Source organism: Falco punctatus, assembly GCF_963210335.1.
Source record: "Falco punctatus genome assembly, chromosome: 1".
Classification (NCBI taxonomy): Eukaryota; Metazoa; Chordata; class Aves; order Falconiformes; family Falconidae; genus Falco; species Falco punctatus.
The window spans coordinates 28,422,861-28,567,039 of NC_137580.1; the positions used below are offsets into that span (position 1 = coordinate 28,422,861).

General features: G+C 36.2%; 1 long non-coding RNA gene across 1 annotated transcript; it reads right to left on the reverse strand.

Annotated features, from left to right (window-relative positions):
- Positions 1 to 31,028: 31,028 nt before the first annotated feature.
- LOC308067813 lies at positions 31,029 to 90,776 on the reverse strand. The gene is made up of 3 exons (XR_013929747.1): positions 90,710 to 90,776; positions 73,197 to 90,679; positions 31,029 to 73,136 (listed from the first exon to the last, which is right to left on the reverse strand). It is a non-coding gene; the product is annotated as an uncharacterized lncRNA (long non-coding RNA).
- Positions 90,777 to 144,179: the final 53,403 nt, after the last annotated feature.

The following is a 144,179-nucleotide window of genomic DNA, read 5'->3' on the forward strand; positions in this document are numbered from 1 at the left end:
GAATGCTGTTTTGATTTTGGGACTGTTAGGATGTGAAAACATGAAAGGATTTCAGGAAGAAAAAGGAGAAACTGCCATTGATTTGAAAACATACAATTAACTGAAGAATCTTACTGAAAGAAATCATTTGCACCCCTTCCCAAACCTATTACACAGTTCGTATTGGTTTTGTGCTTAGGACAGGGAAAGAATTTCTCTTCTCGAGGAAAGCCCTTTCCAGTTCCTTCCTGAGGCAGTATTAGATCCACACTGTGCTTGAACAGGGCTCTGACTAGATGCTGCCTAGTGAATGAAACCATGACACGGCTACACTTCTGTGGAGAGGAAGTACAGAAGGTGTGCCAAAAGGAGTGGCAGAGATGGCAGTGCTGTCGTGCTGGATTAGGTGTATTTTCAATGCATCAGGTGCAACAGGAAGGAGGAGGCTAGAGGGGAACAGCCACTATTGCGCTTCCATTAGGGCTTTGTTCAGACAGCTTTCTTCAGAGTACATCTTTCAGTCTGAATGTACAACATTTGAAGATTTGTCGTGCTTCTACCTTAACTAAATTTATACAAAGGACTTGTAATAGACCAACCTTCTTTCAGAGACAAACCAACTATTGAAACATGTTATAGAGACATCTGAGCAAGAAACCCCAGCTGGGTTTATCAACAGAAAAGAGCACAATTTGTTTTCAATACTGATGTCTACATGAGTCATAGCTGTACCATGCTATCACCTCAGCTAGCTTAATGAGCAGGCAGAGTTCAGCGCTCAAATGTGTTCCTGGGCTAACAGGGCTAAGTGTCATTCAAGATCTCAGTTAGCAGATGTTTAGCCAACTTGATGGACTCTGTAGTGTGCTGTCTGGTTCTGGAAAATACATGCAGAGTCAGCTTTGGTGTATCTGTGTTGGATAGGTCTATGATCCTGCAAGACAGAGAGACAGAAAAGGTAGGAGAGGTATGTGCGGGCAGACTGTTGGTGAGCCTTTCTGCACTGAGTTATCTAAGACCAATCATTTCACCCTGAGTATGTACCTGACCATTTCAAGTTTAATTTAAAGTGTCTTAAGTTTTTAAGTAGTGTTTGTCACCCTAAGTCATGACTGTTCAAGTGCCTCCATTTCAGAACAGCTTCACTTTACATTTCTGTAAGTTAAAGATCTAGCTCCTGTTCTTCTCAGGCATAGTATCTGGGGTAACAGACACTAAATAATCAGGAGCAAAAGGAAACCGTAAGTCACTATCTGCCTCTCACACAACTTCCTTATAACTGTTCCCTGTAGCATATGTTTTCTGTAGCTGTTCTTTTATAGTAAGTACCCAACACTAATAATTTTGCCATTGAAAGGTTGATGGGCTTTTGTAGTTTCTTTTGTTCTCCATTTGTCTTCTATTTTTTAAGTAATGTATTCTTAGCTCAAAGTGTATCTCTCCTCAGTGCGGTAGGTTCAGCCTTTGAAGCAAGGCACAACATGCTCTACTCCTTGCAGACCTTTCTCTGGGCTGAGTGTTCCATGTCTGTCTGGACATGGAGGTGAGAGGTACAGTCTTTAGTATACTTGTGCTTTGGGGTATAAAAGAGGACCTTTGCCTTAATTTACCCAGGATTTCTCTGAGGGGAGACCTGTGTGAGTGAGGGTGAGGCATGCGGCATGGCAGCCTGTGAAGGGAGGGCAGAGACAGGGTGCAGACTGGAGCCAGTGCTATGAAGTGCACTGGAGGATGGGTGTCTGCCCCATTCTGAAGCTTATAGCATCAAATGGAAAAAAAGCAAACGTTCATGTGTTAGAGACTGTCTTTGATCACAACAGTCACTATATAAACTCTTAAGCTAAGTATCTCCTTAAATACTATCGACTCCAAAGTATTTCCACCTAATAAAGGTAGATGGAACTCACCTTAGGGAAGTCATCAGAAGATGGAAGAAGTCTAAAATGTGAAATCCTGGGTACCTGTGGAGTTCTAGAACTGTTTTCGATTTCACTTAGAACTTTAAGACATCTAATTTCCTATATGGCTGCACACTTTTATATCACTCCAAATAGTCAGAAGTTCATATGGTATGTACTTTCAGAACAAATACTCAGCAAAACTACAGCACATGTTGGTTTACTGTCTGTCTCACCTTCAAAAGGTAGTGTGGATAGACTTTTTTCTGCATATAAATAACAGTAAATTCATAGGCACATGTTTTTGTGCTGTACAAGTGTGATCTATAGATTAGGCCCTGTAGATCCTTTGGAAACTTGTATACCTCAAATATTCAGGTCAAACAAGAGCACACAAGCTTCACTGAGCCAGAGTTCGGCTATCTCAGTGTGCTGCATCGGAGTGGCTGGCCTGCAAACCCTTTTGATTTCCAGTGTTCAAGCTCATTCTCCCTGCTGTGCAGCCCTAGCCTTTCTGTGTTCACAATGCATCATGCTGCCTGAATGCAAAAGGTTGTCTCCAAAGCAGGAGGGATGATACAGCCCAGCAAACCTTTAAATGAAGCAGCTATATTGGTAGACAAGGATAGAGTTCCTTGAAACCCAGCTAGCTAATGTAACATAGCTGTTTGGCAAGACAGAGGATTTCTGCAAATACATAGATATAATCTCTACATTTTTTATATGTCACTTATAGAATAGAAAATATATATATATGATTTGTATTCGGATAAGAGTAGTTGTATTGTAATTTCAGTACACTGCTGTATTGCTCTGCTAACTTGAAATCCTTTGTGACATCAGGTGTCTATAAATGAGCAAGTCTGGTATAAAGCATTAAACCATCTTTCTGCAGAGTATCTTAAAGGTCCTCGTCAGACAGTATTGAACTCTGACAGGGAAAACTTTCCCTAAATCCACACCATGTCTGTTCAGGGAAGCCAAGTGAATGTCTATTGATGTCTTTGTGTTGTTTTAAGTTAATTTCATTTCTCTGGACTTTCTGACAAAAGAAATTAAACTTTATTCTGAAGAGGCTGTGTCATATCTGTATGTGCTGTTACTGTCAATGTGTTCCCTGTGGGAGTTTGCTGTTAACCTAATTTGGTTGCCACCAGAAGTTGTGCGCCAAATAGTCCATCAGGGAGTAGTTGGTCAAATTAATTATATAATCTTTTCCCACATAGTGTTGAATATCTTCCGGCGTTCATAGCAAACATCCTTACATGTTTTAGGAGGGAGTATATTTAGATATACTAACATGAACATTAATTTTAGTATATGTTTCACTGGTCATCTCGTATTCTTTTTTGTGCAAAGGCAGCGTTAAAGCTATACCATTCTGTTGCCATAGTGCAAAGAGACAGATAAGGTCCTCTTGATGCCCAGTAAAAATGTGTTCTATTCAGAGGTCTGGCTACTGACGAGGTCTTCATACTTTAATGAGTTTCTGGAAAATTTTGTCCAAGAAAGAAAAGAAAATGGCAGAAACTTTGTAAGGTTTTGATTAATGAAAGGAATATAGCATTGGTCTGTTGTTGGTTTTTTAATTGGGAAAAAAAAAATAAATGGAAAATAAGTATGTCAAAACATCAGTCAGGTTGAATTGGCATATTCCTTCTTTTTTATTGGCAACCTATCCTGTTGATTGATTTGTGTTTTCATCAGCTCATTAATTGATTTTCAATTTGATCGTTTTGGCCTTTATTAGGATAATAATAAGATGATACAGGTATTGTAAAAGTGAATTGTATCATAAAGAGAAACCAACACATGGACCTGTCAGTTAACACGGTATCTGTTAGACAGAAGCAGGCAGCTTGAGTCACTGGAAACAATCTAGCTCAAGTAGTAAAATGAGAGTAGAAAGGTTTATTAGCTTGGGTACATGTTTCTGTTCTAACATTAAGTAATAAGGATTGGTGTTTTTATTTTCAGAGTCAAGTTATAACAATTTCCTGACTAATTAATGGTAAACATATCTCACTTATTGCCTAATGACGTGAGATGACTCCTTCTGTAACAGATTCTTTTGTCAATAAACCAAAACCAGTGTCTATGTTGTTATGCCCTGGCCCCCCCATCCTGCCTCCTTTTCTTTTATTTGAGCTTTTCACTTCTGGGCGTGACTCCCAGTGACTATTCCAATATAGCAAAGCATACGTGAAAGTTGGTAACTGCTCTTGGTTAGTAGGTTGGTAACTGCTGTTGGTTATATTCTTTTGTTAATATCACAGACAAAAAGCCTCCAACCTAGCAGCATAAAAAAGAGGAGGTTATTATGTTATCTGATGGTTTTGTTATGGCATCCCATATTGCCTCTTTAGGAAGTATATGTGTATCTTAAGTTTCGTACCTGATGGAAAGACATGCTTCTGAAAAAAAAATCATCAGTGAAAGTACCACCCTAAGCATTTGTATTTTACCATGATCAGAACAGTTAATTGTAATTTTGATGTATGGTGGAAGACCTGCTTTTCCACAAGTAAATGCTCTTGTGAATGAGAGAACCATAGCAATACCGAAACATAGCAATTAATTTTAAAGGTGAAATTCAGCCAGATATTAAGAATCTGTGCAAAAATCTCAAGTTTCCAAACCATCCAGCAGTGAGGACTAGTGGGAGTCTCCCTACAGGCACATCTTACCTCTTCACAGAAATGTTCCTGATTTTATATATTGAAGAAAGCAGACTGTTGAAACTTATCTTGAGTTCAGGGATATGAAATGTAAAATAAAATACTGTTATTTTATAAATTAAATTTCCTCCAGCAGAGAGGGCAGAACTCTGTTGGTTAGGTTGCTACCATACATGCTTGCAACAGTAAGTTCATGCAGTCCTAGAACTTGGGAAAACAAATAAAAAATAAATAAATAAACAAAAATCTGTCTGCACTTAGAGTAACAATGCTGTAGCAGGGAAAAGTAATTTGAGTTTAACAATTTACCTGCTGGAATTGAACTTGCAAGCCTTTAAATAGGTATATAATGTCATACTGGAAAGCGGAAGAATTATATGTAATTTGTTTTTACTTTAAGTTTACCAGATGAAATATATTCTTCAGAGTGGGAAGCACCTTGATTGTGCTTAAGAAGGTATTTTGATGCTAGCCATTATATTGTTTGAGAAATACACTCTGTAGCAGGTCTATTGATATAAGGGGATCTTACAAGTACCTAGTGAGGTACTTCTGGTACTGTATTTTCTAATCTTCTTTTACAGACTATTTATTCCTGCAGAATAACATCTTGTGTCTCTTACTAACAATTTATATCTCAGTCTCATATATTGATGTCATATACATGATGTGACATGGTACCCTGAATCATTTACAATATATCAGATCTTTATAAGTAAAGATATTGTCACAAAAATTTGCAGGGAGACAGACGTGAAAGCTGTTAAAAAAATATTGGTGTGCTCTTAGAAAGAAACAACCACAAACACACACACACACCAAATCACACAGGTTGGTAGGTCTTTGGAAGAGATCTGAGAGTATTGATCACAGTGGTAAATTAATTATTGCTCTACATGTGCACTGTATTAGAAATCAAATTCATATTAAGATCAGTATCCTGCCTAGCAGTAGATGCAGAAGGAAGCCCACAGGGTAAGAGCAAAGCAAACACATGGACTTTATCAGTGTGTATTCTCAGACGCTTCAATGCTTCCTGAGCCTGAGATAGTTTCTTGTCTTTAAGATGGATTATTCTTCCACACATTTATCAAATCTCCCATTAACTTATCTAAATGAATGTTCCATGAATGTTCATCCTATGGACAGGCAGCGGATGTGATATTGATTTTTTTTTAAGCACTATTATTTGTACTCCAGGTTCTTGGAAATACTCGTTTATTCTACACACTATACATATACCTGACAAAATCCAGTCTTCCCTCATCCCTATATTCTGTACTCTGCTTTTAAGCTTTCCCCCATCCTTCTGCCTCTGAGGTCTGTGCCTAGAGGCATTCTGGTCCTTAACTAACTAAATAGTTAAAATCTATTAAAACAATATTAATGAACTGCATTAATTGTGGTTTGCAATCTTTGTTTTACCTGTTGTGGCAGTGTGTAATGACCAGCAGTCTTCCAATGTAAGCCTTGAATGTCTGACTGGGACAGTTCATCCCTAAGTTAATATTACTATTAATTCTGGAGTGCGTGAGGATGAGTGTAGCCAGCAGGAGGTGATCCTGCCCCTCTGCTCTGCCCTGGTGAGGCCACATCTGGAGTGCTGTGTCCAGTGCTGGGCTCCCCAGCTCAAGAGAGACAGGGAACTGCGGGAAAGGGTCCAGCGGAGGGCTATGAAGATGATCTCCTTCTCTGGAGACATTCAAAACCTGCTTAGATGCAACTCTGTGCAACCTGCTCCAGGTGAACCTGCTTTAGCAGGAGGTTGGAATGGATGATCCCTAGAGGTCCCTTCCAGCCATTCTGTGATTTTGTGATTTGCAGTGGCAGATAATCAATCCAGCATCATAATTCATCAAAGCCACTGAGGACCACCTTCCAGCTTCCGTAGCTGTAATATGATGCTGCACTTGCCTTGAGGGTTTTATACTTTGTTAGCTTATAATGTAATGGAAATGGAATAATACACTGGAATACACTTTAATCTTCAGAATTGGGTTCCTTTTGACCTTTCTCTTATATTCTCTAGTAGTGTTCCTATATCTATTCCCTGAAACAACTTTTTTTGATAACGTCAAAAGGTTAAAGTGATTGGAAGAATTTATCTGGAATGCAGGATACTCTGGTAAAATGCTGTATTGTGGCACTAACTTTTTAGGATAAACCTGAGCAAACTATATAATACTTCTGTTTCTCAGGTGGATAAATTAGAGATAATAGTATTTTGCTCAGATACCAGTCTGCTGGGACATTTTAGTAAGTTGGATCAGGTAGGTATGAAAGAATAGATATTATAAAAACAAATGGAAGTTTAAATTCTTGTTTCAACTGTGAAAAGATATGTGGAAAATGGCCTGTTAAAAGTTATGTCAAATTGCCTGTGGTGCAGAATCTTGTTCTTCAGGAGCTGCTGGAACTAATTCTTCCCTCATACCAATTCTACATTGTCCAGTGGTGTGGCAGCCTGTGATAAGAGACTGTTCCACATTTAGAAAATAAGAATAGCAGCTGAGCTAAGAATGTTGCTGAAGACTTAACTTACATATTTTGACTTTTAAGGGCTTAAGTCAGACCCTCAACTTTATTTAAATGTATTTTATATTGAATTATAATCATCATCCTACTTACCACCTATCTGCTAAGCTGCTTAGAAAATAAACAGTATGTACTGCCTAAGCATATGCACTGAAAATGAACTGTCAAAGAGCCATTATGGGATTATTCTTTTGTTGAGCTGTCATTGGGTGAGCTGTTCCTCATATGCTTGCTGAATTATATGACTTCTTTTTTTTATATACTTATAGTCCTTGCTTTATATGCCAAAGTACTCCTTGCTTTATATGCCAAGGTGTCCCTGCTCACTTGTTTTATATAGCATGTTACTGAAATGAAACAGAGAAACTTTCTTCTGCAGCATTCATTCCTGCCTGCCAGATGGCTAAGTGACTTTGCTTCAGAAGTCTCAGTGTTTCATGCCCTGACAACCGGATTTACAAATTGTGTGATTTGGATATCTTGAAATGAAAGGCAAGCAGCTATGAAAAAAAGAACTTGCTACCTGCCTGTTCTCATTTACTTATAAGTCTCTGAATAGATCCATAGAGATCTCACTCTATGCCAATCTGATCAGAACCTCCTATACGTTATCTCACCCTACAGAAATCTGTCCTGGTTTTACTTACTGATTAAAATCTCTGGGTAAGAGTAGATGTTTCTTTTTATTTTATATTGCCTTTATATTACTTCACAGCTTAAAAAGTTCAAGTTTTATTTACCTTCACCATAACTTTGAGGGTGTTTCACAAGAAATTATCCACAGAACTTATATAAATAAGTCATTTATATTGGACTGCTTTCCTTAAGGAGTACTTTGTAATGACTAAAGTAATACTGTATAATGTTCCATAATAGAGAGCTACATGAACTGTCTGAATTAATGGAGAAGGAGAAAGCACTATACAAAAAGATATTTAAGCCCATTAGCCAAAATGTTCTCTTTGGACTATGTAAAGGCATAGATTTGAGAGTATGAGAATCACAGACAAATACAGGTCAAAAGGGCCATGTATCAGCCAATGAAAAAGGTTATAGATAGCAAGAATGCTAAAATACAGTGGGTTTTATTTTATATTTTAAATAGTAAGGGTAATTGTTTTTACAGTTTCAGTAATACTAAAGTGGTATTATTTCACTTTAGCTCAAGATCTGTGGCTTGAGTCTTGTGAAATAGAATATGGGGATGTAGTTTGTGTTCTTTTGTTCATGTTTTTCTTTGCATTTGATTGACCTGAAATGATGGTACATTGTTGGGCTTACAGCACTGTGCAGAAAAATATGCTCGCATCAGACTTGTTCCTAGCAATCCCTTAGGACCTCCTATCTAGCAGAATTTACTGACTGTTCTGTAGTAGGCACTGTGTTGCTAGGTCATTGTACTGGAGAACCCTGAGTCAGTCTTAACAATATTATTAAAGCATACTGTTGCTGTAAAAAAACAAGTGAACAAATCACTATCTTCAAACCAAACCCAATAATATTGGAATGTTGTTCCAAGAGTATTTCCATCCTTGTCATGTAACAATACTGTTTCATGAATGGATGTTGGCACATAACGTGAAACACTACCAGACGTAATAAATTTGCAGGGGTTGATACCAGTGATGTACTAGACAGTTGGAAAAGAACACTTCAGCCTCACTTGACGGTAGGCATACATGATCACTCCTCAGCAGTTCTTCAGCTGGTACCTTCAGCCATGTCATTACCTGTTTTTCTTCCTGCATGCTGGAAACTGGAGGGCTCTTTGCTAGTGTCAGAGTACCTAGTACTTCGTTCATTCTTTCAGCATGAACTTGTTGGGATAGGTTTATAAGGTCTGGGGAATAGCTGTTTGGCTGGGGTTAAGTATTCATTTCTTTAAGCAATTTGGAGCAGGTTTTTTGGGTATTGAAGGGTGGTGTTAGATATGATGCAAATAAAAATGTGTTGTATAACTAATTGTAATGTATTCTAATCTTAACTAAATGGTTAGTGTTGCATTTAACTCAAACACTGCCTGTGGTTTCTCTGTTACAGCAGACAGTTACCCTACTGGCTTGCACTGAGTCAGCCACATCTGCCTTGTGGTATAGTTTTAGCTTGTGATGCTGTTGTCCTGTAAATGGGTGCGTTACTGGGTGTACAGCAGCAGTTCGCGCACCGAGTCGAGGTATTCCATACTTCTTTGTTCTAGTTTGTGCTGAGTAGGGAGCTGGGTGGTAACCCACACATGCCTAGCTCCCCGGTTGCCCAAATTTTACACCAGGGGTCCTCAAACTACAGCCCGTGGGCCAGATACGGCCCCCCAGGGCCCTCAATCCGGCCCCCGGTATTTACAGACCCCCCCCGCCCCCCCCTGCCGGGGGTTGGGGGGGAAAACCAAGCAGCTGCAGATGGCTGCCTGCCACTTCATCCACGCGCTGGCCCCCTGGTCAAAAAGTTTGAGGACCCCTGCTTTACACTATTTATACAGTTCAGCTACAAAGACATCAGCCTTCACTGCTTACAAGTTTCCCAACGCCTTCATTGGTTAGTACTCAGCTTCCCATTTGTCAAATCATTCCCTCGCTTCTCATGTTAATCCATTCACATGCTCAGTCTCATCTTCTTGGGGATTTCTCGAGCCAGTGGCCAAGGAGTCAGTGGTCGCTGTCCCCCCCCCGCCGGAATGACCTCTCCCCTGGTTTTGCTGAGCTCATTGCCTGTGATGAGCTTCCCATCAGGTCATCGGTCTGGTGGGAGGCTTCCTTTGTGAAGTTCCTTTTCTGAACAAAAAGGACTTGCCGGTGCTTAGCGAGGCATACAAAGTGCTTGTAACTTGAATTAACCCTTAATAACTCATTCCCTTGGACTCTCTCAAAGTCAAACCGCCAACACCCCATTCAAGTCCTTCTAACCACCCGCTATCAATACTAATAGGAAGTTTCGGAAAACAAATATGCTTGTTTCTAGTCCTGAATCTAAAATCCTTTTCTTATTTCTCATCCCCTACTGGTCTCATTCTCTTAAAACCTTGTTCCCTCTGTCCTTCAGAGGTTGCTTTCCTTACAATTGCTGTGTTATAGTTTGCCTGGAGGTATGTAACTGCTCCCAACCCCCCGTGGTTGAATTCTTGCTGTAAAGATGGTTTATTTTCCCCCTGAAGAGTGTCTTTTCAATGACTTTTGCAACCTTGCTTAAAAGTAAAATTAGACAGTAATCCTTCAGAGTGCTTAGATAAGCCCCTCAGGGAATGATAATGATATTGGCCATTTTCTAAATAGCTGAAACAGAGCTTCTGTTTGAAGGAGCCATTAAAGAGATGAGTAATCGCTGGTGACAGATCTTCACAATGGTTCTTTAACAACTAATTAGGATTGTTGTCACAGTTACTGGCATTTCTTCCTGGTAAAGCGGCATGCAAAGTAGCCCTTACATTAGGAAATGCTGTGGCTGACAGCACAGAAGCAGGTGATGGCTGTGAGGTCAGTGTGCAGCTGCCTAGAATAGTGAAGAATTTATTAAATGTCTGCAGCCTCACAGACAGAGATGCTCTCCGACTAATTCTTGTGAGATATGTCATATGGTGCTGATATGAAAAATCTTTCTAGATTGAATTCCTTATCTAGGAAAGAGAAACAGTCACTAACAAAAAGCTATTAAACAAAAACCTGCACATTGTCCAGAATCTATGCAGTACGTATGTAATCTTGGGTGGTGAAATGAATTACCATATTTTATCGACTAGCAGTCCATTTGGAAATGACAGTATGAAAACAGTACAGAGAGCAGGAACTGTAAAAATCAAGATTTCACCTGACCTCAAATATCTTCCCTTTTTTAGTGGCAGCCAGAAGTTTTACCTTCATTAATTCAGCAGCTGATTAAGCTAACAGCCTTTTGATATTCCTCCTTTCTTTAGTGATTATGATGTGCTATAATTAAGAAAAACAAATCAGTAAAACAATGAAAAGTGGATTAGTTGTATTAATCGTGGCATTTAGAGAACCCAGTTTTTCTGAACAGGTTTTCACTTTTTTCAGGCATAAAAAGGAAGAAAATGTGTTAGTATCATTCCTTGAGATGGTAAAACAGGATACTTCTGTTATCAACTTGATTAATTTCAGTGCCCAATCACCTTGAATAAGACAGGCTGAAGTCAGCTTTTTTTCCTGTGACAAGAGTTTTTCTTTAAGATTTGCTTTACACCACTGTGGGAATGAAACAAAGCATTTTACTGGATTTGAAATGGGAAAAACTGAAGAGGCTTATAGGTATTCCCACTAGTTTTGGATGATCAAGGCCCCATGCATATCTATTGCCCTGCAAATTTCTTTGAATTAATTTAAAACACTGGGAATTAACACTTACTCAGTTCTCTAAGGAATAATTGTTTCTAAGATACTCTTTTTAATTTGTACTCATAATAACTGATACAAAGAAGAAAAAAATACAATCCTGTCAAAATACAGTATAAAACTATATATTTTGTTTGGATTTAAAAAAAACCAACCAAACGAAACCTAGAAGGGACATAAAGCCAAAACTTACTTTATTTATGCATTTTGAAGGAAATTAAAGGAAGACTGAGCTTTTTCTTTTAGCTTCAGCCCTTCTCAAATTTGACTTCAAATACATTTCAAAAGTATTTTTTATTTGTGAATGTTTTGGGTTTGGGTTAGCTTGTGGGTTTGGTTTTTCCCATGAGCAGAAATTAGTCAAAGTTAGTGGTTTCACAGAATCAGAATATTTTAATTGAACAAAAGCTTCTAATCAGCTGATCTCCAAAACTACATGAATGATGAAGTTCAATATCTCATCCTTTCAAAGGCAATAACAAAAATACCACATGAGGCTGTAATGGTTCTATCCAGAAAATTTCCTTGGAATTTCTTGCACTTCTCTCCTGTAGTATTTATTTTTGGTTTACACCATACTTTGTGAAGTCATACATAATCCTAAAGTAAACATTTTATTCTTATTGGCATTGCTTCCTTTTCAGGGAAGTATTTTTGGCACTCTCACTTCTTGTTCCTTTCCCATAATTGTGTAACAGTTTTCTCCACCATCATCTAAAGCATGTTGAAGAGTAACACTGCAATTTTTTGCAAGAGTGAAAGCTTAAAATATTTCAGATCTTATTCTGCTTCTGAACTGTATTTTGTCTTTCCTCCCATGTAATTGTACAGTGTCAGATGTTTACAAAACCATGCAATAACCTGGATTACTGGAGTGACTGAAAAGTAGAAATTGATCTAGCATAATTTTTCCTTATTTTTTTCTACATAAATCACTTCAGTGACCTAGCTCACATAATCAACCATACACAGGAATGTGCTGGCACAACTGGTAAAATATGTGTGAAACTAATACATGCAGAAAATGTACCAATGTCTTCAGCCAGTTTTACTGCTGTGGAAAATATATCCCGTGGATGCATCCAAAATGAAATGCTCCAAGTTGGTAACATGGACACCACTCAGTGTATTAACAGTCATCTGAAAGATTAGGTAATCTCGGTTTCTGTACTGCTGAACTGCCAGGTCTAACCGTGCTGTGCTCTATTATGAATTTCCATAGCAACAAGGAGGACATTGGAACCACTTGTTCATTCCTCTATAGCATAAGACACTGTGAAACTTCATGTTAAAATTAATATTTGTTTTATAGTAGATGATGGGTTTTTTTTAAAAGCAAAGTTATAACTGAATAATGATGAAAAGTAATATTACAACAAAGCCCATTTTCTGACACCCTAAAGTTACTGCAGATCATCTGAGGAAATCAGTAAAGTTGGGTATAAATGTGTAAGGTTAGGCACATTGTACATACCTTAGACTTTGCAGAAGTGAATAGGCAAACTTCACTGTCTTGTCTATGTTTATTAGTTTGGTGAAACTGTACTAAGCTAAATGGAATTACTACTGATTTTTACTTTATAGTGGTGATTTTATTTTGAAGGAAACAGTAGAGGAAGAAACGTTGTTATTAAAGCTGTTTGAATTTGTGATGAAACTATTTAATTGAAAATGCCAGGTATTCAAGTAAAAATAGCTTTATGGAAAGGGATTGGATGTTCAAATTTCTGAACTAAGAAAGAGATTGCTAGATTTTTATTTCCTTCCCTGCACTTGGTTACTGGAGCTCCCAGAGATTCAAGGGTTTTGAAGCTTCATGGGTTTGGGGAAACAGATAATCAGGTCCCCTTCTCTGAAACAAGAGACCTGTGAAAACTGCTGACTCCAGCATCAGTCAGAAAATTTGGACCCTACCTCATCTGGGAGTTGGGTGCCTCGAAGACTGTGGTAGGTTCTGAGATGTGGCCTCCTCCAGGCATATGATAGAAGTTCTTCTCTTTTGCATGAGGTGATCACCACCTTGATACTGTAAAGTGCATTCTCCCTCTATTTCTCCTTAATTTTTTTCCAGCCTTCCAGTGGTATCCTACACAATTGCTGTGACTGTGTTGTTTATATATTTGTATTTATACTTTTATATATTTATATATATATATGTACATTTGTTGAGGAATTAGAGTTGGCCATGACGGAAGTGTTCAGAAAACTGATCAATCATGCCACTTTTAGAGTTTTAAGACAAAGCTTTGCTGAACTGACATTCACTGACAGCACACTTCATAATAAATGGTTAGTTCTTAATCATCATTCATTAGTCTTACATAATATAAGAAGTTAGTCCCCAACAACCACATCCTGAGTTAATAGTGAGTAAGCAATGCCACTGAATTGATGCCCTATTGCCCTACATATTTCCATATGAGGAAAGAGTCCTTCACAGCTCAGGTGTAGAAGCAGCCAGGCTCAGAGCATTTCCACCACACAAACACAAGTCTGTGTAGTCTACAATGCTATAAAACAAGGAAGAGGAAGGTATGTGGGAGCAGGGATGAGTAATTGACTTAACAGGTCTTGTGATGTAGTTGAAGCACAAAAACCAGCAATAGTTTCAGAACAAAAATAGTAAGTGTATTTATATACTAGAAGATGCAGGTAAACACGTAATGTGCGGCATGAGTTCAAAGAGTTTTTTGAAAACATGCCACTAACATTAAAACTGTGACCTTTTCTAAGGCAATATGAAAGTTTGGCTCTGCTACTTATTTATGTGCTGTGGATTGAGGCTGCAATCAATAGTGAAACTTTAGTGGAACCAGCATTTGTTCTGCAATGGTGTTAACTTGGGAAAAATAATTAAATTTCTTTCTTTGAATATAGAAGGATTCATCTCTTCGCTATCTTTATATAGTCAGACATCTGAGAGTGAAATACTTTTTATATAAACTAACATTTCAAATTAGGCTTCAATGGCTAAACTCGTCTGTTTCTTTGGAACAGAAATCTAGATGCTCCTGGAGATAAGTATGTTTAAAAACTTAACTACAACATGGCTCTTGAAAGAACAAATCTTGGTAGGATTCCTAATTAAATACAAACCTGAATTTAAACAGAAGCCTATGTATAATTTCAAACTTTTATCACTACATTTTTCACCTAGTTCCAGCCATTACCTGCATGGCAAGCTGTCAGAATAGAGAGTAACATCAGGTCCTATAGAGAAATTGATATAAAGATTGATTTAATAACACAATACTCTATAATTTTCCAGAGTTTTAGGGAATATTTTATATGTATATATAGTTTTATCTATATTTTTACAATTAACTTCAGTTAAAACAAAATTAACTTCTTGTATCTTTTGTCTTCATCTCTACTATGTTTTCTACTATATCAGTATCTTGTGGTATGAATGTTGTCTATCTCCTTGATAATTCAGTCTTTTTGGATAATCCATATGATTAATTCATTTTGTAGAATGTCCACATTTTAGAAATATGGGTACTTTAAATGAAATTAACATTTCTGAGTTCCCTTTATAATTATTCCACTTACTATATTGCATGTATATTATCTCCTTTAGCAATTCTATCATTATATACCTGGAACTCATTACGTATGGAACACAGAACATACAGCTTTTCCTGGGTGACATTGAGTATGTTGAGATAAATGAAAGAATATAATTCCACACATTGTTTCTCATAATCTTCCATAATTAATATTCCTCTTCAGATTTCAATAGCAAGATATAAGCTACTGAAAAGCTTCTTATAACCTGAAAGAAATCCTTTCAGAAAGCAAGCTTGCTGCACACTCTGCCCTCGCAATTTCATGGGAAGTAATGTCTTAAGGATGTCCTGTTTCACCATGCGTGGAATTCTGATTTTGAAACATGATTGTCTCTAGTGACACACAGTTATGCTTTCAGTGTTTAGAAATTTAAGGCTACATGTAATAAAAGTTAGGCACCTACATAAGTCAAAGTGGTCTTTACACACAGAAATAAAACTTTTTATTCATTTGCCACCTTAGTCTTGGAAGTGTCTAGGTTTCAGAGCCTGCTGAGATAGTTGGGAAAAAAAAACCTAGAACTGAAAAATGACAAAAAAAAATGGGGAGAAGAAAAATTATTTTATAGAAAGATAATGACTGTAAACTGAGTGGAGAAAGGTTGGAATTGGTTGAACTGGGGATCAGGAAGACTAACTGAAAAGATTAGGGGGAAGGTTTAGAAGGGTCTACTTAGGAAAGAGGATGTGACCTGGAAGCTGAGTAGGAAAGGGAAAATTGGACAGGCTATTTTGAATGTGTGAACTAAAAGGAAATTCTTGGAGCACCTCAGCTGGAAGGGAATCACCCCAATTAGATCAACAACTGGAAGGTGATAAAACAGTAGATTGTTCAGAAATTGAGGAGAAGAGAATACAGCAGAACAGGAATATACATGAAATAATGCAGCTGTACATTCAATTGTGTCATGCTGATCATAAAAAAAAACCCCAAACCTCTGCAAAATCTGCAGGTGTAAGAGTATTTTCTTTCAAGATGAATCTGTGCTTTTTAATGTATTAGCTGGTGTTTTAAGAAGCCTATATAAACCATTATGCATGGAAAACCCTTTTTATGATTGTTTGGAGAGCTCTAGTCTGATCTAATGAAATAACCTTAATTACGTATCCATATGCTCCATCTCATTTATAAACAATGGAGGGGGGGAAAAAAGCACTTATTTGCTGCTGATACTGCTGTTGTTGTTATAGCCTGCTGCTGTGGGTATCGCTAAAGCAGTTAGTTCCCTTCTTCCATTCTGTACTTCAATATGATAATTTCTGGAATGCACTCTCTGTCCTAATGTGTATTTGTTAAACCCAATAGCCTTCTTGCAACACTTGCTTATGAAAAGACGTTTCTAAAGATCTATGACTGCTATAAAAGCACGCCTGGCTTCTAACACTTGCACACACTTGTACATCCACATTTTTCTTGAAAACAGTCCCTTAAAAAAAAGCAAGCCAGAAGCATGCAAATAAAAACAACCATAGATATCTATATGGAAATGGATCTTTTGGAAGAATAGGTGTGTTAATTTAGCAGTATCCCTCCAAAATAAAATAAAATAAAATAATAATAATAAAAAATCTTAGGCATTTGCTGATATTCAGTGGTATTTGGAATGTGAAATTTTAATAGGAATGTTATCAAGTATTTGATTTTGTTGGTGATGCAGACTTTGATCTTAAACCTAGACTTTCTTTTAACCAGAAGTGCTACAACATGAAGGTTATGCTTCCACAGCTGTTGGTTTGTTTTTTTTTTTTGTTTGTTTGTTTTCTTCATTTCTACGTTGTGTGGCCAGGGTAACACTAAAAGTCTGTTCTTGCATCCTTTTCTTTTACCTTCTGCAATTTTCAAAGTATGTCATCGCCATTGTCTTTACTGAGCTGTTTTCTGATAGGAATAGATGAATGAAATACAATATCATAGAATAATTTAGTTTGGAACGGGTGTTTGGAGGTTGTCTAGTCCAATCTGTTCAAAGCAGGTTTAAGCAGACCAGGTTACTCAGTGCCATGCTCAATCAAGTCTTGAACACCTCTAGAGATGGAGATTGCACAGCCTCTTTAGGCAACCTCTTACAGTATTGTAAGACCCTTGTGCTACAGGTAAAATCCTTTCTGCGTACCAAATTGTGTTCCTTGCTTACCCTGTTGCTGTGCACCTCTGGGAAGAGTCTGACTGTCTTCACTGCATTCTCTGATCATGTGTTTGTAGACCCTGAGCTTTTTATTCTCCAGGCTGAACGGATCCAGCTCCCTCAGTGTCTTCCCATACATACAGTGCTACAGTCCTCAACTGTCTTGCTGGTTACCTTTTGACTTTTCCCTGTATATTCATATCCTTCTTTTACTGGAGAGCCCAAAACTGGACACAGCACTAGAGATAGATTCTCAAGGTGCTGAATAGAAGAGAATAATCACTTCTTTGGACTTGATTGCTACAGTCCTTCTAATATAGTCCAGGATGTGGCTGACCTTCTTTGCTACAGCCAGATGCCCAGGTCCTTTTCTGCAGAGCTGCTTCCCTTACAGTCAGTCCCCAGCCTGTTCTGCTGCATGGAGTTATTTTATCCCAGATGCAGGACTTTATATTTCTTTTTATTGCATATCATAAGACGTTTGTCATTCTATTTCTCCATGCTGTCCAAGTTTCTCTGAAGGGCAGCATTGAAGTACAGCATATTGACTGTTTCTCTCAATTTGGTGTTGTCTGCAAACTTCCACCAAACAGGAGATAAATGGCAAGAGGGTGTCAAAGGTCTTGCTAAAATCAAAGTCATAGGATTGTTATGGGTTTGGGTTTGTTTGGGTTTTTGGTTGGTTTGTTTGTTTGTTTGTTTGTTTGTTTGTTTTTCATGATCAGGAGGGTCTGGATAATGCAAATACTAATGTTCTGTATTTTATGTGGACTGATGTGTTGCACAGTGTGGTCACTCTTCCAAATCCTGGTCAAAGACATACCAGCTGAAGGCTGAATATTTTACAAGTAGCATTGTCTTGGCAGACACCTTGCAAATGCCAACAGACACAAGCATGGCAGAAACAAGAGGACTCCCCTGAGAAAGCTGCAACTGGGGCAGTTGCTCAATATCAGATGTGTAGACATGGAACATAGGGGCATGGTTTAGTCGTGGATTTGGCATTGTTAGGTTTGGACACAATGATCTTAAGGATCTTTTCCGACCTAAATGATTCTGTGATTCCATTCCACAGCCATTGCCCTTTCCTTGTCTGTAGTACCAGTCACTCAGCATAGATAGCAAGAGTTGCTCAAGGTGCAGTTGTCCTTGGTAAATCTGTACTGGCTGCCTGCAGTCACCTTCTTGTTCTTCATGAATTTAGAAATGGCTTCTAAGACTGTTTGCCTGTCCTTGGTCACTAAGAAGACCAACATGTGGAAAGGGAATACAGGAAATATGAGAAGGAACAGCCCACAGTTGGCTGTATGTATTGATGAGGAAAGAAGCAATACAGAAAGGGAAGTTGTCACTGCTTCAGAGCAAACAAATGGGAGGAGAAGGAATTATCTGCAAAATTCCTGTAGCTCTCCTTTCTCAGGAGGAGACATTAAGGGGTATCAAACCCCTGCTTTGCCCTAAACTGTTGATGATTGATGAGATTGATGCCCCATCTTGATGAAAAAAATGTAAAATATCTACTAGGAAAGAGTGAAGAGAAACAAATCTTGCATACTTTTTCTTTTCTTAATTTAGATTTCTGAACAATGAACTTTTTTAAAAGAAAAGTCAGTATTTCATATTTATATAGTGCCTTTACAAACATATGCATGAGCATTTTGTTTCAAACTGAGCAAAACACACATACATAATCTTATCGTAAGATTGCATAAAGCAGCGTATAGGTTTCACCATCAAAGAATGTAATTGTTTTTAAGAGAAGGAAAGCAGTGTCACTTGCCTCCAGCTTTGCAGGCTGACAAGGCATAAAAGCACAATAAAAATGGAGATTATCCATTAAAAAGTGGTCTAAAACCATCTCATAATATTTAGTTAGTTTAAAAAATATAAAGTCAGAGAGAAGCAAATACCATTTACATCAATTGTTATCTCACTTATGCCCACAGAAGAAATTGCATCCCATCCTAAAGACATCAAACAAGCAAAGAGGACAATGATAGGAACTCTGATCTTTGTAAAGGAAGTCTTTTGTTGTGTTCTTCAGTTCTAGAGGACTGAAGAGGAACTTTCTATATATGGAGTAAGAATGAAATGTATCTCATGAGACAGGGATGGAAATCTTAGTCAGAGACTTAAATAGAACTTAAGTAGTTCACAAGGCTTGTGTGGAGCCCTGTCGCAGGTCAATATCCTACCTATTGAAAGTCAAGCCATTCTGTTGCTTCAATACAATGTACTAAATAGGACTGTGTCGTTCAGTGGTGTGCCAGAAGTGTAACAGTCTTAATCTAACCATGATTTGAAATTCCTAGCCATGGTTAACCTTTAGATCTTTATTTGAACCAGAAATGGATTTTATTTTCTAATGCCAAAATTTTATATCTGCAACAAAGTTTTAGCCTTGGAAATGTAGTTTAAACTTGTAATTACAGGTTTACAAGAGTGGAAAAATAAGACAGAAACATCCCAAATGTCTGTGGGCATTAACACATTAAACAATTCCCACTAGGTCCTTGAAAAGTTCTGTATTGAAAGTGTATTATAAATTGCAGTGATCTAAAGTCCTTAATATACAGTAACAATGTTATCCAAAGATAAATGCCTGGTTTCCTCCAAAAAAGTTTACAAAGGAAAGAAGAAATGTGAATTGAAGCTAAACAAAATAAATCCTGTCCCTTCCTCACTCTCAAGCAACACTCAATACCTCTACAAATCAATAAATAAAAAAAATCTAAACCAACCAAACAACAAAACCACAAATAGCCCCTCTGAATTTGTAATTAACTTTGCTCAAAACTCTGAGCATTAAGCTAGGATTCTTTCAGGTCAAAGAGCTTCAAAGGAAGTCAGCTCACAAAAAGAATAGGAAGGTTCATAAACAAGAACAAGTTATTCCCGTTCCCTTTTTCCTCAAAGGAAATAATAATTTTAAAGAGAAATTATTCTGGAATACACAAAATATTAACAATCAATAATTGCAAGTATAAGGCTATATTTATCTCCATTACCTTTGGGAAAATATGTCTTCCTATTAACATTACTATTTTATTGATATTCTTTGTACTGTTCTGGTAAAAATAGAGCATAGGGAAATGGGTATCTTAATAAATGATTACTAATATTTATTTTTTTCCCCAGCTAAAAATCAGCAGATTTATTTGCTGATGTAAATAAACATGAACACACTTTGGCATTCTTTGCAACTGTATTCTCTTCTATGTTGTGATCACACTTTTTCCAGACATCTTTTACTAGTGCAATCCTGACACCTCCTTTGGATAATGGGATATTGGCTGACTGGTGAGATAAATGAGTCATTTGCAGAAGCAGAGGCCTCACTGTGAAGTTGCTTGTTGTCTACACACCTTCAAAGGGAATGGTGACCTAGCTGCACATTGGTTCTGTGGCTTTTCTCCCAGTTTGTAATTTGTGGGCTGGGTGCAGCTGATCAAGAAATTGCCCCCCTGCAGTGAAAGGCAGTGGCGGTCCAAGAAAAGAGATCCAAGAAAATGAAAGCTTTGGCCGCATGTTTTGCCGTGGAACAGATAGGAGAGGCTGTGTTGTAGGGATAGCATGAAAATTGTATAGCTTGGATGTTAAGCATCAATGAAAAGTCTAAGCAGAAGATGATAGCTTGATTACAGGTCTGAGAGATTACTACTTTACACAATAATTGGAGCATGCGGGAGCAGAGAGGGGTTGGGAGGTGAAAACATTAAGAGATTCATTTTTTTACATATTAAACTTGAATTCATAGCTAGTCATCCATGAAATCAAAAAGTCAGAAAGATAAGCCAACATCTTCCTGAAGGCCTTGAAAGAGCAAGGGTAATTTACTAAGACTAAAAAATATTCATTTCTTGAGAGGGAGTCAGGAAAAATCTAGAACTTCTCCATAAACATATTTTTACATAATCACATGCTGCTAAAAGTATTCAGGTATTATATGAATACAAGTTCCACACTTTATAAGTTTGTCTCCACACAGTGATCTTAACAGTAGTGAGTGGCAATAAAATGGAGAAATGTTTTACTAGTGTGCAAATTCTTTCATTCATTCTTTTGCATATTTAAGTGTTTTTCCCTTCCTGACAACATTATCATAGTAATTATTATTACAGTAACTAATGATTTTTTCTTTGTGTTATAGGAGTGTCTCAAGGCAAATACTTATTTTTATTCCTTCATATCAATATTTATACACACCTCAATAATCAAAGACTTTGTGGCATTAAGCACAGTGCTGAAAAATAGTTCTTTCCCCCTGAGAACTGAAGTCAGTGGTGTGCCATACCATAGCATTCGAGTAATGAATGAATGTGAATGAAATCTTGTAGCCATCCTCCATTGTCACCAAAACTTTGACCTTTCCGTTATTGCCTACTTAAATCCAACCTGCAGCTCATCAGAGGTGGTATCATGAGAAAGCCAGAAACCTCCATAGCAACTTGAAGAACACTAACTATAGCAATTAGTCACTTTCCGTATCCCCTGGTCATTTCCAGACCCACACAATGTGGCAGGAAACTACTGAAAAGTGAATAAAACAAAGAAAGTTGAAAAAATAAACAAAGAAAAACCCATATAAAACAACAGCAAAAAACCCACCCAGAACTAACCATGAGAACTTTGTTTACAATATCATGCAGAATGAAACTTTAAAATCAAGAGCTGTCATGTTCTTCTGGAAGATGAAAAACACATTACAAGCTTGATTTTGATCATGTACAAGTTCACTCAAGACTGTCTTAAACTGACAGGAAAGAAAGAAATGTTTCTGTGTTTTTCCTTGTTTTTCTACCAGATGAAAAGAATGCTTTATTGTACTGTATGTATAGCCTTGATGAAGAACAGATCTAACTATAATAGATGAACAAGCAACAGATGATGTGCAGTTTCAATCCTGCATTTTAGTATTTTTATATTTTAGTGTCCAGATTTTTAAAAATACTGAAGTCTTTTGAGATTCATCAATTTTTAGATACCCAACATTGATAAATAAATTAAATGTAAGCATGTTCTCAAAAGGCTGTGATGAAATTTCATGCTAATTGGTCTGAATGCATGTCTGGGTATACATCACAGGCATGAAAAGGGACAAGACATTTGGAAGGAAAACCAGATCCTCATTTCTACAGTAAATAAAATCCCTTGTACATCTTTAGCTCTAGAGCAAAAGAATAGTATCTGCTTGAACACTTCTTGTTTCCCATTATGGCTTTAAAAGAAAGCTACATGCTTTGTAGTTTCTTATTTGAAAGTCATTATTTGCTGCTGGGGAATATCTATGACAAGGCACAGCTAAGGCACCTAAATAAAACCCTTTGGTTTTTCATTGTACAGTTGTTACTGTCTTGGTTTTCATGCATTTGGGAGAACATTATATACTTTGCCAATGATTCAGCGCATTGTGAGATACTTTTTGTGCTAGAAGTGTTTCAGATCCAGGTGCTGGTTGTTTCGTGTCTGTGGGTTTTAGCTCTATTCCCTATCCTTACAGTTAAGACAGATAATATTACAGAAATCAGGTAAATAATTTTTCAATTGATTAAACAGAATTATTTTAATCTTTTTTTTCAAGTGCATGCTCATCCATCACTAAACATTTCTAGATCCTGTATCTGTCCCCTCAAACACCCTTGTAACTGTCCTGGGAGTACCCCGCTATGACAAAAACCTGGGATACTTTTCTTTAGATTTCTTTTGCCATGCACAAACTTGTGCAGGGATATACACAGTCTATGAATTCAGATCTATTATTTATTGGTTGATACAGCTAATAGGTATCCAGCACTAACAAGCTAGTAGCATATGCGTCAGTGTGCTCAGCATACCTGGGGAATGACTGGATGAGGTCTTCAGTCACCTGCAGAGAGATTAGGCTGGAGTATTGCTTGGCCTCCATTGCTCTGTATGCTCTATACATTGGTAGTGTATTCTTTTCTTTTCTTTTTTTTTTTTTTTTTTTTTAATGTCTTGTGATCATTTCCCTCCCTGCTGCACTACTATTTACTCGTTCAACAATTACATGTGTGTATTTCTACTTTTTTTACCTTGCATGGCTTTAGTTTATGGGCTTTCTCAGACCTTGGCAATGATTTTTCTGTAAAGCTAACCCAACGCTGCACCAAACTGGGGTTTTCATTAAAGATCTTTGGGCTTAGAGTTATCTACATTTAAGATGGACTTGCCAATTCAAATAGCTATGATAACGTAAAACTTTATTTTTCTAGTAAAGTTATGACATTACATATACTCTGCATTGTGACTAGCTTTAGGTATTATTTCCTCTATTGTCAAAACTCTTTATTTTTTGAAATTGTGGACCTCCTTTATTAGAGAAAAAAAAAGTAGGGAGATAGGCTTTTCCCTGTTGTTTTCCATAACTGTTAAAATGCAGCACATTCTCACTTTATCATTAATATCATAGGACTTTCAAAATCCAGACAGTGTGAAGATGTATTTCTTTGGAGCAAAGCAATAACACCGTTGACCCAATGAAATTAATTTCAGAAAATTAATATATTTTTGAAATGATAGAATAGCCAAAATATTTTAATACAATTCTCTGCATTTCATGAAAACAATAATTCTACTTACTCTTTAGTTTCTGAAGATGATTAGCAACATGGTCAAATCAGACTTCTTACTTCCCTGGAGCAGAGATTAACTGCTGCTAGAAAATGTTTCTCTACATGGTAAGCAATGCTGTCAGTAGAAGAATATAGCAATCCTATATGATATGGAATGAGTAGCAGCTCTGTAAAGAGAGCCTTGATAAAGCTGATATTACAAAGTTATAAAATCTAGGAACATCGCTGCAAAAACTGTGCTGAGACAGAAATTCTTTGTAGCCAAAATGTAGCTCTAACAGTGCACTGGTTAGTTTTGTTTTCCCAAAAACTTAAGGAAACATTGGTTTTGTAATAATGGGGAACTATTCTTGTGTTTTAATGTGCAATATATTTGACTTGAATTTGGATTTTATAAGAGCAAGATAGCCTGATAAACCCAATTAACCCAAATATACTTATTAAATGGATATTCTTCTTATTACATGGCTCTTAAGCCACAATGAAATATATTTCAATTAAAACTTGGCTAAAGAATTGAGGGTCTTTTGATTGTTTTTATTTTTACAGCTATAATCACATGTGATAACCATCTTGTAAAAAAATATTTTCAGCTGCATTCCATATTAACATTCTGTGATTACAAGATTACATGCTTACTATGTAGTATCACTTAATATACAAGTAGAAGCTATATATGCATATATAACCAACTACAAATATTTTGAAAATATATTTAATCAGTTATGATGACATTAATGTTTCCAACAATCACTGCTTAGTGTTTGAGCATGCCCAATGCAGGAGACATTCTCAGAAATTAAACTCCTACATCCCCATATGCAACAGATGTAGACAAACATGCTAAGATATCAAAAATAGGAATAATTTCCCTTCAAAATAGATAAAAATTATTTCTACTGGATTCTAATAGATTTGTAAAACAAATAAGATTTAATTGCCTACTATATAAGGGAGTATTCAAACATTGCACTTGTTTCTTATAACTGTGTGATAAGATCAATACGAGTTATGACTGAGTGAAACATTTTCTATAAGAAACCATAATTTTTTTAAAATATTCTGTTACTGTTTTTAATGAAGCAAATTATATATTCTACGTTTTGAAAGCTTTCTTCTGTTAAAATGGTAACTTTGATAGCCTTTGCTCTTACTCCAGACATTCGTCCAAGACAAGTAGTACTACATGAGGTTATTGCTGAAAGTTACACCCAACACTCTTAAAAAAGATAGGAGAGGATACAGAATATAATACAAGGAAATAAAGAAATCCTTGATTTCTAAAATGTCATACAGAGAAATACTGCTTTCTCATGGACTGTAACCTGTGTGTTTCAGGACAGGTAGATGTATGTATCTGTGGCCTTTGAACCAGTGATATTACAGTTAATCTTTACATATTCAGTATATATAAATATAAATATATAAGAAGATATTCTGAAGTGCATGTATTATTCACTTCTGCAACAGGAAATTTAGGAAAATGATTGAATTATGTAAATAAAAGCTTGTACTGATAATTCATCCTTGTAATTTTATCAAAAATAATTTATATATATATTATAAATATATATACTTCAGAGGTAAAAAAATAAACCCATAAAGTAGATAAACAGAAAAATATTCAGATGCTGAATTAAAGAAAAAACCAGAAAAAAATGGGTGATCTCCTGGCAGCATGAACCTCATATGTGTCTGCTTTTCAGAAGTTGCTTTTAGAAAAAGAAAATATTTTGAGTCTGAAGAGATACAAGACAGCAATAGCAAATTATTTTATCTGGGCAAGTTTAATTGAGTAAGAGTAGATGAGGCACTATTTCATGTCCCAGTTCAGGAAATCCTTTAAATGATGCTGGGAATTTTTGTTGATTTTTCCTGTTTGATGCAGTGAACATCCATTACACATTAAAAGAGTACACAAATATGCCACTGAACCTCTGGTTCTTGATAAGGTGCCAGCCACTCAGTATTGGCATTTGTGTAAACAGCTGGAGGTTTTCTGGACTTATTCCTATCATGTAGTTGGATGCCTTCCTTATTGTTTGTACTTCTTCGTATCTCTAATGAGCTAGCTTGTTTATGATATATCTTAAAACTTCATAGAGAGAAATGGATACGTTCTTTAGTCACATTTAATTTAAGCATACTTTGAGATAAATATAATAGAGACAATGGTCTGGAAGATGCAGAATAAGTGGTTCTCTGCATTTTCGTAGGTTTAGTAACAGACGTGGGGAAATGTCTAGGTTACAGTAATGTGTTCTTTTCCTTAAAAGAATTATTGTATACATCAGTGGTTTAAGCTGTTCTCTGTGAAATGCATTCTCCATATTTTGGGAATGTTTCAGAAGATGGATAACTATATTTTAAATAAACAACTACTTGGAGCAAGAATGAAATCTTCAGAAAGGGGAACAGAGAACAGTTAGTAGTTCTCCTATGAAGGATGATATTAATGACACTGAGATCTGAGATAATATATGAAAAAAATAGGAATATGCAATGTTTAAAGCAAATTAGAGAAAACCAATTAAAAATTGCTTTAATAGAAAGAAAGATTGATTATGGCTAAGGATAGTATCAGTTTATCATAGTTTATTGGGTTTGGTCATATCATTTAATATAGAGGTCATATGATGGAGAAAGACTAGAGAAATCATGCTGAAAAAATCAATGATCGAGAATTTATAGTAGAAAAAGTGACACACTCAGCCAAACTTCCCCGATTGGAGACCAGCACAAGTTTAGAGGTGTGCATGAACCTGGAGGAAATGAAAGGTTTAGTTGCTAGCTTTTGAGGTTTGTTGTACACTTTCATTGTCCAGCAGTCAGACAATAAAAGTCCGACAGTCCTATTTTTACAATGTTGAGACGGAAGACTGGCTTCTGTATTTCAATTAAATGTTCCTATCATAATTTCTTATTCTCAGCTATAGAATGAATTAATTAACTGTTCTCTATTCAATTACACATTAAGAAAGAAAGAAGAAATGGGAATGCAGACTGACAGAATTAAATCCTTTGAAGATTATTTTCACTGTTAACTAATTTTCTTTTGTAGTATGAAACCCAAACATCTGAGAAGTGAAATTTAAAGACCCACTTTGAAAATCTATAGGCATATATCTAATTAAAAATCACATAAAATCACCAAAGTTTGTCCTCAATGAAATGGAAGCTGTGGAAAACAAGTCCAATAAAAAGCTGTTGCTGATACTACACAAGTGGATGGTTTTTCTCTAAGTGGGTTAACTATTTTAACAAGCAATCTTTTCTGAAGGATTGTAAAGTGTTTTAGAACAGAGCTGCTGTTTTTAATTTGATTTCTCATCACTGCAGTTTTAGTTAGCTATCTTAGATAACTATAAGAAAAAAGCATATTGACAAAAAATATTGACTTGACTATATGATCAAAGACTCAAGATTAAAGCAGGATATGGCAGAACGTGGCAGGAAAAAAAATAATTAGATTCTTCTTCTGCAAATATTCAGTTATAATACTTCAACAATACTCCATCCTGAAGTTTTGTCTAAATTTTCGTTTATTTAATTTCAGCTCATCAGGTAGTTGTGTATTTTATAATATATTGAGTAATTCCTTGTAGAAATTTTTATCAAACTGTCTGTCCTGACACGTCTTCCTTACCTCCTTCCCTGCTTCTTCAACAAACACAAATGTCATGGTCACAATAATCAGATGTTCCTTGCTTCTGGTGTTCCTCTTATGTTTGTTGGAGGCAGTTCCATGAGGAGCTTTAAATATTTAGAAACACACGCACCCTGAAAGGAGTGGGTTTTGCTGCTTAGGATTTTGTACAACCTAAGAAACCCCCTCTTATCTGGTAGCACCTTACAGTTGTGAACCTTACCGTTCTCCCTTTTCCTGAGCCACCATCAGCAGCTGTCAGTGTTAGCACTAGGTACGTTTGTGCTGCTCACAACACTCCTTGGTGTCTCTCTGTCAAACTCATTCCACTTTCTGAACTTCTGGAGCTTTCTGAAGTTGGAAATAACATTACAATCAAAATCCTATTATAGGCAAAAGAACAAACTATGTAGGTTACCAGATGGTTTTGGCTGGGATAGAGTTAGTATGGGGCTGTGTTTTGGATTTGTGCTGAAAACTGTTGGTAACACAGGGATGTTTTAGTTCCTGCTGAGCAGTGCTTACACACAGCCAAGGCCTTTTCTGCTTTACTTATTAAACTGTCTTCACCTCAACCCATGGGTTTTCTCAGCCTTACTCTTCTGATTCTCTCCTCCATCCAACTGAGTGGGAGTGAGCGAGTGGCTGCCCAATGCTTAGTTGCTGGCTGGGGTTAAACAACGAGAATATGAAGCTAAGAATTTGGTATTAGTCCAATGGATCTTTTTGAAGTCTAATAGTCTAATATGTTTAATTAACATAGAAAGGACCCATTAATAGCAAAATTATTATTATAAGAGGAAAACCTAGCCACTCTCCCCTCCTTTTTTTTATCGTCTACCCCTTTTCTCTGGTGTTGGGATCCCAAGATTGAGAGATTAAGTCTTCCTCAAGCTGAAAGGGGGAGATCACTTGCTGGGAGGCTCATGGTCTTCATAGTACAGGCTTTTTCCTTTCAGTCTTGGGGTCTTCTTGGGGATATTTATGGTTTTCTGTCACAGTCTGCTTCCTTTTCTTTGGTGTCCAGCTCAAGTCTCAATGTTGCATAAGAGCCTCACCCAACCACAGCTGACAGCAAGGGCAATTATTTGTTGTGCCATGACCTCTTCTCTTGGTGGGACTGGACCATGACTGTCATTCACAGAGCTTCAGCAGAAGCTAGTGAGACAGTGGTCACCTGGCCACTTACCCATTCCTCAAACAAGCTGAAAAAAACTCAGGCCAAGGCAAGCCCAGGGATCTTTTACTGTCATATCAGTCAAACATCTCACGCCTTTTACTAATAATGGCAAAATTTTTACTTACTGTACTACAGTAGGAAATCTACAGAAAATCATCTGCTTCTTTTTGCATTCTCAGTCTTTTTTTAGGGTGAATTCTATAGATTTTAATAAATTTCAGCTTCTCCAGACAACTCATGTAGTCTAAATGTTTTCTGCCTTGTTTTATTCTCTCACTGTTTATTAGTCCTGATTTCCCTATCCTTTCTGAGTTGGTGCTGGTTAGACATAACTTATCCATAATAAGGCACCTGTAGCCATTTAACTTAATCATTAATCCCAAATTCCATATGCTGTTACAAGATTTATGTATTAGTTTTGCCATCTTCCTTAATGCTTAATCCTTTGATTAGTTATATTTTAAATTTTCTTTATAATCTATACTGGATTTCAGAAGCAGCTACATGTATTTTGTTTGGGTTTTTTTGTCAATCTGGCTCATTCATACAGTGCAGAAAATAGAGATCTTGAATATACATAAAATGAAATGAGACTTTGAAGAAGTATCAGTCTTAACAGTATTTTCTGTTTTGCAGAGCACTTATGAAATCATCTCCATTTATTGGTCCTTGTAGAGAATTACCTGGGATTTAATAAATATTACCTAGCAGTTGTCTTGCAGTGGGTAGCTTTATTTTTAATGTAGGTGGTATTTTGAGCTTTTAACTATTTTTTTCAACTTTTTAAAAAGATTATTAGTTTAGAAAAATATACTAGCAAGCCTCTGCCATTTTGAAGCCAATATTTATCTAGATTCTTCTCAGAGTCTCAGCATATGCAATTTGGGCAGTCTATTTCCTTGTTTCTTAGTCTGCACTTCTTTCCTACATTAATTCTAATGGCAATTGTCAATGTTCTGTTCCCCTTTCCATCGTGCACTGTTTTGTGCTTTCCCAGGGCAGTCGGTGCTTCTAGTGCTGGTGTGTAATTTGCTTTGTGAAACAGACATCTTGCCATGAATGTATGTGGAATTTCTTTCAGCTCACATCCAACATAGTCAGTTCCCTCTGGTGATCATTTTCACTTTTCTGTGTTTACTTGATGACTTCTGTCTGAGACAGGCTTCACTAGTTGGCTGAAATTCAGGTGATACTACATCAGCATACAGAATTCTGTTATGTGACTCGAGTTTACCAAATTTACCTGTGCTGTTAGTCACATTTTCACAGAAGACAGAATAGATTTGAAGATTATATTCTTTCTCAGTGTCTTGCACAGTTAATAAAGATGGTTAGTTAGTATTAGTGGGCTCCATTTTAAGCTCATCAAAGGTAGCAGAGATTTATTCATTAATAGCAAAATACAAAAATATCAAATAAAAAAACTACAAGGCAAACTCAATGTTCAAAGCTTCTCTTTAAGCTTAGATTTAAAGCTAGATGAAGATTAGTCCTCAGCTTCTCTGAAGGCTGCAAAGCCCAAGTGAATATTCATTCATTGCTGCAAAAGTTAGTTTTCACTCCTGTGACAACCTAACTTGTTTATTTTTTTTTAATGGGAATTTCTTGAGGCCCTATTTTGATAGGCCCTGGTGTATACAGTTGGTTTAACATCGTTAGACTTTCCCATTTCTTACCGTGCCTTCTCTTATTGCAGCAATACTCCATTTTGTGATTCTCATCATATACCTTATTAAATAAAGGGGATAGGTTTCTTTTTGAGAAATGAGTGGTAACACTTACTTGCAGCTAAGAAGGGAAAGATAAGCCTCCAGACATTTAGGGTAGTAGCAGGGGTCATTATGGTGTTTCCAATAGTGTTTGCCTTTGCCTGTCATGCCTACATCTTAGATTCTGAAATCAGTACCCTTATTCAGAGGTACAATAATGAACTATTAAAAAGAGGCTGTCAGTTGGATTCTTTTTACACATTTGTTTGTTTAATGAACAGCCTGCTTCCATTTGGATTCTCAAGAAAGAACGTTTTTATTTTCTATTCTACTGTATACGTAAGAGGTATATAAAAAATACTTCCTATACATTTGACTGAGTATAGGTTTTATAGAATTTTCCTTCAGTTCTTGAGTGTGTGTACAGAGTATGTGTGTCTGTGTGTGCATGTGCATACACAAGGGTATCCTTTATGATTGCAAAGAATGCAAAGTCCCTCTGTTCCTGTGTAGTTTATGAAGTCTGCCTGAAAACAGTAGCCAACCAACACATTTTTTTCCCCAAGACTGTGAGCAATGGTAAGCTTCTGCATATGGAGGCATAGTTATCTCTTAAATTATAAACCAAGATTTTTTATTTTCCCTTCCTCACGTCCCCAAATTTTCTATATATTTTGTTATAGGCAAAATATCTTTACCTTGTTCTAACAATTTCCATAGAGGTATAACTGATAACAGAATATTTTTAGGTTGTTTTGTTTTGTTATGTTTTGGGTTGTTTTTTGTTTTTTTTTTTTTGTTTTTTTTGTTTGTTTTTGTTTTTGTTTTTTTTTTTTTTAATAGAGATGGAAGTCCTTTTTGCATTTGGTAAAATGTCTAAAGCTAGACATTTCTACATAATTTTTTCCTTCATTCAATTAATTTTAGTTGGGGATTTTTTTTTCTCTCTCTTTTTTACTGCAAAACTCCCTAGGTATATAGTAAAGACTAAGAAATGCTTCTTCAGTTTTTAAAGGAATGCTGCCAAAGTGGTAATGAGGGGAGAAAAAAAGTTGCTACTATGAGCGTAGCTCAGGTTATTTTTGTTCACTTAATCCTTGCTTTCTACCCATGAAAGCCCAGCCACTTTGAGCGTAGCTCAGGTTATTTCTGTTCACTTAATCCTTGTTTTCTACCCATGAAAGCCCAGCCCCATATATGCATTAACTTTTGGACTCTCCCCATAAGGCTTAGTGGTAGCAGAGACTGAAAGAGAACAAGCCATTTTCTGTCACATTGGCAGAGTAATTCCTTTGGAAAACAACGGTATGATTTACAGTGAGGTTTTAGGCAGGAAGAGTCATGCAAGTAGAGAAGTACTTCTACAAACTGGGTAGCTGAACAACTGAGTAAATAAGAATAATGAATTAAGAAGAATTAGAAATTAATGTAGTTGGAAGGTGACCACAGGATTTTATAGGTGAAATGGTATTATTTTCCCCAGCTATCGTGACGTATATCATGAGATGGTAAATCTTTCCTGTAATTTTTGAGAACAAAGCAGTAGTATGTGCTTATGGTTTAGCAAAGTTTGGACAGTTCCCTAAAGTTATTTTGCTTTTGTACAAGCAGTTCAAACACCTAACACTTCATGTTCTACAGAAAAGCTGGTATGTCTATGTAGTAATTTTAGCTGATTTCTTCTGGCATGGTCTTATTAAGCCTTGTCATTTACAGCTCCAAATTTGGATTGTCCAAGCATTTTAGTATGGTGGACAGTAGCTCATTCTGGATATCTATTAATTTTATTGAGCAAATAATAATGATTTCTAACCATTAGAGCCTGTTTGTTAAATGTAGCTGTCAGAGCCCCACATGCCCTGCCAGACCTCACTGTTCATGCTCCTCCAAGACTGTTCCCCCTTACAGTGGCCCAAGTGAAACTTCAAGATTATCATTGCTGAGCGGGTTTCCTAACAAAAGTTTCTAACTCTTTACATCATGGTATGTAAAGGCCTTCAAGAAATGGATATGAAATTAATAAATCTATTATTTCGAAGCTTCAAAATGCTGCTGGTAAAAATAATATCTGATACAACAATTAAAATGGGGGGGCAGGTGTTGTATTTTTGAGAGGTAACAGTACAGGCTCCAGCAGCTCAATAATTTTTCTGGTATTTTTCTTAGAAATTAGTTTCTCTGTAGCTGAGGAAGGAACTAGGGCCATCTTAGCCTGGTTTTCAGCAACTGCATTACCACAGCTAATCCATCATGCTTCTCTCCAGAAAAGGTAGTTCTGCAGTGCATTAGACACACGTTCTGATTTATCTGATCCTCTTGCCTCTTCTAGCAATATAATAGCTGCAATAGAGTGAAAGGTTAATAGGGGGATTTCTAGTACACTTTATCATAAGTGAACATAAACGTGGATGTAGCTCCAGGAACTGGTGATTTACAGGGGAGGATAAATCAGGTTTTCCTGCTCATTCTGATGTTCTCACTGGAAAGAACATATTAATAATAATTTCAGAAATAAGCAGAAGTGTACTGGAAAAACAAAGATAAAATCGGCATGATTTTTGAGAACGGGAATGAGACCATTTTTAACACGTTAGGGATCCCACCCATTTTTCATTGATCTGAAAACTGTGTGAGCAGCATGACATGGTGACTGATGGAGCAGTATTAAATATAGCAGGAGAGCCCATCAGTACCCCAGAAATGAACTTATAGCTGTGGTTGGATGTGTTTCTTCAGTGGATGAATATAAAGTAAACTAAAAAAAACAAATGTATTTTTTACCCTCTAAATCAGCTGTTTTATTAAACTAAAATATATTTTTAGAAGTATTAAAATTCAGTTTTCTCTAATAAACTATCAACAAATTAATTCCCTGGCATTCAAGAGCTAAGAAGCAAGGAAAATGATTGTCTGCTCAGCATCATGTCTACAGTGATTCTTTTAAAAATTACCATAAAATTATTTATATTTGATCAGGATCGGAGTGCCTTCATTAAGTTCTGTAAAATGTCACCTTTAAAACAAAATGGTAAGAAAAAATTAAGGCAAAAAAGAGGACAAAACCACTGGCTTCATATTATCAATGAAAACCTAATTCTGAATGAATGGCTAGCAAAAGTAAGTGAAAAAGTGAAAGTAAAAGCAGATCCAGGAGTTGAATCCTGCTCCGCTGGACCTCTTCTGTTAGCTAACTGTCTGCAGAATCAGCACTGAATCAGGCTTCTCTTTTTCTACAGGAAAATGGTTGCAAAACATGGAAAGTATATAAAAGTTATTTATGAATGATTTCTGATCCAGTAATGCCAGCAGTATTTTTCTGTTCTATTTTGTTTAAAAACTCTACTGTTTAGGTTACTCAGGAAAGAGTAGGTCAGTTATATTTTAAACCTATGTCAAAGAGAAGAGGTATTTTGATTTTGACTGAGGAGACCAAGCTGAAGTGACTATGGTGGTTAGGAATCAACACAAATTACAGTAAAAGTAAAACATGATTTACATTTTTTCTTGGGAGATAGAGTATTCTTGATGTCTTGGTATTTTTGTAATTAAATGGGATTTTCTTTTTTAAAAGAGATGCCAATCACAGTTTAAACTGGTAATTATGACCATCCCAAATTATTGGGTATATAACCAGGGTTTGCTATCCAGGAGTCTGACAAAATGATCTTCATGATGCAACTTATAAGATACGGATTTACAATTGCTAAGGGAGATATTTTGATGTAAGAAAATCAGGGGAAAATCCTACCTACTGAAGTCTATCAAGAATTACGCCCCTTTAAAACATCATATTATTTTGGATCTGTAAAATGCTAAGAAAATCTTTCAGTCTCTGTAAGTAGCACTTCTGTGAGAGCTGCTATCCTGAAGTTTTTTAAGCACATTGTGAGGAAACTTTATACAAATGGGAAAAATGAAAGTCACGGGTGACTTGCACAAGATCTCATCCTGCACCAGAGATAACTTAGCTATAGGAAATAATAGCTGAAAGATTTCCATGTTGCGAAGATGAAGTCAGAAAATCCTGCAGAAAGCCTTGGCATATGCAAAGTGACCACACTAGAATTTCTTTGCTGCCCTTCCTGTTTGCGTAACATCTGACAAAAGTTCACATGCAAGAATATACATCTGTTTGATTGCATGTCGTACCTTAACTATCCGTATAATAGCTCAATCAGTGTAACCACCTGTATTTTAAAGAAGAATAAAAATATTGCCATGTTGTGCTAAGGCAAGACACAAACCGTAACAGAATATAAATAACTTGATCTTGAATTATAACATTTAAATTGAGATCAATATGTACTAAGAGCCAGAGAAACCTGTGATAAAAAGGTTGTGCAGAGCTTTTCCTTCCACTCGATGTTATATAAGAAGGACCTTATGATGAGGCCTTTTTAACATTAAAAAAACCAAGATATACTGCTTATTTGGGTGTTTGGGTAGAGTCAGGTAAAGGTTGCATGAGAAATAAGTTAATGGACCGAAGTTTATAGCGGTGTGTGTAACTGTCAAATCTCTGTGTAAATTACTGTTCTCTTCTGCTGGCTGGAATGCAAAAATCCAATAAACTGTTAATAAAAATGGAAAGGTCATATGTAAATACTGCAGATCTTGAAAATGAACCAGAAAAATATGACAGTTTGCCCACAAATATAATTTCATATTCTGTTTCAAGATGTGGTGACTAAAGTGGGATACTTATAAAAATATGGTAGGAAAATATTCTATTAAAAAGATATTTGCTTTAGATATGAAAACAAGTGTTTGATCACTAATTGGCTGTTTGTTTCTCCAGCTTAGAAAGAATTTTACTACCTTATTAAAGAAACTAAAAATAAAGACTGATTTAATTATTCTAGTAATTCACCAAGAACATTTACATTGGAATACATATTTGGTCTTTTCAGTTCACCTAAGCATCTTCTTGTTTATGTATTTTTATTTACACTGAAATATATTGTTAGCATACTTTCTAAAAGAAAAGGTGAAGGATTTTGCAAGAAGCCTGATTTCATGCTCAGAAGACTGGAATTTATACAGGTGCAAGATTCAGTGAAGTCATTATTGCCTGTACTTTTTCCTGAAGAGAATATTATACTTTTATCTTTAAAAACTGAGATTATCCAGATACCTGAGTGATATGCATTTATTTAATTTGAATTAAATAGAAAAAAATATTATTGTAAGCATATTGCTTTGTAAGTCTGTGGCGGCTGATGGAGGCCCATATCACTGTGGACTTTTCCTTCTTTCCTTCTCTCTTTCCATTAAGGATCTAGTATAATTGTATTGGATGATTTCATAGTACTGCTTGCCTATTTAAGAAATTACTATTTTTCTTCTGGGTTGTTAAGCAGTACTACTAAGGGATATCAACCTAAGTATTTGTAACCAGAAGAGATCTTTGTTAAGAAGGCAATTTTCTTTTAGAATGAGCTTCAGGCAGTGGATTAGTTTAGAAATGACCTGTAAGATGAGTGTTTTTCACATTAACAAAAAAACCCACTTCTTACCTTCAAAACAACATCTTGATATCAAAGATGCCCTAAAATCAGAGTGAATACCCACTTATTTTTCTAAAATTATCTAAAAAGATAAATGGTAGCTTTAATCAAGAATAAGATAAAAAGTAAATTGGGAATGACATGGGATATGTAGCTATAGGATTATGTAGTCACAATAACAAACACCTTCTTGGGAACTTGTGTGTAAAGGATTTTTTAATTATATGTCTTTAATGAAGCTTAATTTTAACTGTCATTTAACTGAGTGGTAGACAGCAAAGCTGATTAGAGCCTTTGGACACCGAGGGTACTCCATTCTGTAAAAATCATACAAGAAAATGGGTTTATTTTCAAGTAAAATTTTGCATTTTCCTCAAATATTGTAACTTCTGAAGTACAGAAAATTTAGATCAAGAAAGAGATGAGCTAACCAAACCAAAAGCCTAGACCAGACTCAAACAGTATGTTTTGTTTGGGAGATTTACTGGCATATCAGATTGTATATCTGGAAAGGAAGCAGAACAGAACACAACTTCACTACCTACTTCTATTCATTCTTTTAGAAGACCAGATAAAATGTTAGCCTATCATAAAAAGCTTCTGGGTGAAAGTGGTCTCTGAATTTTGTGAGGCTGGATTATACACCTTCACTTATGGATGCCTCATGCTTTGAGTTCTACCAGCAATGCAAACTTATTCTGACTATATACAAAGAAGCATAAAGCCACAGTAGAACTACCTTCACAGGCTCTCGGTAGGCTGGTGCATCCACATAGTACTGCTCAGTATTATGCAGAAATGTAAGGTAGGATTCATCTGGGAGTGTATAAATACCATGATGCAATTTTTCTGCTTCTGTTAGAAGAATAGGGAATATTAGTTTTTACCCCATCCAAGGGAGGTACTGTTAACTCCCAGTTTTCATCTTAAGAAAGCCTGATGATGTTGAATCCTTTTGAAGAGAAATCATAAAAAAGATAAAGGAAAAGATTCACTCCATGTATAGGTATAACAAAATAATTCATTAGTTATGTAAAACCACAAAATTATTAGCAGTATCAAACTGTTCCGTCCTGCTAGCATGTTACACAATCGTGTACATATGGACAAAACCAAACAAAAAATATTTCCTTTGAAAAGTTGATGAATTATTTTGTGTATGTTTAAATGCAGATTTTCACATTTGGATGTGTAAAAATCACTGGAAAGCAACCTAAAGTAATCAGTGTTCATATTTTAATCCCTTGGAGCTGCAGTTTCAGCAATAAAAATGCCACACAGCATATTACTTCAAAAATCTGGTATTTTTATGCAGTTGGAGGTGCCTGTATTTTATTCAGTAAGGTAGATCTGTATACTGGAAAACCTGAGTAGAATTAAATTAACATGTATTCAAATTTTCTCAAAATAAAAAAGTGCATCTCGTTTATGATAAAGAGTTTTAAGGATCTGTGACGTACACTGTCATAAGGATTTGTCGGCTTACTGAGTAATGTGTTGACTGTCACCAGCTCCATAATTAAAAAAATTATTCCAGCTTTTTTCTGCAGAAGGCTTTTGAGAGTCTTGAGCTCAGTGACTTTTACAAACACAGGAAGTGAATTGATCAAATAATCTTCAGAACCACTGTGCTGTCATTTTTTTCATTCTCTGCAATTCTTTTTTCTGTGTGCTAAATCGTGTGGAAGGGAAAGAGGCACATTCTGTAATCTCAGTAACAATAATTGGATTAAACACCTCTTTTTTTTTTTTTTTTTTTTTTTAAGTAACTCTCAGAATTTTTAAAATGTCATGCTTTGAAGAACCATGGGACTATTAAGTGTAAACTTGCAAGTGTTTTCAGTTTCCATTTCTGTGCTGCAGACTTTCAAGCACTATACAAAAAAGTATTTACAAAACATCTAAACAACTATATATTCATGGTGCATAATTAATAACTGCATGGAAGCTGGCGAGCAATATCTTTTAGAACACTTGGGCTGGAAGTGATTGTGACATATGCAAATACTTAGTGGAGTCAGAAGCTCTGGTCTTTTATCCATTTACATTAGAAGTTTAGATGATGCTATCAGTAATATGCAGAGAAACATGATTTGTATTTTTCTATTGTAAAGTGATCATCTTCAAAAACTATACCAAAGCTCACTGCAATCAGTAGAGACTCCTACTCTCTTTAGATGGTACTAGAGAAATTAAATATGTATTGCATGTGCTATAGATTTTTATTCACCTACCAGTGCTATATTAAGTCCTGAATATTGTAGGTCAACCACTGTTTGGCCATTCAGCAAGAATGGACACTGTTGAAAATAAGCTAAGGAAAAGATACCTTGGGAATCTTGAGAATATTTTTTAATATGGAAAGTATCTTGTGGGTATTATTTTATGTAGATTTCAAACTTTCTAGACTTAACATAGTACTTGACTTTAACGACTTTCTTTTCCTTTGACACTTTTCATATTTTCCATTTCTCTGAGTCTCTAGGCAAGCTGGTTAAAGAACTCTGAAAAGCAAAATAAATAAAAAAAGAACCTTGACAGTTAGGCTTTTGTTTTGGTGGGTTTTTTCTCCTACTCAGAGCTCTCACACATTAGTTTTAAAGAATATTAAAACCACCGACTCTATGGTTTTCTGATAATTTGAAAGGCAGTTAGTTGGTGGGCACTGAACAAATGTAGTGCTCACAAATGTAGTGCTCTCCATACTCCTGACTCAGATCTGTTTGTGTACCATACTATCCATAAACTGAAGTGGCTCAGTGGACACCCTTTACTGGATGATTTGTGGAATACCAGACACCACACTGAAAGAGGTTCCACTGTTTGCCGAGAAGATACTTTTATGAGAGACATGCATACATGGAAAGATGAGGCATGCATAGGTTCTAGACAATGTTCCATCATTTTGCCATGAAGATTGTGGCCTGCTTTGTTTTTTTCCTTAGCTTTACTTTTAACTTAGAGAAGATTTAGTTTCATTCCATCTTTGTTTTTCATGCAGAACTATAATGCTAAAATAAGTAATAGTGCATCCTTAGGTGTGGTGTTGCAGCTACTGGGGCTGACACAGAAATGGAACCCAGAATAGTATTACGAAATGTTAAGGGTATAGTTGTTATGAGGAGTAGAAAAAAATCACATAACCATTGCTTGTTTTTTTAAGACTTTATAAAACCAAACAGCTGGGCTCCTAGTCATGTTTTGGTTGAATGTCCTTAATGTTTGTTTTCTTGAATGAAGCAATATTCCCTGAGACTTCAAGTCCTATGGCAAATTTCACTAAACTGGGTGAGCTTTGCAGTCCCCTGAGGTCTTGGGACTGCTGAACTCTGCTCACTGGGTCTGGAAGCTGGTGTTACTGGTGTAGCTGATTTTAAGTCGCAAAACTTGTGGTACAGTACAGGTGTTAAAATGTAAATCTGATTTCTTTCTTAGAATAAAAATAGAAATTTGATATTGAAGGAAACATGCTAACATCCGGGAGGTAATAATTTCTGTTACTAAACAGGGAGGCTGTTTTAGGATAGAGTTGATATTGAAGGAGGTTGATACGTTTCTGTTGCTGCATTTGAGAGTCATGTGTCTTTCAACAGATTTTAATTACATTTTTTTTTTCAGTGAAAAGAATTCAAATTGGTTATAGGAATGTATATCAATGTATATCTAAGAAGCTTTTTTAGTATTAAAAATGGATTTGTGGTCATATAGTTATAGACTTCATTTACAAATTGCTGTAGGTGTAGATCACTTGAAATTAATATCATTAAAATAAATTGGGTAGGGTTAAATTTGGTTTTGTTATTTTTTTTCAAGATCAGCTAACAATGGAGATAAAATGAGTCTGACATCTCTTCCACATATAACTATTTATAAATTACTTTTCTCTGATGTTAGGAGCATAGGTTTACAATAATTCAGAATTCATTACACTAGCCATTGAGTGTGGGGTTTACTCAGAAAGTCTGAATACAATTTCAAATACCACACTCTAGTCATTAGTCAGCAAGGAAAACTGAATGGTGCAAACTATTAGAAAAGGGACAGAGCTGACTCAGAAATATCAGTGTGCCACTGTTTTCCACTGTTTTGCCAGTGTCTTTGAACATTTTGGAGGTTCTGGTCTGTCTGATCTCAAAAAGGGTGTAGCACCACTGGAAAACTTTTCAAAGGAACATCAAGAATGATCAAAAAGTATGACATACTTTTGATAGAAAGGATGACTCAGGATGTCAACTACATTGGCACTATAGCTTGGATTGGAAGTGTGCTTTAGTGAATCTTCAGATTGTTTCCATTTGCCATTCACTTTTTCAGTTGCTGAGTAATCTGGGAAATTACAAGCTGGATTTCCTTCAGATAAAGTACACTGGAAGTTTTCCACTAAGCTTTGAGTTCTCAGTCCCTGAAGCAGTTCTGCAATGGTCCAAAGTAAAAGATCACTAAACACATTTAGTGAGGATGTCAGGCTCTTGGCATTAAATGTTTTGCTCTTCACATCTGCTCCCAGTGTACTGCCTCCTAATGCCACCATATCATTAAGTAGGCAAGGACTCTTCAGTCTGGGAAAAAACCAACTGAGTGAGGAGGGGGAAAATGTTACAGAATTTTATTAAAGAGAAGAGAGAATAAAGAATTGGCTTGAAAACCTTGCTTTGTGATTTTTGCATTAGATGATAACTATTGACTCCATGGCTGCTATCAGTACCAGTTAAAAAGTAAAAATTAACTCAGTGGTTCTTTAACAATTTTTTTCACATATAAAAGTATGTCATATGCATAAAAAACAGAAGGAGAAGACAGAAATCAAGAGAGAGAATTTTACCATAACCATGGTTTATTTTTTCTTTTTCTTTTATATGATTTGTGTTGTTTTTACTGCTGAGTTTCATATTCACTAAGGCTATAAAGAATCTTTTATCTCTGAGCTGTAAACCCACTTACTCCAGCAAAGCCATTCATCTGAACAAGGCTGTATTTGTGGGATTGAGTTTATATTATAGATTCTGTAAACTTCTGTACAAATTGTGTATGACCTACATTCCTTACTGCCTCCCCTTGCTACAATCTGAGGTTATAAAAACTACCAAAGCAAGAGTATTATTACATTACTACCTGATGGTCAGAAAACTTCAGCTTATTTAAAGCGTATGTGGAATATCACTGCTTTCTTTCTCTTTCTTTCTTTCTTTCGTTCTTTCTTTCTTTCTTTCTCTTCTTTCTTTCTTTCTTTTTCTTTCTTTCTTTCATTTCTCTTGTTCCCATTAATACATTCCTTTAAAAGCATGCTTACTTAAACTAATAACTATGATTTAAAGCCTCAGTTTTATGTTTCATAATAGCTTTTCTTCTGAGGCAAGCTTTCATAAGTTTAGTGCAGCACTTGTTCTCTACAACAAATCTGCACCTAATACAAGGAAATTTCTCTCTGCCCTTAGCAAACTTGTTGTGTTGCTCAGAGATGCTTGTGGTGACAGTCGCCGCTGTGTGGCAGGTGTTCCATGATGTTGGATAATAAAATCCCTATGGGAAACTGCATATTCTCTTAATGTTGATACCTTCCTGCCAGCTTCAGCTTTTGAATGATAAATGATGCAATTAAAGTTTTGAGATGTGCATAAAATAACTCACCAGATTCCTGTTAACCCTAAATAGGTCTGTGACATTATGGAATAAATCTGACTGTCTCAGTAAGAATACTTTTTTTTTTTTTTTTTTCCCCCCAAACACGATGTTCTTCATCGCCTCTGAGCAATAAAAGAAAGAAAACAAAGATTTTAAAAGTACCATTTCCAAGGATGCCAAAACTATTGGCCAAAACTGGGAAGATACTGAAAATTCCAGATATCCTTTTCTCTAATTTCTCTCTTAAATGACTGTCTTAATGTTGGTTTTGTGTTTGAACGAAAATAAATTTTATCTACCCATTTAGTTGGGGACTGAAAGTATCCAATAGTTGGTTTTATATCATGATTGGTTTAAAGGAAATCTCATTTTGCCTGTTGCTCTCCTTATTTTGAAGTTATTATCCAATATATGTATAAAATTGGAAACTGTGGCTGTGAGTGACTGAAACAACCTGGTAAAAAGTGATATTAAGGGCATCATATTATTCAACTGTGTGGAAAAATATTAATATTTAGCAGATAACATAAAACTGTATTAGTTCTATTCCCTAAAATTTATTTCCAGGGCTTTAATCCATGGGTCATATGATTTGAAGCTATACTTTTTATATTGTAATTTTTATGTCAATTGCAGGTTTGACTGAAAGCAATTTAGCAAGAGTTTAGGCCAAGAACATTTGTAGATTATTGAGCTTATAGGAAAAGAGAAGAATGCAGCTACCCCACCCTGGGGAGTAGGAAGGCAAGTGTAAAGGGGGAAGACTAATATGACTGATTCCTTCCTTGGCTCAGTGATCAAATACCAACCATATTAAATTCTGAAGGCCCTTGAATTGGATTTTCAGTGTGACATGGGAGATGAATGTTTTCTACATTTGTGGCGTTAGCTTGTGCCATGCCTCATTTCTGGAATACCAGCTGTGGAGCTCTCACCTGGCAGCTTTCATGAATGCAATCTTCATAATAGATGTTACCTCATATTTCCTGTCTTGCTTTGGCAAAGCTCTTATCACTGTTAAGAAGATCAGGATAGATTTTTAATACCATTTTTTATTAAAAAAAAAAACAAACAAAAACACACCACCACACACACACACAAACCCCCCAACAAACCAAAGAAAAAACTCATCACGCCAAACAATTCTACTGACACAGAGTCAGATCAGAAAGAGGGAACCAAAGCACTCAGCCAACCAGAAATCCTGTCAGAAAAAAGTACTTTAACATTGATGATGTGGTTGCCATGTCAATTAACCCAGAATGCCATTAGTATTTTGCTGTTTCATAGACCTAGTTTCCATTACCAACAGTGGCACCATTTCTACTGGAAAACTGGTTGGTTGCATGGGATCTCATTAATTCTCCAGCTGTTTAAGAATCCTGTATCATTATAAAAATTCTCAATATGTTACAGATAATTATTTCTGTTCTCAAAGGTAAAATAGTTTTCTTCTGTGTGTGTCAGTGTCTATGTGTATGCGTGTATGTACGTGAGCATACTTCTACATACACTTGCTAGGAAGTCACTGTTTATAGTGAGATTTTTGCTGGATTTCTCACTTTCCCACATAATAAAGCAAAACAAGATAATATGCTATCCTTTTTTTTTTTTTTTTTTTTTTTTTTAATCAAATTCAGATTTAACTTTAAAGCACCATGCAGAAATCTAGCTAAAGGTAGATACCACTGCTGCAGTTTCTTCAGACTGATTGTGATTTTGCATTTATTTTTGCTTTTATACTTAGCTGTTAAAAAAAAGTTATAGACTTGGTCCAGGTACAAAGTTATCTCTGCCTAAATCCTGGAAGGTAGTCCTTTTTTACCCCTAAAAAGCTAGAAGGTTGACATATCAGCCCTGGATCAAATAATTTTTGCTTATTTAAGTCTCTGTTTGGTGAATATTCCACAAACAGAAAATCAGTGACATTAGTTTGGCAAGAAATCAGTTTGACATTACATTCAAGTAGTATAAAGTTTTATTATTGTATTGCATAGTAATCTGTAATGTCCTACCATTAGGAGAATATATATTTTAATGTCCCCATTCACCAGTTGATATATTTTATATGGAAAAATTCTGATGAAAGAGGAACCAGCTTATAAATAAAACAAAATTTAAGCAAAATTTATTGTTAGTTTATCCTTTGTGGGATAGACAGTTTTATAGGTGTAATTATAGTATTAAACTGTAATTATAACTCATTTTGTTATCACTTCTGTATGTTTATATTCCCAGTTCTTATAGGGCGTGTTATGACAGTACTCACTTGAGATGTTGCTTATAGGAGGCTTTCTCATGATACAGAAGGTGAAAGATGTTTTAAAGAAGCAATAAATTTTTACTTAAAACCTGATGATTCTGGCCCTGGCTTTCTTGTGGTACAGAGGTCACCTTTTTTATTAACTGTGATTGTATTTGATTGAGCTGGAAATCAAAACCACAAGAACATTTAGAAACAGCAATGTAAGAAATACTAAGAAGTATATGGGATTGTCTTTTCCGTTCTTTATTTCCAAAAGAATTGGAACAATAACCTTATGTCAGGTAAAAGGACTGTTATTTGGTTTATGCTTGTAATTCAAGTATGAAGTTAAGCACAAGAACTCTTGCTGAGTCAAGATCTGAAACACCATGTTCCACTTCCCTATTGCTTTTTAAAACATCATTCACCCTTAAAATACTACAGTTTATCATACATGAAAATATCACCAGTATGTGCCCAGTTGCTAAGAGGTCTGCCTTAGAGAAGACAGGTAGCAATTCTTGTCACGCTTTTTGTTTTCTTCCATGAGAAGGTGCAATATAGAAGGTAGTGGCCTGTACTGCTTCTCCTGCTCATAATGAAACCCATAATTTGTAAGGTGTTTTCAAGCAAGTATAATTATGAATATTCTATTATTTATTCTCAGTTTGTGGCAGATATGAATATGTTAATTTAGAAGTGGTTTTTCCAAAGAAGAAAAACACCCAGCTATACAGAATAGCTGTTTTTCAGGGAGGCAGGTCTGTAGGTGGAGACATTAGACCGTATTTTAATTAAAAGCATTTATTCATCTTTTGGAAGAGGGTTTTCATGGCAAAGGCAAGAGGAGCAAGGTACATAGACTGTTACAAAGCTAATTTTTTGTTACCATGATATTACAGGATTTTATGGCTACAAGCACTGAGTAGGTGCACTGCATGCAACTTGTATTATCCTAATTGCAGAGTCACAGACAGTATATGGTTCTTTAGTGGATAACACTATCCTCCAACACATTTTTCTTCAACTATTACCTCCCTTACCCATCTCTTTAGGACAATGATTTGAGTCTGAATCAATGGTCATTACTACATTTTGGTTGGTTAGCTTTTTAATAATGGCAGCTGGTTTCTCATCCTTTTCCCCTTTAACTAAATGCCGCTGATACCATCTTACCCCATGCTGAATTCTAACTGAGGACTTCCGGAAAGTTAGAAAAGATAGGCAGTGTGTAAAAGAAGGTAGGGCAGGTTTTGGTTAAAAGGATCTAGAGCCTGAAGGTGGGGTTGGGAGGAATATCCTTAGAAAAAACATGCTTGAAAATCAGACTTGACCTGGAGGTTGAATTGTTTTGTACCAAGTCATTCATAAAGTCAGGCTCTTCAAAAAGCTTTTGATAGCATAGCTGTTTTACATGTTAGCCTACTACCATACACTTTGTCCTGTATAAATTAAATATTCTTGAAATAAATTTTAATCCCATTTTAAAATATAAATGGGAGAGAGCTATTAATGCTGTTAAGAAGAACATCAAGTTTTATGTTTTGTAAAGACATGGCTAATGTTTGAACTGTGGGTGCACCTATGTATCTGTGAGACATCATGACATAGATGTATTGTATTGAAGATCCAATTAAACCAATATTTAATCTGCAACAGTGAACATAAGGCAATCTACAAGGTATAATATGAAGATCTCATGCAATGATGCTTCCCTGAAACATCGTCGAGATACCAAGTTACTGAGTTATTGAACTGCCTCTTGCTAAAAAGCGATACAAACTATGTGCTTTAGCAGGGCAATTCTGAGATCAGTAACACACTCTAAATTTTACCAGGTGATTTTTATTTCTTGTTGGTGATTACAGAACAAACCTGATAATCAGTCCCAGGATCAGAGAACTAGGGTAACATAATACTTTACTGAATCATAGATAAAACTATGAAATTACAGACTTAATTTTGGCTAATTTCCCTCAGATAGGACTCGTTTTGCCACAAAATGTAGATCTATTAATATTAGTTCTGATCTTCACAGTCCATTTAAAAAACAAAGTGGAATTCTCTTTGTTGCTAATTTTTTCTGTTTTATTTTTGAGTGTGTCCTATATTAGGAATTTTCTCATGACATATTTTGTTGATACATACAATCAGGATACTTCTCTTGCTTTAAATTCTGTGGAGAAGAGCATAGTAAAATATTTAATGTTTACTAATACCACAAAGAAACTGGGAGCTAGAATCCTGGCTTTGTAGATGGTATTCTGGTAAAAGACATATTCTTAACCAACAAGGAAGAACAAATACATAAAACCTAAGAGACATATTGTTCTCTAAGAACAAAAGTACACCTTAAGCACAGATCAAGGTTTAAGGACATTCAGTATAACCCATCACTGGCAAAATTAAAACCTTGAAATAGTAGGTGAACTAACAGCTTTTTGTGTATGTATTCAATTAAAAAAAATTGAGAAAAAAAACCCTACCAGTTTACAGGTATATTAGAATGAGTAAGGACTGAAAAAAAAGTCTTTTGTATAAGAGTAAGGTTTGTTCCAGGCACATGGAAAAAAAAAGACAAGATGCATGAGTGGGTATATAATGAGATAGCAGCTTCATTAAGGTAATTCTTATGGGAATCCCTTGCAATAATTTCATATTTAGTGCAGTTCATGATTCCTCTCTTAACAATTCTTACAGGATAGAAAGCTTCATATCACTTAATGGACAATACTCAGCTTTTACGTGGGACCTTGCTAATTTCCCTTTTTCTGAATTTTTTTCTTTTTTTCTTTCTTTTTTTCTTGGCTTGGTTTTCCTAGATCAGACAGGAAGGGGTTACAGATTCATTCCCAAGATGCTTTTGAGGGTGTTTCACTTTAAGTCCAGTTTCCACTGAAGTTTTTCATAGAACTAGAAGACTAGATGCCCCATGGAATAACAAGACTTACTAGATAGCCAGCTCAGGGACAAAGTCCAAAATTCGTACCCTACTTAGGTCTGAAAATGCTGATACTTTCTTAACATTGACCTGAAACTGGTACGTTACTATTTACAAAGTTTAGCCTTCATCTGTGATTAATATTACTGTGAAGTTAAATTTTTCATACAATCTTTCTGGTTCCTAATGATTCATGTATTTCCTGGTCATACATTTACTGATAACATACACAGGCTTTCCATTTCCTAGTCAGCATTAGCTACCAAAGGATTTAGGAGGAGTTTACAGCCAAGTCACTTTATTTACTCTAAACATCTGGTTCCCTTTATAAGGAGTTTGAAGGAACATATTCTTTAAGACCTCAAACCGTCCCTAGTGTTTGATTGCTTCCCAGCTACCAAAAAAATCTCAAAATGCATTTTTGTACCATGCAGCATCTGTCCAACGATATTCTAAGCAGAACTGGAAATATTTACCCTTACTTCCCACTTCTTTTCCTCTGTATTTTATCCATCTGCTTGTAGGAAAAACTGCTGGAACAAATGAGGTACACGAATTTTCTGAGGGGAATCGATATCTACCAGAAAGCCAATTATTTAATTGTTCTGTGTAGATCAACTGAAAACAGCACTCAGAAGCCTTATTTTCTACATTGAACAGATTTTGTGCAGTTCTAGGACATGGAAACATCTGCAGCTTTCTTTAGAGGGAAAAATCTACATCTTAATCAGTTTTGCATTGAAAATATCAACTTTTTTTTTTCTTTTTTGTGCATGATACCTTTTGGATATACTTTAATAAGACAGACTTCTTTGAGATGAGAAGAAATTTAGAATTAGACTATCAAACCACCAGAGTCCATTGAAGTTCTGTGTAATGAGTAGAATTCTCTAAGTCCTGGTGAGTTAACATTGAGTAGATCAAAGCCTAAAAAAATTCTTCAGAAGATGGAATTTATTAAAAACAAAGTTCTTGATTGAACGTATTGCTTATGAAATGTTTTAGTTTGACAGCCCTAAAGACCAGAGTCATCTCTTTTCATCCAAATAAAAGGTACTGTAGAAGTAACAGCAAGGTAGCTGTCCTGTGTTTCTATAGTGGTGTAAAAGAAAGGATGGATGAATGCCTGGGAGGAACCAGGAAGATAAAATGTGCCTAAAGCTGGAAAGGTTTAGTGCATGTGTGTAGGGGGATGCTTATAGTATAGCAACCATATGCAGAGCAAGGTCTGAAAAAAAATAAGGGCTGCAAAAAGAGGCTTACAATGAATTCCAGTTGCTAGCAAGTTGAATTCAGTTGTCTGACTTTGTTAGGTAATTCTACTAAGAGTACAGGGGCCACGTTTAGACACTACACTTCTGGCTTAAAATGGTGCATGTTGCTGTCATCCCAATTCTGGGTCCAAGTTCAGCAGAGGAAGAGTGCGAATGAATTCATGATCTAAGAGGTGCTTCTAGATTCCTCTGTATCTGTTAGTATGCTTATGCTAATGGCCAAATAATTTTCACTGGAGCAGTAAGTCAGACCATTCGATTTCAAATTTATCAGAATATTATACAGGCTATAAAAATGTAAGCTGAAGAGTTAAGGTGAGAAAAACAATGTATTATTTTTCATTGACAAAACTCACCCCAGAAGAAGTAGCAATGCTGAGTCTTCTAATAACAGCCTTCAGTGTCTTCTTTTATTTCTTGCTCTTCTTTCTATTATCAGCATATTTATCATAGTGCCCATTATAGGCTGAGAGTTTTCCAAATAAGTGAGAGAGTTCTATTTCCAGGAGATTCACAAAGTAAAGTGTTCATATAGTAAAATGATTAAGAGAAATAAGGAAAGAATTTGGATAGCTTTGTTCTCTACAGGCAGCATGGCACAAAAAAAGCCTTGTTGCAGATAAAGTGAAAGTAGTACTAATGCATATGGTAATGTCTGCAGCAGTGTCCTGTGTTTTTGCATGCCATCCAAGTAGACAACTAGAAGAAAAAAATGCAAACCATGGGAAGATACTGTATCAGTACCTTCAGTGCTTTTCACCTCATCCTTTACAATTCATTTCCATCCCTTTCCTTCCGTTTTAGTGGTATATAATCAAAATGGAGTAGCTTAATCTTCTGGAGGGATGGAAATCCTTTACTAGCCAGTCTTGTGTGTTACGGTTCACTTTGTCCACAGAAACAAATGTATAAAAATCACTGCAGTTCCTGACAGTATGGTAATACACTGAGATAATACAGCCTGCTGTAGTACTAGGGGATCTATGGCAGATTTCATTTTGTGATCCCTTCATAAGTGCTGTATTTAATTACTTGGATGACGTTCCTCCTGCAATAAGAAGGAGATTTTGTACCGTACCAGTGAAGATACACAAGAAAAACATTTGGCCCAGGACTAGAGAGCACTTTAGTAACTACTTAAGCACAGGTACTTTGAAAGAAGGAAAATAAAAAGTCATTACTTAAAAACAGACTTCCTATTATTGTAGAACAGGAAGTGATTAATGAATTGAATTAATAATATGGAAGCTGTAACCGTCTACAGTTTTTGTATCTTACTGAGAGACATCAAAAGATGCAGCAACAAAATTATTCTAAGTTTGTTTCCTTCCAGTTCCCACTGTCCTACTGAGGTTTAGTAGCTGACAAGGTGCTGCTTGCCAAGAGCTAATGTTAGCCTGTATTATATTGGCCCAAAAGAGCAATGATCGTTTTAGCTAAGTTATAATGACTCTTCCTGCCATAACAGTTCACAGTTGGCAAAAGACTTACAGCAGGTGCATGGAGACTTTCTTCTAACAAGCTTGTGTTGTAGCAATAAGAAAACTGCTGAGCCATATTTCCTATTTTACAGATTTTCTTCACTTGGAAGCCTTGCCTCCAAGTTAAGCACTTTGGCAGTTGACATTTGTTTAAGCAATTTAGAGCTGTCCTGGGAATATATCCCAACTCTCAGAATTAAAGTAGTTGGGAGAGATACAGAGAAAAATCTTCTATAAATCTTCTCTAAAAAGATTTAAAGGAAAATAAAAACTAAAAACAAGTAAAAGTGTCCTCTTCTTATAGGCAGGGTGGGGATGATAAAATGAAGATGGTGGGCAAGCAATATTGGTATTATTGGCAGATTTCCACTGACTAAATTTGAGCTATTTTAATTTATGCCTGGCTAGGATGTGGACCAGTATCTCTGCTAAGAAAACTCCTTGCAGTATGTCCTGTTATTTTGCAGCAAGTACCTCATTAAATTTTAATTCAAAATGGAAATTATTTGGCTGGCATGTATGCTGTAATATCAAATTCAAGTCAACAGATCATGTCTGATGTTATTAATATGTATTCAAAAGCCTTGCAACACCAGTGTTTTTTCTTTACTGCCCCCCTGCTATTCTTTAAAGTCCAGAGGGAGTTTTACTTTAACATCCTAAGAGCTTTTTTTTAACATTTCACACATTTTCCACTAGCTCTTTGTTCAGATGTTGAAGTGCCAAACATAAGATTGTTGTCATTTTGACAACCACATTATGTTCTCATATATACATGAATTCCTACTGCAGGGGTGAACGGGCAAGCAGGTATTCTGTGACAACAGTACTGATAAGTGGAGGTGAACAGAATGTCTTTATGTCTGTATTTTTGCCTCTGTACCATATATATGCTAACGATGTATGGCAGGTTATGAAAAGAGCCTCTAAGGCTACTCTTAATACCCTAAGTACCTATTTAATCTTCTTTTTTCTTTCCCCTCTATGGATTGTTTTACCTTGTTTCTGCAAATCAGGAGAGGGTCTCCATTTGCTTAACAACCAAAACTTACAAAACTTTAGTCGTTGTTGTTGGTGGTGTTTTTTTGTTGTTTTGTTGTTTGTTTTTTTCTTTCATAGTACCCATCTTTCTATTATTTTTTTCTGTCTCTGGAGATATCACAATACAGTTATTTAAGTTTTGCCAAAACTCCCGTCTCTTCTGTTTGATAGTTCTTTCATAACTTAACAAGCAAAGAAACAAACATTTAAGTATTTGCTTCAGTGTTGATTATATTTTTAATAAACAATAAAAGTAGTTAGATTGTAACAAGCTGTTTCACACAGAATTTTTTTTTTCTTTTGAAGCATTAACTGGAATAATGCCTCTTAATCTTTTTACTGAAAAAAAAATTGGAATTTTTTTCTCCCTCTTGTCTCTAGCTACCATTGCTGATAATAAAATCAGGTTCATGATAATGATATTTTTCTCACATATCCTTATTTTATTTTTACCAAATTAGTTTTATTACTATTGCTAATGTGATGGTGATAATGACAGGGATCAAAACTGAGTGAAAAGAATATTATAATTAGAAGGAGAGGCAAGAGAAAATAGGTCTCCTACCCTAATGCCCACATCAAGATAGCCAATATTTTTGCAGCTTTTTAATAAATGTCTTGTGTTATTGTACTACCATTTTGATTATTCTGACAAGAATTTGGACTTATCTTTCTATGTGTGAATCCTTATTTCCTTTCATACAAAGCAGCTGAACAAAGAAATATAAGATAATTAAGTAACTTTAAGTCAGTGTAATTAACAGCCTGTTTGGAAAATGGCCTTGGGTTGTTTTGCTTTGGAACAGTTATAGAAACACGAAGGTGAAGAGCTCATACCTCACTCCTAAGGTAATATTTTCCACTTCACTGTTACCCCATTGAACATCTGGATAAAGGTGAAGCTTGAGAAGGTGACAAGGAAGGTGATTCTCACTGCAGAAACTGATGATGGAATAGAGCTCTCTTTAGTCAGATTAATGGCTTGAATCACTGGCTCAAGGTTGTCCTTCTGTATCCAGAAATGTCACTAGTTTCTGGTGTCCTCTTATCTACATTTTTTGCCACAAAATTAAAAGAAACAATTTTAGATAACTGAACCTTTTGTGTTTACAAACCAAATAAAAGAAAAAGGTGCCAAACCAGCTGTAGCTTGAGCAAAATTAATTTAGAAATAATTTCCAATAGGAAATATTTTTGAAAGAATAAAAGCAGATGTTATCATTAGGTTTGTGACTTTAAAGATATATTTCATTGGCACAGTTCAGCAACAGTTTTTCACCATCTGTCTCTGCCTTTTGGCAACATTTGGTAAGATACATGCTTTAAAATGCATGCTGGTAATAATTCAGTAGTGTGACAATAATGTCAAATAGATTGTCAAATATTTTGTCAAAGCATTCAATGATATGATGATACAAGATTATTCAGTGACTGTGATGAAGAGGAATTAAATTGCAATGTCTTAACATAAGGTTTCCTCATCACCTAACTATGTTAAGTAGAAATTGGCTGTAATAGTTCCCCAAAGTTTTTAGACTTAAAAAAAAAATATTTAAAGTGAAATACTGCCAATATAGCAAGATGTTCAGTGGCAGAGACATAAAACAATAGTTTGAAAGAGCAGCACTATGTGCTAGGATAAATGGGCTGATGCTTGAAAATATTAATGCGTTACTTGGAACATCTAGTTTAAAAATATAATTTAATAGGTCCAAATCGTGACAGAATTTGTTTTGTGACAGTAGTTAATGGAAAGAAAATCTACAAATTAAGGTTTCAGAAGCAAGAATCATATAGTCAGAGCCTGTCCTTTAATTTACTCGTTGGGATTAATAACAGAAGTGGCATATTGGTATGTTGCTCATTCGTTAATTGTCAAGTTTAACATAAAATGTAAATAACTTAATCCCTGTGTTACATTAGAAAGGAGACTTACTGCAAAGACATTTTCAGTTAATGTCAAGGCAAAGTGCTGGTTTCTTAAAAGATATTGAAACTGAAAGAAGGGTGAGAAATGTAAAGAAACAATGTGATCAACCAAAGAGTAGATCTCAAAGAGGCACTTTCAGATATGTATCCTGTGGTGGAATCTATAGCCTTGATACATGACACAGGGTGACAAGCAGGACTTTTAAGAATGGGATTCACAAAAGCAATTCCCTCATTAACAAAAGTTGCCTTAAGTAGTAAACAGGAAAATGGGGAAGAACAAGATGTTTGTGCCCATGTGGAGGAGTCTCTATCTTTCTCTCTCTAAATTATTGTATTTCCTGTACAACATTTGTAACTATAGAATCACAGAATCACAAAATGGCTAAGCTTGGTAGGCATCTCTGGAGTTCATCTTGTTGGAGCCCCCTGCTCAAGCAGGGCTACCTAGAGCTGGTTGCCTGGGACCATGTCCCAGAGAGCTGGAGCTTTTGAATATTCCAAGGACAGAAACTCCACAACCTCTCTGGGAAACTTGTGCCAGTGCACAGGCACCCTCATAGTAAAGATGTCTCCTGTTGTTCAGACAGAACCTCCTTTGTTTCAGTTGGGCCCTTTACCTCTTGTCCTGTCACTGGGCACCACTGAAAAGAGCATGGCTCCTTCTTCTTTACACCCCCCTGTTTTGCCAGTTGATGGGGTCAATAGATAGCACACAGACACCAATACAGGAAGTAACCTTGATTTACTGTTCCTTTCAAATTAACACAGAAAATAAGGCAGTATGCACATACATAAGGATTAGCATATGGTACCCTGATTCAAGCAATAAAACAGATAAGCAAGGCAGTGCACCTAATCATTACTACTCAGGGTTAGCTACAGTGATTAAGAAAGATACATTACTGATTGCCCCTCATATGTTACCACCATCAAGATCCGCAATCTCTGGGGAGCCCCTGTTGCAGCAAGGATCTGGAGAGCCAGCCCTAGCAATCAGGAGGCCCTACACAGGGTGTGCCCTCTCAGGTGAGGTAGCCAAAGCTGCTCTAAGAGGCTCCAGCTTTTATACTATTGAATAAACAAACTCACATAATTTCAAATGCAGAAACATCTGATTTCACTCTCTGTAGAGGCATGAAGGCGGGTTAATTAACATTGCTAACATACAGCTGTGGGCTGGCTTCAGGGCGTGGGTTGGCTGATGTGGATAAGGTGCAGCTGTGACTGGTTCTGTGGAGTGGCTGGGCAGCCAGTGAAGAGAGAGCAGGAAGAAGCAGAGAGAAGGGAGCATGTGCCCTGGCTAAGAAGAGACCAGGAGAAGGCAGCTGAGGGACTGGCATGAAGAGTATGTTAGTATGTGGTGGTAAAAGACCTTTTTGCAGCTGGCTAGTTTGGAGCGTGCTGCAACAACTCTCCTCTCAGATCCCACTGAAGCCTGACCTAGTCAAAAGGGTGGGTTTTGGTTTTGTTAATTTATTTTCTCAAAAATATTTTCAGCAAGTAAATCTTTCAACCAGCGCTCTAGTCTAAGGTGTAATTCCAGCTCTGCTGTTCTCTTGGTGTAAAAGTACAAGTTTTGGAAATTCTGAAAAGCCTTTGAAATGTCCTGAGAATTAATCAAGCTTGATCAAAGCTACCTATCGAATTAGACTTGTTCTTATTTCATTCTTGATCGAGATTGTTATCATTATGATTAAGTGGCATTTAGGAATCTGTATAGTATTGTCACATATTGTAACATTGCTAAAGGTTTTATCTGGTTGGGCCTTAAAAAACTTCCAGGGATGGAAATTGTGCAGCCCTTCAGTTGCCCAAACTGTTCTTACAGTGACTGTCCTCATGGAAATTTTTTTTTTCTTTTGTCCAGTCAGAACCTCTCTTGTTTCTTTTTATACTCTTTTCCTCCTACCATGATCTACTGTGAAAAGCTTGATTCCACTTTCCTGGTAATATCTTGTAATGTACTGAAAGGTTCCCCCCTAACCTTTTAAAATAAAATCTCAGCTGCAGAAAATGATGTTTAACTTTTGCTCCAGACTTCTTTGCTCAGCAAAATCAGTAGCATGGATTCATTTCATGGGCTCATTAAAGAGACTGAGAAGGTGTGTTACTATTATTCGCCTTGGGATTCAATGAAAATTATGAAAAAAAAAAATAAAAAATACTTCACCTTCTTTCAGTGGGTGTCCATAGCACAAGTGAGAAAACTGAGGAAAAGCAGCCTGAGTGCTCCAACCCTCTGTTCTACAAAATCCTAAAATATAAACAGCCAAAATAAAGGTAACTGGCAGTGAACAAAGATGAAAAAGTGACTTTTTAGCTTAGTTAAAAAAAAGAAAATGGCATGTTCTATAAAGACAGCTATAACTCTGAAGTCAATTTATGGAAGACTGGAATAGTACATAAATATATATAAGATGAGAAATCAAATGAAAATATCTAAGTTGATAAACTATGCCAAAAATTATAGATTTTTGACAGATCTGAGTTACTGTGAGAGTGATTGACTGCAATTAGAATTAATGAATACATAAATAGGCTTCTGTGTGTGTCAGTGTCAGATTTTCTGTTATTTCTGTTTTATTCTACTGCACAGAATGTCTTGAATGACCAAAACAATCTGAAGCTATCTTAAAGACCTATTTAGGAAACAGCTTATGAGTGAAAGTGAAGTCTAGGTAGCGCAAATTTGAAAGGCTTTGGAGGTTTGATTTAAATAAGCATATGAAGTGTGAATATTTATTTGAACCTATTTAACTTCTTGTAGTTTGTTTTTGTTCGTGATCCAAATGACTCTTTCAAAGCTATATTGCATGTATGGTTGTAATAAAGAAGAAAATATTAACAGCTTTTAAAGCATTTGAACTTGAGCTGGCAGGAAATAGTTTTCTTTCGCCAGTAAAATCCTTTTCTGTATCTGTAAAATGCTGATGTTGTGTCATGAAGATGAGCAAAAAAATAAAAAGTAAAATGAAGAGAGAAAGTATACAATAAAATATTGAAAGGGGGAGGGTCATTACCCAGGGTGTAAATAGTGAGGGCTGAAAGCCCCTGTGTTATTTTTTATAGGTTAGGAAAATTGCTAAATGACCATGGAGTGGATCCATAATAAAATGTTGTGTTCCTTAAAACTGGTTTTTGAACAGAAATACATATTGGAAAAGTTTTAAAAGGAATTCTTCCACCAGTATTCACTGATAGAAATGAGTCCTGAAGATTCAAAAAAGTCCAGTGTACAGAATTAACTGAAGATAAAACTTAATGTGAGCACTAGGCTATTTCTGTATGTTATGTTAAACATCAATTGTGGGTAAAGGCTTAGCAACTATTTTAAGAGATCAAGTGAGAAAATACTTGGAAGGACTCTGCTTGATTAGGAACAGAAAATAGAGTTTTAGGAAAAAAAATATGCACAGTTGACTTTTTTTAAGAAAATCACTAAAGCTTCTGAGTTGGAGAGAGAAAATGGAAACTATACCATTAGAAATCTTTTGCAACATTTTCTTTGCCGGTATCGAAGTTTTATACAAATAAATACCTGAAACAATACGTTGATATATTGAGTCTGGCTGAGCCCCTTAGCAGCCCTTTGTAGTGCTGTGTTTTGTATCGGTAGTGAGGAATGTGGCAATAACACACGGTTCTGGCTACTGCAAAGCACCAAGGCTGTCTCTCCAGCATCCCCCATCTCACCAGCAGGCTGGGGGTGGGCAAGATCTTGTGAAGGGACATAGCCAGGACAGCTGATGCAAAGTGACCAAAGGAATATTCCATACCACGTGACATCTGCTCAGCAATAAAAGCTAAGAGAAATGAGGAGGAAAGGGGGGGGGGGAGCATTGATTATTTATAATGATTGTCTTCTGGAGCGACCGCTACATGTGCTGAAGCCCTGCTTACTGGGAAGTGGTCGGACATCATCAGCTGATGGGAAGTAGAGAATAATATCTTTTGTTTTCCTTTTCTTCTGTGTGTGCAACTTTTGCTATTGCTTCATTAAACTGCCTTTATCTTGACCCACAAACTTTTTATTATTTTTCAATCTTATTTTCTCCTCCTTCCTGTTCTGCTGAGAGAGGAGTGATAGAGTGGCTTGGCAGGCACCTGGCATCCAAGGCCAACCCACCACAGTTGCTTCCTTGGGCTAAAGGATAATTAAGAAAGAAGCTTCCTAACTGAGAATATTAGGAGTCACTAGTAGGCAGGGGTGCTTGTTGGGGTGGTGTAATAGGGTGCATTTTGGACCAGCATTATGTGACCTTCTCGAAATCTTTTTGTCCATTCAGTCACTTAAGCATATTACAAGACTCTGAAATTAGCTTGATCTCAGCAGGAACAAAGAGAGGTATAAAAAGTAGACACACGCTGTTGAAGTTGGGGAGTGAGACCTTTCATCTCATTCCATCATTTGTAGAATGCTTAGACGAGATTTACTTGAGTATGTTATCATAACATTGTATTGAATCTTTTAAACTTGCTTACTTTCAGAATTGATTGTCAATATTTCTTAGTATGTGTTTGATATTCAGCAGTTTCAAGCTCAATGATTGACAAGATGTCATGTTGTATTATTTCTATTTCCTGAGTAGATAAGCAAGTAAGCAAAGTTTTTGTGGTGCTGCCCAGTGCTGCTCCTACAACTGTTGGACCAAATGAACATAAATTAATTTTATGCTAAACAGGCTTTTGCTTTCTCACTTACTTGTAAAACGAGTGAAGGACAGAGCGATCATATGAAATCTCATAGTGTTAAGACACAGCAGAGCATGTTACGGAGCTCCACAAAACTTCAGTTGTCAAAATAAATTAACAAAATTTGAGAATGTGGTTTGTGATGTATTTTTCTCATTTTCTAGTTATGTATGATGCTTATAAGCTCATGCATAAAATCCAGAAATTGACAGTGGTCTCCACCATTCTTTTGTAAATTATCATAGGAAACAAACAAACCAAAAAAGGAACAGAGCAGCAAAGCACCAAAACTAGCACAAAACTGTAAACCTATGGAGGCAGAAGTTGCAGATCATTTCTGCTACATGCTGAAATAACAGTCCGCAATAATGGCAAAACAAAATGTACAGGCTACAGCCTTCCAACAGTGTCTTAATCTAATGTTAGAATAACAGAATTGTTAGTGAATGCAGCTGTATCCCTTGCTCATTTGTCATCTTAGTAAGTTCCGTGCAATGCATATCTAAACCATCTATCATCTGTTTTTGTTCACAAAATGGAACTTAAAGCCAGTTATTGTCCCTCTAGATAGCATGCACACCAGCTGAAACATTTGCAATTAAGTCTTTTAACTTTAAATGTCCATTGTACAGCAAAACGTGGTTGGAAGAATACCCATGTCAGGATGGAGTTGTTTGTTTTCCAAACAGAGAAAAGGGAGCAGTCATGGATGATACAAAATGGTGAAGGTATCGAGGCAGAAAACCTATGTCCTTGTTTATCTTCTGAATTACAAACAGTAGAGACGTAAGTTGGCATATGTTTTATCTGGAATGAGAACTCTGACTGTAGGGCTGTTGGCTATCCAAACATCTATTTACTTCTACCACTATGTAGCTTACATATACTACTGTATATTTTTTTCCCATTTTTCCCATTAATTAATAAAATATTCAGCTTTCAGATACAAGTTTTTTTTTAAACACAATTGTTTTCTTGCCAATTCTAAGCATGGTAACATCATATCATCACAGTAATTATTGGTTTAAGAAAAAAGGTCTCCAGGAGGGACAAAGGGTTCAGATCTAATGTATTATTAAAACAATTTTTGAGTGTGCTAGTGTATCAGTATTAGTTTGCAAAAAAACTGCCAACAAAGCTTGCCTTTCTCCCACATTTCACAGGAATGGTCTCATGAGAGAGAGAGAGGCTGCTGCCGACATGTTTTAATCTAAGCGAAAGTAAAAATGGCTTTTGTGTACATCAAATATAGAAACATTATAGGGTTGACTTTTTTTCTTCTTGTGAAGCATGTGGCTAGAAAGTTCAGAAGAATAGATCCATGTTTAAAATATCCCCAAATTACAATGCACTCTTCAAATGTCTGGCTTAGGATTCAAATTTAGAAATAGTGGTGTTGTCATGTGCTCTCTTCAAGCTGTCAGGGTCAGCTCTCTGTTTGCCAGGTCATCTGCAGATTTCATGGGCATGAGTGATTAGTGCCAATCAGGATATACTTTGATAATGAAAGGAAAATTCAAGAAAGCAAGAGTTATGGATAAAAGCATACTTTTCTAACCAGTTATATTTATTATATAATTTTTATTAGCATCATTATTATTATTGGGGTAATTACAGACAGATTAATCTATTTCAGTATTGTCTCTCTAAACAAATAATTGACTATAAATCCTACTTTTGTAATATTTTCCTGTTAACTAATAACTACTTATCATTAATTTTAATAAAATACATATCTCTTTCATTTAAATTCAAGTTTCTTTCAAGCTTGAATAGAACCAAGAAACAAAGCTGACAGTAGTAGAAAAAACAGCAGGATGTCTGTCATGACTGAGTGGTTTAGGTTGCTTAAAGAATTGCCATCAAAGGTATTAGCAAAATACTTTTAATATTAATTTTTAGAAGTGTGACTTAACAAATTTCAGTGGCAAAGTTTACTCTATTATTTATTACATGGCTGAAACACACAAAGGAAAATCAAACTGTAAAGATTTACACAGAGACCAGAGATGCAAATAGTAAGGGGGACCCTCCTGTGCATCATGAGGTTCAGAGTGGACCCCCTTGCTTTCTAAACTCCTGATGGAACTTAGGTGTGCGTAGGTCCAATCTTAGTCTCAGACTTGGACAATGGTTTGTGTCTAAAGGAATTAACTACATGGATTTAATTAGTATCAATCTGTCATTCTATCAGTTGTTCAGGACCTGTTGCAAATAAGGGGACTCTCCACCTTGGGTAAGGAAGGATCTCTTGGTCTCAGGTAAGGAATCTTAAACCTGGAGAGGCATCCCAGCTCAAGGGTGGAATCTCTGGTACGCGATCCAATTTAGAGAAAGCTCAGACTGGACTCATCCAAAGAACTACTGTTGGTAAAATTATCTCTGCCATGTTAATTGCATGGTTGGTGTTCCAAGCTGATATGCATCAATACTCACTGGGCCACTGTTCCATTGGGGGTTTCCTGGAGGAGTCCTTGGCGTGGTTGCGGCTCAGGCTTTTACCTCCTTTGGAGCCTGTACAAAACCACTGCTAGTTTGGTTAAGGGGCTTGAGTGTATCTGTTACAGTGTCACTACTGTGTCTTACAAACATTTGCATCTTCAAACCTCTTCTAGTTAGCTTACATGTCAAATAAAAGAAAGGATTGATAGCTATGCAGAAACTGTTACAGAGAGTCTACAGACCTTTGAAATTCAACTACAATGAGTTTTGTTTTGTTTTTCCTTTATACTTCTGGGGTTTATTGTTTGGTTTTTTAATCATGAGAATCCATAGCAAGGCTTTTAAAAGACACCAATAGATTTTCATTTATTTAAAATGCCATACAGCATTGAAAAGAAGCCTGAGAAATGGACAACAGCTGTTGGCAAGCCAATGTTTATGTTAATGTTATAGCACTTTTTATTCCAAAACCATTAAAGAAGATAATGTAGAGAAAGTGTGATGGAAATAGCTAGACAAGCTGAGTGTAACTGTAAGCTATGAGAAATTAATCATTCCTGATACATCAATTCCTTAATGGAGATTGCAGGTTCTAAAGGTGTTTCAGTGTGTTGTGGGGGTTTTTTTTGTTTGTTTGTTTTTAATTTAGGAAGATAAACAATTTTAGAATTTATATTGAAGAAAACAATTTATTAATTTTTCCATTTGATATTCAGAGGGACCATTAAAAAGGTGTATGAATGAATACTGAGTCAAATATGTTGCTGTCAGTGCTTAAATGATGTCTATGATGCAAATATTTTTGTAAATATTAAAGCTTCATGTTGTAACGTAGTAACCTTAAAATCCTTTAAAAGCTCATTTCAAAATTCGTTTCTGTTTGGAAATTAGAAATGTGAATCAGGAAAAATGATCTTCCCCAAAATACAATCATAATTAAATCTAATTCTTAGTCTGTATATAGTCAATATAATAAATACATGCAGTGCATAAGGTTGCAAAGTCATCTTATTTTTACCATTAGGTAAAAATTGCTATACTGAACAATGTCTTTAAAATTACAGTACTGTCAGACTGATTTCTTTGTGTTAGCAAGAAACAGGCAAGAGCAAAAGTTTTAATTCTAAATGGGGAAGGTAAGAATTTTCAAAGATTATATGACCAGCTTGCACTAGGTCCCTGTGTTTTTACAGTTTCTACTTGCACTAGCTTGCACTAGTTCCCTGTAGTTTTACACAACAGACTGAAAATTATTTTTACTTATTTCCAGGTTATTTTATTAATTTCTTTCAAGAAGTGCATAATAATACACTGTGCTGTACGCTGTAGAGATATTTAAATACATTCTGTTGGGATGAACATGTATTTTTAAAAACTAAGAATATTCTGATGATTAGACCATATAATTCCATTGCATTGAAACTAATAGACATTTTGCAACTACATATAGAGGCAGAATGTTTAGTTATGTTTCTAGTTTCCCATCAGTTTTCATATTTAGAGGACTAATTATTTGTTTTAATTTGTAACCAGGTTCAGCATCTACTCTTCCCTCTCTTTGTGTTTGGCACAGAATTAAAATACTCGTGGGGGGAACCTCTACCTTTACCTTTCGTACAAACCACTCCTACCTTTATTACTGAATATGAAACGACTTAGGCCAGGATACAGAGGCCTTCCACTCGCATCTCTTCAGAATTTTGCTGAAGGTTGCAGGGCATTCATCAGTGATCCAAGTCCTGTGCCAAAGTTCTGGTCCTAACTGAAGGCAGTGAAGTTGCAGTGGCTTCCTGGGTTTTCCAGTAACAAAAGCAAGGCTCCATGCTTTTTCCTTATCCCATAGAATAGTTCTGTCACAGACAGTAGGAGGCACATACGAAGTCCGTGACAGGTGCCATCTGCATTAGCAGGGTAGTGCCCTGGATGGGTTCTGCTTGATGTGAATCCACCAGTGTCAGTAGGTGGTGCCTTGCAGTATGCCACCTAGGAGATCACTGGTAGCTCAAAGCAGTTTCTTTTCTGCAGGGACCAAGGCTGAAGTGTCATACAGGGGTGCAATCCAGAGCACACTGCTTATGGTGTGGGTGCACGGTCTCCCAGTAACCAGCTCTTTGTGCATGCTGAGACCACGCCTTGGATTGGTGCCTGGAACAAGCTTTGCTGCAAAGATAAATGGTGTATGGGCTGTGGTCTTTCATAGTAAATAAACGCCAATGCCTTCCATCTTTGCTTTAGACCAGTTATTAATGTAGACACACTCAGTAAGTTTGTATGGGCCAGACTCACCACACTTCACTTACTGCCAGATGGTCACTTCTGTCACAGTAGTGCTGGAGCGACCAGAATGGCACTTTAGAGCACTTCACTGCAACGCTGGAACAATCTCACATATTGGAGTTGTTATAGGCTGTCTGCAGGTGGGCAGGTTACACTCTAGTGACATTTTTAAGCTGTTTTTTTGAAGCTAAGGATTAAGTGGGAAACCCTTGTCCTATCCCAATATACTTACACTGGATAAGGGGTACATAAAGGTTTGCAAACTCCAGAAAGCCCAGTCATCTACTTCAGTGGTTATTTTCCCATTACAGGAACTGTTGACAAATGATGCAGGCAGGTTCAGAAGCTGAGTATCACGTATGTGTCAGGAACAGAAAGATAATATCAGGACTGATGCTAAGAGGGCCCTCTTCAAGTGGTAATGGTACAAAATGCTGTTGAATTTCCAAATACAGCAACTGCCCACCAGAACAGACTATATGTAGTATGCCCATATCCATAGTATTTAATGATCAGAAAACCTCAGAAATAACTGAAAGCCATCAGTGTAAGAACTCTGTGACGTATCACAAAATGTCACTCTTTAGTATTTTATAATTTAGTAAGTGAAGGCAGAGGTTTTATGGAAACTGTGTGTCACTGGAAGCAGGGGCACACACATGTTCTTTTGCTCTAATTTTATTCTTCTTGAAGCTTCTTACTACATCTTATGAAAGTGACATATTAGCTCCACATGTCACAAATGGAGCAAATCCTTTTATTCCTAAATGCCACATCCTGCACACCTCTGTAATTGAGAAGTTCAGTATACTGATAACTGCAAGTACAAAGTGAGGACTCTCCTGGGAGAGATGAAAGTTGTGATCTATTAGATCCTGATGATAAATCATTACCAAGTAAGGAAAAAAATTTAGTCACTCAATTAACTTTTCACACACACTCTGTTTTTAATTTAATAAACAACTACGTAAAGACATATAAAATCTGTTAATTATTTTGGAAGAAAATGAAAACTACTCTTTCAGAAAATAGTTTTATATAGCATCAATCATTTTTCTCCAGTTTTCTAGATTTCTAAGTGCTACACTTTACTGGCAATGAACCCCTGCAAAGGATATTTTTACTTGTCTTTATGGTCTTGTTTACAATAATCTCTGTATGACAAAGGAAACAGCAACATGAAAACAGCCTCTACATTTCCATTTTTGACGAAATGTGTTGCTGATATTTAGAAGTAGGTGGCACACTTTGCATTTAACGAATGATATGTTGGGTAATTTTAATGACAAATACAGCTCTGTGTGGTCTGCCTTTTTCCAGGCAGAGCAAGTTATCCCCATCAGCAGTACTGCAAATTTCTGCACATCAGCTAATCAGAATGGAATTCAGTCTTTTATCTGCCCAAGGAAATGACCAAGATGTTTCAGATTTTCCTCAGAAATGTTGCTGACTGGGAGGCAGTGCAACTTAAATTAACAAGGATTCATCAAGGCATGTTATCACTGTGACCCCATGATGCTTTCCTGTTGTGTACATCTGGTCACATGTGCTTGCCTTATATTTTCTTTAAAGCATACCACAGCCAGTCATGAAGAAAGTTTGTGTATGTGTTTGAGACAGGACAATCCTGCTGTTCTGACAGCTGGGGATGGACACGGGCACCAGAACTCTATTGACATGAAGCTGTTCAGAAGCATGTCTTGCATTGCTTTCCATATTGATTTGGCTTATATTTCATTTTGCATAATAGTAGACATTTATTGTTGTCTAGTATACTTTTGAACAAAATTTGTTGACATATCCTTGTTTATTTAAATTCTATTTTGTAAAAAAAACCCAAAAAACAAAAACACCAGGTGAACATGCTTTAAAATATATTCTTACAAATATACAAAATCACTTTTAAGAACTTTTGCTCCTATTTACATAAATTGCATATTCCATGTATGCTCTATAGCAAACCTAGGTATAATCCTGGCATATATAGATACCAGACTGCCGCTGACATCTTGCCTTTTCCATTGGCTTTTGTGTGAACAGCTGAATGGTGCAAGTGGTGTGACCTGCTGTCAGCATCAAGAGTTCCATGCAGGGAAAGAGAAGAGACTTAGAGAAAGCTCATATAACAAAATTTCTGATTAAATTGAATTGTTAACTCCAAGAATGGATCCTTGCAATGTAATCATATGTTATGGATCATTACTTCTATGAACAGTAGAAAGAATCTAAGCTTGTAGATCTTTTTCCCTGAATTATAGACATCTGAGGTTAGAAGCTTGAGAAACTGGGTTTCATTGAAATTTTCATTCAACCTGACTTCAGCTTGTTCAAAATTAAGAGCAGGTTCTATCCATGGACTTTTCAATTTATACACTATAATACTGAAGAAGCAGCAAAAAGGTGGAGGGATGTCTATATCATTGCTTTGAGAAAAAAGTTATTGAACTACTGTCCTTACACTGTGGACTGTAGGTTTTGCTCCTGACTAATATAGTAAGGTTTGGGTTTGCCTTTCATCACAAATTCTGATAGTTTATTTCCTGACCTATGGGTAGCAGAAGGAAAGAAAGGAGAAAAAAAAAAAAAAAAAGAAAAGAAAAAGAAACAAACAAAAAAAACGAACCCCCAAACCAATGAATTCTTTGGATCCAGCAATGTTACAGAGCAATATCAATTCTTGGTTTATCACCTTTCATTGGAAGGGAATTAAAAAATACCCTACAAGTTGCTATGAGAAAATGGGATAAGAAAAATGAAAGTATTGTGGGTAGTAGTAGTTTCTCTTTTCATTCTTGGCTGCAAATATTCTGTATTCTGCCCATACTTCCAGTCTTTTATCCTCCCTGCCTCCTGTTTCTTGTTCTCCTGGCATTCAGCCTTACTTTGGCTGAGCTGATAAGAGGCAGCTGGCACAAAGACTCATTTGCATCTTTGTCCAAGCTCTTCAGTGACTCAGTGTGGTAGGTAACAGCTATGGAAGAGAGAAAACTTGGAATAAGCAGGAATAAACCTGGAGGAAAAGCAAAGGAGAGAAGAAGTAACTAGAGAGATGCAAGGTGTGTGCTAAAGACATCACTGCTTCTGAAAATACAGGGTGAGGACAAGGAGTCTGCTTGAAACCTTCAGAGAAGGAGACTCATTCTCTGCAAAAATCTTGCAAAAAATGGGAAACTAAATGTGGTGAAGGCAAAGGGATTTATTTGGAAAAGGATTCTTAGGGGTTTTTTTTAGATTTTTTTTAACTTAATTAGTATTCATGAAAGCAATAATAAGATGATGTTCTTATTTTTCATTTTACATTTGTATTTAACATAGAAATACTGTATCTACTCCGTAAATCTACTAAACATACATATAATGACGGAAGGAAAAAAATATCTTGACATGTCTAGCAGTTTGCAGTATTTTCTAATCTGCAGTCTAGTATATTTGTTGTTTCTATTTCTTTTTTGATGACATTTAAAAGAATAAAAATATTTTAATATGCCCACATTAATGCTTTCTCTGTCTTTGAATCTATGGTTTGCCCCTTACTGTATAAGGAAATGCATCCATGGTTGTTATTTCAATTCTTAAATGTGTGGAATCTACTAAGCATTGTGAATTAGAGAGTGAATGTTACAATAATGAACAAAATACAGTCATATTTCTTTTATTTCTTAGTGTCTTCTTTTCTGGATTGCCCATAGGCAGACCTGAATACCGGGTACCTGTACTGTGTTATTCATCTCTATATATTCATGATTAGTTTACTTAGCAAATCATTGCGTGAGTTAGAAATATTTCTGATTCCCAGATGATTGTTAGTGTTAGTTTTGACTGGTGATGCTTGTTTTGCATATAAATGTCAGAAAAGTATGTAAGCGGATGCTGAAATTGAATCCTTTAGCATGACTAAGAATAAGCCTTACACTTAGCCTGTTAAAATAGTGTAAGAACATAAGAAATGCTCTTCTGGATCACATGAAATGGTCCACCAAGTTCAGGAACAGTAAGAGATAATGCCTAGGAAAGGCACATAAATCTGGCCAATGTCTGATATTAAGTTTCTTCATACTTCTCCACAGTCATAGGATTAATGATCCTGACTGTTCACCTCGGTATCTAGTTTGCAAACCTATCATTTATGAATTTACCTAAGCCCTTTCTGAAGCAGCTGATATCATGTACCTCCACAATCTCCTGTAGAAAGAGATTCCAGAAAATTTCTGCCCACTGTGCAAAGAAATAGATTTTCACCTGTTTTAAATTGACCTCCTGGCTGTCTCAAAAGGTGTTCCCTAATTCTAAGGGCTAACAACTCCATGTTCACCCTACCCGCTCCATTAATGAATTTGAAACCATGATCTCACCTCATTCTTCTCTGCAAACCAAAGGGTAAAAGTTTGTTTTTACTTCTCCATGTAAGGAAATGAGATGTCGTTCATCATGTCAGTTGCTTTCTTTGTGCATGTTCTATCTCCAGGGTAGCCTTTTGGAGGTACAGAGAGCAATATTACATATACAACTACAAAACCAAACAAAAAATAAATCTTTGCAGAGAAAGGTACTAACGTTTCTCCCTCTCTCAGAAAAGAAGGCGGGGGGGGGGGGGGGGGGGAGGGTAATAAAAGAAAGGAAGAAAGAACAAATTATATTTAATAGTCATTGTACTTAAAGCTGAAATTTGACAACACTGAATGGGATTTGAGGAAGAGAAAAACACAGAACATAAATAAAGTTTTTAATTTGCCATAAAGCCTGTAAAAAGTATGATTATGTAGTTATTAGAATTGCACATAATTTTTTTCCATGGGTGGGCAATATAGGATTACTGGCATAAGAAGCAAAGCTGCAGATTTTGTGGTTGATCTGAATACTCTTATTCTCTGCCTGTAATAACTGCCAGTTATTTTGCCACAGAAGATTTTAGGATCGGACATTATCACACAGCAACAGAAAGTGTATCTTGCACTCCACTGCAGAGTAATAGTTCAGCAAGAGTAAATTGCCAGGATATCAAGAAAGGTTTTTAGAGTTAAGAAAGACTATTCTCCTCAGAGACAGAGATGAATGTTTCTGAGGCTCCAATAGCTTCAACTAGTAAAGAGTCAAAAAAGGCTTATAAACTACTCAAAAGTAATAGTTGCTGCTATGACACTGTCATTGGAAACTCACGGACAGACCCTTTGCCAAAAAAAAAAAAAAAAAAAAAAAAAAAAAGCGTGTCTGATAATTTTAACTCTCTATTTAACTATTTACCATTTAACTATGGTAAACAATTGATAGCACAAATAAAATACGATGTGTTCACATAACCACATGTGATTCTATTTGTGCATTGTGTGTATGAATAAACAAATTATTTCACTCAGAATTATGTGTGTTTAAATATGATCAGAAAAGAGAAATAAACCCAACAAAACCCACAAAAAAAACCTTTTCCAAAGTCTTTGACTTTCTGTGATCCAAGACTGGAAGAAGGAAGGAAAAAAGAGGTTTATGAGGTATTTCAGAAGGCTTTGCCTTTATTTTTTTCTTGTAGAAGTATGACATTTTTAAAGTATTTTGAAAAATGTTTCCTGTATGCAACGTCTTCTCCGGACTTCAATAGAAAATCTTAAGGATTGGACAGCCGTCTATTCATGATTGAAATTTTCAGCAAGACTTCTGCATGGTTGCAGTTCTCTCATGATATATATGTGTTCCTTGCAATACACCTTTAGCCTGTATGTTAACAAGTGAGTGCTGAAACTCTTGTAAGGTGAGGGTGATGTTTAGTTGTGTTATGTGCCAGGGACCATTGTGTCCAGTTTGCTGAATGTATTTTAGCTGTTTTAGTTCTGAGGCACAGGTGTGGGTCTTTTGTCATAGGTAATCCATTGTCTGTTGGGCTTAGACAGTCTTTCTTGCTTTTACATAAACTTCATATGCTTCCTGACACATATTTTTCTCAGTCTGAAACAGAATCTTGATACTTACTGTTTTAATATTCTCCTTTTCATCTTCAGTATTAATAGGATAGATTGTGATTTTGTCCTGTAGTGAAGAAAAAAAAAATGACATAGGGCTTTTTCTTCCTATTTTTTGCCTTGGTTTTTGGAGAGGAGACAATTCTGAATCACACAGGAGGCTGACAGGCAATGTCTGAGTTGCTGGTCCACCTCACAAAAGGCTAAAGTAAACCACTTTCACGGCTATGCAAATATTTGTGATTTGCAGTTCCACTCTTGAAGTGGTGGGTTAGTTTTATGTGCTTGGTAGAAAGGGTATTCACTTCCAAAGTGAAATGAAGTAGATGGGGGAAATAAAGAACTGTTTCTGAGATATGATATCCTTCATGTAAAGGTGTTCAAAACAGTAGAAAATGTTCTGATCGTTTTTTTTGTTTGGTGGGTTTTTGGGTTTTTTTGTGTGTTTTGGTTTGGTTTTTTTTGTTTTGTTTTGGGTTTTGTAATTTGCAACATAGTAAAAGATGGGTACACCAGAGGTGGAACGCCCCTGATTGTTCAGTCAGTAGATTCTTGGATATAAGAGCTGTTAAAAGACACAGGGCTTACACATATTTCACATGCATCGCATCGACAACCTAGTGGCACAGTTACTACTATTATAATTTATTACAGGTCTGGAGAAACATTGTATCTTTGCAGCAGAGATAAGGAAAAAGAAGGTCTGAAGGTCTGTTTTCCTGGTCCTTTTTTTCCCTATTTCCTTTAAATATACATTTTTTCACAATTTTAACTTCTATTTGGTGACCTATAGCCTTATCTGTTTTCAAGGGCACTTCAATTTTAGAGCAGCAGTAACAACAACAGGAATAGCAGAAGCAGCAGCAGCAGGGATTCTGCCTGTGTAGCTATGAGAAGTATTTCTGTAATGAAAGGGATAATTGTGGCTCCCTGCCTCTGCCGTAATTGAAAATCTAGTATAGTGCCTTTTTCATTTAACTTTATTGCTTGAGTTCAAGTCGTTGTACAGGAGGGAAAGCAACATAGAATAATGTCTCTAATGGTGCTTTCCTCTCCATTCACCAGTTTGAAACCTAGTATTAAAGTTAAAAGGAAGAGCAATTAGATATATTCAATTATTGAGGAGGGAAAGAACTATAATTATAAATCTCAGTAATGGAAAGGACTGTTTACTGAATATCTACTTACTAGTTCTGTCTACCAGGTTATCTTTGATGATCTGGAAAACAAGTAACATGTTAACACAATGCTTCGGGTAATTTATACTGAATTACAATGGAAAACCTTTTCACTCTAGTAATTGCAATAGCATGTAAACAAAATGGCTAAAGCTGTTCTATCCACTGACAAAGCACAACCTTAAATCTGCAAAGTTGAGGTATTTTCACTTCCTATGATCTTAACTGCCAATGAAGGTATGTACAGTACAGTTGCACAGTACACTTTGATAACAACTATTCTTACACAATGTGTTTTTCAAAATTTCTTGACTTTCTTCTAGTGACCCGATAGCTGAATTTCTATGACAGCATACATATGAACAGGAACACAACGGGTTTAACTATTCTAAATGCATCTGAAATACATGTTCATTGTTTACAGACACTTGTATTGCTGTGAAAAAAAAAAAGGCAATTCTGAAAATAGATACTAAATATGCATTTGAACGTGTTTACTGTCTTATAAGAAACTGTAGACCCACAACACCCAGTCCTCCACCCACTCTGACACGGCATCAGTTGGCTTCTGTTTTCAGAGTAAAACCGATTTGAATATTCTGCAGTGATGAATCCGCAGAGTACAGTTTTGTCCTTATCAGTACTTACTATGGTCTATTTCAGGTAAAATTAATGAAGCTACTATGGACTTACCTCATTTAAAATCAGAGGAAAAATTGGCTTTGTATTGCCCATGACAATGGCAGCAGCAGGCAAAATAAATGCAGGGAAAGAATCATCAAGGACATGAAATAAAAAGGAGCTATCAAGAGTCATACTTACCCTCTTATGCCTTAATGAAAAGTGGCAATGCTCTGTTTATTTTTTCTGTTTGGATTTTTTATTAGCTGCTTGGTAAAGGAAACAATATATTTAATAGGTGGATATTTTGATTTGAGTATGTGTAAAGGGATGGAGATTTTCATTAGACTTTCCCTTCTAAATCAGTTAAAGGTTTTTTGAGGAATCTGTACACGTCCTCTGAAGAGTCAGTCATTCTATGCTAGTGTTAAAAAATGCTGTGGAAACACAGAGGTGAAGATCAAAGAGAAGAACAAATTAAAGTCTCTGTGTGACATGTAATGGAGAACTCTGACTAAGCTAAAACTGTGGGGATTTCATTATTAGGTAGTCATTAACTTAGTCAAAGCTAGAGGTGCAGATTCGTTTCAGGTATAAATGGAACAGGGAGGTGGGCAGTATGAACAAACTGTGTGAGTTCAAACTGATCTGAATAATGTGAGTACTTGCACAAAACATTTATTTGTACTGGATCTTCAGAACAGCTCTAAAATGAACATCTCCCAAGTGCTGCAGTACTGTTATTCTCCTGAATGGTTATCAGATTTAAAAATCAAAGCAACAATTGGACTATGCATTGAAATAAAGTGACAGAAGTAAGGAAAAAGTGAGGAAATGAGATGTTTGAACATAAACACTGTTTAAAAACATACTAAAAAGGAGACGTCCTTCCAGATGTAGCTGCTGGACAGATGATAATTTAATTAAGATAATGAACTACAAAAAACTACAAAGGAACACAAGTAATACTATGGCAAGAGTTATACACTCTTATTTTTCTAACTTGTAGTGGAAAAGACAAATATTTCATCTTTGGATTGTTGATACACTACTGATAACTATTTCAAAAGCATTTGTATTTAATAGACTTCTAAAAAGGATATGAAAAAACCTGCCCTGTTTTATTCCAAAATTTGCAGTTGAATAAATAGTCCTAAAGATCTGTGATAAGTATTTCAGAGTTTATCAACTTTAAATTATCATAGATTCATTTTCATTTAGGTTGGAAAAGACCTTTGAGATCATCACGTCCAACCATTAACCCAGGACTGTCAAGTCCATTAATAAACCATGTCACTAAGCACCACATCTACATGTTTTTTGAATACCTCCAAGGATGGTGACAGCCACCTCCCTGGGCAGCCTGTTCCAATGCTTGATCACCCTTTCAGTGGATGGTTTTTTCCTAATATCCAATCTAAATCTCACCTGGTGTAACTTGAGGCCGTTTCATCTTGTCTTGTTGCTAGTTATCTGGGAAGAGACCTACCCTCACCTGCTTTAGCTTTGTTTCTACAGTGGAATGCTAAATATCTATTTGTACGGGCAGCAATTTGAAAATGAAGTCATTAATGGATTTATAGAATTCTTATTATTAAATAAGAAAGGAATTTCATAATATAGATATTGACTGAAAAGAAAGTTCTCTATGTTCCATATGTGCTGTGCACATTATTTGCATATCGAAATAGCTGAGGAGTTTTATGTTAAGCTAGCTGTAAAGTACATAAGCATTTCCCCAACCCCCGACAGGCAAAACAGAAACTCTTTTGCCACCATCACAAGTGTCATAGCGGATTTTAACTTCAAAGAATGTATATTCTAGGTTCTTGATAATATTCTCTGAATACTGTGGGAAGAGTCTATAAAAAAAAGTGATTAAATTTTCTTCAACACAGACCAAAATTTGAAGAAAATGTGCTTAATATCAAGGAGGATAAAACACTATTTTCTAGGACAAACTAGAGGGAGTGGAATTATATTTGGGGTTTTGATTGTGTGCTCACTCTGCACATGGGAACAGTGCAGGATTGGGCATATCCACACATTATACAAAGGCTAGGTTTATTCCAAGATGAGGGCTGAGTTGCAGATTGTTTGCTGTTTTATATGAGTGATCTTTTCTTCCCTATTCTATCACTTCAACTTCTGGACATGCATTTTCTGTCTTAGTTGGAGTAGCCCAGTTAAAAATGCACATAACAATAGGTGTACTTCCTTTATTCTGCAAGGTATGGAGGTCAAAAATGTTGTGTATGCTGGATGGATGCTTACAAAGTTGTACTTTTCCTAATGGAATAGTTTTTACAGCTGAGATTGGTTCAGCTTCATGACATTCAGAAATGCATCAGTACATGTCATATTCTTCACAGCAGGATATTTTATGATTGTGTACTGTAAATTATTCTGCAAAAACATAGGTATAATAAGGAATCAGAAATTCAATTGGAGAATATTGTGACCATAAAATATAACAATATTATATATAGGGGAAAAAGCAGTAAAAAAATGAACCTGAGCATTATAGCTTTGTGAATTATTTTATTTGTTCAAATGAAAATCATTCTTATAAATAAATACTATTGTTATTTCATCAAGCAACTCACATATACCATAAATCATTAATAAAATTAAAATTTTATTTTCACAGTATATGAGCAGGGGCTTTTCTCTCTCCTGATATAATCAAGATGAACCTTAGGGATAGTCTACTTTCATTCAGTTCGTAAGGATTATGCCTTCAGCTATGTGAGGTGATGCAGCGTGCGCTGGAATTACTGTACAGTGTTTGTTAGTAAGAAATAGCAGTCACAGTGATGGGTAATTCTGTCAGTTATTCTCTGAGGTGATTAATCATTACTCCTTATTTCAGTGACTAATTTATGTTGTCAGAGATTTTCTACCTGCTGTTTGGCATGTGACAAAGTGATTCCAGACTGTACTCTAAACAGTTACTTGAACTGTGGCAATGCTGGAGTAGTTACAGTGTTGTCTAAGTGGAATTTTAATGGAAGATGTAAAGATAAACCTAGGGAAATGCAGAGGGTTCTTTTTAAAATCTGTATATATGATGCTGCTGCCATACCTGATTGTATTTGCAAAGAAATCCTGATTAATAGAATACAGAGGTTTAATTTATTTCATTATGTTTAAAATGAGTAATTAATTCAGAAAATAGAATCATACATACATTGTCATTTTTTTAAAGTACAGACTATCAGGAACAATTGTTTGTTAATACAAACAACTGTGTGGTAAAAATTAGAAGGGAAACCTAGGACCAACAGTTGCTGCTTATACCTTTTGAAGTGGAGATTGGAGCCAAGTGTTAGTGTCAGATATGAAAAGAGATATTGCCTAGTCCCATCCATATGCTCAAATATTCCCATTATGCTAATAAACACTGAAAGAACTTCTACACACTAAATACTATCAGCTTCCTTCCCCTCTCCCCTCTCTCCTCCCCTCTCCTCTCACCTCCTCTCTCCATCTCCTCCCCTTTTCTCTTCCCTGCCCTCTCCTCTCCTCTCCCCTCCCCTCTCCTTCTCTTTGTTCCACTCTTCTGTACCCTCTCTTTTCCCCACCCCTCTCCCCTCCTCTGCCCTCCCCTCTCCTGTTCCCTCTCCTGGCCTTCCCCTTGTCCTCTCCTATCTTCCTTTCCCCTCTCCCCTCCCCTCCCCTCCCCTCCCCTCCCCTCCCCTCCCCTCCCCTCCCCTCCCTTCTCCTCCCTTCTCCTCACCTCTCCTCTCCTCTCCCTGCTCCTATCCTCTCCTTCTGCCCTTCTCTGTCCCCTCCCCTCTCCCCTCCCATGTGTCCTCCACTCTCCTTCCCCCCTCCTCTCTGGGGGCAATGAATATATGGCCACCAGACCATGCTAAACCAGATTTTATTGGTAACAATGGTACCAATACAAAGGCAAGTCTGAAATTTCCCACCTCTACTAAATAACACACCGACACACAAGGAAAAGGAGCAGAAGACATTTTCTCCACATAGTACCAATGTTTGCAAAAGCAATACTGACAGAAGTGGGCTTACTGAAAGAATTTGAAACTGGAACTAACAGGGGACTTTATGGGTGAGGTCTTAGGGGCTGATATGTGCTGAGGGGAGTGGAAAATGGGAGGATGTCAGTTTAAATAGAGGAAAGGATTTTATATTCCTGTAGAAAAGGAACAGGGACATATTAGCTGGATTTTAGTGGACACTGTCTTCCATACTGTATGGCCCACTGCAGCAGAAATGTGATTGCCTGCTGACTTTGGGCATGTGACTGTAACACTAAACACTGGAGTTTGAGAACTGATAGGCATCAGCACTAGTTTCAGTTAGTGCTAAAGCCAATCCAGGCCAATCGCAGCAAGGGATTTTAAAACTGCCTGTGGCATTTTCAAATCAATCCATCAATCTGTAGGTAGTAATGCAAAGAATGCACAGACAGCACAATGCCTGTTCCAAGCAATGACAACTCTGCTACTGCATTCTGGGCAAGCCACAATCAGTTCAAGAGTCCTGTAAGGAAAGAATCACAATAAATGAGTCTCTGTTCCCAAGAGGCTGAATTTTGATTACAAGGATGAGGAAAAAACAGTGTCACCTGAACAAGGAATAATGCATTGTAAAATGACATGCATGGAGAAAATAGCCTTGCATACAGATCGCCCTAGCTTGTTCTAGTATTCACCTTTCAGGTACCTTTCATTTTTTTCATGGAATCTAAATCTAAATGAAGAAGTCTGATGTAAATCTAACAAGTCTATTTCCTTCACTCCTGCAATTCAGCTCCCCCACCCCACCCCCCAGTTATGCAGTGAGAACCTCCAACATTTCAGGGAAACGTAAATTAATCCTGCAAGGTATGACCCATGATTGAAATCTATCCCTTCTGTGCAAAGCAATGAATGCCTCTGCAGTTGAACAGGTAACTGTTTGCTGTTGAGCTTATGATAACATGCTCTGCAAGAACATGGTAAGACAGACATTAGAGTCAGATTTAGTAACAGTATTTAAAGCAACCAGCCGTTATCTGTAATGGTGCTTTCCCACTAAGAAATCTTTTTAAGTGAATCTTAAAATGAGCTCCAATTAAGAAATCTGTGTAGGTGAATCCTAAAATGAGCTTTATTTTCTGAAAGATGATATTCAATTGAAAGTGCAAACCTACAGGTAGTAAAAGGGCAAGATTTCTTGAACAAAGGATTCTCTTTGTGTTAGTGGTTGAAAATAGCTAAACTTCTCTGTATGCCTACATTTCCAGGAGTATTTTGGCAGACATCTAGTTTGTTTCTGCTTTATGACTGGCCGTGTTAGTTAATTTTTTCAAGTACATTTAGGATTTCTTATCTTCTCAACATCAAGTAGTCAAACAGCCAATCCAAAAGCAGAAACATTTCAAAGATGTCACTTGTGCTTGAATTTTATTTTTTTTCCTTTGTAAAATCCAAACACAATGGAGAATATTTGTCTTGAAAGTCTTTTTTTAATGGCATGTTGTTTAACTCAGCATTTTTGTTCTTCATGGCCAGCTCCTACACGGGTGTGCAGTGATTAGCACATTGATAAATAGAACATTTAACTTAGAAATACCTTCCAACAAAGACAATACAACAATAAAAATAATGTATTTCCTCAGACAAGTTCCATATTAAAACAAATGTTCACACCTAGGATAGCAGTTTAGGAGACCTTGCTGGTCATACTCAGCAGAATTGTGGTTAATGAGATCTTCTAAATCAAATTTTACTGCTCATTTTTCCATCATTGGATTGTAATGGTTCTGAAATGGCAGAACATAAATTGGCAGATATCAAGCTACTAGAAAAATAATATTTCTGCTTTATGTACTGCATCAGATTATTTGCTGACACTAGTGTTAAGGTCTTTGCAAATAATCCAACCAGACTAAAGGCTGGAAGCATTGAGATGTAAGTGGGGTAGTGTCAATTAGTCTCTTTGGCTTGACAGTTCTTGAAAATGTCATTTGAAGAAATACCAGAAAATAATGGTGAATAGATTACCACTAAAACTACTGAAGGAAGAAATGTAGCTTTTAGGAAAAAGTTATGTAATCTGGCATAAAGCTCAAACGGGGTTAGAACGGATTGACACAAGAAAACAGAAAAGCACTTTTTTTGCCCCCCCCCCCCCCCCCCGTATATATCACCATTTTAATTTCTTTTACTTATTTTCCACTTAAGCTTTTGGTTTTGCATGTATTAAAAGAGCCCACAGGCTATTTGGATACCTGCATACATGCAAGCCTGCCTGCATTTTACTGAAAGCCTCTGGTTAAAAGTTTATAATGCTCTTTAAGATTAGACTCCTTTTCAGGTTAGATATGTCTCACTGTCCCTCATGTTCTTGGTAATTTTTTTATATATATACATTATGTTATTCTTTATTACCTGTAAGATAAAACTTTTAGACAATCACATCATGTTTGCTTTTTTTATTCTTAATGTTTCACTGTCTTTCCTTTTTAGTTCCCCACAGCTTGGTCAACCTAGTTTCCATATTGATTTTGATCACCTAGTCTTTTTCTAGTCCAGGGTTCTAGGACTTCATACAACTTTATCCTTAAAAGTCATCTTTTGTACAGTCATGTGCTCAATAAACAGCTTTAGATAAATTCCCAGCTGATTACTGAAAGAAGAGTTCCACCCTAAATCAATAATGAGCAAGGACTTTCTTAGGAAATGGACTATAAATTTCTCCTACATTTCACAGTTTGCAATATATTGCCACCATGTCCAATTCCATTATTACCCTCTGTTCCAAAAGCAAATTGCATCTTGTGCTATTACATTAATATTGTTATTATGACAGCTCAGCATGTAGTTTTTATACTAGAGCAGAAAACGGAAGGTAAAAATTAGAAGGAAGTTACAGAATTCAAGAAGCGCTACTGAAATGTAAAGCTTTTGCCACATTTAATTTTCTGTAATTTTTTCCATAAATCATTGTTCTATAAACTCCATATTTTTGAAGAACATAGTATTTATTTCAATTAAATCTAAAACAAATAAATAATAATATTAAAAATTTTACTTTGGTACTGCTAATGTCCCCTATAGTAGTTCATTAAGTAAATAGTTCAGTGCTTTAGTGGTTTACAATGGTTAATTACAACCATATTTTTCTACGTGTACATTTTTGCTCTTTTATTAGTATAAACTGGTTTTGAATAACAGCTACTTGCACTACATAAACCAAAAGTTTCTTTCATTTCAGTTACGTTTACTACCAATTTCTGCTTGTCTAGAATTTTACATTAAAACAGTTTGTACTCAGTTATGTGAAACATACATATTTTTAAAAAATCCATTTAGTGCAGTCATGGTATACCAGTCCAGGGAAACAAAGAGGAAAAAAAGAGTTCAAGACAATAAAAAATATATAGGGAAAAAGGATAGATGAGAAAAACTGTTCCTAAGAGAATCTTAGACTCAAAGGAGGATGTAGACTATAATTATGGCAGGAATTGTAGTCTCTTTCTCCACCTCTTGAGGTTGAATAATTGAACCAAAACTGAAAACCTGAATGACGGTTTCTAAATCTGACTGCTGACTAATAAACTTTAAACAGATCAGAAAAATCTAGTTTATAAGAGAAAAATCAATCTTCTTTGAATGTTATTGTAGGTACATATTTTTTTGTGTGTAGTTCTGTTAAAAAAATGAAAAAAAAAAACCCCAAACAAACAACCTTTAAAAAATGTACAGACTTGGAGTATTTGACATCCAGTATGATGAAGATTTCATGACTGTTTTGGCGTCATCCACAGACTACACTAAGCCCTCCTACTAAAATCAGCTGTTAAATACAGAAATATCTCATGCAGTCATTTTCAAGTGGATGTCTGGGCATCACCCACTATTGCCTGCTATGGTAACCTGGCAGACCTGGAAAAGAACTGGTTTTCCATAAACATGTTAAGAAAAAGCATCACTTCATGGATGACCAATTTCTGACTTCTCTGTGAAAAAGCATAGTCTGAGACTTCAGTAGTACCATGGTCTTGGTCATCTTGTGGCTTGGTACTGAAATGAATTATTCTAAAAAACTATGCCCACAAACACATAGCCATTTCAGTGTTTTTAAAACCGTTATTGCTCAAGTGTCAAGTGTTTAATAAGAGTGAAACCATGCACTTCCAGGCACAGCCAAGTGTGTGTATGCAAATGTGCTCCATACAGCAAGAACTGTTCCAGGTCTGCTTCTGACTCTAACTGTGCTAAATTTAGTGATTTGCAAATCCTGAATGGTACAGCCCTGGAATGAAAAATAATAGTGTTCTCAACCAGGCCAGAGCTACATTGCTTCAGAGACCTGTTTAGGAACAGCTAGTGCAAAAAATACAGCATAGTAATAGTTAGAGCACTTACTGCTTTTCCTTTTCAAAGCCCTTTACAAACTTAAAGTAATTGATTAATAAGTATAACTCACCATTAGACAGCATTTCAATAAATCAGTATATAATTCTCTAATGGCTTTTACTAAGAGGTCCCTTTGAGAGGCACTCCAAAAGGTTAATGCTTAGTATTGGAGAGATCATTAGCCCAGCCTTTCTAGATCAGTTGCTCTTACATAGATTTAAGATATCCCACATATCCATAATATTATATGGATTTATGTCTTTGAACCATGGGGTTTATATACTTTTTATTTTCTAGAGAAATTTTTAGGGGAAGGTATATTTTTATGTAACTTTCCCTATTATTTTCTAGAGATTTATTATCATTCAACATTGTACAGCCTATAAAAAGACAAGCACAGCAAAAAGCAAAAATATGGGTGCTGCACAGTCTGCTTGGAGTGATTCATTTCGGAATTATGTGGTGTGAATCAGAAATGAGAAAATATTTGATTGTAAAGTTGTTGCTTTCTGACAGTTTTCTGAAATAATTTTTAGAAACTTGCTTCTTTTAATAAATTTTAAACACAAGTTGCTTGGCTATCGTTTCCCTAATCTGGGGGACATTGAGTTTCAGCCCTTCGGTGGGTTGCAATAAGAATTTGTATTTGACTGAGGAAGTCCTTAAAATCTCTACATTTATCATTTTACTGGCAAAATAAATAAATAAATAAATCTATTTTCTAGGCTTCTATCTGGGGATTAGGTTAATATGTGCCCTTTGCCTTTTAACATGCCACACAGCAATAGTGTGTTGAAGCTGACAGCTGTGACATGACAGCATCTTGTTTATCAGTCTTTTTCTAGTATTTTATTAAGTTTATGACAGAGGCTGGTATATCTTCTCAGGAAGGTTTATATTTAAGTTCTTGTTGTATAAATAAAGAGAAAAATGGGAAAATGTGTAAATGTAAATGAATACTGCTCCAATTTAAAGAATATTCTTTCTGAGTTTTCACTGAACAAAACCATAATAGATCCCTTGAGTTATGTCTAATTCATTTTTTATTAATCATGCCAAGGGATTTTATATCAATGACACTTTTAGCTGGAGATGCTGGTTCTGTACCTCCTCTTAGCCTGAGCCAATCTTTTCCATATTCTTCTTCCAATGCTTCAGTTTTCCTGCCTCAGGAGCGAGTTGGTTGCTCCAGAGGTGAACCAAAGTGAGAACTGCAATTTAGACAGTATGTATGATTAGGTGCAGAGGGAGTCAAGCAGAGCTGATTTTGTAATCCCATGTTATCTTCAGCTGTGCTAAATCCTCCTTGAGGAGATTTTTTTTCTTGTGTACATTAGCCTTTCCTCTGTAAATTTTGCTCTCAATTTTTCATCTTATTAGAAAGTTTTCCTTAAAAAAAAAAAAAATCATCTCACATAAAAAAATCCCAAGTGACCTGATAAGCATCTAGAAACACTTTATTTTATGCTTTAGGAAAAAAACCCAAACATACATTTTGTACAGGCAATACTACAGATACAAAATTAAAACCTATACTTGAATTTGTGAAGCTAAGCCTGTGAACAAGGATATTATAATCTTCTCAGGAATGTAGACCTGAGCATCATATTACTTTTCCATGGTGCAAACATACCCAAGGCTATTTTTCACTGGCAACAGCTTTGGACTTCACCCATACTGTCTAAACATTCTAACTTAAGAGTTGCACATGAAAGTTAGGAAATATTTGGTTTTCTTTGTGAGACTTTAAAAGAAATATTTCAATGTGCATTTATCACATTTAATTTGTTTAAGTTAAATTACTTAATTTTAATTTGTTTTTTCATTTCAATTTACACAAACTCTTAATAACAGATGAAAGAAAATATTAAGTTAAAATATGTTCTAACTTTCCAGTGTAATGATAGTGGGGTAACTATTTGCCTGTCGATTACATTTGCACCAACTTTTAAAAGAAAGACATTTTATAAATGTGAGACCAGATCTCTTTGCCAAGCACTTTACTCATTCTTCCTGGGCATGGGAACATAAATTCCAGAATTAAGTCAGTTCTGCAGATGAAAGCGAAGACCTAAGAATATTTGAAAAGATCATTTAACATGAAGTCTTCAGCTATTATTTAGCATCTACAGACTGCAGAACAGAAATCAAAAAGGTACAATAAATAGCTCTACTTTTCTACAATTTCTTCAGTGTTTTCTTATACCCTTAATATAGAGTGATTTCAGTGTTTTCATCTGTCTTAATTCAGATCAAAAAAAAAGTGACATTTGGTATAAGGTCTTTCCCCTCTCTCTGGGAAGTAAACCCCACTGACTTCTTTAATAAAGTTCTTTTGAAGTTTTTATGCAAAAAGGAGCAGAGGTCTTCTCTTCCTGTTCTCTTTTAATTTTTCCTTTTTTTCTTATTTCCCATTTGCTTTTGCCTTTGCTTTTCATTTTCTGTAAGAAGTAGTAGAAAGACTAAAACTGGCCCATATTTAGTTAGTTAAAAACAATTAAAACAGATTAAGATAAAATTATAGCACACCTAACTACACTCGCTTCCCTGAAAGGACTTTTGCTTGGTACTGACCTTGCTATTCTTTTACCACACTTGATTGTACAGGAGGCATATACTTGTGCTATGGAATTATGGTTAATCTCCCTTTCCCCCAGATTTTTCTTTTGTAAGTCTTTGCTTGGTATCTAACTCCGTCCAGTTCTGTCAGTACCAAAGATGTTTGTTTACACTTCAGAAACAGGCATTATTTCAGCGTTATAGTCCATGACATTGAAGGATTAGCAGATTATTTAATCCATAGAACCCATCATTTGGTCAGAAACTGCAAAAATATAACGTCCTATTCATTGATTCATGGTATTTGTTGTAGTATCATTCATCACAATGTTGCAATTAGCTATTAATGTACGTCATGTATTAATATAAAATTTGTACTGTAACTCATCACAGATTAACTAGACCATCAATTCAAAGTGCTACAGGAATTAAACAAAGTAGCTGTCTTTTGCTTTCAGCTATGTTAAATTTATGCTCATTACAGTTTCCAAGGATACATTTTTTTGCTGCATGTGCAAATGCTATGATCATCTGTTATTTAATAAATCCAAATAAATATTTTGACAGTGAAAGATTCAAATGAAAACAGGATTTATGCACAAGTAGTGTAAAATGTTGTTAAAGAGAGGAAGATGTTCCTACCTTCCTGTTCATTTTTAATGCATAAAAATAAAACCAAACAATTATTACTACAATGCTTGGAAAGAATTACAACTGCAGTTAAACCTAGGAAAAAAAACTAAAAAAAAAAAAAAAAAAAAAGGGCAGTGAAAGTATTCATGTGCAAAGTCAGATAACCATCTTTCCTTTACAAAAAATATCTACACATCTCAAAAAAGATTGTGGGACACTTCCTCATTAGCAAAAATTTCTAAACCTACACGTCCTTCAGATGCCAGCCAAATTGATAGTCATGCTGGTATATACTACAGAATGTAATTTTCTACATTCAAAAGAATTTAATAATATTTTGTTAAATTATATTTAACAAAGTCAAGATATCTTGATTAATGCTGCTAGCTGGTCAGCATGTGAAGGCAGTGTTTCTTCTTTGAAAGAAGGATTTGATCATGGTCTAGAAGACCACTAAGTAAGCTAGAAGGACATAAAAAACAAACCCCAAAAAACCCAAACCAAAACCCCCCAAAACCATTGTGGTGCTTTTGAGCTCCATGGGATTCAGTCATTGCCACCTGGAATTGAAAATCCAATGAGCCTATCCACTGAAAATTGGATCAATGTAATAGGAGAGATTACATGTTAGGGGCTACCAAGCTATATGTTTTAGAGGATAACAAAGAAATTCCTCTGGATATGTTACCACAGCAAATTTAAAGGACTTCCAGTTTTCTTCAGAGAAGAAGTATTTCCCGAGATTAATAAAAACAACATTAATGAGATGGGGTAATTTAGAGTCTCTGATACAGATACTAATATCGTAAACATGTCCAGAAATAGGATTTTGTAGTAAATATTGAAGTGTGCCTGAAGTAGCCTTTAACACATAGGGACATCGTAGAACTTTGGGAAAAAAGCGAAGGCCTAAAGTTTCACATTGATTTTTCTTTCTTTCTTCTTTTGTCTTTTTATTTTCTTATAACATGATCCCTAATGGGACTTTGTTATTCATGAAAATTGTGAGTTTATGACTGTGGGTTAATGGCATGAAATCAGCATCCAGATATCAGGCAGAAGACGTTCTAGGGGACAAGCAGTTTAAAAAAAAATCATGACTCCTGTCGTTTACTTCTATTATTCCTTTTCAGTGAACTAAAACTACTTAATTTATTCTTCTGCATCATCTTCTTACCTTGGTTGGAGAGATGGGAAACATGAAGAGGTCTGGTCCATCCCTTAAAGATCAAGCTCATTGTAATGTGTGGTAGTTTGAATTCTACCTACTTTCTCACTGATAATTCCATTCACTTGGTGGAATTCCATCCACCAAGAACAGAAGAGAATTTTTTTTTTTTCCTTTGTGATGTGGGGTCTGGGTTATCCCCAGGATTTGTTTTAGCTACCAGAAAATAAATACATTATGAGGAAACTTCTTTAATTCCTGTAACTGTTACTTAGGGCTGCTACTTGGGTTCAGCTGTGGAAATGGGAGTAATGCTACCATCATCAGAAATTAATGTTCTCTATCTTCTGGAGATAGAACAAATTATTCTGTGGTTTTTTTAATGATATATTCTTTTGACAGATAATAATTCATTCATTAGGAAGCAATGGTAGTGGAAGAGGTAGAGTGAGCCTCACAATCTATTAAGAATTGAAACTTATAGAATTCTTATAAGATAAGAAGTTCTTTGAAATGGTTCATTTCACTGTTTAGACAAGGAGACACATTGCAGTAACTATGACATTTTGTTCATGAAAGAAGAAAGAAGTAGGCTCCAAAGTTTCTGGGGAAAAGCTTAACCTGTATCAAAGTGATTAAAAGACATAGAAAAAAGCGACTATGCAATACACATTTAAGCTAATCTTCTAGCAAGAATGTTTTATGATTAGCTAATTCTGCTTTTGGGGCTGGATGGTGACTTAGCTGCAGTGTTAAGTCTGATTACTTTGGAATGCTCTTTCAGATAGTTTAAATGGAACTGAAAGAACACAGTTGCCTGGAAAATAACTTAATGCATTTGGACAGAAGCTGGTGTTCAATTATTTGAAAAGGAAATCTATGACAAATATGAAATGGGAAAATATAATCCAATTTCATGTATACCAGAAAATAAGAGAGATCTTTTATGAATTATTTTATAAAGAAAGCTTAAGAATTAGCAATCTCAAAGTACCATATGCAAATATTATATTGGAATAATGCTTCTTTAAGTATGTTAGAATTACGCTGATGTAAGATGACACAAACTTAATATAAACCTATATTTTCAATTAATTTATATTTTGCAGACACATAACTGAATTTGAAAGGAAATCCAAACTGTGGTACGGTTATGAGTAATAAAATAACAAATCTAGAACACTATGGAAAAGTACAGTAATTGAGCATCTACACTTATTATTACTCTGTGGATGTTGTTATTGCCACAAATTCACTGGAGTATTTGAAAGTATAAAATTAAAGAGATTATATTTTTAAAATTTTGTATAAGAGAGTACTGTAGAAAAAGTAAAATATTCCTCTAGTAGATTGCCTAAAGGGCAACTCACTATACAATACATGCACATATAAGTCTTTGAATACAAAGTTGCCTTTACTTCTTGACCCAGTGAACCATGTAATAAAATATTTATATCACCAAGAACCATAAAACTCTTAACTTCCATCTTGAGGGAACTATGGATAGAGGATTGAAAGAAAGTTCAAAATCTGGAACAGTGTTGTGGCAAAGGGTTATGCCGTTTGTGTTTCCCATGGTAACTTCAGGTGGTGTCTCAGCAGCCCTTGGTGGTTTGCTTCCTCTCACATCTGGATATTCACATGTCCAGTATTATATCAGCATAGTTCTCATGTGTGTTACATAAAAGTATCCTATCATAGGGTTTGCAGGTGAATTGTATCTTATGCCTGTTTTCAGGAAAGGTGTTGATTGTTCCTTCTAATGAGCTTACATTGATGGGAAAATTTGAAGGCCTTCAGTGCAAATGTCAGAAAGTATTTGTACCTGCTAATGTAACATTTCAGTCAGAAATCTGTCCTGCAGTTTCAAAATGGGACACCTGATTTCTTATACTTTCTGTTAATGTTCAAAATGATCTTACTCTCTTTTAAAAGTTTTAGATTTTCCAGCTTTTTATCTTTTTTCTCTCTTTATTTTTTTTCTTTTACATTTTCTTCCTTTGTTCTATTCAAGCCAGACTCCTAATAAACTCACCTGTCTTTCCCTTTAATCAGCCAATCTACTGATGACATGATCTGTGGCAGAGTAAAGCTTTCAAAGGTCTTTTATAGTGCCACTTCCTTCTTCTTGTGGAATTAACTTCATGCCTTGAAGGGTTTCCTTAAGGTGTACACAGTTATTTGTTATATTTCATTTCCCAAAATCCTTAATTTTTTTTAAAGTCTACTGTTTTACTCAGAATTAAAAAAAAATAAAACTTTGGCAACCAACGGAAAATATTGTGACTTCATTTTTTGTTCTGGTTAGCTGGATGGCTTACTTTATTCAATCGGAGTGGAAAGGCATTAGTTTATACAGTGCTTAAAGAAAGAACATCTTTCATCTATCTTTTCAATAAACTAGCTGACACAGGGCTGATACTACTTCAACAGCAAAAAAGAAAAAAATACTCAGATAGTAAAATCATTCCATTCACTCTGATGAACTGACAGTATTTACAAAACGCAAAAATCAGAGAAATATATTAACCTCATTTGCATTATTTACTTATTGCAAACTGGAAATTGTAGTTTTAATTTACATTAACCATGTTTCAAGGCATTGTTTAAAAAATTGTGTATTTGTAGCTATGAATTGTTGTCCTCCATTTCCTGTTACTAAATTAGTTTCTAAAATGGTATGTAAATATTCTAAAGCTGTGTGCTATTAATGCAATAGAAACACTTTTGAGGTTAGACTGATGTGCTGTGCAGATTTATAATCACAATCCTTTATTTTTAGAAAAGGTAAGTAGTGTTGTTTGTCTGTAGCCTGAATGCTTAAAATACAAAATTAAATTGCCCAGGCTCAAAAAACATTGTAAGTATACTAGATTTTTGCATGAATGTTTTAAATTATTCTTTGGTAATGTCTCATGTGAAATATCCTAACTTTACCTGGCAGTTTTCAATGAAGGCAGTAATTTACTTTTATGTGTAAAAACCCTCTTGTATTTGCAAGAAGATGACTGCAAGAAGTGTATTTATTATAAGATAGTAATACTCTTGAAAGAAAAGAGACACTTAAACTAGCTGTATCTTGATATGCTTCAGGAGTCTGATCTGTAATCAATGAGATCTGGAAAAAATACATATGAAAGTAATAAAACACCCACAGAGAGGAACTGTCTGGGAACGTTACAAATGACATGCTTTTGGAGACATATCTTCAGCATTTCTGAATTAATTTAAGTTTTTCATATCTGCTAAGGAGTGTCCAAAACTCTCAGCTCAAAATCACTATCAGCAAAAAAAGAAAATTAAAGTCTAGGTATAATTTAGCTGTGTAATCTATACTATGTTCCCACTAACTCTGAATGCAAAAAAGAAACTTGAAGTATTTCCAAAGTTTTCAAGAGGAGCAAGCCTGGGCTAACAATGTTTAAACCAAGACTTTTTATGGCCGAAGCTAATTTCAAGGATACCAGCATGCAATATTGATACATTTTTTTGAGTTATAGGAGTATAAAATATGTGTCTCATAGAACTCTCATACTTGTTTTTTTTATCCTAGATTGAGATGCAAATGAAAAGCAGAATAGTATTTTCTGTGATGTCATCATGTAAATTATAGCACTCACATTTTAATTTGAATATAAGCACACATATGATTACCTCAAAGTTCTTATTGAAAAATGGGAGTAAAGGAGGAAGATCTCTAGTAGGTAATTTAACAGTTCATTTAACTAATTTGTACAACAGTTTTCACAATACTGAGTTTTTCCTTCAACTTGAATGGAAAGTTGAGTGTTTGAAAATCTCTCTCACACAGTAAGTCTTGATTTGAAATATTTACTAAAATACAGGCTGCTTACACTTCTGACTTCCTTGGTGCCAAATACTTTCATTCAGCTACCTACATTTTTTGTTTCACCCCTCCCTCCTGTTCCTCGGTATAGTACTCGTTTTGTGGAACATTTTCAGAGTTGTGACAAAATAAGATTTATTTTATAGCTAGTGATTAATGACTTCTTTGCAGAAGAAGATGAGAACGACCCCTGAAATAATACAAACATGTAGTCAACTGCAGTATAGTAACATGTAGGCAGCTGACTGAAAGTATCATTGTGAAGTTTTAAAAGAAAATTCTTGAGATATTGCAATTTGTATTAAAAAATGCCCCATAGTGTATAAAATTGAATTCATAAGTATTCAAGAACACACTAGCTAGTGTCATTCTCTTCGAGTCCCATGAGATTCTCTTAGTGGTGCAAATAGAACAATTTCATTTTGATAATCATAAAATAATTGTTAAATATAATAATTATCAGTAATAAGTATTTTTGCAGGAAACTCACAATAAGAAACTAGAGATTTTGCAAAACTTTAAATTATAATTCCCCTTCCATTCAAAAACAGTTTAGCTGATTTTGATTTTTGGTTTTTTGCTTCAAACTCTTTGTAGACTATTAGTATCAGCAGGAAATATGCCTTGAATGTCCTGTTTATCCAAACATGTATTCTCCAAAATAACGTAGTTATTTTGAAAAACTCTTGGTATACAGAAGACATATATTTCAACCAGCTTTCAGTGCCTTGTACTTTAGGTGATTTTTTTAAGTTATCAGACATTGTAAAGGTGTCTAAGAGAAATGATTGCAGAATATATATATACCATTCCTACTATAAAGAAATATTAGTTACTTCTCAGCGAAGCTGAAGAAAATATAAGTAACTCAGGTGAGGAATAAAAAGATACACCATTATGGGGTGGGGGATAACAACGTGCAAAATAGCTTTGCAGAGAAGCTTCTAGGGACTCTGGTAGACAAACATGAGCCAGCAGTGTCCTGGGGTGCATTAGGCAGTGCCAGCAGCAATGGTGAGACAGACCTGAGGTGTTGCATTCCAGCATGGTTTCTCTAATATGAGACAGATGTGGTATGAGTTCAGTGAAGGGCCACAAAGCTGATGAAGAGGTTGGAGCATTTGTCGTACAAAGAGACGCTGAGATTGCTGGAGATTTTTAGGCTAGAGAAGGTAAGGGCCATGGGGGAATCTTATCAATGAATGTAAATGCCAGAAGGGAGAGTGTAGAGAAGACAGAGCCAAGCTCTAGGATGTTCTAGTAATTTTGTGTTTGATAGACATGTTTTACTGTCATTGTGATTTTTTTTAAACCTCTGTACTACATCTCAAATACCAGTTCACATACCTGCACAAAATTTTGAAAATTAAATTGGAACCATTTTGTTTGCAGCAGTGCTGCTTTTTGTAACTAGCTTAATACAAACAATTGGCCTGAGTGGATATTCTTTAAAGGACAACTGGGCCCCTGAAATTAATGGCAGCAGCAACGAAATGAGCAGGTTTCCCTTGTAGATATCTGCAGGCAGAAGAAACAATCTCTGGCAAGGATAATAGTCAAGTAGTGCTGCTGACGGGGATTGCCCCTGAAAGTAATATTTTTTTAATTTTTTTTTATTTCCAGTTGGTTGTTTTTTTTTTTTTTTTTTGTCAGTCGCTGGCAAAGATCAGTGCCAGGAAGAGCACTGTGAGAGAAAGTGAAGTACTCTGTCAAAATTAGGGATGGCTAAGTGCCAACATATGTCTGCTTTTTGAGGACTGAGGGAACTACAGTGCTGGCACATAACAACATAGCTTCACACCAAAAACATTTACAGAGGGAAAGGGAAAAAGCCAAAATAGCAAAAATATTATAAAGGCAGTTTGCCAGTGATTTTAACATGATTTAATTTGCTAACTGAGAAAAATGCTGGCACAATTTGCCAGCTTGAACATGCTATTGAGTCTTAACAATCCTGTAGAAAAACGGGTATCTGTTTGAATCACATGACTGCTATTAACCAGAAATCAGATTCTGATTTCTCATTTTGATATGAACAAAGTTTAGGCATTTAATGATAAACATTCAGGAGGTGTTACTTATTTAACTACACTTGATAGCATTTTTGCCCAAGGTTGTTTCCTGTCTTCTTAGCTTCCAAGATACAGGGTAAGATCCAGGCATTTTGAAATCAGTCAGTAAAGAATGTATCGTATGCTTCCAAGTTCGCCAAAGAAAACTCCTCCTGTATTCACATATGCTGGGGACAACTGGCTACAGAGCACATCTGCAGGAAAAAAAGGGTCCTAGAGGTTCTGGTTGAGAACAAGTTGAATATGAAGCAGCAGTGCACCACTGTGGTGATGAATGTTCACCAGTTTTTGGACTGCATTAGCAAAAAAGAAGGCAACAGATTAAGGAAACAGATTTTTCTCAGTTCAGTATCTGTGAAACTGCTCCATTTTGGTCCCTCTGTTATGAGATCTATAGCAACAAACGAGACCAAGTCCTGCGGAGGGTGACCAAGATGGTTAGAGGGATGGATGATACAATGTACAAGAAGAGGCTGAAGGAGCTGAGATTCTTGTTTAGACTACAGAAGGAAGCGCTGAATAGGGAAGTACCTAACTTAAATCTTCCATTACATAAAGAGACAAAGAAAATGCAGCCAGACTGTTCCCGTAGGGCCAAAGCATAAGCACAATGGTGACAATTTGCAGTGAAGAAAATTCAAGTAGATAGGAGAAAAAAATCTTCACCTTGAAAATTACTAAACCCTGGAACAAGTATCCTAGAGAGGCTGTGGGATGTTCATCCTGGGTGATTTCCAAAACTTGACTGTAAAAAAACCCTGAGAAACCTGCTTTAATGTGGAGGTTAGGTTTGGGCAGAGGAGGAGGTTGCATTAGAAGACTTCTAGCATGAAATCTGTATTTTTCTATGATTGTGTGTATATATATATATATATATATAAATATATAAATTCTATGGATAATTTTGCAATACTTTTCTAATGTGGACATCTATTGCCATGCTTTATTTTTTTAAAAAAGTCATATATTTCTCACTCTGTATTTTTATAGTATTAGCCCAATTTCTTTTAAAATATTTCTGATTTAACTTTGTTTACTACTTCAAATACTCTTTTTCTTTACTGAATACATACAGAACTTTTGAACCATAGAATAGAAAGATAATCCATTTGTCACCAGGTCCCTTGCCTCACTGATCCCCTAACCTTCCTTCTCCTGACAATGTACTTAAAGAAACCTTTCATGTTCTTTACCTCCTTTGCTAGCATCAGCTCCAGCTGGGCTTTGGCCTTCCTCACTCCATTTCTACATGAGCAGGCAATGCCTTTGCATCCCGTCCAGGTAGCCTGTCCCTGCTTCCACCATCTGTATATTTCCTTTCCATGTCTGATCTCAGTCAGGAGGTCCATGCTCATACATGCTTGCCTGCTGCCATGCCTGCTTGATATTTTGCCCATTGAAATGGACCATTCTTTTTCTCTAGGAAGTTATACTTGAAGGGTAATAAATAAAGTAGGCCCAGGTTATAACCCAATATTTGCTTTCTTTTCTCACACAGTGATTACCCACATTTTTAAAAAATTTAGTAGGGATTTCTAATTAATATTCAACCCATTTAAATGTTTAATTTTATTATGTTATTTATTAATTGATCTATTTTTTCTTAGAGACTTTGGAATCTTCTTTTTGCATACATATACAGTAATTATTTATAAGCCTTTTGCATTAAATCTTGTAAAAGCAGAAGGCATGATTGCCTCCAGAATTGTAAACAAATAGGAAATAATTCATCGGGAGACCTTGTAAGTTTATCTACCCCAGCTTGGTGCTCCTAAATATAGAAACTGAAAACTGGTAGATGCTTGTCTTTCTTGGTTTTAACAGAATTCAGACATTCATATTCCAGTGCTTACCCTGCCTTGCAGCTCATTTAATTTTTCCTAAGTTTTCACTCATTCTTTTTTGGTCTATTCCCCATAAACATGGAGAACCTTCCTTTTTGTGACTACCTTTAGCATATATGAACATTGTTATTTTTGATCTCTTCAAGTTTCCTCTATTCTAAATAATGGAAATTCAATTAATTCAGTCTTTTCTTCTGGGGACTTTTTTTTTTTTTAGGTTGCTTAACACTATTACTGCTAGCTTTTGAACTTTCTCTAATTAGTGCCCACCTTTTCTGAAGCACAGTGCTCAAAGTTAAACATGGTATTCCAGTTGAGACCTTTGCATCATAGAGAGGTAATTTTTTTGTGTGTGTGGCGCTTTATGTATTTCTGTATCATAAATATATATATATATTTAATACGTTGACAGTTTCAGCTTGGTTTAAAAGGACATCCAAAGAAATCTTAAAGGGAAATTTTTTAATTGATTTTACTTCTGAATTTTCTCAAAGTCAGCCTGTTTTAGTCATTGGGTTTCTGATTATGAAATGTGGATTGAAATGTGGATGATAGAGTTATATCAATAATGTACCAGTAATCAAGATGTTGAACAAAAAGTGTTGAACAAGTCTGAGAAAATACAAGACTTGATATCTGTGATCACAGCTGAAAACCAGTTTTTAAAAAATGTATTTGCTGTGTTACAATACATGTAGGAGAAGTATGTTGTGTTTAACTCTCTCTTTGTCATGATTCAGTGGTTAAATGTAACTACTGACCTCAGTCAAGAGCCACTGATAAGCTGCCTACACTAGATATTTAACTAAGTACATTTAGGAAGATACAGAATAATATTAAATTTACTGTAACGCTGGGTTCAAGAAAGGAGACATATCTTTGGAACAAACACTGAGTCTGCAAAAGCAAGAAAGGGAACATTTCCTTTTCAATGAGGCAAAATATCAGGCAAACACATGAGATTAGTCTGATCTCTGGAAGCTATTTGCATCTCCAAGAAGTGATACCACACTTAAAATAATGAAAATTACCTACTGAAATATACTAATATTGAGGGGAAAAGATTAAATTTATCGAGAATTAGAGGACTTCAGAGTGCAGACTGACTGATCCACCAGGCAGATGTATAGGTTTAATGGCTGTACTTTGAGACACTCACTGATACCTAGAAATTATTTAAAATGGGAATGTCTGGGAAAAAGATAGAGACACCTTTAATCTTAAGTGATGGCTGTTCTTTTCTTCACCTGTGTATTTTATGAAGATTTTTAACTGCATTGCTTAGTTTGATTGCTGTAAATATATACTTCTATTTGCATTTTACCTTAACCAGACTTGAGCTAAGGATGATTTTGAAGTAAATGGCTAGCCAGCAAATCTTCATCTATTAGCTAGTCATTCTCACCAGTTACTGGGGCTAGCTTAACAAGTATTTATTTAGTTCCTGAAAATATCACCAAAGTTGAGTGTGTCAACAAGGAGGCTGTGGAGGCCAGGTGGAGGACTGGTATTTCGGTCAAAACAGGAAGTGATTTTTCAGTGACAGGAAGTCTGCTTAGAGAAAAGTGTTAGAGAACATGTTTAAATCCTGATGGCTCCCAGGGAGTTTGTCCCTGATTATCATAGATAAAAAAAATAGTGGGAGGAGGAGCTTGATGTGCTGCATAGTGGAATATTAATACAAGATGCCATATTGTGGAGTCAAAAAAAAGAAAATGGGATCTTCTTATTGTGCTCAGTGTAGTGTTTCCTCCCTGTATGGAAAGAAGTTTTACAATTGCACACAGCTTCTTGGAAAGGCTTTATTTAGATGTAAACATATAGTTCTGCTGTTCTGGTAAATAAGCTTAGGACACGAGTGCAGTGAAGGGCCACAGAAATGATAAGACATATTACAGTATTAGAGAGTCTGTGAAAAAAAATTCCAGCAATTTTAGTCTGGGAAAGGCAAAAATAACTTCCAAATTAAAGGATGCTGGTATTACAGTTATAAGTAAAAACGAGGCTATGCTGATCATTAATATATTTACATTAAAAGAAAATTCATAGCCATTGGAGCAGGAAGAGTCTGGAATAGTATTTTACAAAGTAAGAAGCAGAAGACTAAAAAACCTTATTACTTCTAATATTCAGATTAATAAATATATGCAAATAGGAGATAATTTGGTGTCCCAGCATCAGGGACTATGCCTAGTGATCCACACAGTCACTCTTAGTTTGTATAGACACTCTTCCATGACAGCTTCCCCTGCTTGCTCATGGTATCAGGGAAAAAGTTAACATTGTCAGGTTTATATTCCAGATTTCACATGCTTCCTTATACATGTACGAACAATCCAAGGGTGTACTTCTGGCCACTTCCCATTTTCTTACACCAATGTAGCCACCTTTTACTGGAAGCTAAAAGAGTTTAGCAGAGGAGACAAGGGATTTCTGCACCAGGGAATGGTTCTGAGCTCATTGTACTTACTAGTATAAGCAAAGCATATATTTCTTAATTTCTCCGGTATGATTATTTGATAAAATCTACTCTTATCATACTATTTATAACAGCAGTAAGATGATTTTGTTGTTGTTATTACTTGGGAGGGGAAAGAAGTGTGCTTGAGCATCTAGGGAAGGAGAGGTAACTTAGAACTACTTGATGTGCTGAGGTGTAGATAGTCAGGTACCCATTTAATCTGTACCGCAGGTCAAAGTGCCATGAACCAGTTCTGCTCAGCCCAGTAGAGAACTGCGCTAGAGGCAGAGTTTCACACACTGAAGACAATCTTTCAAATGATTTTGATTGAAAGTTTACAAAATACTGCTGCTCAATAAATTTACTGACAGTTAATATGATTTATTCTATAGACTTTTGAACCTGTAATCATGTTGTAACTAGGGGACAGTAGCCCTGACTTTTTCATAAGTTCCCCTCCCCCTTGTTGCTCTAAAACAAAGCAGCAAAATTCTAAGAAACCTGCTCTGGTGTAGAATGGATTCTTTTATCTTCATCTGTATCTGTTGTCAGTATTTTTGTGCTATATTAAATTTACCCAATTTTATCATATGAGGTTGGTTGTCTGAGTTAAAAATAACCTTAGGAATATTAATCTTCAGTTATGTTGTGTGCATCCCAATTCATATAATTTACACAAACAAATTAATGTATCATACATAATTTGTTTCTTATGCTAGATATGAAGGTATATGTATGTGCTTATACAATATTCTTTTCATATTGTTATTCATAACAGCATTAAGGATTCATATGCTTTTGGGTGTACCAGGAGCTATCTCATTAAGCTAATAATTAGGCATTAGAGATAAACTCCTGTCTCCATGGCCTGAAGCTCCCATTTTTTACTCAAAATTATGCCAGCGATAGTTTACATTCATCTACTCCATTTGAAAGTGAGAGTAGATTGCCTATGATGTACATATTAGAGAAAAAGCTAGAGAATAAAGTGCTTTGTCTGTCATTCACCACAGCTTTTGGCAGCTGAATATGTTTTAAGTGGAAGGATATGGAGAAAGGGACTGGGAATATTTATGCAGAAATCAGAGACTCTTACAAGTAGGAAGAACATGTTTGATGGGCATTCTCAGAAAAACTTACAGCACTAAGTACACTATGTTCAGCTCACCCAGTATACAGAATGTGTACTTGTCAGGAAAAATGTGAGTATATGTTACTAATGTAATTAGCAGTAATTATATTTTTATTTCTAATAAGGAAATAACATCCATATTATAGTATTTCAAATATACACCAATAACTGAAAAGATTTAAAAGCCCACCCTGACATGAAAAGAAAAAGATACTAATTTTCTCTTGCAGTGATGCTTGGGGCAAGAAAAGTGATAAAAATCCACCATAAATACAATGTCATTTTAACATACAGAAGCCAAGAAAACGAAAAGTTAGGGTTTCATCAACTAAACCGAAGGATCTAGAACTCATTCTTTATATGTTTATTTTGGCATGCTTTTGTCTTAAGTGGTAAATTTCAATTACTTCATTATTTGATTATTTAGTTATTTAATTGTTTCTTAATTCATGTAATTTACAACACAGAAATTTGCACAGAAATATGATTATAGAGAATGAATTCAATGTTTGTAATTGCACAAATACATTTAAGTACAGAAAATAAACGTATATAAGGCTTTCATGCACTTGCACATATGCACATACGTTTATATATGTGTAGCTGTACATGTGAATACAGGTGTGAACACTATCTAATGCATTGGTATGTGTCTTCTACTATTTATACTGGTGCTCTAAAGATTCCAAATCTTTCCATCTGGCTGAGGATATTTTTGAGCTGAGAAAAAGAAAGACACCTGGTATACTGGGCTATGGAAGCTCCCAAGTCTTATGTAAAATAAAAGTTCAACGTGATCTCATGTTTCTTGCTGTGACCCCCAGCTATATCTATGTATGTCAATTATTTTTGGGGGTATATGTATTTGATATATCTATCAAAATACCCCAAATTTGTGCCACATCTTTTACCTCTGGAGATTTGCACTAAGTACAATTCAGATTCTGTCCGTTAATTATTCCCAATGATTAACAGAAATTAAAAACTTAATTATTAGATAGGTTGTGTACAGTTTTGCATCTAAACTGTTTTAGAAGTAATACTGAGTATCTAACTAAACAGACTGACCAACACTGTGAAAGAACATCTGTGATAGAGTGGTACATATATTAAATGCTATAATACTCAGCTTCATTGTCATGATGACAAGCAGACCTAAAACTACTGAAGTCTGAACTTTCAGCTAAAATGTAGGTATTACGTGATCTGAAGCTTCTAGCAATTTTTTTCAAATGAGGAAAACCACTGGGCAAAAATGAGTGTTGAGTTTCTGTTTCTCACTATTTGCTCTCTTTATTGTGCATATCTTTTTCTGTAGCGGGAAAGAATCAATCTCAGGTATCTACAGTTTGTGGCAGCTGGAAAAGCCAGCAAATACATTGTTGATTTTCCATCTATTAGTTAGTGGAATGTACTTACAGAAACAGTCGTAAAATAGATCCATTATGAAACAAATTAAACAAAGATGTTTTGGCACTGCCTTCTGGTTATCTTTAGAACATTACCTTATCTGTGCTAATATACTATGCTAATGTTAGAATCTCTTATGCCCAGGACCCACATTTAGATTTCCCTGGATCTGGTAATTTATAATTAATAGATATACTCTGTATATCTCTTGCAGTCCATAGCTCTTTTTCAGTGGAGATGTAGTTCCCTGGAAAACAGAATTTAAACAAACTCGCTGTCTTCTCTAATGTACCCTAGTAAATTAATTTTTTTTGCCATTTATAATTAAAGTCCATAAGCATTGGATGGACATGAAATCACAGGATTAGGCACTTGCCTAAGTTTGCCTTCGACTGAGCTGAGTTTAGCTTGTCTACGCCTGGCTAAGTGATGGCTGCATTACTTGTTTTATTTAAGTGAAGCTCTGTGAATGTCATCCATAAGAAAAGTCTGACTGAGATAGTCATGGCAAAAGAAATAATTCCCCTTTCTGTCAGCTGAAGCTGGGGGAAGCTCCTGTGCAACTTTCACACTTCAGCTGGGCATCAGGAAACTTAAAAATAGGCCCATGGCAATCCCAAGGCTGAGGACATAATCAGCATTAAACTTCCAGCAAAGAGGGTCAACTGACAACCTGCTGCAACCCCACCACATGTCTGCTTGAGGAAGACTGGTGCCACTGACCTTGGGACCCAGAGAGGTGGGCATAACACCAAAGGGCATAGGCAGCTATTGAGTAAGTTTTCTTGCATGACAATTGTAATGACATTATTATTGAGGCTGTTCTGTATTAGTTTGGATTTTCAAGTGTTATTATTCCTTTAACTGGGCTAATAATAACTGTTGGGATTTTTGGAGTTGGTTTTGGTTTTAGTTTTTTTTTTTTTCTTTGCTAATATTTGAATTGCCTAGCAAAAAAGTCTTGGCTCCACATACATACAATGTGTTCTTTTTTTGCCTGTAGCAAGATTTGGAGTGTAATGCTACCTTTGGGAGATCTTCACAAGTGTAACACAGTCTTTTCCCACAGCCTAAAAAAATTATGTCCTACTGCATCATAGATATATACTCCTACATGTAGAATTGAGAACTTTACAGCAGTTGATTTAATATTTTTAAAATACTACAGAATGGCTGAAGTTGGGAGGGACCTCTGGAGGTCATCTGATACAACACCCCTGGTTCAAGTAGGGCCACCTAGAGCCAGTTGCCCAGGACCACGTCCAGACAGCTTTTGAATATCTTCAAGGATGGAGACTCCACAACCTCTGTGAGCAAGCTGTGGCAGTGCTTGATAGCCTCACAGCAAAAAAGTGTTTCCTGATGTTCAGATGGAAGCTCCTGTGTTTCAGTTTGTGCATTTTGCCTCTTGTCCTGTTGCTGGGCACCACTGAAAAGAGCCTGGCTCTGACTTCTCTACACCCTTCCTTCAGGTATTTGTACACATTGATAAGATCCCCCTGAGCCTTCTCTTCTCTAGGCTAAACAGTCCCAGCTCTTCAGCATCTTAGTGGCCTTTTGCTGGACTCTGTCCAGTATGTCCCAGTCTCTCTTGTACTGGGGAGCCCAGAAGTAGACACAGCACTCCAAGTGTGGCCTCACCAATTCTGAGTGGAAGGGAAGGATCACTTCCCTCAACCTGCTGGCAGCACTCAGCCTAACTGCAGCCTAGGATACCATTAGTCAAAGGCACATTGTTGGCTCACACTCAGCGTGGACCCCCAGGTTTTTTTCTGCTAAGCTTCTTTCTGGCTGTGTGGCCTCCAGGTGCATGCTGGTGCCTGTGGCTATTCCTCCTCAGATGCAGGACCTAGCGTTTCTCGTTCTCACAAGGTGCCTGTTAGCCCATTTCTCGAGCCTGTAATATGTTTTTACAATACAAAAGTTTATAATGTTCTGTGTGGGTGATAAATACCTTTCCTTCTCTTTACCAAAATTGCTAGCAAACCTCGCTCTCTCTCACCTCCAATAGCTATACACTTTCCAAACCTTTAATTGTTCCCTTGCTAAAGATACTTCCTCACCCAGTATGCTACCAACTGGACTACACAATCACTCAAATCCAACATGTTAATTTTATATTGGCCTATTATGTCTAGTGAACTCTAACTCACAGAGAAAGGTGGTATAGTTTGCTTCATTAAATCTGGACTTTATGCATGGATAAGTATACAAAAATGTTTTAAAGACTGTACAGTTTATCTGGATATTCAATAACGAATTGACGTTTGATTTTTTCCTTTTAACATTCATCCTCAGTAGAAGAAGGACAATTCTGTCAGAAATGGCAAGACTGTCTGTATTCCAATAATGCTTTTTTCTAAAGAGGAAGCATACCCTGCACTTCAGAATAGTACTACTGGCAGCCCCTTCATAGACAACCAACATTTTAAAACCATTTTTTCTCTTGTTTATACAGTTTTTCTCAGTGCCTATGAACTATAATTTTTTTCTGGAAGTGTACTGGGACTGAACTTGTATTATGGAGAAAAGAGTCTCTGTATCATTCTTTCTCCATGAGGATAGCTAAAGACTTGCCAAACATACACAGCTGTTAAAACTATGGCAAGGCAAAGTTAACACTTGAGACCAAGCTCTTCAGGATGGAATATATAATGTAAACACAAAATATACTATCCCACAACTTTTGGGGTTCGAGGTTCAAAGACCTTTTAGTTCTCATATTCATAGATTCCTCTAAACTGATGTTCCAGTGCACACCTTAGTGTACTCCAAGGTCAGAGTGCAATGTGGTTCTCACTTAAAGTCCTTGGTTTCTCGAGAATGGAAGTGTTATTAGAGGAAAGTAAGACATACAGAGCATGTCAGGTGAGGAAGGGCCAAAGAATGCATCTGGACCTGGTGGCCTGCAAACATTGTTGTATCCCCTGGTTTTGACAAAGCCACAGGTAAACATTCTTAAATTAGACCTACTATTTTGAACATTGGAAAAGATTTCTAGTATGCAGAGCTATCATTATTTTCTTCTATTCCATTGCTTCTTTTAGGAGCGATCTCTACAGTTGACTGTACACTGTATATATGGAATATTAAAATTTTAGTTCCTTTAAGACCCATGCTGAACTGGAAAAACATAAAATTAAAGTATGCTTATACCTGAAACTATTTCCTGAGAAGTTTCTAAAATAACTTTGATTTCTAGGAGATTAAATTTGAGCTCAGATGCCTATAATTCTGAGGAAAGCAAATTCAAGATTATATTTCTTAAGTTTTCCCCCATATTAATATATATTGTAACTGTATAAAATATTCTGAGTGCCAAAGATTCATTGTATTTACATTAAGATACGTATACCTTCACAGAAAAATCAATAGTCATCAACATTTTTTCTTCTGACATGACAATCACCATTAAGATAATAACACTTTATTTAGAAATTCACTGTTTTCAAAACGGAATCACATAATGCTTTTAAATATAATAACTTGGCCTTTAGTATAAAATAATACTGCATTTCATTTTACTATGGTTAAAAATAGACAGTATTTTAAACATTCATTGGCCATGCAGTTCTGACTCCTATTTTGATTCTGGCAAAACTCTGAGATAAATTGAATAAATGCATGTGCTTTCTTCCTACACGTACATTGTGATTACACTAATTTAGTCCATACTGCCTTTCTGTTCTTATTTTTGAGCAGCTGAATCCCAAAATTAAGATTTCTTGAAAGAAAAGCAACAATAAACTGTGAGAGAAAAGATTTTAAAATGTTGAATTTTGGTAAACCTTATCATTCTCTGTGTGATATACAATGAAACTTTGAAGTAGGTTTTTCAGTGAATATTTTACACTCACTTTAAGGCACATATTTCTGGAAAAAATATGATTTATAGGTGCAGATTATTTAGGTAATTTGAGGTCTAGTGATAAAAAATCATTGTTCTTTTCACGGCTTTACTCCTGACTCCTTAATAACTACAGAGGAAGGTAAATATTTTAGTTTTACTGGCAGGGGAAAATGAAACTCATCAAATTAGTTTTAGATTTGTTTTAGGGATGCAAAGTACAAACAAACAAACAAAAAAGTCTGAGTATTTACTGACCTATAAATGTTCAGATCTTCTATCCACAGGATGGTGAGGAAGAGAGGCAAAGGCAAAGGCAAAAAGGACAGAAGACAAAACATGTTAACAAGAGGACCTAGTTGTGAGCAAGGTTAATATTAGAGATTGTCAGCTCTTTCCTTATAGACATATGTGTGTTTCTGTCTCCTCTTCCCAGGAAGGTTGACTGAGGGGAAAGAATCATAGAATTATTTAGGTTAGAAAATACCTTTAAGATCATCAAGTTCAACCATTAACCCAGGACTGCAAGTCCATCGCTAAACCATGTCCCTAAGCATACCTATGCATTTTTTTAATATCTCTAGGGATGGTGATTCCACCACCTCCCTGGGCAGCCTGTTCCAATGACTGACCACCTTTTCAGTGAAAACATTTTTCTGATAGCCAATTTAAATCTTCCCTGGCATAACTTTCCTCTTGTCCTCTTGCTAGTTATCTGGGAGAAGAGACCTACCTGCACCTACCTACAACCTTCTTTCAGGGAGTTGTACAGAGCAATAAGTCCCACTGAGCCTCCTCCAGACTGAACAACCCCAGTTGCCTCAGCTGCTCCTCATAAAACTTGTTCTCCAGACCCTTCACCAGCCCCATTGCCCTTCTCTGGACATGCTCCAGCACCTCTACGTCCCTCTTGAAGTGAGAGGCCCAAAACTGCACACAGCATTTGAGGTGTGGCCTCACCAGTGCCGAGTGCAGGGGGACAATCACTTCCCTTGTCCTGCTGGCCACACTGTTGCAGATGCAACCCAGGATGCTATTGGCCTTCTTAGCCACCTGGGCACACTGCTGGTTCATGTTCAGCTGGCATCAAGCAGCATCCCCAGGTCCTTTTCCTCCAGGCAGCTTTCCAGCCACTCTTCCCCAAGCTCAGTGTTGTGTGGGGTTGTTGTGACTGAAGTACAGGACCTGGAACTTCTCCTCATTGAACCTCATAATCCTGGCCTCAACCCATCAGTCCAGCCTATTCAGATTCCTCTGCAGAGCCTTCCTACACTGAAGCAAATCAACATCCACTCCCCACTCCCTGCCTCCCAGCTTCGTGTTGTCTGTAAAGTTACTTAGGGTGCACTCAATCCCCTTGTCGAGATCACCAATAAAGATATTAAATAGGAGTGACCCCAATACTGAGCCCTGGGGAAAACCACCTGTGACCAGTCACCAGCTGGATATAACTCCATTCATAAGCACTCTTTGGGCTTGGCCGCGCAGCCAGCTTTTAACCCAGCATAGACTCTACCCATCTAAGCCATGAGCAGCCAATTTCTTCAGGAGAAGGCTGTGGGAGATGGTGTCAGAGGCTTTATGAAGGTCCAGGTAGACAACACCCACAGCCTTTCCCTCATCCACTAGGTGGGTCATCTTGTGTAGATGGAGATCATGTTTGTCAAGCAGGACCTGCCTTTCATAAACACATGCTGGCTGGACCTGATGCCCTGGTTGTCCTGCACACGCTGCATGATGGAGCTTGGAACAATCTGCTCCATAACCTTCCCCAACACTGAGGTCAGGCTGACAGGCCAGTAGTTCCCTGGATCCTCCTTCCTGCCCGTCTTGTAGATGGGCATCACAGTGGCTAATATCACAGTTTTCTGGGACCTCCCCTGTTATCCCGGACCGTTGATAAAGATGGAGAGTGGCTTGGTGAGCTCTTCCGCTAGCTCCCTTAGTACCCTTGGGTGGATCCCATCTGGGCCCATAAACTTATGTATGTCCAATTGGAGCAGCAGATCACTAACGGTTTCCTCCCGGACTGTGGTGACTTCCTCTTGCTCCTCCTTGTCCCTTTCTTCCAGGTCAGGGGGCTGAGTACCCAGAGGGAAGGTGGTCTTGGTATTGAAGACTGAGGCAAAGAAAGCATGAAGTGCCTCAGCCTTTTGCTCATCCATTGTGGCAATGTTTCCCCGCCACGTCCAATATAGGATGAAGATTATCCTTAGCCCTCCTTTTGTTTCTGATGTTTTTGTAAAAACATTTTTTTGTATCTTTTATGGTGTCAGCCAGCCTGAGTTCTAGCTGGGCTTTTGCTTGTCTAATCTGTGCCCTGCATAACCTTGCAACATCCTTATGGCTCTCCAGAGTTGCTGGCCCCTTCTTCCAAAGGTGGTAAACTCTCCTTTTTTCTCTGAGTTCCAAGAAGAACTCTCTGTTCAGCCAGGCCAGTCTTCTTCCCTGTCGGCTTATATTTCAACACATGGGGACAGGCTGGTTCTGCACCTTTAAAGACTACCTTTCTAAAGAGTGTCCAGCCTTTCTGGACCCCTTGGCCCTTCAGGAGTGCCTCCCAAAGGACTCTGTTGACCAGGTTCTTTAACAGGCCAAAGTCAGCCCTCCAGAAGTTTAAGGTAGCAGTTCTGCTAAAACCCCTCCTTACGCCTCTGAGAACTGAGAACTCTATCATCCCGTGGTCACAATGCCCAAGACGTCCTCTGACCTCCACATCACCCACCAGTCCTTCCTTGTTTGCAAAGAGTGGGTCCAGTGTGGCATCTCCCCTGGCTGGCTCACTGACCAGCTGTGCCAGGAAGCTGTCTTCCACACACTCCAGGATCCTCCTAGGCTGTTTCCTCTCTGCTGTGTGGTATTTCCAGCAGACATCCAGTAGGTTGAAGTCCCCCACAAGAACAAGGGCCAGAGATCTTGAGACTTCTCCCAACTGGTTGTAGAGTATTTCACCTGTCTCTTCATCCTGCTTGGGTGGTCTACAACAGACTCGCACCAGGATATCTGCCTTGTTGACCCTCCCCCCGATTCTTACCCATAAACACTCTGTCACCAGCCTTCAGCTCTAGGCAGTCAAAAAACTCCCTGACATACAGGACTACCTCACCACCTCTCCTTCCTTGCCTATCCCATTCTGAAGAGTTTGTAGCCATCCATTGCATCACTCCAGTCATGCAAGTTTCCCAGCGTGTTTCCATAATGGGAATTATGTCATTGTTTTCCTGCCGCACAATAGCTTTCAGCTCCTCCTGCTTGTTGCCCATGCTTTGGGCATTGATGCCCGTCAGCCGTGCTGTTGATTTAACCTCCAATCCTGGCATGCCACCCCAGGCTCATCTCTAATGAGCTTGTTTTTATTCCTTTCCCCATTTGAATCTAGTTTCAAGCTCCCTTGATGAGCCCTGCTAACTCCTGACCCCTTTGGGAAAGGTGAACCCCATCTGTTGCCAGCAGGCCTGGTGCCATGTAAACTGACCCATGGTCAAAAACCATTAAATTTAGCTGTGGACACCAGGCCTGGAGCCAGGTACTGATCTGTGTGATTTTCTGATTACACACCCCATCATTCCCTGAACTGGCAGGACAGAAGAAAACACTGCTTGTGCTCCTGATCCCTTGGGTAGTTGCCCCAAGGCCCTGAGGTCTCTCTTGATTGCCCTCAGACTTCTTGTCATTTAGACTTTATCACTGCCCACTTGGGAGACTGTCGAGGAATTATAGAGGAATGAAGGTGAATTAACATTGATAATATACAGCTGTGGGCTGGCTTCAGGGACAGTGGGTTGGTTGATGTGGATAATGTTCACCTGTGGCTTATTCCTGCTAAGTAGTTAAATAGCACTGAGGCGTATGGGAGAGAAAGATCTGGAAGGGGTGAAGGAAGGAGAGAGGAGTGCTTTGGATGTAGGAGAGATGGGGAGGCTGGCATGAAGAGGAGCTGGGAGAAGAAAAGGTCCCAGATGAGGAGGGGCTGGCTGGAAGGGGAGCCCAGAGAATGAACGAATCTGGATGCAGCAGAGGCAAGAAGCAGATTGGACTGGCCTGAAGAGGATGAAGAAACAGTACAGACAGCAGATGAGCTTTTGAAGCCTTGGGGGGGATTGGTGGCTGTGCTGAGGCAAGGCGTGGGAACTACTTATTGAAGTTAACATGGGATGTGATGGTAAAAGCCTTGTTACAGCTGGCTAGCTTTTATAGTGCTGCAACAGAAGACCACTAATGAGGAGCAGTCAGAGGGCTGTACGAGGCGAGGGAGTTTTCTAATAATATCCCTTACCCAGGCCCCAGGGACCTGGCCCCACCTACATGGAGTCAGAGCTGCTGCTCACCAAGGGCCTCAATGCTTTCTGCTGGGGTAGGAGAGCTGGGGCATCCTCTCTCCCCTCACTTCTTGGAGTATGAGTTCTCAGATAGCACATGTGGAATAAAAGACAAAATGCACAAAAGATTATTAATGTTGCTGTAATAGATTGTAAAAGTTAGGGACCTCTAATGTACTGTTATAACTGCCATAATTCTATGTGTAACTTAAAGTAGTCTCTTTTTTGGGTGTTTTTTTTGGTGTTTTTTTCCTGTGCAGGCTATATAGCTCTGCAATAATTTTCCAGGTCAAGAAACTTTTCAGCACTCTACCAACATCCTTTCATGGTTCTGTTCAGTTTAATATCTTTGCAGTTATTAAACTGCAAGTAGGATTTTCTTTCCTTCATGAAGTGATGTGGAGTAGGTCAGTCATTATTCCCCAAGGTCAGAGTTTGCATTTTACACTGATTTCACACACTTTGTCATTTGCCTTGAATTCTTCCTTCTTTGCATTGTACATGTATGCCTTCCTTCAACAGTTAGGTCTACTATTAATTCTGTGCAATACACAGAATTATTTTGCTTTTACTTCACCAGTTATTCACTACGGTGCTGTCACCGAAATCTCGGAATGAAAAACTTATCGACACCAATGTGATGTAGATAAGCAGACACTTCTTTATTGACGGCCGGGTGCGTGAGCAAGTCCTCTCATGATCAACGCACACCAAGCTTCAAAATCGGATACCATATATAGAACTTATTCATACATACTCATTAAGTATTCATGCATAATCATAATATTTCCCATAAATCATTAACATATTCTCCTCCCATATCCAATTCTGCGCAGTAGAGCTTAGAAAAGTCCAGAAATGGGTCTGGGATACAATTTGGGTAGGTGGTATATGAGTCGGTGGTCGCGATCTCCCCCTGCCGGAATTACCTTTTACTAAAGTTCACGGTTTTTGGCAGGCAACTACAAGCTGTTCCAGTCGACTCTCCCCAGTTTCCATTAATCTCATATTCTGATATCTCAACACACTTTCTACATACAGAAGACTGGTCAGATACAAAGAAACCTTTCAAACCCTAAATTATTACCTAAGTTTCAACAATGATTCCAGCCCATTCTTCTGGCCTTGGTACAGGATGTACAGAGGGTCTCATAGCAGCTTTTACTAAGCAATTATAAGTTTCCTCAAAATATATTTTTATCCTTCTATATTTCTATTCTATAAAATAATTCTATAAAATCAAATAAAGTCAATCAATTTTAACTTATTAACGAATCGATAACAGTGCTATGCAGAAGAGATTATATGGACATAGAGATATTTTTCTTTTGAAAAATATTTTCCTGTAAGTTGGGATGTTTTTATTACCTTTTTAATAACAATAGAACTGCTTAGTTAATTTTCAAATTGTACAAGTGAAATTCTATTACCAAAGTACCTGCACATACAGAAATGTGTGTATGAAATCTTAGAATATTGGTGAGATAACAAAAATGTAATAATACTAAGAATAAGCGAAAGTTTTATAACAGAAACATTTTTTGTTAAAATAATGTTATAAAATTTTACTTTGTGTGAATTGTTGAGCTGTCAGACTCATTTAAAAAATATTCTAAGGTTAATTCTAGAATCCTAAAATATGTTCTGAATATCACTTATGCAGGGGTGTCAAAATGGTTTGATAGTGGAACAATGGAAAAATCTACCTTTTTAGTAGAATACCAAAAGTACAGACATTTAAAATTAGTCGGTTTCATGACTTCCAAGAAATGAAATTGTGTTACTTAAATGTTACATTTTCTTTATTTTTTTAATAGATCATATTTTTGAGTCAGACTAGATTACCTTTCATGTGTTAATTTCTCCTCTCACAAAATACATAGGCAGCTAGGTCAGGTGTTGAAGTTAAGGCATTCAGATACAATACTTCAATTAGGAAATATCTGGGATTCCCTCTATTGTCAACAGAAAGGTGCACTCTTCCAGATTGTCCTTCAGGTCTTGCAAGGACTGATTCATCCTTGAATTTGTGGACCTTTGAAATTCTGTCCAAAGTTAGTGTATCCATATATTTATGACAAAAGCACTTTATCCACAGAAGACAATTTTGGAATTCTTTCATGTACTAAAATTTAATTTTAAAATAGTTTTGACAAAATGTTTAACCATATTGTGCAAAAAGGCACTCCAGGTTTTTTGGGGTCATCTTTCTTAGTTTCTACTGGGATGCAGAAAATTTCCTAAATGCATGCTTGAGGTACTGCTATAAACCTTTCAAGGTGGTGGTGTGGCTGGAAGGAAGAGATCAATTGCCCACTAAAAAAAGTGATTCTGGTTCTCTCTGAAACTTTTCAAAATTTAAAACCAATGAAAATTAGTATTACAGATTACCTACGGCTATATTAGCTTATCTGGAGCTGAGTTCCGTGACAGTGTTATACTTTTAGCTACTGTTAGAGAAGTTCCAGTGAAGAATATTTTTTTTTAATAAATTACTGCAAACTTGCAAATTTCAGATTAGGGAGTCTTTAAAAATAAAGTTGTTTTCTTAATTTGATTTGTTTAATGCTTCATAAACAAAACTGGTGAAACAATTTGTTTGATTAGCCCAAGAATGCCTTGCCTTTCTGGTCCTTCCCATTTAACAGAAAGGCTTTCCTGAAACATTTTGGCTATTATTTTCTTCTAGAAAGGACTATGTGGTTGAACTTCATCTCTTCACTGACATCTTTCACATATATTATCTAGCATTCATTCACATCAGAAATAATTTGAAAAACCCACACATAAAACCCCTTCTCTTATAAAAAAAGAGAAAAATTATAAATCACTCTTACTTTTGTACACCTTTAGCATGTTGTTTTAGCACAGACTCCATGGATTGGTGAATCCTTTTCCATCTCCTTATATTCTGAAGCAGAAGCAACTTTGGTGGTCTTACTCTTTTGTAAGTTAACTGCCAGTTACATGTGTGAGGGGTCACTTTTTTGTCATTGCCAACACGTGAACAGGAATAGCTGAAACTGTATTTTTGCTTGCTTGTTCTTTTAACACTGCTTATTCATTTGCTAGCAAAAAAAGGAAACACAGAATCAGAAAATGTCCAGAAGTTAAAGCCTGATTCTTCTTCTACTCTGGGAGTTGTATGGCAGTATTCTGAGCTCTGTAATAGTTTTCAAAGGTTTGGTTGTTCCCAGGCACCACAACACTCGGTAAGTTAGAATTTCTGTAACTGTGGTTTTCATCTGTAGACCTTTTGCTGAAGGTTCACTGAAACTGATCTGATCTAGAAGGACAGTTTACTTCTTACAGAGTCACAGATTTTGGTTCACCTGTTGTCATGGTTTCAGCTGGGATAGGGTCAATTTTCTTCCTAGTAGCTGATACAGTGCTGTCTTTTGGATTTAGTATGAAAATAATGTTGATAGCAACAACTAAAACATCACTATGTTAAGTAGTGCTTACCCTAAATCAAGGATATTTCCAGTTGCCCATGCTCTGCCAATGAGGTGTACAAGAAGCTGGGAGGGAACATAGCAGGACAGCTGATCCAAACTAGCCAGAGGAATATTCCATACTATAGAACAGGGGTCCTCAATCCAGCCCCCAGTATTTACAGAACACACACACCCCTCCAGGGGTTGGGTTGGGTTGGGGAGGAGAACCAAGCAGCCGCAGATGACTGCCTGCCCCTTCAGCCACACACCAGCCCCCTGTTTAAGAAGTTTGAGGACCCCTACTATAGAACATCATGCTGAGTATATAAACCGGGGAGAGTTGGCCAGGGGCTGCTAATTGCTGCTTAGGGACTGGCTGGGCATCGGTCAGTGGGTGGTGATCAGCTGTATTGTGCATCACTTTTTTTAAATTGGGTTTTATTCCTCTCTCTCCCCCACCCCCCTTTCTCTCTCACTATAATTATTGGTAGTATTAAATTTCATTTATTAAATTATTCTTACCTGAACCCGTGGGTTTTACTTTTTTCCCCCCCAATTCTCTTCCCTATCCCACCAGGGAGAAGTAGGGGAGTGAGCAAGCAGTTGTGTGGTACTTAGTTTCTGGCAGGGTTTAAATCAGGACACCTGTGAGAGACACAGTGGCTCTCTCCCAATTCCTGTGGCTGTGTTTCCCCTCTGTAACAGTAAAGGCGACTTCCGTGCATGCAATCTTTGGTCTAGCATTGGTGTAAGGCCATGGAGGAGGAACTGTACCAGACTCCCAAAGCTTGGATATGCTCCAGATTTCACCAGCTGAGAGACAGCCTATGAGGTGTATAATTGCACACAGATGTCTATCTTTTCTTTCCAGCTACAGGAGGGAGGAAGAAATATATATAAAAGAGAAAAGGAGTAGAAGTTAAGATAAATATATTCTGTAAAGGACAGTATATATCTCGGTAGAAAACCAAAAACTTTTAAATACTTTCCCACAATTTCTATCTTATTTTGACTGATTATGCAACCTTTACACTTGTCATGAGGTGTCAATAGCAAAAGAAAAGGGAAATAGAATCTGTGCAATTGAAAAGGACAAATATACAGCACAAAATGGGACCATTGATGACAAATTCAAAACTCCCATTCTGCTCTGTTGCTAATGAAACCATGTGGTGTTGCAGAGAACTTTGTCATGTGTATTATTTTGTAGTGTTTATAAAAGAACAATCCTTACAGTTTCAGTGAAACTGTATTCAGGTTCAACCATCCTATTTTATTCTTGATGGTTTGTCACTATGAAACCACAAAGTTTTAATGAAACTCCTGTGCCATTGCCTAAGACCTAAGAAGGGAAGCTAGACTTTGTTAGGGATGCAGATGAAGTATTTCACATTTCAGTTGGTCATATACAATGCCAATAAACCTTTGGTTTCACACACCTATTCCTAGTCAAGTGGGCAGTAGTTTCCAGAGAGTTTAGCTGTCCTATACACTGAAATAATAAACTCAGTGAGAACAAGAATATAAAATTCATAAACAATATTAGACACAGAGTAGTTTAGGAAATGGGCTTACACCTATAAATTTCTTAAGTGGTGAAACAGTAGAAATCATAAATAATACAGGATTTTATGTTTTGCACTTTATGAGTTTTATAGAGCTCAAATGGAACATAATAAGGAAACAGCAAAGCTCTCCCTGGGTACTTCATAAGTTGTGGGATGAATTTGAATTTTCCACACTGATGCCAAGTGAGCTCCCCCCCCCATTCATATAAACAGCAGGGATGCATTTAATTTCATAAAAGGTATATATAACTGCTAATTAAAAATGACAAGAATTCATTGATATATAACTGGCCTAACATAAATTCTCTTTAAAAGGATAACCCTCTGTGGTCCAAATTTTAGGTTTTGAAGTGTGCTTTAACGCCTCGCAATTACATGTATATTTTGCTGGAGCATTTTCTAAAATGTAAATGATAGGCCTTCAAAAACACATGGGCTAGTACAGGGGTCCTCAAACTTTTTAACCAGGGGGCCGGCACATGGATTAAGTGGCAGGCTTGGTTCTGCCCCCCCCCCCCCCCCCCCAACTGCCGGCGGGGGGGGTTCTGTAAATACCGGGGGCCGTACCCGGCCCACGGCCGTAGTTGGAGGGCCCCGGGCTAGAAAGTGACATTATGCAGAGAGACAATAAGAGTATTTAGTAAGAAGGTTGGACAGACTGTGGTGCTCAGGTACAGAGGGCTCAGTCAGACAAGCATACTGACCAGCTCCATTTTACAAATGACTGACCCCTTTTATACCCCTTTCTGTCTATTCTTCCTTTGTTCCTGTCTGATCCCCTTCCCCTGCATATTCCCCCATCAATTTGCATAGCTCCAATGACCCTCTATAATGCCCTGGATGCTAAGGTTTGTATGTTTATCACCTGCAAGCTCCTGGTTTGCATGCAGTTTCTTGATAGCCCATCAATAAGTGTGACTGACCAAGCTTGTTTCCAGTCTGTCTGTTAGCTCCGTGTCTCTGCATGTTTTATTATTTCCCCCTTTTTGTTATTACCACTTTGACAAGGTCCTCGATCACATAGTCTTACAGATATAAATGTTTACACATTCTACATACCCTCATCAATTAGTGACTGACCAGCTTTGGTTCTCCTTATTGCCTCCCTTATCAATTGTTGATCACATTTGCATCTCAATATGTTTGTTTATGGCTTCTATTTTTTCTTATTATCCCTTTTGCATTAAAAAGGTCTTTGACCAGATGCAGGAGGGAAGGAGGGAGCAGACACTATCTCCTTCAACATACCCTTACACTTTTTCTCAAAAAATTCTCTTCAATTAGCACAATGCATTCCTATGAGCAGAGCAGTGGTCACCTGTACAAGCAAGTGGATTCACAGAATGGCTGCTGTTGGAAAGCATCTCTGGAGATCATCTAGTCAAACTCACTGCACTGCTCAAAGAGATTCAGCTGGGGCAGGCTGCTCAAGGTCTTGACTTCACAACCTCCCTGGGCAACCTGTTTCAGTGCTTAACCATCCCTACAGTGTGGTGTGTGTCCCCCACCCCTGTCGTTTCTGCTCCCTGTCGTCCCCCCCCGACTTTTCAATGGAATTTCTGGTTTTGACTTTTTCTTATTGTTCTCTTACTGGGCCCCACTGAGTCTCCTTTGTCTTCTCTACACCCTGTCATCAGGTATTTATAAAAGATCTTCCTGAATCTTACCTTCTCCAGGTTAAGCAGCTCCTGCTCACTCAGCCTCTCTTACAGATACTCATCTCTTAAAAATCTTTGTGGCCCATAACCAAGTGTCCTGCTGTCACTGTAGTGAAGTAGTGATATTCTGTGCTCAAAGAATGACTTTTTTAAAGAATTTTTTACACCATCAAAGCAAAAGGAGACTAAAGCAGGAAGATAGGAAGTAAAAAAAGTAAAAGTTTGGGAAATTTTAATTTTAATCCAGAAGTGATTAAACATCCTGAACCAAGTACTGGTACTGAAATACCACAGTTGAGTATTACCCTGCTTGAAAAAAAATGTATCAGTATGTTTCAGAGTTCAATCTGAAAACTGTAATAATAAGTCTGGCCCAGTTAGTTGCTTTTTGTAGTGATCTCTGAAGGCAGAAACAAATAAAACGTTGTCCTTGTTTGTTTGGCTTCCCACGTTCCTCCCACATCACTCTATATATATTGATACTTTTTTCTTTTTTTTTTTATATTACTGAAAGCTAGGTTTAGGTTGTATTCTATGCTGAAATCTAAGGGAAACAGGAAGAAAGGCAGCATTTCTTCATAAGTCAGGGAAGCAACTGTTGGGCCCTGAGTGCACCCACAGGCCTCCATGGCCTCGCCTGGCCTGGAGCTTCACTCACCCCTGCCCATGGGTCCCCCTTCAGCTCCGTCCCAGCCCTGCTCCTGAACTGTCCTGTCTTAACTGGGGCCCTGGGCACAGGGATGTGGGTGGTGGCTCCAGATGAGACCAGTTAAGGGCCACAGAGGCCATGACTGCCCTAAGGGACTCAGAACACATGCGAAGCACATTATAAACAATAGCTAGGCTTCTTTTTAAGATGTCTGAGAAATTTTGTTGTGATGCTCAGAAAAGCAGCCATTTTCATAGACTTTTTATATATTCTGTGGGATTACACAGTCTAATGTGGGGCCTTCTGGATGTTCTGCAGCATATTGACCCAATGGCCAAGCATATAGACCAAGAATGGATCAATGGAGAATCTAGGACTTCCAGCTACATCTATTGGTACCTCAGTTACAGCAGGGCTGAAAGTTGCAACTCGTCAATTCCATGATGCTTTCTGTATTCCTTATATTCATAGCATTTTCCTTGGGGTGTCTGCATAATTAAAGGGAAAGGCAGTCTCCCAGCAACTGGGTCTACTATGGCTAGGACTGAAAAGCAACTTCACATCTCTACTTAAAAAGAAAAAAAAAGAAAAGTGTAAGCCTTCATAATCACTCTTCATATAAGATTAAATTCTTACCTCCAATGCACAAAGGACTGACTGTCTAAGAGCAGAAATCAATCTTCTCTTTACTGCAAGTAGTCAAACTTCAATTTTTTGTTGGAGTTTTTACCAAGTGAAAGAGGGAGAGAGGGATTATGATCAGTGTTTTACTTTTGATAATCAGTGTTTATTTTAATTGAAAACAGCCCTTTGGAAAAAAATTATTCCTTTTATTCTCCTGTGGTTTTGGGTATTACATGTAAGATACAAGTACACTGCAATTAGCAATCTACTTCTGACCTCTTCACTCATTCCATTTCTGTAATGTGTGTTCTTTAACAACATCACTCTTCAGAGCTGCTTTGGGTAGCTGTTAATGTAATTTTTCTTTTTCAGGAGGTGAATACATTTCTTCTTTCTCTCCAGATAGGGATTATTTAAAATATAAGCTACATGTGTTCTCCTTTGTGTACATATGAAGACTTCACAAAATCTAATGAGAAGATATAGGTAGGCCTTAAGGTAGAAATGTGGTTTTTTTTTCATAAAGGATTGGCAATTACAAATTTTGAAACAGACTAGGGAAAGTTTTGTAAATCAAGTTTAGGGGTACTGTTAGTTTTAAAGTGTTTTCTCACAAATTATCAGAATATCTTTAACTGAAATACAGGTTTGTAGCAAAAGAAATATTCCTTGTATGTTTTCTTCCTGAAGCATACACTAAGTCATATTATTTAGGCGATCTGGATTTAAAACTGAGGGAAATAAATGGCATTTTTAAAAATCCAGGGGATTTAATGCAACAGCTCTTCTCATATGCAGAGAAATCCGTTGCATTATAAATTAGGGATTTGCCTTTGACAAAGTTTTAAATTAATAAGGAAGAACTACCAAAGTAACCATACAGTAAGGACATATATTTACAAGCAGGAACAGATGTATGTTAACTCTGCCTATAGTTAAAACTTGTGGCAAATCAGCCAATCTAAACACACATAAAACTGAGTTAAACTGCACCTCTTACTAAGAATCATATACTTATGGTTTATTTTTCCTATGCCATGAAGTTATTTAAACTCACAATTTAATACTAGAAAATCTCTATTTTCAGTACCATTAAACAAGTCAGATTTGTAATAGTAATAATTACAATAATGATAATGTGCAAATTGCTGTTGATAAATTTGTAGTCTTACATCATGGAAAGGTGATACTTCTGTTTAATGACCAGTTTCTCAAATTGCTTAGAACTGTTATGTGTCATTACTTTTTCAGCTGGCCTTCCTCATTTTCATTTAAGATTTTGCCATATTTTTCCACAGAACACAGGTCTTTTATCATAAGATCCAATGGTAAATTCCCAGTGAAGAGCAGTGAGAAGGGAGATAAGGATATTTTGGTACTAAAAGGTTGTCAGTAAGAGAGAATTACTGTCTAATTTATGTTTTGTCTCAAGTGTTGTTGTTGGCTGGTGGGAGCATTTTAAAGTGATGTGAAATATCCTATCTGTGTAAAGGCTGGATTGCTAGATTACTTTAAAAAAAAAAAAAAAATCTCTGTCATTTGAAGGGAGATATTTAATCTGCAAACAGATCAAAGACACAAAATCTGAATTCTACAAAAACTAGGAGTATCACAAACTCCAGGCTTCCTGAAGTTCAGATTTTATACCTCCTTTTTGTTATTGGACATTTTGTATATATCACACACTGATGTTTCTGAAACTTTTGTTCACAGAGGAAACAAATAACTATGCTACTTTGTTCCACAGAAAAAGTCTTAGAATAATTATTAGAATAAATGCAGAGAGAAACTGAAAGATACATTTTTATATTTTGTAAGTCATCAGTTGAAAACATTTTGTGACTTGGCAGGGTAGGGTCTTTACTGCCACTCAGAAGAGATTCTCTTCTTTCAGGTTAAGTGTTTGGTCCTTGAGAAAAATTATCTTGACACCTGGTAAGACCATCTGTGCTTGTAGTTCTGTTTCCTGTGTGCTCTTAAAATGTCTGGATGTCAGTTTGTTGGACGTGGAAATACTACTTTAAAGACAGTAATATGTCCATAGTCATATGTAGCCTAGCAACCCAGTAGATGTAGTACTGCATTAAACTAACACCAGAGGCCACAAACCTTATCAGACTTTTTTAAAACTTGCCTTGGCCTGTCTAGACCTGTGTTTTGCCATGCTTAGCTGTATTAAAATTCTCTAAGGTCCAGATGACTCACTTTGTTTTAGCTGTTGCACAATTGTCACATAATGCTTATTACTATATATATATTTTTTTAACTCATAGGGAGTCGTATCAACTGTTTCTTCTGTACAGAATGAACTATCTATGACCCTAGAACAATATGCAGCATAGTGGAGTATTCTCCATGATGTGACAGCAGAACTCTTGAAAGTACAGGCACAAGATGATACTGGAGTTCCTGGGATTGTAAACAACTAACCAATAGTCACTTACTGGTCACTAAAGGAATGCAACCTTGGAAACTGCAGCAAAAGCAGCAAAAGCAGTTTTAGCAGTAATAAGAAATCCAAAGAACAAGTATCCAAACGTGTAAAGCACATGATATATGGTAAATTTGCATGGAACTGTGAACCAATGAAAAAAATACAAGTAATTTCTGCAGCTTGACAACATGTTGCGAGTAGACTTAAGAATGAGGAAAAAGAAACCGTGAACACTGTAATCCTCCTGGACAAGGATTTGAGTACTTGATGACCTTTTCTACAGTCTGCCTGAGTGAACCCATTTATCTTAGGACCCAGAAGGGCAGTGAAAAGCTACACATAATACAAGAGAAAGGTTTCTTATTTGTAACTGATGGGGAGGTATACCTGTATTATCTAATAAATATTCTACTCAGTTCATTGAAAATTACTTTTACCTGTTATCAAATGAGTTTGAGACCTGTGACATCATGGCTAAATCCTTTGGTGACAAATTGTTCTTTCATATCTTGACTTCAAATTCCAGTTTTCTAAGTCAATTTCCCAGGTGCAATATGAAAGAGTCTCCTAATTATGAACTACTTTAGAAAATTAATAGAATGCTCATTATCTAGTCCATTATGGGAGGATCAGAGGACACCAAACAATTCTCTGTACAACTATGTGCGACATCTTCTTATACTAAATTCAGATCTTGGCTAAACGTTTGAAACTCAGGTAAGGGTAACTACACAGCTGCAGATCCAACTTTTATGCTTCACTAAGTATTAAACAAATTAGGAAATTTTAAGTAGGGAGGAAATATTTCGATTTACTTTCTCAGTGGCTTCCACCTAATCATTTAAAGATTTATTCCAAAACAAAATCCAGAAATGAAACATATTTTTCATGCCACACAAAGCTAGTTTGAATAATTTGGTATTTGCTGGTTTTATTTATTGTTACATGGAGGTTTTTATGTCTTAGCAGTGACATGTCCTTTAGAAATGTGCTTCATACACCACCCCCCCCAAAAAAAAAACCCCAACAACCACACCTAAGTTTTGCTCAAAGAAGAAGTTGTATTGCATATAGGAGGAAAAAAATAAATATAAACCCACACCACCTTCCAAAGACAAATAAATGTAAAGCAATATAGAATAAATCTCTTGAGTTCACAGACCAGCAATGCTGCCTGCAGACAATCAACACGTCTTTCTTTAGGAAACAGATTTTCTAAAGCTAAATTGTGTTATTGAAAGTAACTGTTTATGTTTCCTGCCATTTAAAGCTAGGCATACACATCTTGTATCTAAGCTCTTAGAAATTAGAGGATACAGCAGTCTCTAGGTGACTACAAGTGGGAAAGATGCTTATACTTTTCTGCTGCCTGTGAGACTGAAGACTGCCAAACATTTGCCTCTCGTGTTTTTTAAAGCCTGTTTTGAATATGTGGAAAGAATTTGGATAGCATATGTGAAATGACTGTTTTGAGTTTTATAACAGCATATAGAAGATTTAATAGTCTGTCTTTAGTGTATTCAGGCAAGGAAAGAGGCACATGGTTTGAGAAAGTATGTAGTAGCAAGATTATAAACACTTAGGAAATTTTTGAGTGTAACATTTTTTGTCATGTTTATTGGACATGTCTCCCGAAAACACAAAATCATTTCACTGTATCTCCTCAGTAGCCCTAGCTTTTCTATGATAATCATAAAATAGCCAGATAGGTGTGCCTGCTATACTCTGACAATAATTTCTGTGGAGATCAGAAAGACTGTAGCCTTATCACTGTAGACATTGCTCTGGAAAAAAAAAATCATTCTCTTCATAGTTAATGAAAAAATGATATTTAACTCACTTTCCACTAAAGGCTTATCCATCCACTCCAGCACAACACAGACTTCAAAACAGCAGGTAATTTGTTGAATTACAGCACATGCTGTCTCTCTGTTCTATGAGAATCCATTAAGATCAATTAGTGCTTCTATTTCCGTAGAGCCTTTCATAACCATTTTCTCAAAGTACTTTGCAAAGATTAATACCGCACATTTTCATGTTACTTATAAATCATTATTTTGTTATTATTATTTACTAAATAATCAGTAACAGTCCAAAATCTAGGTTCTCAATGATCCTGCAGCAAATGACAGCACATTCTTTGAGGATACTTAATGAGATAACTTAACAAAGCTTTGGTCAAATGATTTCTTCCTCCTACCAAGGTCAACGGTTCTGGCAGAAGCATCTGGTTAAAATGCCACCAAATGTTTGAGAGGGAGGTGAGAATGAGTAACTAATTTAATTAATGAGTTCAATTAATTTTACTTTTCATAGCGCATACCTGAGTACATGGGGATTTTTTAGCATTTTGCAGTGGGTTTTTTCTTTTTCATTTGTTTGTTTGCTTTTAAGAGCAGGCATGTTTAGGTACTCAATGCTTCAATACTATAATTTTTTTTGAGACCTTCAGTCAATTGCCACACCTGACAAATGCAATGAAAAGCCAAGACTTTCTTCACTTTCAGTAACTGTAAAAATTTAAGTTCTTGCACTATGCTTGGTAAATATTCTCTTTCCAAAAATTGTGCAGATTAAAATCAAAAGACAACTGAAAGAACTTTTTTGTGTATACAGAATCTCTATGTTTCTTTCACAATTTATAGTATTATAACTCTTTGATACCGCCAGTGGATTTGTTTGATATATGAAAGGTAAAATATTTTTATTGCAAAACTCACATACAGAGACAATGAAATCACATTATATGTATTAGAAAAATGAGAGTATATACAAACACAGAGGAAAAAAGGGGTTTTAGCCAATAATCTCATAGAATACTGTGGTTTGTCACACACTTTGTCTGAGTTTTGAACTCATTCTTATGAATTCAGAAAAACAAAATACACTAATACATGTGTATTTGATCCTTGGCAGGCACGTGCTCATAATTTATATTTAGAAAATTCTGTGAAATATAAGTATGAAAAAATATTAATCTATCTACACTTTTTCTCATTGGTTTAAGATTCACAGTTAAGCTACACAGCTGCAGTACATATATGAACTTTTGAATATTCTTTCTTAAAATGATGGATGCTGACATATATGATGTGCAGAAGTACTTCTGTTGAACTGAAAAAGGTAAATATTAAAACAACATATATATTCCATACAAATTCATACACTTTCTTTCTCTAAAAAAATCTGTATGTATGGACATGAAATTCATGAACTTTACTAAAATACAGTTGTGCTGGCTGTCTTGCTTTTAGTAATTTTGGCTTAACTTTTGTAAATAGATAACTAAATTCATAACGATGTTGCTGGTCTTGTCTCTGTTCTAAGATTTTGGAGCTACTATATTCACGTATGCCTAAATTTTCATGCAACTTCTGTAAGTACTGTAAAAATATGAAGTATTTTTTTCAGGCAACTGAATCAAAATGTAAACGATGAAAAACAACAGCGCAAAACCTATGAAAGAGAATGAAACACACAACTTCATTGAGAAACTGTGGCTAATGAAAATAATATTCAAAAACGTGCAGGTTGCTCCACAAAGACTTTTTTTTCCTGCTGCCTTGCAATTTGTATAATGAACCTTTTCTAGTAGTGTAAGGCATTATTTTTTTTTGTTTTCTAGGAATTTGCATTGACCTTACTGAGGTAAGATTTACAGAAGCAGTGGAATATATGGTTTATAACTTGCTTCAAAGACAACTCAATCTTGTTTCAATAAGTAGGAACTTATCTTGAACTGTGCCTCAGAACACAGTTCTGGTTTTAAGGTAGACATAACTATTGCTGTAAATTTCAAAATTAAATTCTGGTATTTATAACTGAAATTTCTAGAAGGGAAAGATGGAAAGAAGGAAATAGACTGTCTAAATTTTTTATCATATGTTATTGTGGGATTAGCTGGTACTAAAATAGTTAATGACCAATTAAAAGCGATCTTAAACCTGCTCTTAAACTATGTATTAGTGTTTTGATCTATAACTGGTCAGGGAGATGTCTAGTCTTCAGCTAAATAAGTATCTCTGAGGAAAGGAATTCCAAGCAGAGAGAAAAAGAAAAACATGTTAGTTCAAAAGGAGCCTGAAGAATCAATAAGTCTTGCAGTTTGAGATCAGTGGAGGCCATTCATGTTCTCCTGGGTCTAAAATAACAGAAGCAACATATAGCTAGCTACTTTGAAAAACAAGCATAAGCCATATATTTTTTTCTTTCTCAATTAACTGTCATTGGCTATATTTTTTTTCTTCAGTGATTTGTCAAGCCTCTCAAATCCATATGAAACCTAACATTTTTATTTAGTTTAAGTAAATTTTATGAACTAATGAATTGTGGGTGAACCCATGATATTTTGAGTGGTTTGTATTGCCTTTCGTAATCTGTGTAAAGCTCTGTTTGGTGATAACAGACATTTTCCTCACTTTGAAAATATGGATCAATTAGGAGCATTATTTTCATCAACTGTATTCACCTCAGTTTGAAAAAAGATTTGTGCTGTTCTAAGTAACCTGTAAATGCCTGTTACCTTAAAGAGTGAGAAATCTCAGCATCTGTCTTAGAATTGATCTTAGCATCTGATTAGATATTTGAAAGTAAAAATTTTTATTGTAAACTGTTTCTTGGATTATCAGATAGCGGTACTAATGTTTTTCTAAAGGGTTACTTATTAGGGTTAACTCTCTGTGATAGGTTTGATGAACTGAAAACCTTTTTCAATAATCAGTTTTTATTTTAAGTCCAAGTCATTTCAAAAGACTGTGAAGGACTAAAATAAAGTTATGTTCTAGATACAAATTATAACCTATTATTCACTGGCTCTTGCAATATATTGACATTCACTAGAAGAGGTGTTCAACCGTTATTCACTTGATTTAAGTTGCCAGCATTCACTTCTTCTGCTCCAGTTCCACCCAAAGAAAACAGAAATAAGATAAAAATGTTGCCACTGAAACATGTATCAGATCTCACATCACACAGGAAGGAGGACCAGCAGCCTGTGTTATGGTTAGATGGCTTCAAGACTGTGGCATATATAAGGCAGTCTCTTATAGCTAAAGCAGCTGGAGGGATTACGAATCTGGTTTTCTGCAGGGAGTTTATATATAACTATAGGTTGCATTCCCTGTTATTCTGTTACTTCACTTTTATTTCTCTAAAACACCTCCGTGTTTTTCTGAAAGAACACTGTTTGCATGGAGGCATTCCCCCATCAAGATGAAGTAAGCCTTCTATGGGCTGTTTACATATGAAAGGGAAAAAATATTATATATCTTTATTCATATTATGAATGGCTTTCATAAGAGTGCTTTATTCCGAGTGTTTTTTTGTGTCTTTGTATGTTTCTGGATCTAATATTTTGTAAATTAATACATTTCTAACAGATAGAAAAGTACTGGTTTGGATGACTCCAATTCTGTGGCAGCACAAAATTTGTTTCCATGGCTGTATAATGAAATGCTTTGAATGTATGAGTTTGTGCAATCCAGAAAATAAAAAGTCAAAAACATGAAGAGATACTTAAATAAATCAGCTTATTTTTTTCAGCTACTTTTTTACCTGCTTCCTATTTATACCACTTCAATTACTATCTAAAGACTGAAGAGAACTTTAACTTTTATATAATTTTCAGTATCCGTCTGCACCTATTTCCTCTCAGAATAAATATCTCCACAAATCAGTGCTTTTTTTCAACATGTACACATGAACATCCACAGCTGCTGTAGCCAGCAATCCATTTAAAAAAACAGTCCGTAAATGAAAAAATATCAAATAAGACTTAATATACTTAAAAGAGATTTATATTAGGTAACATCTTTTATAATACATTATGTAATTTCTAAATAATTTTAAAAACACAGTGTTGTAGTGTCACCTACTAATCTTATTTGCAAGGTAAATTATTTAAATCATCATATCATACCTTTATTATAGAAGTTACGATTTCCTGTTATCCACTGAACAATGACACTTGGGTTTTACAGGCCACAATGTTAAATGAATATGCAAAACTGTTTACTACAAAACACATTGCCAACGCTTATGTTTCTGTTGATAAAATTAGAATGTTGTGAACAGCATAAAGACAAGTCTAAGAGATATGACTGGGAGTATTGAGTTTAGCCAATTACTGCATTCTCATTTTATAAGCAGCAGGAAATCTTTAATTTCCAGAAAGTGTAAGAATTGTACTTAGATTTAAGGAGAAATAGCCTGTGATGTTTTACATAAAACAAGTGGTGGCCTTTTAATTTTTTTTTAATTTCCTGCTAAAGGAAAGAATTAAAACATTAAGAGATTTACACATCTCACTAGAAGACAATTTTTTCTTTTGAAAACTCTTTGCAATAACAAAGTCTTACAACATCACAAATTTTAAAGCACAGTTTAAAACATTTTTGGAGGGACAGGTCCATGCTATGTTTCAGCAGAAATACACTCCCTCATAGGAACTACCCTAACCATCTTTGCTTTTTGTGGATTTTTGTTTGGTTTTGTATGTTTTTTTTAATTCTGCTTCGGCTTGGCTTCTTCATATTTACCATGCCCACAGAGAAGTCTCTCTCTAAGGTCCCAGTCCTACCAGAGCTACTAACCTAGCCTTTAGCCACTATTTGCATGGGCTTTTTGTTGTTGCAAGTGCTCTGACAGATCAGACCCTGGAGGTTTGCCTCAAGGCTCTTCATATGGAATGAAGGAAGTGGTCAGACACAGGCAGGAAAGAATCTGATGTTTATGCAAAACAGTGTTTTCTTCCATGTGACTTCTTAAGTGAAGTGGTCTAACACCATTTGTTAAATGTTGAACATAATTCCTCCTTCATCATGCACCTCCTATTACTGGCCACAGCAGTGCCTGCAGCACAGTCTAGTTTTCTCCCGGTTTAGTATAAAGGGAGATAAAGAATCAATACTGTATCTAACTCACCATTCTCATTTGGGATGGCTGGCAACAGGTCCAGTAGTTCCCCATAATGCCAGACTTCTCAGATGTTCAAGTAGTGCTTTCTTGCCGGGTCCTTTCAAAATTTTCCTGAGCAGTGGGTATTTTGAGAACCTCATCTAGCTTTATGTTTGCTTTATAAAGTTTATTGGCTGTTGATTGTCAGACTTGTTGCTGTTGCATTAACCTGCAGATGTCATTGTAACCCAACCTTTGTGTCTTTTTTTCTTTTCAGCTCCTTTCATTGTAGATGTCAACATCAAGGCTATCGTAACATAAAAAAAATAAAAATTGAAGACTCACAATAACTTCAATTTTATTTATATATATAATATATGTGCCATTATAGTCTAATATGAATGATATGTCCTAAATTAAGTCCTTGTCACTTAATAATAAAATATTTTATTCTATGGCCATTTCTATTAGTCCATGGGACAACAGGTCCTGAAGGGAAGCCAAAGGTTGCAGTCCAGCTGAACAGAATTCATGGATGTCTGAGTATCTGAGGCTTCACTTCTATACTGGAAGACTCCAGGAGAAAAATGATCATAGATTTTGTGGGGTTTTTTTCTTTCTGATGACATTTTCACATGGATTAATAAAATAAAAATTAAACTGCTAAATTGGACATTACCGATGTTTTTTGCCTAATACAACTCAAGTGTTAGAATTCCACATCTTTCTGTAAAGCAAACTGACAGCTTAAGCAGTTGTTTTGGTGAATTTGCTCCATAAAACCCCAAATAAACAACAACAACCAAAAAAATCCCAGCAGCAATCAACAACCAAAAATAATTAAGCACACAGGGGAACAGACATCAGGGTCTTGGCAATATTATTCTCCTATTGTTTGTCCTGCCAAATAAATTCAGGCTTGAGGGGTTTTGGATTTGTATCAAATATTTGGAAACAATCCTGTCCATTTCCTCACTGCATCTGATTTTCCACATGTTACCAAATAGGGCATAAAATTCAAGAATTCCTCTCAGTGGTTTGTTAGAGCTTGCAAATTAGAGATGGTGAGAACATGAATGATTTGCTTGCTTCTAAAAGCAATATAGCCTGAATAAAAAAGAATATTTAAATATGCCTAACAACATTAGTTTCATTTTAAAGTTTACTGGAGATCTTGCTATTAAATTGCAGAACTGATAAATGCATTTCTGTATAGAAACTCATATAAAGGTCATACCACAGAAGCAACTTTACCAAATAGACCTTTTGAGCTGTCTCTCCTAAGTAGTGTAGGCCTGAAATACTAGAACACCGCCTCTGTCTGCTATTGCCTCAACATTAAAATGTTGTACTATAAACAAATAAATGACCAAATGGAGGCTAGTACAGAATTTGGCAGTCTTCTAGCTAAACAAGACACTTGTCTAGGAGTTATTTTTAATTTATTTTCAAGCACATTTTGTTTTTTAAATAATGTCAAAGGCACCAAACACATGGGGAAAACACTCATTTTTATTACTTTTCTAAACCTAAATAAAATATTATTTCAGGTGAGAATAAAATTAAAATACGGGAGATTAATTTCTTACTTCTGTTCTTCCCTATACGAAAGGGATAGAACACCATCCAAATATATGCTTCCATACTTATATATGAAGTTTTGTATTAATACAACTCCGAACATGGCTGCCCAGCTAAAATTGTGGATGCTTGTCTAAATGTAGTATTTGTTGCTGACTGTATACAATTATATTCAGCATTTAATTACAAGTCAAAGCTGTGTAATCTCTTGGTATTAAATTATTTTAAAAGTGTTATGGTGCAAGATAATCAGTATCATGAAGCACGAGAAAAAAGAGGAACAGAAGTTTCAGTTGCCAAAAGCAAATATAGAAAATGAAATCTCTGATGTGAATAGCAGTATTGTTTGGCAACCTGGCAAAGTAGTAAATAGCTTTCCATTTCTGTGAAGATGGAAAGGAGAATAGCTGCTCTTGAATCAAATGAAGATTTTTCAATTAAAGGAAAGGTTTCACACATTAAAATGTATTCCTTAGAGCAGGATATGAAATATCAAACAATTATGGCAGAGATGAGGGGGTTTCACATGCTATGTGACTTAGTCATTAGTGTCAGAGGTGATTATAAATTCCTTCATAGACAGAAAGATATAAGACTTGTAAAAGGTTTTTTGGTGTTGACAGGGAATTTTTTGTTTTGGTTTTGGTCTTTTTTTTTTTTTTAACAATTAAAACATTTTTTTTAATATGGAAGTTCAGCTATTTACTTATCATATTAACTTGCATGCCCAGAGAGTAGCTTAGAGGACAATGGGTTATCTAGGAAGTTGAAGTATAAGATTTAATCACCTCCATGGTTCCATGGCAGAGTTAAATTCCAGTTGTACCTTTTAAAATTATTACTCTTCTACTTTTCAGCAGCACTGAGTAGTTTTAGAAGCAAATCATCAGTAAAGTATCCAGTTTGAGGGGTGCCTAAATGTTTCTATCTCTGCTGAAGTGACACCTTGACGATCTGTATAAAATAAATAAAATGAAGTAAATAAAGTAAAGGTCAATAAAGAACCACATTTTTACAGAATACTTCTCTGGTCAGGACATTCAGAATTCAGTTCCAATAGCTTCTTCATAGTTAAATGTAAATTTTTAATGTCTGGCATATATATCATGACACTCAAGGCTATCATAATAGAATTTAGAATAATTTAGAAACTGTGGGTGATAAGAATGGATCCCTTAAACTTAGTTATTTCTGTCGACTTTCAAGAGTTATGCTTTCATTCTTGAAAGGAAGAGAAACAAAATCTTATAACAGTGTTGTCTTCTATAAAGCTTAGACCAGGGGTCATCAAACTACAGCCCATGGGCCAGATACGGCCCCCCAGGGTCCTCAATCCGGCCCCCGGTATTTACAGACCCCCCCCCCGCCGGGGGCTGGGGGGTGAAACCAAGCAGCCGCAGATGACTGCCTGCCACTTAACCTGCACACCGGACCCCTGTTTAGAAAGTTTGAGGACCCCTGGTAGACAGTCAGAAAACTCTCCATGATTTTAAGCCATCTAAGAAACTAGCATAGATTCACTTCACCTCATTGCTGTTAGCTTTTTGTTTAAGATTGCTTTATCTTGCCAGAAGTGTAAAAGGCAAACAAATAATGATGAATGGGCTGTGATGTCATACAGAACTAATGGTAATTCAGCTGAAAAGTTTAATTAATATGGCATATAAACAGTTTTACCTGTCACTGCAGTTCTGACCTTGCAGTTTCAGGTAAAAGCAGATAACTTAAGAAATAGCAATACACAATCTAGAAGTAAGGATATTTGTATCCCTGACATGTGACAGAATGGCTATAAGTGTAATTGAAATATATGATGCATTTGGCATTGATGCAGATACCAAATTTTAATGGTGTAGGAGAATGACCGATGTGACATTTTGCTCATTTTCCTCAGCTGGAGCTTGTACAATTTCTCAAGAGTAAATGACCTTAGCATATTATATAATATATTCTTGACCCTGACTGTTAAGGCAGCTCAGAGCATGAAGATGCAGTCAGCAGAACAGCCCTGCTAAGTTACCTACAATTTACAGTGGGGCAAAATCAGCTGAAAGTTTCAATGATAATGTCTGATGACCTTGACATCCTACCTTGGTGTTCCCTCTGCTGTTTCTCATTCCTTTTGTTCCTTCCTCCTCTCTCTGTCCAGTGTTTTCTGCCCTATCTTAAATATGTTATCACAAAGATGCCACTGTCTTAGCTGAGGGGTTCAGCTGTGCCCTGTGGTGGGTCCAGCACCTGATATTCTCAGTACGCTATTTTAAATATCTAAACACACAATTAAATGCACAAAAGGTCTACATATTTCTACTCAATGTGTGCACAATTAGCAGCCTCAGAGGACATCTACCTTATTAAGCCTCAAAGAAAGTGTTAGGAAAACATGGTGAAAATTCCTCATATATAGTATTCACATATAAGAAACAGTAATGCAGGACAGAAAAGTAATGAGATTAATTTATTCCTTTTTATTAAATATGCCAAAATTCTTACTTTCTGTAACACAGAAGTTGGCGTTAACCAAAAGCCTATACTACATTACAGGTCAGCTGATTTAAGTCTGACTTGTTGAAGGTGAAATTTTAAAACAGCCCTTCCCTCCAATATTCTTTTTAGCTGTTTTAGCTGTTGATCTGTATCTGTTTTAGCTCCACAAGTTAGACTTGCTGTTTGGTTTTTCTATTCATTGTGCTATAGTGAATCTATAATTAGGAATTTGGCTTCTTTGCATAACTTAAAAATCTAATGTAAAAAAAATGGGCATCTTAAAAATAGCCATCATGAAAATAGAATTGAAAATCTCTTTGTGACACCAGTGCATTACCTTTTTGCTTAACAACAACCCAAATGATTGTTGCTTCTTTAAGAAGGATCTTGTCATGGTTCAACCAAGCACCACGCAGCTGCTCGCTCACTCTCCCTCAGCCAGAGGGATGGGGAGGAGGATCGGAAAGGAATGTAAAACTTGAGGGTTGAGATAAAGATGGTTTAGTAGGTGAAGCAAAAGCTGTGCATGCAAGCAAAGCAAAGCAAGGAATTCATTCACCACTTCCCACCAGCAGGCAGGTGTTCAGCCATCCCCAGGAGAGCAGGGCTCCATCACATGTAATGGTTACTCAGGAAGACGAACACCATAATGCCAAATGTCCCCACCTTCCTCCTTCTTCCCCCAGTTTATATACTCGGCATGATGTCATATGGTATGGAATACCTCTTTGGCTACTTTGGGTCACCTGTCCTGGCTGTGTCCCCTCCCAGCTTCCCGTGACCCTCCAGCCCTCTGGCTGGCAGAGCCCAAGGAACTGAAAAGTCCTTGACTTAGTATAAACATCACCCAGCAACAACTAAAACCATCAGTGTGTTACCAACATTGTTCTCACATCAGAGCCAAAACACAGCACTGCACCAGCTACTAAGAATAAAATTAACTCTATCCCAGCTGAAACCAGGACAGATTTTTACTGTAAAACAAGAGTTTCATGAGTTCTTTTTAAATTGTGTTCTGAAAAAAAAATATGTAAATAATTAAATAGTTATTTTAGTAGGTTATGTAATTTAAAAAAATATAAATACCTGTATTTTCCAGGTATTACAGTGAAATATATATTTTTGCATAACCTTTTACTGTTTATCAGAATAACTGTCAATGTAAGGTGAGAACACTAGCAAAGACCGTCAGTCACTGTTACCCTCTGTCAGCATATGTATGATGACTACACAATGCAGAACTCCCTGGGTTTTTTTACCTCCTGATCTTTAGCATCCATGACGAACTGGGGTGTATTTTTCAGTCTGCCTTTCTGGAGACAGTGTTGTACTAGAGAGTCTTAATTTTGCACAGAGACAGCTGCAGCCCTCAACTGCCCACTTGGCAACAGTTGCTTATGAAAACATGATTTCCTTTATTTAGCAAGTTTTTTTACCTACTGCCATGATTTCCCTTAACATATTCCCAATATTTGGGCAAGGATCCTTGTTCCCCCCTGCCCCCCGCCCCCCCCCCCCCCCCCCCCCCCCCCATTTAGAAATAAACCTAAGGTAGAATCACTTGAAACATTGACAGGAAAGTGCTGACTCTTACCCATAGCAAGGTAGCTTTCAGGAAAATTTTGTAATTTTGCTATTAATTTTCTGTGTTAAGTGTCTTCTCTGTAGAATCCCGTCTATCTGTCTATTGGCATATTTAAATATGCTAAGAATAAAAGAAACCAATAATATTTTGGTTACTCAAATTTATTAGCCTTCTCTAGCCTGTGTATGATTTATGTTTCCCATTGCCATTAATTTCAAATGTATTGAACTAAATATCTACACATGGAGCTTTATTTTGACTTCACATCCTTTTATGGCCATCATGAAATCACTTTAAAGGAAGCTGGATGTAGTTTTGCATGCTGTGTCTGTCCCTTAACCTGTATCATGGATGTTACTTAAATTAAGATAACATTTACAATAAAAAATAATGGTCCACAATAATCAATTTTTGTAACAAAAGCAATCTTACAAGTGGGAAGAACATTATGTGGAAAAATTGTTTTTGCATTAAGTAAATACAGGAATATATTGATTTTTTATTGTGAAAAAATAAAGAATAGACTCAATGTATTAATAATATCTACAGAAGTTATTACTGGTTTATACTGCATTTCCTTTTGGAATTATGTTTTCTGAACCAAATTTTCATTCCTTAATGATACTGAAAAAATTTAAGCCATTTTAAAGACTCGGAAAAGTTCCTTGAAGCCTAATAGTGGATTTTGTGTACCTGTTTGTACATAAAAATTGCTTAGTAATAAAATAAAATAATAAATTATGTAAGATATTAAACAAATGTTCTTGGCCATTCAAGTGCAACTCTTTGTCAAGTTAAACTGATTAAAGATGAGTCAATTCCTGGGCTCATCAACTGGCTTATCTTCCCTTTGTGTTATTGGCAAGAAACAGCTGATTAAGCCATTATATGTAATTACGTGCTGGGCTGGATCAAGACTGCTCCAGGTCCACTATATTTACTGGGAAGTTTGTATCTCAGAAAAGGTTTCTGGATCTTACTGCCTTGTGTAATCACTTATTTCCTTTTATTTTGATTTGTTAATACAAAACACCCAAGTAATATCTGGTAATACTGAACTTAAAGCATATGCATTTTGATGTGTTTTAATGTGCCTACAGAAGTAGCTTATGAACTGCTAAAAATGTATTTCAGGGTGTGCTTTGCTGTGTGCTTTGCTGCCTGAGAATAAGCTACTTCTTGCTTTTGCTGTTCTATTAATTTCATAATCTCTTTCTCATTAATACACTGTTCAACTGCCTAAATGCATCTACCTAATATCATTTGATGTAGCCAATGGTCGTTCATATATCCACTTAAATTTGACAGATATGACACAGAGTACAGATATTTTTTTTTGAACCAGCGAACGGTGCCAGGTAAAATAAGCTAGCAACAATTACTGGCAAATACAAACTAGTAGCAAATACTTCTATTTGGGCAATCAAATCAAACCCAAAATGCAATTGTAAGTTCAAACTTGTGTTTGTTGAAGGGTAAGAGTTGGGACAGTAGGAGAAGAGAATGGGAAGGAAGAACACAAAGGAACATAAACTGGACTTCTAAAACTTCTCTCCATGTTTAGAACTATTCTTTATTTACCTGTTCCACTGAGATAAACCTGATCTTGCTTCAGTGATGAAGTACTTTATACTGAACATTAATTAGAATGACAACTCAAACGCAAAGGTCTCTGCTCCCGCAACACTACTTTTACAACTAGGGCACACAAAAGCTTGCTTATGTTCTAACTTCTTCATGTTTTTCTAAGAAGCATATATTTATTCGACTGAAAGGGAAATGTCTTTCAAGAAGACTGAAGACGTAGGTGACGGAACTAGAAGGCAGAAGCTCAGAATGTCACATCTGAAATGCTCTAGATGTATTGAAGCTGCTCTAGCTAGTTGTCAACACAGCTGTAATACTAAACATCAGCAGCAAAACCAATCAGGCATCTCATGGATTTTTTTGGCATTTTTTGTAGCAATGGATTTAGTGTTCAGCATTTTTAAAATGCAGGTATGCAAAAGACAAAAGTTTACATTGGTTTATTTAATTCACCAAGCTCTTTTCAACATCAAAGAAATTTCTGATGTCATTAAAAATATAAACTTTCAAATGAGGCAGTAAAATCATCATAGAATTTCAGATGCCTTTATTGGTTTTCCTTATTACAAGCACTTGTTATCAACTGACTTATATGTCTTGAGCCATTTGAAATATGTGACCTGCTCGTAGTATGCTACCTCTGACATAATAAGTATCATTTGCATTATATTTTACCTACAATAATATCTTTTCTTATTCCTGTTTTGTGATGTTATTTTATATTCACAGTTCTTTAATATTTTCCTCTCAGTCTTCCTGTTTCCTACTGTGCTGTATACTTAGACATATCCTTTTTTCTCTGATTCCCTCAATAAATACCTTGGGTTTCTTTTTGTTACATTTTCCCTGGAACAGCAAGCCTGCTAGGCAAATGGAAGAAAACCTCAGAGCTGTAATTTTTATAATACCTGTTTGCTTGAGCTTGCTATAGCACAAACAGCTTACTCTAATTGTACTAGATAAATCACTGGGAAAAGGCTACTCTGTTCTTAGATTCTGTATCAGCTAAGTTGCCCCCTTTGGGAAAATTTAATGAAAGAAGTTAATTGATGCAGAAACAGCTTGGCAAAATACAGGCAACACTATCATTTGGAGGGTCTGAGACAGATCTGAAGTACAGTTTCTCTAACTTCTGAGTCTAATGTGAGCTTGATTATAAACCTGGATCTGCTGAGACAGAATACAGTCATCATTTCTTTCTGGTGTTCATTATTCTGGTTTGTGTCTTCATTGCTTTGGTTTCCATCTTCTTGAAATGCACATCTCTAAATTATAGTCCCAGTCTTGACATTGTGATGCATGTTAGCAGAAACTTCTGCTTGCACGGTTGCAGACTTCAGTCAACAGAGGTCTGTGATAGTTTGGAGATAGATATTCATATGTCTATTCATAGCAGCCAAAGTCTAAGCAAATGCTTGAATTTATTTGAGAAAAGCTGGTTTTATAACATCATGCATTTTGTCCTAATTTCTTTACTGTTATTTGCCTTTATTTTTGCTTTCTTTCTTTGAGTGACATGGTCGCTAACTTATCTTTGTCATCTGCTTTTTTTAGAACTCCTGTAGTTCTTGCTGTAGCTGTTTGCATATGTCTATAATTATCGTGCAATTGAATCTGCTCTTCATTGTAGTTTATATGACACTTTTAAAATGAAATTCTGGAGTAGCAGCTGGAGAATGGTACAAATAGCATTACAGCAAGAATTCTTCTACTGCTCTGTCAGAACTAAAAAACATCATTATTGTGCTCTAGTAGGAAAACTACTTGCTCAAACCTGAATCAGGATGTTCCAGCTCATTGAATCTAAACTTATTTTATGCTCAAGTGACCTAAGTCTAGTGTGTAATTATGCAGGCATGTATAAAACTACTTAAGTGAGGCCTCTTCTGCCTTCTACATATTCCTTCTTCAGGCCTATTTGAAATAGTGATTTAAAAAAATAGTAGCTTTGATAATGTTTAACCTGGTTGTTTTCCAATAATATCAGGGGTGGTGTGGTGGTGGTGGGGGTGTTTGTTTGTTTGTTTACTTTGTTTTGTTTTGTTTTTAAGCACAAAAATTATTTAGTATCTCTTGTGTAATATTTAGCACTGAGGTTCCCTAAAGAACCCTCACTGGCTCAACAATCCTTCCTCAACAGGGAAGTTTCTTTGGCGGTACTACATTAAATTAATTATACAGGAGAAATGAAATGTTGTTGCTTTGGAATGCAGACTGATTACTGAAGAAATATACTAATTTACAAGCATTATTTATCATTATAATTATCTTAGTGCTGTGCATAATAGTTCACATTTAGTTATTTAACGTATTTTCAGGGGAGAAGAATTGCAGAGCACAAAGAAAAGTTCTCAAAATGCAGAAATAGAATGTTAATGACTCATTAATTTCAGGAGTGACCAATGGCAGAATGTTGAATATAATGTAACAGCAGACATGATAGAAGTGGTCCTCTGTAGTGCTGCACTCATCTGGTGAAGGATGTGAACACACTCAAGAAGGGAAGTGGAAGCAACATCAAAATAATAAAAAAAGTGGTGCAAAAAGGTGTATAATTCCTTCTCATTTTTGTAAATTAGAATCTCATCTGAATCTCATCTGAAGGAAAGGAAAAGATCCTCTGCAATCTTTGGAGCTTTAAGTAAAAGATTCCTGTACTGTCCAAGAAACTGTATATGTTTAGAAAATAACTACCATTGTTTTTAAAAAACCTCCATTGATATTAATGTTTCTAATATCCATATACTTTTAAAAATATCAAAATAAATATGAATAGTGTACATATAAAATAACAAAATAATACAAATACAATAAACAGGATATATTTGGATTTTGTGGCCTTTACTGCAGATCATCTGCACTGAAGTAATTAGCATATTAGAAGTTATTCTGGCACTGGAGAAATGTTTTTTACTGAATCCTGCTTTTCACAGAAAAATTAAGTGGGGGGGTGTGGGGGGGTGGGGGGCGGGGGGGGCAGGGGGAGGAGGAGGTTGGCTATAGAGAAAACAGAAGAATATTAGAATATTATTCTGTAGATCAGTACTTCGAAAACTTTCATAGAAAGGAGCAGTCTCGTATTCCAGACCCTATTTCAAGATCTTCTCTGCTTTGTTATTGAGAAGTGTTAGCATTCAAGACTTTGCTTTTTGCATTGCTGAACTAAGAATCCAGGTTACTTCTTTATGGATCTCAGTAGAATCCAGAGGCTTCCCTTAGCCATTACTGAACAAACTGCTGTTATGTTTGCTTAGGAAAGGAGGAGATCATAACTTCACAAAAATAAAAATCTTTAAAAATCTCACATAAAGTAATACATTCACATCATTTAGGATGATTTGCATAATGAAGCTATTTGTATTAACCTTAGAATTACAACAATGTTTTACATTTGTGTCACGAACAGTGAAACATTTCCATCCTTTTTTAAATTTAAAAATAAATGCATGTGTTTTTTCTTTGGCTTTGGATTTCAGTTGGGATCTTAACTGCAGCTTGTTACTGTGTGTACATGTGAGTTCATCAGTCTATGAAAAGATAAACACAGAGGTCACTGCTGTCTTAAAATAAATTTCCTTATTAGTCACATGCTGTGCAAGCTACTGTAGTGGTAACACAAGCGCTAGGAACATTGCTGTAAAGTAAATGCTACAGACTGGAGCATATTTTTCCTTCAAATACAAAATATCTTATTATGAATTTAAAACTTTAACTTCATAATTTGTCCATGAAGAAGTAAAAATTTACATACAAATAGAGAAAAATATTTTAATTTAAGAAGATGCAGCCACATGGTAGGAGAGTTTGAGGCTTGACAAATTTACAATTTTCTTGTGAATTATTCTTGCTGTTTTCTTGAGTAAAAGGATGGAAAGAGTGAATACATTCAAAATATTCAGTAAGCCTATCTGTAGCAGTCAATGAAGTAAGGACATGTTTTCGCCATCTCTGGGCCATTGTAGGAATCAGTGATGCTATGACCTTCCTTCACTGATGCGGATAGTCGTATTTTTCTAAAGTAGAAATATATTGACATCTTTTAAAGAAAAAACTCTTTCTAATTTGAAGAAGGTAATTATGATTTACAACTCAGCAAATGAGCTAGGTGGATGGCTTGGGCAAGCAGTATGTTATGAATTCATAGTTCAAAAAATAGTGAAGTTTCAGTAGCTTGAAAATAGTATTGTAATAGAAGTAAGTACATATTGCTTACTTCTGATAATGGTTGTCCAAAGCAGTTTATAAGGAATTTTAAACAATTTGTTTTATGTGTTAAACACTGATAAGTACTTCCAAATTATCTGCTCTATCAGAATTAATGACCCATATTGCAATATGACAAAGTAGTACTTATGGATGCAATTACAAATTACGAGCAAGCATGTATTCCCTTAAGCAGGTACATTCTTAAGGCAATTTACAACCTTTCAGTACATAGATTACTGGTGGATCACCACAGTAAGCAGACTGAGGTCAAAGTTAAAAATAAATCAATACATGTGAGCCTCAAATAAATATAACAGATAATTAGAAATACTTTGGAAGTTTTGGCATTGGAAAGCAACATAATTGAAGTATGTTAACATCAATGTTTGTATCCGTAAGATCAAAAAAGCAAAGCAAAATTACTCAAGCTGGCAACAATTACATTTTAACCTGGATTCAGGAAACTTTTCCCTATCAGTATTAGGTCAAAAATTCATTCCTAAATCTCATTGCTGTGTTTTTCTTTGATAATTTTTCATCCTTCCTCCACAAAACCACAGATGCTTTCTTTGGACTTAATCAAAATAGAGTTCAATTAGGCAGACGGGACACATTGGTGAGAATTTAGGCTTCACTTTTGAGAGGATACATTGAAATTACTATGTGTTAAGTACATGACTGAAACAGGGAAAAAAAGAAGAAAACTTCCTTTTCACAAATAGAATTAGAATCATAGAATAATAGGATATTCTGAGTTAGAAGGAACCCCCAGGGATTGAGTCTAACTCCTGACTCTACACAGGGCAACCTAAAAGTTAAACCATATATCTAAGAGTGTTTTCCATATGCTTCTTGAACACTGACAGGTGCTTGGGGCCTTGATCACTTCCTTGGGGAGCTTTCCAGTGCTTGACCAACTTCCCAGTGAAGAACTTTTCCTAAAACCCAATCTGAACTTCCCCTGATGCAGCTTTAAGCCGTTTCTTTGCATCCTATCACTGGACAGCAAAGAGAAGTAGTCTCCTCTTCTCTAAGCTGAACAAACCTAATATACTCAACTACTCCTTGTAAGTCATGCCCACTAGTCTGCTCACTGTCTTTCTTGCCCTTCTTTGCATACATTTTTAGGAGTGACAGGCAAGAGTAATTTTGTCAGAAATTCTTATTTACAATTTTTTTTTCAAAATTCCTAAAGAAAAAGTGTATTTAATGTATCATTTTAACATGTTCAGGTAGAAATGGTATACAGGGATAGCATAGACTTCTATGACATGACAGGTGCTATAGGCATTCCCAATTTCTTGCTTGAAAAGAAGAGAAACTGAGTCTTTCAATACTGCTGTTTAATGCCACCAGTGCACACAGAGAGCCAACCAACTGGAAAACAGCTTTGCAGAGAAGGACCTTGGGGATCTGGTGGACAAGCTGACCATAGGCCAGGGAAGCACACTCGTGGAAAGGAAACCAACTGTGTGATGGGCTGCGTTAGGCAGAATGTTGGAGCAGATTGAGGCCGTGATCCTTTCTGTCTGCTCAGCACTGATGAGCACAGATCTGGATACTATGTGTTCAGGCTTTAGTTTGAAGACTGTCAGGACTGTCCTGGATAAATAAAAGGTAAATTAAATGTTTTTAGAAGGGAGGATGAGGAGACTTGGATTAGAAAAGAATATCTGGTTTATCCCTGAAAGAAACTGATTATAACACTACATGTTGTACCAGCAAGTTATCTTTGAATAGTGCAATCTAAAACAGGATCTGCACAAAGGCAGAGTGTCTGATAAAAGTGAGTAAGGAAAGTTAAATCATCAGATTATTGGGAAAGAGATTTGTCTTAGATTAAAATGCGGGGGGGGGGGGGGGGGGGGGAGGGCAGGGAGGGACGGAGCAGGTTGAAAGCATGATTTCCTTTCATTTTACATACTTCTTTCAGAAAGAGTTCTGACAATACTGTTTCTTTCACCAGTAGCCAGCTGACATTTTAACATGCATTTTACTTTATCTTGGTTCAGGTGAAGCATAATTTCTAGTGATTGGTAGATTAGAAGGCATTTGTCATGTAACAGTTTGATAGATGTAAAATACAAGTGCTGCAGCCCTGATTTCTGAGCATTCTCCACAGGGCAGATTTCAACAGGATTGCATGGACCACTGGAAGACAGCAGAACTTTACCATAGGCAATGAATATTAGGAAGCACTGGGTACATGTGTGAACCAAAGGGAAAGAAATTTGCTTTGGTTTTTGTTTTTTTTTTGTTTGGTTTCATTTTTTTTTATTTTTTTTTTATTGCTTTTGCACAATCCCTGATTTATCAACAATACTCTCCTTGCCTTACACAGTGTCTTAATACTCTCATCACCAAAGTTGCATGAACAGTGGGGAACACCCTCTTCAGGCAACATATATGATGATCTAAGGAAAAATTTCCACAGGATGCAAGTTCATGACTGTCACCTAGCACATATTGTTCATCATATTTAGGAAAAAAAACCAACCAAAAAACCCAAAACTCAATTTCTTGTGAGGCTCAGACTAGACTCTGACTTCATGGTCTTCATTGCTATGATAAATAATTAAAAATAAATTCAGAAAGGATTGGCTTTCGTTAACAGCTGGCAGGAATAGGCAGTAATGTGTGTTTAAAGGGCCTTTCATACTAACAAGCTCTCATAGAACAGAAACTTTAAAACAAGGAATTGTTTTTATGTGCCTGATTCTGTTTTTTTCTGTTGTTTTTTCATGGTACTTCCTATTGCTAAAAAGAATGGAATATTCCTCCTAATACTTCATTCTTAGGAATTCTTTATTAAGCCTATTTCTTTTCTTTTGAGCTGTTTGTTATTCTTTGAGGTTATGTGTCCTCAGGCTCTTCAATATTTTCTATTGACTCTTCTCACTTTAATTTAATTACTTTTTCTTATTCTGAGACTTTGTAGAAATGGAAGGTATTCGTTGTATATACAGGCTGTACTGAATTATATTTTTTGCCTGACCTTTAAATATTGAAAGATGAACAAAATATCTTTAAATAGATGCAAGCACTGGATACGTGATTTTCTTTGAATCCATTAAAAATGTATATTCTTTTTGAAGTAGGGTTGCATGCAGGAGCTATGAATAAAATCAATAGCAAACAGCAGATTTAGTCATAATATAATATAACAAATGGGGCTATTTGTAGTGGTATACAACCACTGAAAATGAAAGAAAATGAGATGGGGGGTAGGGAGGCTTAGAAAAATCACTTAGAGATAATACAGGAATTCTGTAACGGGTTCTACTTCACAAAAGAAACTACATATCAGCCAAAATTTTGATTATCATAGGCCCAGTGAAACAAACAATTTTATTTTGGTATCTCTTTTGCAATGCAGCACATTGTTAGGACTCATAGAGATAAAGATTATAACAGTTATAAGATTTTGGCTTGATAGAATAAAAACAGAGAAATCCCCATTTGGAAAGCAAATTTTCTATTCCTCATCATAATTCAGTAAACAGCAGTCCAATTATACTCTCACACAAGTAAAATATTTTACTTTAATCTCTCCTATTAATTTCATTTTGAATTCTTGGGGGTCACAATTCATACAGGAAGGCACTTCAAATATGAAGAAAAAATTATGCATGATTTTTAGTAAAATCTAAAGTTTTGGCAATTTCAGGGATTAAAAAAATTTGCAAGAATAGATCATTTTCTGATTAGAATTTGTGAGAGAAACAAGTCTGCAGCCCCCTAGGTCAGTGCAGAAGGACGGGCAGGAGGGGCTCCAAGCACTAGAGCTGATACCTAGCAGCCCATGGTGAAGCCCACGGCGGGGCAGGCTGTGCCCCTCAGCCCATGGCGGCTAACGGTGGAGCAGATACCCACCTGCAGCCCGGGGAGGGACCCACCCCAGAGCAGGTGGATGCCTGAGGGAGGCTGTGTCCCCATGGGAAGCCTACACTGGAGCAGGATCCTGGTAGGAATTCTGGACCCACGGAGAGAGAAGCCCATGCTGGAGCAGGTTTTCTGGCAGGATTTGTGACCCCATGGAGGACCCACGCTAGAGCAGTTTGTTCTTGAAGGACTGCATCCCATGGAGGACCCATGCTGGAACAAGTCATGAAGAACAATTCATGAAGAACTGCAGCCTGTGGGAAGGACTCACATTGGAGGAGTTAATGGAGGACTGTCTGCCATGGGAGGGACCCACACTGGCGCAGGGGAAGAGTGTGAGGAGTCCTCTGAGGAAGAAGGAGTGACAGAAACAACGTGCAATGAACTGACTGCAACCCCTATTCCCGTCCCTCTGTGCTGCTGTGGGGGAGGACGTAGAAAAATCAGGAGTGAAGCTGAGTCCAGGAAGAAAGGAGGAGGTGGGGGAAGGTGTTTTAAGATTTGGTTTATTTCTCATTACCCTACTCTGACTGGGTTGATAATAAGTTAAACTAATTTATGCAAGTTGAGTCTGTTTTGTCCATGATGGTAATTGGTGAATGATCTCTTCCTGCCCTTATCTTAACCCATAAACCTTTCAAGGAGTAGGGGTGGTAGAGCAGCTTTAGTGGGCACCTGGCATCCAGCCAAGGTCAAGCCACCACAATCTGCAATAGGCAGGTCATACCTGCCAGCCCCATGCAGATATTTTAGATACAATAGTGTAGAGGAATGAAGCTGGGTTAATTAACATTGCTAACATACAGCTGTGGGCTGACTTCAGGGTGTGGGTTGGCTGATGTAGACAAGGTGCAGCTGTGGCTGGTTCTGTGCAGCGGTTGGGCAGCCAGTGAAGAGGGAGCAGCCGAGGGAGAGAGAGGAGGAAGATGCAGAGAGAAGGGAGAGTGAGTGTGTGCGCGCGCGCGTGTGAGTGAGTGAGTGAGTGAGTGAGAGAGAGTGAGTGTGTGTGCATGCGCGTGCGTGACCTGGATGAGAATAGCCTAGGAGGAAGCAGCAGAGGGACTGGCATGAAGAGTATAATGGTATGAGATGGTAAGAGCCTTTGTTGCAGTCAGATGGTTTGGAGAGTGCTGTGACACAATAGGACACAGAAAATTCTTCCTCGTGCTTGGGTTCAGCAACTGAATCACTCCCCAGATTATTCCAGTGCTGACATTTGTCTGTGGCTAAATTTGAACTTTGGACAGGAGGTTATTCTCATGGAAAGAAGAAAGCATGCTAACAATTGACATTCACATTACAGTTGCTTGCCTAGATTCACAGTGGAAGGATAACATCACATGCCTTACTCAGAGCAAGGCCTTTGTCATAATTAAGGGCTGAAGAATCTTATGAACTGAATTATTTATATCCTTGAAATATCTTATTCAACTGACACCTAAGTCTTAAATTGTAAAACATCTTTGTAAGATATTACAAGAATCAAATATTCTACTCAGCTAATACCTGCCTCTGGAAACTGGCCTTCTTTCTTTTTAAAGCCATGCAGTCTTTTCTTTTTTTTAATGGCACAGACATGCTCTGAGTGCATGTCCATGCTCACATAACTCTCTGTCTGACTAGAATTTCTAGGCAATTAATTATAGAAGGCTGTTTAGAAGATTGTAGATGTTTATTGCAATTCATAAGCACCTAGTATTATGGCTTATCTCTTGTATTGATCCTAAATACGTAGTTCATAGACTGCCAGTTAATTATGCGTCATTAGGAAGTCAATAAACTGGTTGAATCCTGATTTAGTTTAAACTACATGAAGTAAGCATTTTTTCCCTGCAACAATATCTATACTCTTACAGTGGAGCTATATATATATATATATATATAAAATCTAATTGAAATGGGAGTCACAAATTCCTTAGTCCATTTTTTAATTTCATTGTTAAGATTAGTGTGTTTAACTGGGGCCTGCAAAACTCAGTTTATGGGAAGGTACATGAGTGCTAAGCACATCAGTACTAAAAGATTATTACTTGGTGCTGGATTTTTGAAACTGTGCATTAATATAAAGGCTCTGTAAGCAACAACAACAAAAGTCAGTTCAATCCAGAACAGCAATCTACATTTCAAAAGATGAAGCTAGAAATGTTCTACAGAACTTTTAGACTATTTTTGCGTTGTGACATTATTAATAAGACACGCTGTTTGAAGACAGTTTATTTAGCTGTAAATTCAAAATGTGAAATTCCAGTAAAGAATATGAAATGACACCAGCTAATGTTGAGGGAGCAGTTTCAAAATATAGGAAGCCCAAGTTCAGTTCTTGCTGTATTTGGGTGAAGTCTGGTTGATCACATTCTTTGATGAAAAGCTTTTATGGTTTTCTTTCCCTCTACTTGTATAAAGTATGTAAAGAGCACAATAGATAACCCTACGTGTCCTCTTTTGTATCAAAACATAAACAATACATAGAAGTTACAAGATGATCAACACATATTAGAAATATTTATTCTACTGTTAAAGACTAAAGAACAGATTTATTTTCTGATTTAATGGGAAGAATATCCATGCAGAACAAAGAAAAATCTTTTGTGTGCTCCAGTTTTCTTTTAAAAACTTTAATGTCCTTTTACGGGAATATTTATATAGGTTTGTGAGGTATGAATGGCCTTTTTGTTACAAACCTTATCAGAGCTTCAGACACATTTCGGTTAACTGAATTGTATTAATAACTATCTCTGGACTCTCTGGTTTCATGGACATTAAACAGATGGTCCCCTTTTATTCTGAGTTCTTTTGATTGTCTGGGGGGAGGGGGGGGGGAAGCAGCCCTTTTTGAATTTAAGACATTTTTTCATTTTAAAATATGAAATCTGTTGAAATACCTTGGGTGGTGTTTTTTTTCTTTTCTTTTGCCCCTCTTTTATTTTTCATTTTTTCCCCTTCCTTTTCTTCTTTTTCCTTGAATGTCCTATGCAGCAGTGTAATTAATTTATCGATTTATGAATCACTTCGAGATAGGGTTTTTTTTTAATGAAGTATTTTTTTTCTGAAATATTTTCTGAAATATCCACATTCAGAAATAGTGGATAAAAACAAGATTGAAAATTAAAGGCATTTATTATGGAGCATTTACTTAGTTTATAATTTTCCACATAGTTACTTAAATTTAACTGACATTTTGTTATGTCAAATTTTATGAAATACATGACCATGTTACTGTAAGCTGTAAGCCAACATTTGAAAAACACACTGTATAAAGAGGAAAATTTTTAATTCAAACAAGTTATTAAATTTTCTAAGTGTCAGATTTGTTTATCTAACTTGCTTTTTAATTTTCCTCTTTGACGAAATGTTTTTAAATTTGACATGCTTTAAAAAAAGATATCTTACATTTTTTCAAAATTATTTGGCCTGTAAAGCAATGTAATAAAAAAAAATGGTGTCAGTACCAAGCTGTATCTGTATCATATATTGCACTAGAGAATAACACTGAAAATGTGCTAATAAAGTTATCAAATCCAACATTATGCCAAGGTTAAGGTTCTTTGTGTAATCTTAACACACAGAACATCAAAACTTGTGGATTCCAATGCTACCACCTCATGTAATATCATGTGTCATAATTCTTTTTTAAAAATTAGATTTCTGTCTTTCAGGACAATATTTTTTTTGAAATTAAAGTCTTAATGTTATGTTAATATAGTTTTAATTGTATCTTACTATGTTTTTAAAACAGGCTTGAAGCCAATGCTCCTCTTTCTGCAACTACCAGTGCTACCAAAGAAGCCAAAGAAAAAAGCAATATTAAGCAAACAGAAATACTATCAGACCATATCAAAAGCCAAATCAGCAAAGGTACCTCAGTAAAGGTGGAAATGTTATACCTGCTTTCGGAAAAGAAGCATAGACATTGCATCCTTGAGCTAGTTTGAATTTAATACAAGTTTCGCATACACGTCTCCTGTTTTGAACAAGATTTTATTCATTCTGATCCCCATGGTTGTCCCTTCCTTCTCTTTCTCATCTTGTGCTGCTATTTGTATTATACTTTTCCTGCAAAACCACAATTGGCGTATGAAAATCTTTTCAGACTACTTTGTTGATTGTCACTTAGCATACTGTGCCACTAAGCAGACTTCTGTCTCAGAATTTATCTTGTTAGAACAAGATCTTTTGCTATTACAGTTTGATAGCTTTAAGAAGAAACTGAAAAAAAATTTGCGTAAGTACCTGCTTCACTTGGAGTTTTTGACATGTCTTGTACTCAATTAGAGGTGTGTAGAAGAGTTAAGGCTAATGTAGGATAATGCTGTCTACTAATTGACTGAGGTAAGCTACCTCTGACCAGGAGTAGGACCAGTAAGGGAGCAAGGCTATTTATAGCTATGTAACTGTATCAGCAATAACATAAGGCTGAGATTGCCTACATATTGATATCAGAAACATCAAATTTAGGTGTGCAGATTTTTATGATTTGATATAATATTTTTCTTTTTTTCCTAAGATTGCATATTTGTCTATAAGAATGTATATGTGTATGAATTCATAAGTGTATGAATATGCAGGCAGTCATTATGTCGAAGAGCTGATGTTATAGTGCAGGTGCTCAGTGAACCTCTGCGAGAGATCATCTTTTCCTGTACAAGTTCCCTTTCATCCATTCCATTTCCTTAAGTGTGAGCTGTTAGTCCCTGTCCTGACAGTTACTGTTATCTATTCTTGTAGACCACAACTTCAGATATAGGATGAATTGCAATAACATTCATTGAGCTAGTGGCTGAACATTATCTCTTCTTTCTGTCCTTCCCTGTCAAAAAAAAAAAAAAAAAAACCAAAAAAAACCCCCCAAAAAACCCCAAAAAAACCCAAACCAGCATATACTATTCTGTTTCATATACTGTCTTTTAATGTGATGGATGACTTCAGTTATGTGTAATAATTACATTTCCTTAACAAAGTCACAATAGACCCTTTACTATCTGTATATGTGGCAGTGTTCACTAAACTTAACAGTAGCTTAAAATTCAGAAGGGCTTTATAAAGCTTTCATTATTTCAACTTATCTTTTTGAAAAAGCAATGCTTTTATTGAATTAAAATTCTGAGTACTTTGAGTATTTGGTCCACCTATTGTTTTGTTTATGAAATGCAATATACTTCAGAAATGAGAAGAGCACTGTGGACATATTTATGTGAAAATGTATTTCACGTTTACAATGTGCTTCTGAGTAGGCACACTGTAGCATGAAAGCACTCAGCTGATCTGTTTGAACATGTTTTTAACAGCCCACACTTCAGGAACATTTGGACAACTCCCATCTGATCATTGCATCACAGATCAATTTTGCGACTCAAATTGAAATCACGCTGCCTGTCTCTGTTGAGAATGAATATGATCATTCATCAGTTTAAATTATGCCAATACCTTCACTCACTCTAATACACTCTAATTTCCTTTGGTATATGGTATTTTCTTCTAAGAACGGGCAGCTCATTTTCAACTTGTGTGTTGCCTTTCATTTCACAAGTAAAATACAAAGTTTCACTTGTCTCTCAGCTTTACAGTACCGGAAAACAGCTTTCAGTGTAAACCAAATACACCCTTTCAACATGCACACACACATCCTCACAATGGTGTTAATGTATTTAAAGTAGTCAAAGTTTTTTCACTCTCTGGGCAGACATTTAAATAAGATGGACACACTGTTCAGATATTTTCAAAGCAATATTTTATGTTCTTAAGAAAAGTCTTAAAAGTCATACAATTTGTTATAAAGAGATTCTTTTTCATAGTAGTTTATACTAAACATCCACATTCTCTGTTGAAACAAACTTTTCCCTGGCAGTTGCAATATTATTTTACATTAGTACTGAAGCTTTCCTTTTGGTAAAAAGCTTAGCAACATTTGTTTTATTTGTAGGTTTATATCTTCTTCAGAATATAATAAATGTTCACTTTTCTGCTTGATTCTACATTTTTAGAATATACCTTACCGAAGAATGCCAAAATGCCAAGTATGAGACAAAGGTGAAACCAATATGTTCACTAGCTTCAATATTTTAAAATATTTTATCTTGTCCTGTCTTAACTATTTCCTGTGGAGGATTTTAATATCACATCACTGCATATTTCTCAAATTAGTTTACCTTATCTCAAAAGGAAACAATTGTGCTAGAGAAAGCACAGACATATAGTTTCTCAGCTTTAAACTTTTACACTTTTCTCCATGAACTTGGACAACTTTCTAGTAGTCAGCTTGATCCATTATTGCAAGCAGTTTTAAAGAAATTTTAAAAATTAATCTCTTGAACATGCAACTTTACCACTCTAATGTTCTTATTTTTCCCGTTTGTCTTGCATTTCGCAAATCACTAGCCACCTCAATGGTTGTTTTATTTCCCTGTGATGTACTTTTCCATTTTTCCTAGGCACAATCTTTTTTTTAGCTTGTGTCCTAACAAAATAAGCCTTATAAGCCATAATATGGGTGGCTTCTGATCCTAATATATTTTTAACAACATTTGACATGTATGTCTAAGCCTAAAAAAAAGACATTGCAAAAAGTTTCATCAAAATAAATATTTGAGTGAAGGAAAAGTAAATGCATGATGCCTTTAGAAAAACACAGCTTGGAAGGAGCTCAGCCTTTACAAGACATGTTTTAAGTCTTCTAAATACAAGCAAAACCTTCAATCAGTATTAAAACTGTAAGAAATCTAATCACAAGATAACAAACACATGAAAAACAACTTAACAATCTCAAGCCTTTTTGTTTGCTCAGGGTTGTTTGTTTGTTTTTCCCTATAAATCTCCTTTGTTTAACCTATTTTTTTCAGAATCAGTTCCTTATGCTAAGGTTTTCTCTCTGCCCTAGGTTTCTTTTCCCTTATATCAATCAGTGAGAGGGAATGAATTAAACAGTTTGAATAACAATTATTTTCTTTTCCCTTTATTCTTTTACAACATTCTATACAAGACAGCAGGAAATTCAGACAAATCCTGAATTTTGTGAAAATTCTTTCCTTAGCTGTTTCTGGATGTCCAAGACACATGATAGATGGGTTTGAAGTTTAAGATTTGAGCTCAAACAGATTGCTGATCTTTTTTTTTCACCCCCCTCTCCCGCCCCTACACCCCCGTAGGCAGGGGAGGAATGCAACAACACTTTTTATTAGTGTTGAGTATTACTAGTTGAGAGGGAATGTGAATATAAATGGATTGTCTTTGAGCTCTCCTTTCAATCGATTTTTCTCAAGTGAAATTACTAAGAAAATAATTGTGTTTGAATGTCTACAACTTTCAAGTTACCATTTAGATCAAATAACTTTATTCTATATTTTAAAAAGTTTTCTAAGAACATTTGTATACCGTGTAAAACACCTTGAAATACATAGATTAAAAGAAGGATCACCTTCTCATGTTTAGGAGTTTGTTGTCAAATTATTTTGGACTTAATTTGGATGATTTCGTTAAAATGTAATCCAAAAATAAATTTAAATTGGTAGTCAGTAGCATGTGGTTATAAAATAAAACTAACCTTTAACAATACTTTGGCCAAACTGAAGAATTAATATTTACTATAACATTTGTTTTCAGGCAAAAATTGTAGAAATGCTGTAAGAGATCATTGTTTTTAAGAGAACTTATTCATACGTTACTGATGATGAAAGCAAATTGAGGTCTTCAAATGAGAAATCACAGTGCTGTGCATTTTTCATGAGTGAAATCAATTGCTGATTTAACAATTAACATGCAGTTTTATGAATTTAAAATATAGCCAAAGACCTAAAAGTCTGTCTTGATGTGTAGGAATTTTGCTGGTAGCTTGATGATTGCTTATAGAAGCTTGGTGGATTCTGCTAGCTTTGTATCTGAAAAATTCATGTTGATGTATTCATGTTAGCATTTACTGTACCTGCTTCCCATAGGAATAATTAATATCTAAACTTAGATCATCTTTGGCAGATGAAATCCTTTTTTTCACATGGCATCTTAAGCTATTACTTTGTGCAGTTGTTAGAGGAGCAAAAGGTTGATCAGTTGCATTGTCTGGCACATGTGACTGATGCCCAGGGGACTTGAAAGACAATGTTGGAGAAACCTGCCCTCACTCACTAGTTACACACTTCCAAATTGTTAATGGTCTCATTAGGCATACTACACAGAATGTGTGACTTATTAATTGTGGCCTCTCCTACATGAAATTGCCTGCATAGATTTGTTATTCTTTAAAGGAGTTTTTTAAACATCAATTCATTTTAAAGTCATGGAGTCATTAGAGGTGTGGTATCATTATCTTGTCACCAGAGTCAGTACTGTAATGTAAGATTTACTTTGGTATTTTGAATTATGCATTCTGAATAATATCACAAATGCACTTTCTAGCTTCTATTTTAAATGTTCTTATTCAAAATAATGAGACAATTTGCTCATTTTCTATTAAATGTGATTGTTAATCCCTTC